This window comes from Monodon monoceros, unplaced genomic scaffold, assembly GCF_005190385.1.
Source record: "Monodon monoceros isolate NGI ecotype Baffin Bay Population unplaced genomic scaffold, NGI_Narwhal_1 Super_Scaffold_9, whole genome shotgun sequence".
Taxonomy (NCBI): Eukaryota; Metazoa; Chordata; class Mammalia; order Artiodactyla; family Monodontidae; genus Monodon; species Monodon monoceros.
Genome location: NW_021703786.1, coordinates 15,290,669 through 15,432,084, shown reverse-complemented (window position 1 = coordinate 15,432,084; position 141,416 = coordinate 15,290,669). Strand labels below are relative to the sequence as shown.

Sequence of the window (141,416 nt, the reverse complement as noted above, 5' to 3'; positions counted from 1 at the left end):
TGTGTGTGTGTGTGTGTGTGTGTGTGTGTGTGTGTGTGTGTGTGTGTGTGTGTATCAAACCCATGTCCCCTGCAGTGGAAGCATGGAGTCTTAACCAGTGGATCGCCAGGGAAGTCCCTGTAGCACATCTTTATTTGTTTGTCTGTTGTTGGGCACTTGGGCTGCTTCCGTGTCTTGGCTGTTGTAAATAGTGCTACTGTGAACATTGGGGTGCATGTATCTTTTTGAATGAGTGTTATTGTTTTTTCTGTATTCATACCCAGGAGTGGAATTGCTGGATCATATGGTAGTTCCATTTTTAGTTTTTTGAGGAACCTCCGTACTGTTCCCCATAGTGGCTGCACCAATTTACATTCCCACCAGCAGTGTACAAGAGCTCCCTTTTCTCCACATCCTTGCCAACATATATTATTTGTAGACCTTTTGGTGATAGCCATTCTGACATAGGTGTGAGGTGATAATCTCATTGTTGTTTTGATTTGCATTTCTCTAATAATTAGTGGTGTTGAGCATCTTTTCATGTGCTTAAGACATATTTAGAAAGGCTTTTGCCAGCCAGAGATTATTTTTTTAAATCACTATTTTAGTAGTTCCTGTTATTTAAATCTTTGTTCCATCTGGAATTTTCCTAATAGGTATAAGGTATGAATACAACTTAGATTTTTGCTTCAACACCATTTATGGAATAATCCATCTTTTTCCCCACATCCAGTTGCCACCTTTATCATATACTAAATTATATATGTATTTGATTCTTCTTCTTACTCTTTGAATATGCTCTGTATTCGTGTTTAGTTCCATACTTATTATAGTTACTGTAACTTTGTAATATGTTCTGATGTCTGGTAGAGCAAGCCCTCTCGTTACACTTTATTTTTCTGAATTCATTTAGTTCCTCTTATTTATTTTTGCATATGGACATTGGAGTCAGATTGCATAATTATAAAATGAAAAAAATCCTGTTGGTATTTTTATTGGGATCATATGATATGTAACTTAAGAGAATTAACAATATTTAAGATATATCCCCAACTAAGAATATTATTTACCTTTGCATTGTTTGTCTTCTGTGTCTTTAAGTAGTGTTAAAATTTTCTTCGTAAAGATTTTACATATTTCTTATTAAATATATTCCTAGGTGTTTTATACTTTTTGTTGCTATTATGAATGGGGTCTTATCTTCCATTATATCTCCTAGTTATGAGATATACGAGGTTCTTGATCCCTCTATATTAATTTTGTATCATGCTACCTTACTAAATTTTCTTTTTATTTCTAATAGTTTCTCAGTTGACTCTTTTAGATTTTCCTGACATATAGTCTTATCACTTGCAAGCATTGAACTTTTATCTATACCAATTTTATTAAGAGTTTCTATCAAGAGTGGCTACTGAACTTTTATTCTGTTTTCAGCATCTATGGAGTAAATTATATTCCTCTTTTAAATCTGTTTTACTGAATTGGTTTAGTTGTGTTTAAAACACTATAAGAAATGTTTTGGCGTTAAGGTAGATGGTATCCATCTGTTTTTAGTATGACCCCCCTCCTTAAAAATTATAAACTTTTTATTGTGAAAATTATCATTACCTCAGAAAAATGCATGTAACAATTTTACAGCTTAGTACTATAACCCTAAGAACCTCTCACATGCCCCCTTCTTTTTTTTTTTTTTTTTTTTTTTTTTTTTTTTGCGGTACGCGGGCCTCCCTCCGCCGTGGCCTCTCCCGCTGCGGAGCACAGGCTCCGGACGCGCAGGCTCCGCGGCCATGGCTCATGGGCCCAGCCGCTCCGCGGCACGCGGGATCCTCCTGGACCGGGGCACGAACCCGTGTCCCCTGCATCGGCAGGCGGACTCTCAACCACTGCGCCACCAGGGAAGCCCTCATATGCCCCCTTCTGATCACATCCTCTCCTTCCCCAAAGAGACTACCTTACTTTGACTTTTGAGGTAGGAATTTTCTTTTTTCTTTTTAAAAATATTTATTTATTTATTTGGTTGTTCCAGGTCTTACTTGCAGCACGTGGGCCCCTTAGTTGCGGCAGGGGGCTCCTTAGTTGTGGCACAGGGCTCCTTAGTTGTGGCATGCGAACTCTTAGTTGCGGCATGCATGTGGGATCTAGTTCCCTGACCAGGGATCAAACCTGCGCCCCCTGCATTGGGAGTGCAGAGTCTTATCTGCTGCGCCACCAGGGAAGTCCTCAGTAATTTTCTTAATTTGCTTTATAGTGTGACGATGTAAGTGTGCATCCCTGAGCAATATAACTTAATTTACCCTTTTTTTTTTGTATTTTATATAAATGGAATCACAGTAAATACTGTGTGGTTGCTTTCACTCAGTATTAAGTTTTAAAGATTTATCCATGTCATTTTGTGTAGCTGCAGTGCCCTGTATTCCATTATAGGAATATACTGAATGTATTTATCCATTCTCCCACTGGTGGACATTGATGAACATCTGGATTGTTTCAGTTTGGGACTACTGTGCACAGTGCTGCTATGTACTTAATGTTCAGGCTGGTGCACATAAGCACACTTTTCCATAAAATATATGCCTAGGAGTGGTCTTGCTAGGTTATAGGGTATACATATCTTTAGGTTATAGCAGTTACATTACTTCCAGGAGTGGATACCATCTTTTCTTGTCCTCATTAACACTTGATATTTTCAGACTTCTTGCTGTTAGCTAACTTGGTGGGTATCTGATGGAGGTTTTAATTTTTATTTCCTGATTTTAATGAGGTTGGTTACCTTTTATATGTATATTGGACATATTTATTTCCTCTATTGTGATGTATCTGTTAAAAGTTTTTTGTCCATTTTTCTACTGGGTTCTGTGTCTTTTTCTTAGAATTTAAAGGCATTCTTTTTATGTTCTGGATATAAGTTCTCTGCCCCTTGTGTGTTACAAATATCTTCTGCATCTTCACTTTCTTAACGGTGCCTCTTTTGTTTTTTTTACAAGTTGCCTTGTTTTTGTTTTTATTTATTTTTGGCTGTGTTGGGTCTTCGTTGCTACACTCGGGCTTTCTCTAGTTGCGTCGAGTAGGGGCTACACTTCGTTCCGGTGTGTGGGCTTCTCATTGTGGTAGCTTCTCTTGTTGCAGAGCACGGGCTCTAGGTGCGCGGGCAGCACGTGGGCTCTAGAGCACAGGCTCAGTAGTTGTGGCACACAGGCTTAGTTGCTCCGTGGCATTTGGGATCTTACCAGACCAGGGCTCGAACCCGTGTCCCCTGCATTGGCAGGCAGATTCTTAACCACTGCACCACCAGGGAAGTCCCTGACCTAGATTTTTTTTAATAAGGAGAGCAGGAGTTACCTCATAATTACTCATTGTGTTATTCATTGATAACACAAATTGGCTTTAAGGGCAACAGTAGGTTCCCTTATAGCGGTGTAGGTGTTTACTAAATAAAAGGCATTGTATCCCTCTTGAGGCCTATTATGGCAGAAGAGAGAACGAGAATTAACATATTAAGTGACAAAGTGGGAAAGGCCAGCTGAGAGGGGGGAAATTACAATGAAGTAAAGCAGATTCACAAAGGGGCCTGAGGATCCTGGTATTCTTTGTGGAAGTAAGCAGGGTAATTTAAAGGAAAGGTATTGGACCAGATAGGATACCTGCACAAATATTGAACAAACTCTTTGTTCTAGAAGAACTCACGTGAGAGAGGTTCTCAAATTTTGTCAGAGACTAAGTGGTACAGTGATTAAGAGTGTCTGCCTTCTTTTGGTTATAGTTAGAGAGTTTTGCACTGGCTGATTGTACAAAGAAGATGAGCCACTTCACTTTTGTGTTTTCTAAAGATGAGTATGGTTTTTGAATTATGGTTGGCCAAAGTCCTAAAGACCTAGGCAAGAGTGCCTCCTTGTCAATAAGCCACACTTGGAAAACCCAGAATGAGAACACATATTCATTAGATTTTTTTGATAAATGGGCTCCCTATAAAAATTTGACCAGGATCGCAAAAGGAATATCTTTAAAAAGATTTTTTTAAACAATTAAAATTTTTTTCATAGTTAATATGTACACATGATGCCAAGTTCAAAAGATATGTAGTACTAAGTAAGCCTGCTAAGTAAGGCCTCTCCAGCCTTCCAGCTCTCCTGCGTGGAGACAAAGTTGTCAGGTTTGTATGTATCCTTCCTCAGATTGTTCTATGCATTTACAGACATATATGTGTATATACATTCATGTGTGTGTGTCTGTATATCTACGGATATCTATAGATATATGGATGTGTGTGTGTCTATATTTCTATATATACATATGTAATGTGTGTGTGCTCATAAATGATAGCATACTGTGTTCTGAAATTTTTTTTACTTAAGTCAAAATTATATCCTAATTGGTTTTTAAAAAGTGACATTTAAAATCCAATTTATAGGTCTATCTTGTTATGAACTTTGTAGGTATATATTGTCATGAGTAAACTTTTATAGTCAAAGTGAATATTGTTAGTAGTTTTGAGTATAAGATTTTTCTTGTTACAGTTTTATACATGCTATGGTTATATTCAAATTTTGCTTCTGTTTATTTGATTACTAAAATACATACTTAACACATGCATGCTTATTCCCAAGTAGGTATGTTTATATCCATAGATTTGAAAATGCCAATTACATTTAATTTTTTTGTGAAATGTAGCACTCCATGATAAGTAATTTGTCATAACCAGACACTATGCTAAGCACTTTGCATAGAGTATATTATATAATCTTCAAATAACTAAGGAGTAGGTAATGATTTTAATTTTACAAGTATGACAATGAAGGCTCAGAGAGTTGAATAACCATATATGCCTGATTATAAGATTCCTACTCTCCCATTTAAAATATTTTTTAAAAAGCTTTTTAATCAAGGTTAAGTTTGGTTAAGTTTAATTTTATTGTTTATACATGATGTAGGAAAGTGTCTACTTATAATGCTCAGTTTACATGTATACATTTTAAATTATAAATATGTTAATATAAACTGTTATTGATACATTAGTATTAAATTAATATGAACATTAATTTAGAAATATTACCTTTTCTTCTCTACTTCAATGAAGTATATTTATTCAGACTTTTCATATGTATTTTAGTATTAATGGCTTTCCACACTTTGAACAATCTAATTGTTCCAGAGCAAATATTATCTTCTAAGGTATTTGAGATAGATCCCTTTTTGAATCACTGTATTATGTTTTAATTGGAAAATTTCTCTCTAGCTATAAATCCCCATTCATATAACATTAGTAAAGGTTTTTTTTTTTAATATTTATTTATTTATTTGGTTGCACTGGCTCTTAGTTGTGGCAGGCAGGCTCCTTACTAGTGGCATGCATGTTGGGATCTAGTTCCCTGACCAGGGATCAAACCCAGGCCCCCAGCATTGGGAGCGTGGAGTCTTATCCACCTGCGCCAACTTATTCCCTGCACCACCAGGGAAGTCCCAGGGTTTTTTTATTAATGTATTTTGTGTGGATGGTATTGATGATCTCTATGATATAATCACTTAGTCTGTTGCTTTTTAAAGTGATCTATTTGTGCTGCTAATATTTACTAAACCTACTATGTTCCAGAAACCATTCTAGCATTGGAGGTAGAATTGTGGACAAAACCAAGAATCAACATTCCAGATACATATATTCAATCTGGAAAGAAAGACAGTAACAAATATGTGGTGTAAAGTAGTGATAAGTACTCAGAAATCACATAAGAGGATATAGAGTGAAGATTGTTGTTTAAGATGATAGAACAGATTTCTAAAGAAGTGATTTGAGCAGAGACCTGAATGACATAAAATGTGTAGGTAACTGGATAAAGAATTTTCCATGAAGTTGCAGAAACTCTGAGGTTGGAGAATGCTTACAGTCTTTGAGGAACAACAGTGAGGCACCAGCAGCAAAATATGAGTTCTAGTCATTGCTCCGTATCTTCAATGACATTTTGTTATGTTTCATGTGTACAACATTATATTTCTACTTCTGTATACCATACAGTGTGCTCACCACCAAAAATTTCATTTCTGTTCATCACTATACAGTTGATCTCCTTTACCCATTTTGCCCTCTCCTGGGCACCCTCCACCCCCAGTAACCACTACTGTGTTCTCTGTATCTGCATGTTTGTTTTTGTTTGATTTAGTTTGTTCATTTATTTTGCTTTTTTAAAATTAGTTTTGTTTTATATTCCACATATCAGTAATATCATATGGTATTTGTCTTTCTCTATCTGACTTATTTTACTTAGCATGATAACCTCAAGGTTCATCCGTGTTGTGGCAGATGGCAAGATTTCATCTTTTTATGGCTGAGTAATATTCCATTGTGTATATATCCCACATCTTTATCCATTTATCTGTTGATGGGTGCTTAGGTTGTTTCCATATCTTGGCTATTGTAAATGAGGTTGTGATGAACATAGGGGTGCATATATCTTTTGAATTAGTGTTTTCTTATTCTTTGGATAAATACCCAGAAGTGGGATAGCTGGATCATATGGTAATTCTATCCATTCATTCATTCATTCTTTCATTCATTCATTTATGGCTGTGTTGGGTCTTCATTGCTGCACACGGGCTTTCTCTAGTTGTGGTGAGCGGGGGCTACTCTGTGTTGTGGTGCGTGGGCTTCTCATTGCAGTGGCTTCTCTTGTTGCAGAGCTCTGTAGTTGTGGCACTCGGGCTCAGTAGTTGTGGCACACAGGCTCAGTTGCTCTGCGGCATGTGAGATCTTCCCAGACCAGGGCTCAAACCCGTGTCCCCTGCATTGGCAGACGGATTCTTAAACCACTGCGCCACCAGGGAAGTCCCGGTAATTGTATTCTTAAATTTTTGAGGAATCTCCATACTGTCTTCCATAGTGGTGGCTACACCAGTTTACGTTCCCACCAACAGTTTATGAGAGTTCCCTTTTCCCCAGATCCTTGCCAACACTTGTTATTTCTTGTCTTTTTGATAATAGCCAGTCTTAACAGGCATGAGGGGATATCTCATTGTGGTTTTGATTTGCATTTCCCTAAAAATTAGTGATGTTGAACATCTTTTCATGTGCCTGTTGGCCATTTATATGTCTTCTTTGGAAAAAATGTCTATTTAGCTCCTCTGTCCATTTTAAAATCAGGATTTTTTTTGTTGGTGGTTGTATGTGTTGTTTATATATTTTGGAGATTAACCCCTTTTCAAATACATCATTTGCAAATATCTTCTCCCATTTGGTAGGTTGTCTTTTTGTTTTATTGATGGTTTCCTTTGCTGTGCAGAAGCCTTTTAGTTTGATGTAATCCCATTTGTTTATTTTTGCTTTTGTTTCCCTTGCCAGAGGAAGCATATCTAGAAAGACATTGTATTGGTAAGACCAATGTCAAAGATTCTGCCCGTGTTTGGCCTCTCCCGTTGCGGAGCACAGGCTCCAGACGTGCAGGCTCAAAGGCCATGGCTCATGGGCCCAGCCGCTCCGCGGCATGTGGGATCTTCCCGGACCGGGGCACGAACCCGTGTCCCCTGCATCGGCAGGCGGACTCTCAACCACTGCGCCACCAGGGAAGCCCTGGGGTTGTCTGTCTTTATATTGAGTTGTAGAAGTTTTTATGTGTATTCTGGATACAAGTGTTTTGTCATATATACAAAGTAAAATATTTTCTCCTGGTCTGTGGTTTGCCTGTGCATTTTCTTAATAGTGTCTTTTGATAATTACAAGTTAAAAAATTTTTTTTACATATATATGTTCTTTTCCATTATGGTTTATCACAGGATATTGAATATAGTTCCCTGTGCCGTACAGTATGATATTAACGAAATTTGATCTATCAGTTTTTTTATTTTATGGTGAGTGCTTTTTTTGGTCCTCTCCAAGAAATAATTGCCCATCTTAAGCAGACTTAGCTTTTCATTCTGAATATTTGGGACTCTGTTAGAGGCTTAGATCTCACTGATTACTCTAGCTGCTGTGTGAAGACAAGATTATAAGGCAGCAAAAGTGGAAACAGACCAGTTAACAGTTTATTGACCGGGGACATATTAATACGTCTTTTGTTAGCCGATACAATTAACATCACCGTGAGACATTGTTAGAGCTTAAAATTGATCAAGGGTTCATTATACAACTTATGATTGTCGTTATCATTCACAGTTTGCTCCATTAGGTTTTTGTTCCACCTTGTGTATATTATAAACGCAAGTTTATTACTGTAAAATTTTCAAAAATGATGCATTGTGAAATTTTGAGTGAAGAATATTTCAGTGAATTTTATCCAGATACTTTCACTGTTTGTCTGAGCGACGTATATACTAGTGTTTCAGAAGATGATAGTTCTTCAGAACATAGTTCTGATTCAGACGAATGTGAATATTAGACCAACAAAAAGACAAAACACCTTAGTGATTGATTCTGATATGGAAAGTGAAAATGAAACCCATGGTGCTGGAGAATGATCCTTTTCTTCGGCAGAAGAGTGGGTTGAAGACAACATTTCACAAAAATTAGAAGACTTTACAGGTGTGTCAGGTGTAACTTTTTTTTTAAATAAATACATTTACTTATTTATATTTTGGGCTGCGTTGGGTCTTTGTTGCTGTGTGCGGGCTTTCTCTGGTTGCAGCGAGCGGGGGCTACTGTTCGTTGCTGTGTGCGGGCTTCTCACTGCAGTGGCTTCTCTTGTTGCGGAGCATGGGCTATAGGCGTGCAGGCTTCAGTAGTTGTGGCATGTGGGCTCAGTAGTTACACGAGCTCTAGAGCGCAGGCTCAGTAGTTTTGGCACACGGGCTTAGTTGCTCTGCGGCATGTGGGACCTTCCCGGGCCAGGGCTCGAACTCGTGTCCCCTGCATTGGCAGACGGATTCTTAACCACTGCGCCACCGGGAAAGCCCAGGTTTAACTATTGAATGTAATAACCCGCAAAATGTTAGTGAAATAGCAATTTTTGGTAACGACTTTTTTGAGTTGGTCACGTCTCAAACAAACTTGTATCATCAGCAGAATGAAAAATCATATAAAAAGTATGATGAGGGTTTAAAATGTTCTGATGTAACCAATAGTGACATGAAGAAGTTTCTTGGATTAATAACTTTGATGGGACAAATAAGAAAGTCACACTGGAAAGAACATTGGTCGACTGATACCTTACTTGAAACACCTATCTTTCCAAAGATTATGACGAGAAGAAGGTTCCAACAAATAATGACATTTCTTCACTTTAATGATAACTCAGGAACTCCACTTCCTACAGACAGAATTTCAAAAGTTAAACCTCTTTTGGTTTATTTTCTACCAAAAATGTTTAATAAGTTTTTAAAATATTTATTTATTTATTTATCTATCTATTTATTTATTTATCTATCTATTTATGCGGGCTGCGCCGGGTCTTAGTTGCGGCATGCAAACTCTCGGTTGCAGCATGCATGTGGGATTTAGTTCCCTGACCAGGGATCGAACCTGGGCCCCCTGGATTTGGAGCATAGAGTCTTACCCAGTGGACCACCAAGGAAGTCCCTCTACCAAAATTTCAATCAATCTATATAACCATACAAGAGCTGTCACTTGTGGAGGCAGTGATAAAGTAGAGAGGATGACTCAGATTCAAAACCTGTAACCCCAGAAAACTTACAAAATACGGAATTTTGGTCAGGATGGTTGGTGAAAGTGAAACTGGATATATATGCAACCTTGAGATTTACATGGATGAAGGAAAGAAACTATAAGAAACAATATTATCGGTCCTACTACGTTATCTTGGTTCGTGGCACCATATTTACCAAGACAGTTATTACAACAGTGTGTCCACATCTGAAATATTGTTGAAAATAAAACCAGAGTTTGTGGGACTATAAGAGAGAATCGTGATCTACCAAACCAATTAAAGGAGAAATCTAAAAATCTGCAGAGGGGAGAAATGACATTCTTACGGAAGGGAGAAGTGACTCTTCTTATATGGAAAGACAAGAGACTGGTCCACATGGTGACAACTATTCATGACGCATCCATAGCCTCTCCATAGCATGGATCCATAACATCTACAGGAAGGAAGACAGGAGGACTGGCCATCAGATAGCTAAGCCCACTTATATATTAGAGCAGCTGTCCCCAGCCTTTTTAGCACCAGGGACTGGTTTTGTGGAAGACAGTTTTTCCACGGATGGCGGGGGGATGGTTTAGGTGGTAATGTGAGCGATGGGGAGCGGCAGATGAAGCTTTGCTTGCTCTCCTGCCACTCACCTACTGCTCTGCGGCCCAGTTCCTGACAGGCCACGGACCACTACCGGTCCATTGCCTGGGGGTTGGGGACCCCTGTATTAGAGTATAATAAATATATGAAAGGAGTTGATCAGTCTGATCAATATCTGGCAAACTTCAGTATCTTCCAGAAAACTTGAAAATGGTATAAGAAAGTAAGTTTCAATTTGAGTAATTGAGGTTTATTCAGTGCATTTAAAATTTTACTGTAACCTTAATGCATAGAATAAAATGACTTACAAGCAATTTTTCTTAGCAGTAGCTGGAGAATGGGTAACTGGACATTCTGGTAAGTGTAGTGGTAGTCCCGAACCTGGTCCTTCTTGTGGCGTTTCACAAAGATCCACCTTGTCGACTCTCAGGTAAAATAAAAGAATATATGCTAGAGGAAATAATATACACAGGACTAAAAAAAAAAAATGCTGCCAGAAAGGGTAGAGTCTGCTCTTAGGGGAAAGTGTAGTGAAACACGGTATATTTGTGATAGATGTTCTGTTCCCCTGTACAGAGGTGCCTGCTGTACTGCATATCACACTCTAACAAAATATTAGAATGCTTTAGTAAGACATGTACAAAGTTTCAAATAAGTACATTACGTGCAAAAAAAGTTGTTGATATTTACTCAAACTTGGGTGTTTCAATATTCCCTTATGTAACAAATTGCCGGCCACAGTTTCTGCAAAAATCCCCTGGTCAGCAATGTTAAGAGGCTATTGTAGTGGTCGAGGAGAGAAAATAATGGTACTCTGGACTGGGCTGTAGTGGTGGAGACACTGAAAAGTCTGGGATTAACGGTGTTGAATTTGCTTGTTGGATGTATGATATAAGAGACAGACAGACATGGAGGGGAGGCAGTTAGGATCATTTCGTATTTTTGACTTGAGCCACTGGATAAATGGTGGTGCCATATGCAGAATATACAAAACTACAATTGACCGAGGTTATTTCAAACTCTAATGTACATTTGCCAAGTAGTATGTTGTCCAATATAAAGTAATTGGAAGAGTATCCCATAATACAATAGACATTTAAAGAATTCAAATATATGGCTACTCCCTTTTTACTAAGAGAATTTTGGCGGAAATTTTGCTCCTGTTCTGGTACACATGTATAGTTGATATGTACATTTGGAAGCATATTTTGTAGAATGTAACCTAACAATACAGTGCTTGATTATTTCAATTTAAAAACTGCTATTCTTTTGTTTTTCTAGCTTCATTTCTTACCATTTTGAAGCTTTTTTGTGCATCTATAAAAACAAGTTAGCTTTAGTAAACTTTTATGGAGATGGTCTTTGATCATAGTACCTCAGAGGTATCATAATGCTACTTCATATATTAGTTAGAAAGGTACATTCTTAAGCCTTGAAGTGCTTCTTAGCTTCCCTGTAGGCAAAGTAAAATTCTATTCTTGGGGATCAAGTTAGAGCAAATCTCAGATTTTTGCCAGCAAAAGTCATTGTTTCAGTAGAGATTTCATTAATATTGTATATATATATACCAAGTCTTGAGTTTTTGTTCAAATTTAGGAGCTAGCTTATGATAGCAGAAAGAATTTTGGCAACAGGAATAGGAAGGGAACTGAGTTCTAGTCCAGCTCTGTGACCTTGGGTGAATCATTAGCTTTATATGCCTCATTTTCTTCATCTGTAAAATGAGGAATAATTGATTAAAGTTCTTTTAAAAACTGAAGTTATAGTTTCTTATTGATTTTGTAAAGATTTTGGCTTTATAAAGACATGTTTGAACCATCGTATTAGAAACATTGGAGGGATTTCCCTTGTGGTCCAGTGGGTAAGACTCCATGCTCTCAGTGCAGGGGCCCCGGGTTCGATCCCTGGTCAGGGAACTAGATCCCGCATTCATGCCACAACTAAGAGTCTGCATGCTGCAACTAAAAGTTTCCATGCTGCAACTAAGAAGTCCACATGCCGCAACTAAGAATCTGCATGCCGCAGCTAAGAATTCTGTACGCGGCAACTAAGATCCCGCACGCCTTAACTAAAAGATCCTGCATGCCGCAACTAAGACCCAGCGCAACCTAAATAAATAAATAAATATTAAAAAAAAAAAGAAACATTGGAAATTTAATCTTTGGCTGACTCATTTGAAAAAAAAAAGTGAATTGTGGGCATCTTGCCTGGTTCATAGAATGTTATTAAGTTTGAATCACTGTTACCCATATCAAACTTAAGCCTGTGACTGGTAAGCCTACCTCTCTTAATAATAGCTTATTGAGATATAATTCACACACCATACAGTTCAATTCAGTGGTTTTTAATATAGTCACAGAGTTGTGCAATCATCGTCAGAATCAATTAGAGCATTTTCTTCCCCTTTTTTTAAAAAAAATTTTATTTATTTATTTGGCTGCGTCGGGTCTTAATTGCGGCATGTGGGCTCTTCGTTGCGGCATCCGAGCTTCTCTCTAGTTGCGGCACGGGGGCTTCTCTCTAGCTGTGGTGTGCAGGCTCCAGAGTGCGTGCGCTTTGTAGTTGTGGCACGTGGGCTCTGTATTTTGCGGCATGCAGGCTCTCTAGTTGAGGTGCACTGGCTCAGTGGTTGCAGTGCACGGGCTTAGTTGCCCCGCAGCATGTGGGATCTTAGTTCCCGACCAGGGATTGAACCTGCGTCCCTGCATTGGAAGGTGGATTCTCAACCACTGGACCACCAGGGTAGTCCCTTAGAACATTTTCATCATCGCAAAAAGAAAGTACCCATGAGCAGTCACTTCCCATTTCTGCATGACCTTCCAGCCCTAGGCAATGGCTAGTCTACTCTGTCTCTATGGATTTGCCTAATCTGGACATTTCATATAAACATGTGGCCTTTTGTGTCTGGTTTCTTTCACTCAGCATAATATTTTCAAGGCATATCCATTTTGTAGCATATATCAGCGCTTTGTTTCTTTTTGTTGTAGCATAATATTCCATTGTATATCACGTTTTTTCTGTCCATCAATTGTTGGACATTTGGGTGGTTCCTACTTTTTGGCTACTAAGATCTCATTTGTGTATAAATTTTTGTATGGACATATGTATTCATTTCTCTTGGACATATACCTAAGAGTGGGATTTCTGGATTATATGGTAACTGTATTTAATCTTTTGAGGAACTGCCAGACTGTTTCCCATAGCATTTGTTTTTGTTTGTTTGTTTTTTTGGCTGCACAGGGTCTTTGTCGCTGCACGTGGGCTTTCTCTAGTTACAGCGAGTGGGGACTACTCTTCATTGCAGTGCGCGGACTTCTCCTTGCGGTGGCTTCTCTTGTTGTGGAGCACCACGGGCTCCAGGCCCGCGGGCTCCATAGTTGTGGCTCACGGGCTTAGTTGCTCCGTGGCATGTGGGATCTTCCCGGACCAGGGATCAAACCCGTGTCCCCTGCATTGACAGGTGGATTCTTAACCACTGTGCCACCAGGGAAGCCTGTCCCATAGCATTTGGAAACATTTTTACATTCCTATCAGCAATGTATGAGGGTTCCAAATTCTCTACATCCTCCCTTAAACCTTATTATTGTCTGTGTTTTTGGTTATAGTCATCCTAGTGGATGTTAAGTAGTATCTCATTGTGGGTTTTTTTTTTTTTCCATTGTGGTTTTGATTTGCGTTTCCCTGATGGTTAAAGATGTTGAACATCTTTTCAAGTGCTTATTAAGGCTGCCTCTTTGGGCAGTTTTTCTTTTGGAATGGGGATATGATGTGGTTGGGAGTTGATCTACTTAGCTCTTTTCCTAAAGTGTCAACTAAGCATTCTGAAGTATCAGTTAAATAAGCAGACTCTTCTCACTCCTGGTAGGGAATAAATCAAAGTCCAAATTTAATCCACACACCTGTTTTCACCTTCTTTATTTCTGTAAAATGTAACAAAGAATTTCACTGGAAAAATGATTTATATCTTGTTGGAATTGTTACCTATGTTTGGGTGGGGGACAGAACCTTTACTGATGTATCTTTAACACCGAAATCTTAGCAATCTGCTCAGTATTTCAAATGTTCCTGAGTAAGACTGCAACATATAAAGCAGTATCATAGTCACACAAAGATGAGAATGAAGCGTGTCTGGGAATCTGGTAGAAAACCTTTTCATATTTATAGCAGCCCTATTTCCCTTATAAAAGTTTTGTGAATTAATATAGGATGTGTAATTGTTTCTAAGGAGCATATTTAACTTAGGTTACATAGCCTAAAATACGTTACTTTGAAATGATACTCTTGTTAATAGGAACTTAATTTATTAAATTAAGAATATTTAGTTTTAGTAGAGATTTTGCTCTTGAAAATGTTAATTGCTGCCATCTGGATTTGGTCTTATCAGTCCAATCAGATTTGTGAAGTAATTTTTTTTTTCCATTCCAGAAATACATGCTACAGGATTTAACTATCAGAATGAAGATGAAAAAGTCACCTTGTCTTTTCCTAGTACTCTCCAACCAGGTAGGAGAAATGGCTTTTGTAAAATCCTGTTATGAATAGTGACATCTTCTTCCAGAAAAATTTATCATATGCCCTTTTTTTTTTTAACTCATTGTTTTAAGGAGATTAAGTATTAAGACAGAGCTTTAGACAGAGTCAGGTGCACTTCAACTTTTGGGCCACCAGAAAAAATAAAAAAACATAGAACATAATGCATTGTTTTCACCTTTTCAGTTTTTTAAAAATATATCTACCTAGCTCCATCTTCTACTAATTGAATCCAAATCTCTGAGATGAATGTCCCACAGATGATTCTGAGATACAACCAGAGATTAGGGAGCTATTATGCTAGTGAGGGCATGGATGAAAAGATTCACTGGTATGTTACTATATGTGCTATATAAAAGCACAAAGAAACTAGATGTTCTGAGCTTAATATAATGGAAGAAATCATATACAAATCAATTGGTAAAGCACTAAGACTTCGAGTAGTGAGCAAATGAAAAGCCACAGATAATTTGTATGAAAGAAAATGCAAATAAATAATAAACATGTGAAAAGATATTTGCCCTCCTGGTAATGAGAAATATTAAAACAACAGCTACTGATATATCAGTTTTTGCCTGTCATATAAGCTGAAGTAAAAAAACGATTCTCAATGATGTGACTGCCTCATATTACTGGTAAGAATGTAAATCCATGTAATTTTTTTGGAAAGCGGTCTGGCAGTATGTATTAAGAGCCTAAACATGTTCATGTCTTTGACCCAGCAATTCTGGTAATAGGAATATATCCTAAAGAAAAGTCATAAATACAGGAGACACTTTATGCCTAGAAATGTCTATTGAGATGTTACCTAAGGTAGTAAAAAATTAGAATTAATACATTTGTCCAACACTAAGGGAATAATTAAGCTAATTATGACATACATGTATGGTGGAATATATATAGCAATTAAAAGTGAGGTTTGTGAATTCTTAACACTGTAAAGTACTTATTATAATGTAAAATTGAAAAGCAGAATACAAAATTACATATACAAGGTGATGAATCAGATCTCTAAAATGGTACAAATGAAATTATATGTCTGGTTGTTGACATAATTGACGATTTTTATTCTTATTCATACCTTTCTCTGGTTTCCATAATATTGAGAATATATTCCCTTAATATAAAAGTATTTTAAGAAAAATTTTGAATTGGAGAAATTTTGTCTTTTATTTTGATACTCTTAAAGACCTTTCATTTTGTCTTTTTCTAACTAAGATTATTTTTGTGTGAAATTATTATAAAAACAAATGCTTGCCATGAACATGTATTAAAAGATACTGAAGAATATAACCTGAAAATTGAGATTCCCTCTCTCTGACCCCTTCTACTTCCATTGTCTACTAATCGTTCCAGAAATATTCTATTTCTTTCTAGAAATATTCCATAAGTGTATATGTACATTTTAACCCACAGATGGGATCACAAATGTCAGTGGCTTGCAACAAATATTTCTTGTTTGCGCACGGCCCTGAGGACTGCTGATCATCTGCAGCCGTATTGCCAACTTTACTGAGCACCACTGAGCTCACAAGTCTGCTTATTCTAGGCTCTGTAGTGAGTAGCTGCTATCTGCAGCATGCTGTTCTCTTACATGGCAGAAGGCAGAAGCTCAGAGATGGGGACAGAGCCAAACCACAAAGACACATTTAAAGCTTCTGCGTGGATGGTGATGTCCATTCACATTTCATTGGCCAAAGCAAATAGCATGGCCAAGCCCAAAGTCACAACAATTACCAGACATTTGATAAAACTTCTAATATGAAACATAAAGCAAAAAGCAAAACAATAAGTATAATAGAAATATAGGAACTTGGAAGAAACAAAGACAAACGAAAAGAAAGCCTCAAAAAACCCAAACAGATTAATATCCTTAGAAGTATTATTAATATTACATTCATTAAATAAGGACAGTATGGAATAGAGTAAGAAAACTTTTGGAAATTATAATACATTAGAAGTAAAAAACCAAAATAAGTTGTAGAAGATGAAATAGAGGCATCTTCCAATTAGGAAAATTGGAAGACCAATCTAGCAGGACTGGACATCCATCTAGTGAAAGAGAGGACAGAGAAGATGGTAAAGGGAAATGATGAAAGACACAAAACATGAACATTTCTCTGAACGGATGGGGCATGAGCCTTAGGTTTGAAAAAAATACACTACTGAGAGGGACTGACTCAAATGTAAAAAGTCTCACATCAGAGGAAATTTTAGAACTTTCAGGGGTAAAATGAGACTCTCAAAGAGTTTCTACCCGAGGTGAGGGACTTGGGAGGAAGGAAGGAAGACTGACAGATTACCTTCAAAGTTCAGGAATCAGAATAGCAGTAGATTTTACCATCAGGAACAGTGGAAACTAGACTCTAGTATGGCCGTTCCTTCAAAATTATGAGTGAATCTGATTTTCAATCTAGAATTCTGTGCTTAGCCCAACTGTGAAGTTAAAGAGAATAAAATATTTTCAGATTTGGAAGGTTACAGAAAATTTAATTCTTTGTAAAAAATGTAGGAGTGGAGAAGTAGTTTAGCTACACTTCACTTTTTACTGTTTTTTTTTAATGTATTTATTTTTATTATTTATTTTATTTTTGGCTGCGTTGGGTCTTTGTTGCTGCACGCAGGCTTTCTCTAGTTGCGGCGAGCAAGGGCTACTCTTTTTTTTTTTTTTGCGAGGACTACTCTTCGTTGCGGTGTGCGGGCTTCTCATTGCGGTGGCTTCCCTTGTTGCGGAGTATGGGCTCTAGATGTGTGGGCTTCAGTAGTTGTGGCTCGTGGGCTCTAGAGTTCAGGCTCAGTAGTTGTGGTGCACGGACTTAGTTGCTCTGCAGCATGTGGGATCCTCCCGGACCAGGGCTCGAACCCGTGTCCCTTGCATTGGCAGGCGGATTTGTAGCCACTGCGCCACCAGGGAAGCCCCGCTTCACTTTTTATAGTAAGAAGAAAAGAGTGTGTAAAATTGTAAAATGAAAAAATAGCTAAATAAGCAAGGTATTTAGAAATCACAGAGTTGCTACTGAGGCAAGTGTAGGGAGTAAGTGGCATTGGGCAGGTGCCTGCAGCTTATATATGTAAGCCTGTAGAACTATATGAGGTTTTAAACTATGAAATATTATTTTGATAGAAGTAACATGAACTTTAAAAAAAATTTAGAATCTGTATCATTACAGACTGTATTCTATGTTCACACTGTGAAAAGATAAAAAAAGTTAGTTGCAAAAGAGAAACAAAAAAATTCCTTCTTTGGAAAAATGATACCTCTGAAAATTAATGAGTCAAAGAATATTTGTTAGGGAAATTAGAAAATATTTAGAACTGAATAATGAAATTACTACTTACAAAGCATGTGGGATGCAGGTAAAACATTCTCAGAGAGTATATTTAGCTAAGAAGGAAGACTGAAAATTAATTAGCTAAGTAAGCATCAACATCAAAATTAGACAAAAAGAATAGGTAGCTTGAAGAAAGTGGAAGAGATAAAGATTTAAGAGCAGAAATTAATGAAATAAAAATGACTTACTAGCTATTGACCTTGGGCAAGTTATTTAAGTTAAATAAACTCAGGCGGAGTCTGAATTTGAACACCAGCAGTTTAACTAAAAACTTTGCACTTCTAACCACCACATTATGCTCTTTTTATTTTTTAAATTAAATATTAAAAATATAATACATGGACATGGTTTGAAATTCAAATGATATATAGTGATAATTTGTCATTCTATCCTGTCTTCCTCTCTCAGCTCCACTTCTCAGAAGTGATCAGTTTCCTATGTATCCTTTCAAAACTGTTCCATGCTTTTATAAGCATTTATGTATGTACCACTTAAGAACACAGAAGTTAGCATGTCATACATATTCTGTACCCTTCTTTTCCCCTTATATATATGAGTTCATTTATTATCAGTATATAAGAGCTGCATCATTCTTGATAAGGACTGTTTACAGTAGACATGGTAAATTAAGTCAATTCTAATAAAAGCAGGAACAAGTCAGTGAAGGTTATGACCATTAGTATACTATCATTTGACAGAGTTTTGGAGATTTTTAGCTAATATAACGATATACATAAGTAATTGATATGAATATTAGAATTAAAAAATTATTTGTAGATGTGACTATATTAAATTATTGAATATCTATAAATATCTGTTCAAAAATCACTGCCTTTCACATTTTCCCAAGATTCTCTGGGTCAAAGTTACCCAGTCATTCTTTGCTTTAAGAATAAAGTCCTTATTTTTTCAAATTTTAAGTGGTCTCTCTTCTGGTAATGGAGTAAATATTGAACATATATCAGGAGGATATTAGTAACCTTTGTGTTTAGCCTCTTCAAACTTAACAGTCATGCCGAATATTATATAGCTAAGTAAAATATCTTCTTTTCTGAAATTAGCACCATTCTAGAATAGTGGTTAACTTACCATGATCATTGTAAGGCCTAACAGCCTCAGAATCGGTGGTTAAGGATCCTGTAGAGTGACGTTCATTTGGAGAAACACTAGAAGATGTTAACATTTTGAAGAGTGGAAAACAGGATCATAAGAAGTGGTGACAGAAAGGCAGAGACCTTTATTTTCTCTTTATATAAAGTAATCTGTCTTAAATTTCATAGTGTTTGGTAGGCTTATTAAATTTTTAATAATTTAATTTTTAGTAATTTTATTACCTCAGGTTTTACAACAATTATTATACTCTCCTAAGCTTTAATAAACAAATAAGGTTTTTGGAGGAGGTCCCAATTTTTCAGTTGTTTAATTAATAAATGAGCTTATTGTATATTTTAAGAGGCTTAGTACCCCAAGCAGATAAATATTGCATACATTGGATATTCAAATAAGGTATCTAATTTGAGGAAGCAGTGTCAATTATGTGTGAAAATAGGTATAAAATCAGACTTTCTGGCAATTGGTTTGTCAATATGGTATAAATTTCATAAATGAAATTTATCGTGAAGACAGAGTAGCTTTATCAAACATGGTACGTTTGTGTTTGAATTCCCAATAATTTATATTTTGTTTAGTATGCCACTTTTTGGAAGTGGTCACTGTCAGTATCTTGCTATATAGTATGATGACCTTGGAGATTTAAAACCAATTAAAAGTGTAAGCAGCCTTTCTTATTTAGTTTTGAGTTTTAAATCCACTTTTATTCCAAATAAGAAAAGTCAGAAGTAGATTTACTGTGGAATATGAGTTATATAAAAGACGTCTTAACAGCTGACTTAGGGAAAACAGACTGGCCAATTCCATTTATGGAATTGTAACATAAAGTTCCATCAAATAGTTATCTTTAAAGGGGTTTTTGTAATCTATTAGATATTCCTTGTAAACTTTATTAATGTGAACACATCTGCTTTTTTAAAAAAAAAATCAGTGAGGGACTTCCCCGGTGGTCCAGTGGTAAAGAATCTGCCTTCCAATGCAGGGTTCGCAGGTTCGATCCCTGGTCAGGGAACTAAGATCCCACATGCCGTGGGGCAACTAGGCCCGCTCATCACAACTACTGAGCCCGTGCACCTCAATGAGAGAGCCCGTATGCCACAAACTACAGAGCCCACATGCTCTGGAGCCTGCGCACCACAACTAGAGAGAATCCCACATGCAGCAACTGGAGAGAAACCCGAGTGCCACAGCGAAGACCTGATGTAGCCAAAAAAATAAAGAAAATAAATAAATATTTTTTAAAAAATCAGTGAATTCCTAATGAAAATAGAGAGAAATTTTTTATTATTTATAGCTAAACTCTTCAGTATCAATCATTTAGAATTCTTTCAGATTCTTTTACTGTATTCTTATTTACTGTCCCAGTAATCTATCATTCTCTTTAAAAGTAAAAAGTATTGGGACTTCCTTGGTGGTCCAGTGGGTAAGACTCTGTGCTCCCAATGCAAGGGGTCTGGGTTTGATTCCTGGTTGGGGAACCAGATCCCACAAGCATGCCGCAACTGAGAGTTCGCATGCCGCAACTAAGACCTGGCACAGCCAAAATAAATAATAAATAAAATAAAGAAATATAAAGAAAAAAGCATTTATTGACCCTTCAGACAGAATGGTTTTAAAAAAAAACTATCACAAATGTCTATTCATTGGACCTTCAATTGAGTTGTTTTGTTTTATTTTCCCAGCACGATTAATTTAAGAATGTGGCACTTTCTTTAGTGGTGACTTTGCTGCAAAGTTCTGAAATTTTCACTTGAAATTATTTTCAGAGCCAGTTTGAGGCACATAAGAAAATCAGTTTAATTATTTCATAGACACAATTAGTGTTTTGTCTAGAAATAGATTGCAATTTGTCATTCACATATTCTGTAGACTTGAACTCTTCATGACTTGGACCTTTCCAAAAAGCAAGTTCAGTTTTGGAAGGTGAAGACATAACTTTGAGAACATCCAAAAGGATATGTCAGAGAGAGAGTCAAGAACATTTTGAACAATGTCAGTGTCATTGCTCTACAGCATTCCAAAATGACAGTTTGAAACATTAGGATATAAAAGCTTTAATATAAGTGGCTAATTACTTTATAGTCATACTGTATCTGACTTGTTAGATTCCCATGCTCTAGATTCTTTTATAAATAGGCACTTTAAAGGGATCTATTACAAAGTCAACATTTTGGGGTTTTTTTTTTTTGTGACTGAATTTGTAAAATGTAGAATGGGATTATTGTTTTGTCATGCATCTGAATTTAGTAGACGACTACTAGATAATGGTGATAATTTTTTTCTATTAGCGAAAGAGAGCATAGTTGATGCTTGAACAACACAGGTTTGAGCTGCACGGGTCCGCTTATACTCAGATATTTTTCAGTAGTAAATACTGTACCACATAGTCCAAGGATGGTTGAATTAGGAGATGTGGAGGAACTGTGGATATGGAGGGCCCTGTATAAGTTATAGGTGGATTAACCTCTGCATTATTCAAGGGTTAACTGTATATATACTCATAAAAACTCACATTTTCTTCTTTCTCTTTTTTTTTTTAAATTAATTTATTTTATTTTTGGCTGCGTTGGGTCTTCATTGCTGTGTGCGGGCTTTCTCTAGTTGTGGTGAGCGGGGGCTACTTTTCATTACGGTGCATGGGCTTCTCATTGCAGTGGCTTCTCTTGTTGCAGAGCATGGGGTCTTAGGCGCATGGGCTCAGTAGTTGTAGCTTGCAGGCTCTAGGGCGCAGGCTCAGTAGTTGTGGCGCATAGGCTTAGTTGCTCCGTGGCATGTGGGATCTTCCTGGACCAGGGCTCAAACCCGTGTCCCCTGCATTGGCAGGTGGATTCTTAACCACTGCACCAGCAGGGAAGTCCAAAACTCACATTTTATATAAAAAAAAGAACGTCTCTGTGTATAACTGAGTCACTTTGCTGTACAGCAGAGGTTGCCACAACATTGTAAATCAAATACACTTCGGTAAAAAAACAAAACAGAAACTCCCATTTTGTCTAAATTGATTTTGCTCTTATATAACAGTGGTATATGTATTCAGGTTTCATTTTTATTTGCATTTAATAATTATTGATTAAAATTTATTTCTTTAATATTATTAGATTTCAAATGACTGAGGTAACTGTAAAAGTTTGTTTTATGCCCTGTTGCTGATCAAATCATTGGTCTTCTCTATAGTTCCTTACAAATGTATGGAATCAGTGTTCCATTTGGATTGAACATCTGTGTCTTGTCTTAATAATAGAATAATTGGCATGAAGTCATCTAAAAGGACCAATTTACATGGTATAATTGGCAGAGAGCATGAACTTTGGATTAAACAGACCTAACTTTTTAATCTTATTATTGCTACTTACTAATGGTGTGACCTTGGGCAAGTTATTTAACTTTTCAGGCTCAGTTTCTTCATCTGAAAAAATGGAGACAATACCTACCCAACTAAATATTTTTAAAGCACCAATGCACAATAGCTTGTCATACATTTAATAATAAATGTTCATTTCTTTTCCTGCTTTTATCTTCATGTATTGGTAATTTGAGACTAAGTTAGTAAAATTAAAGAACTTTCTAAGCAGTCACCCTAAACATGAGATTAGTCTGCCATTTACTTTAGTAAATACTGTATTCTCTCCATTGCCAGGAGGAGTATTTGAGAAAGGAAGGAATGATTTGAACATTGTCAATAGCCAGCTGAATTAGTGCTTTAGGGACATACTTTTGATAACTTGTACTTAATATCTCCATGAAAATGTTTTCATTTATCTTCAATCACAGGTACAGGAACTTTAAAGATAGATTTTGTTGGAGAGCTGAATGATAAAATGAAAGGTTTCTATAGAAGTAAATATACTACCCCTTCTGGAGAGGTGCGCTATGCTGCTGTCACACAGTTTGAGGTATGGTATTCTTTAATATATTATGACCTTAAATTAGACATTCTGACAAAGGTCTAATTCTATTATTTGCGTGATTATTTGAGGCTTAGGTGCCTTTGGCCATAATTGTATTATTGATTTTGGAATTTTTATTTTATACTCAGCCAGTTATCTCTCTTATACAAGAGAGAGAATTAGGACTGTGGGCTGGGGAATGATTTTATTTATAACAGTACCATTATTAATTTAGTAGGAAAAGCCACAGGTACAAAAAGAGGTACAAAGTATAAAAGCAATCCAGGTATTGAAATTTTGTTACCTGTATGTCTGTATATATAGTTATATATGGATATATATAGATATAGACCTATCAATTTAAATATAATTTTGTTACCTGTATGTGTATGTGTCTGAGTGTGAGTGTGATTCCAATGCTTATCTCTAGCCCTTTTGAGCACTTCTTCATCCTGGAATGGTTGGCTGGAGTGTGTCTCCAAATGATTTTTTTTTAAGAGAGGGTATGTGGGTGGTATACTTCCTGAGTCTTTGCATATCTGAAAATCTTTCATTTGCCTTTATACATGACCAGTTTTACTGAGCATGTAAGAGATTTGTTGGGGGAGAAAAGAAAAAAAGAGCAGCCCCTGACATCCAGAAGTTGTCCTAGCACTGAAAGCTAGTCCAGGTTGTTTTCCTGTTGGACATAAACAGTATCATAGAATGCCAACCTCAGACAAGGTCACTCTGAGACCATGATAAAATGAGACAAAACAAGGGCACTTCGTAATTTCATCCAAGCATAGACAAAAACAAGTTCACTTTGTTAATCACAAAAGACAAACAACTCTCTCTCTTGGTTAAAATGAGTGACTGCTGCTTCTTTAGCATTTGCAGTTTTAGGCGTTGACAGCACCCAACTTAGAATGAATCCTTTCTTCTTAAATCCTCCTCCAAATCATTCAGCCAAATCCAAAATCACATAATTGTTTCTTTCTTAGACTCTTACTGAGATACCCCATGGTTTCTTTTGATGTGAGTTTTCCCTTGCTACAGTGAGTAATAAGCCCAACTTCTTCAGTGATAAGAGTGGTACAACTGGCTTACAATTTTTCTCTTTCAAAGGTGCATAAATATTGTGCTAAAGTCTTTCATGTCTCATTTTGTTGAGGGGGAGGAGTCAGACTAGAATGTTTCTTCTCCCTTCGAAGGGTAACACATTTTAAAATTTTGTTTTATTTTCTTCCTGATTGCTTGTTAAATTATTTCTTTGTATGTAAAAATTTCACCAGGTGTTCACTTTTCATTAACTTTTAATAATTGGTGAACCCTATTGATGTTCATATTCAGAGCTTTCTTCAGTGTAGCAGCATTTTCTTCTGTTGCGTCTTCATCATGGTTTCTATTCTGATCTCTTCTTCAGGAACATCATTTAATAATAGCTTTAGCTCTAGTGTCTATCCCCCAAATGTACCTTAGATTGCTTTTATCACTTTGTCCTTTGGATATTTTGGAAACTTAAATCTTACTATCTATGTCATTCATTTGATTTCCTCTAATATAAATACATTTATTTACTGCTGTTGCTCCTAATTTGAATTTTTCTGTGCATTTCTTTCTTTACACTCTACTTACTTTTCCAAATGTCTTATTTATTCTTTTTTTAAACATCTTTAGTCTTATTTATTCTTTAGTAGAATTCATAATTAGTTTCTTTGAGAGTGCAATCAGCCATCTAATGTTTTTCCTTGGAGAAATCCTTTTTCAGAAGTATGTGCTTCCTCTGCGTATTTTGTTACTTCTTTTTAAGATACAGAATCTTGTCAATGGTTCTATTTCTATTTTATTAAAGATTTTTTCTTTTATAACTGATATTCTACTGCACCACTAATCTTATTTTGCTTTAACAAGTTTGCTCTTTTTTATTTTTAAAGAAAGAATGAGATCTCTTTCAAAAGGTAGGTCAAATGGTGACAGTTTTATGTGTTGTATATGGAAGTGCCATTAAACAAATGACCTGTTTGGAACTGATACAGCATCTGTCTTTATTCCTGTTGCTACCATTCCAGATAAAGAACAAAGCACATCAAAAATTCTGGAGATATTTTTATTTTTATTTTGAAATCAAAGCCAGAGAGGCAACCAGTCATATTTTCCCATCGTTGAATCCTTACAGTAGTATACTGTTAACCTTCCTGGGCTCTGTTGACATTATAGATAAAGCCATTTGCCTTTAATTTGAAATAGTGAAATGTTTTAATAAAAACAAAAGTATAATTGTCAGTTATTCTAATACTATAAATTGTTAAGCTCTATAGCAGACCTAGTTCCTGGATAATTGCTGATGTGGCAATGATAGTAAACCTTGTGTTTTCTTTGTAGTCAGTGCCTAGCTTGTTGCCTGGCACTGAGTAGAAAATAAATATTTGAAAAAGTGAATGAACAAATGATAGAAAGAAAGAAATGTCTGTTATTTCATGAAATAGTCTGGTAGGTTAATTCTGTGATATTTTATATTTCATATTCTTTTCTTAAGGCTACTGATGCCCGGAGAGCTTTTCCTTGCTGGGATGAGCCTGCCATCAAAGCAACTTTTGATATCTCATTGGTTGTTCCTAAAGACAGAGTAGCTTTATCAAACATGGTACGTTTGTGTTTGTGAGTATGTTCATATTTTGAATAAGCGTTTAGCAGATTTAGTTTGCTGATTAGATGGGATAGCATGAAACCACCCAGCACAGTGCTTGACACATAATTGGAACACAAATGTTAGTTTTCTTAATTTCTGAAAAGCCTTCTTTTTCTTTATTGCCTTATTTGGGGAGTTTCCCCCCTCCTGGAAGAAATTCTTTATAAACTGTATTAACAAGATCATCTAATTCCTTCAATTTGGAAATCTAAATAAGAAATGAGTTTAATAAATATTACCTGAAAGAAAAAAAATCTGATATTCTTATTAAGTGCCAAAAGATACAGCCACATAATGAAGTGTATTTAGGTTTTTGGCTGATTGTATTCTTGGAATATGCTCCCTTCACTGATGTCGTTGATCCTCATTCATAATAGAGTAAGCATTCACTACTTGAAGTGTATTGTCTGAGACTGCCTTACTTAAGACATAGAGTAGCTTGTAGCTTATAATAGGAGTCTAGGGAACTTGGAAATGCCTGCTGCACCTGAAAATAACTGGCTTTTGCCTCCTTTATTGGTGGAGAGAATTCCATAGATTCTCTTCTCAAATATTCTCAGAGAGGAAGCTAATATATTACACTGAAATGTTCATTTACAATTTAGTATGAATGAATTTATCGGATCAATTCCTGAATAAGTCTTACTTGGAAGAAAGAATAGAGAGACCTTGAGGAAACTGAGAGCCTGAGTAGGAAAAAGAGGGAGAACACCAAAGGGAAATTAGGGGACTCCAAAGGTAAAGTGGAGATTTTGTGACTAATTTGTTTAGAGCCAGCCTTTGTACAGAGAATGCTCTAAATCTAGAAATCTGTACCCTTTGAAATGTCTGATTCCACAATTACATTTTATTTTCATTAATATTTGTTGTCTCCTATCCTTCATTCACTTGAAAAGTATTGAGGTCTTAAAACATCCCAGTATCTGGCATATTAATAGGTATTCAAGAAAAGTTGCTTCTTTTTTCTTACAAATCCTTGGAAGTTTTAACACTTTAGGCTCCAGTTTCTTAGTGTGAATGCTTTATCAGGTGACTTTCCTTCTTAATAGGAAAGATCTTGACAGCGTAATAGCACTGGATGAATTAGGATCGAGAAGTAAGCAGTGCTGGAAAGGGGGAAGAAAAGGCCCCAAAGCCTAGAGTTTTTGGCTAGTGTTTGCTCTAAGGTATTTAATGTAAATCTGTTAAATTTTCCTTTTTTTTTTTTTAAAGAATGTAATTGATCGGAAACCATATCCTGATGATGAAAATGTAGTGGAAGTGAAGTTTGCTCGCACACCTGTCATGTCTACATATCTGGTGGCATTTGTTGTGGGTGAATATGACTTTGTAGAAACAAGGTCAAAAGATGGTGTGTGTGTCCGTGTTTACACCCCTGTTGGCAAAGCAGAGCAAGGAAAATTTGCGTTAGAGGTAAATGTACTTGAAGAGGATTGTTCCAACAGTCCATAACTCCAGGTTGGGGAATTTACATTTCTGATCAATTATTAGTACAATTATTTATAATTTAATCTGAAATTTCATGTACTACTTTGGTTTTACTTTTAATAGAATCTGGGAACTAGCAACTTTGGTGTTTTATTAACATTTTACAAGATAATGATTAAGAAAATATTAGAGTAGAATTTATTTACCCAGAGAGTGGGTGGGAAAATATGTAATTATACTTTTCATTCTGAATTATAAATGGATTAAAGTTTGGCTGACATACAAAGCTTAGGGCTAAAGCACTCTTTGGAGGTGGGGCTCCCCAGGGTTGGTTTCTAGTAACTTGAGATATTTGGCTTGCAACAGGATTCCTTTGTGGATTTCTATATGAATGACAGTAAGATTTATCAGATGGTTCTTTTGTCTATACTTTTATAGGTTGCTGCTAAAACTCTGCCTTTTTATAAGGACTACTTCAATGTTCCTTATCCTCTACCTAAAATTGATCTCATTGCTATTGCAGACTTTGCAGCTGGTAAAGTAAATTTCATTTTATTGATGAATTGTAGTAACTTTTTTGAATTTTATGATTTTTCAAGAAGAAGTATATATAAATATCAATAAATGTTTATATTTGTTTTATGAAGGTGCCATGGAGAACTGGGGCCTTGTTACTTATAGGTATGTTAATGATGTATTACCCTGCCTTATCTTTTTAAATCACTGATTTCATGAGAGCTTCACTCCTAAGTACAGTTCAGTAGCTTCTGCTTTATGATCTGTCATAAATTTTCCTACCTCCCCCCACTTCCTTGAACATGTCAAGAATGCAGATGAACACCCTCTGGAGTATAAGATTTTAAAGTGAGCATCTGGCATTAGTAGCATTTGTAGATGTATTTTTGGCTGAGTTTCTCATTTCAGTGCCTTCTCTTCCTTCTAGTAGTTACATAGTTATATATCCAGCTTGAAGAACTTTCCCTGATTTAATATCTTCTGGCCAAATTTTTACATGTCTGTCACCACAATACAAACATGTAGGTTGTATAATTTTAAAAGCAGTGTCTGTAAACAAGTTTTTGTCTTCCACTTTCAGTTGCCTTCTTCAGTGAGCTAAGTTTTGGACAGCCTGCTCAGTGTTCTTTTTAGGACTGTGGAATGTATCTTCCCCCCACTTTCTGCTCCCCTTCTTTTAATGGAAGGACTGTCTTCTCTCTCTGTCTAGCACAATAATCCCTAATCCTTTAGACAAAGATTTTCTGAAATTTCAGGCAGCTGTCCTATAAACAAACTGATAATTAAACTTGTGTCACATCTTTGATCTTCTGTTATGAATTCTATTGGAGTGGTGTCTTTAATCTTCCCAGAACTTTTTCTATCCTGTGTACTCTGAGGAAATGTTTTCTTGACATCTTTAAAGCCTAACTTGACCATCTTATTTACTGTTTGAATCTCCCTCCCCCACTTCTGCATGCCTGCTTTGGTTGTAATACTTAAAAAAAAATTTTTTTTTTAAACACAGGGAGACTGCATTGCTTATTGATCCAAAAAACTCCTGTTCTTCATCACGCCAGTGGGTTGCCCTGGTTGTGGGACATGAACTCGCCCATCAATGGTTTGGAAATCTTGTTACTATGGTATTTAATATTTTTAAGTGCTCAAATATATTTATTTTTTTTCCTGCTGCACTTTTTTTTGTCTACATAGTATTTCAGGTTTGGCTGGAATGTTGTACCAAAAAAGTAGTTTTTTGATTGAAAAACTTTATTTTAAAAGATCCACTTTGAAGTGTTTATCAGAATATTCTTGTTGATCAAAAGCATGTAGATAATCTTTATTCAACAGAAAATACTTCCTAAACTGTTCTAAATACTGCCTGCAAGCGGGGGAAGTCATGATACTAATTTGGGTGAAAGGAAGAGATTCCATTTAGGTAGAGAGATTCCATGCAGTGAGATTCAGACTAATTGTAGTTTCTTGTGTCATATATATTATGTAGCCCACTAGCTGTAAAGTAACCTGATAAATGACAAACTATCCTTGATTAGGTTGAAATGTTTTTAAGGGTCATTTTCTTCATTGCCTGAAATTTTAAGTTGAAATTTGACAGAAATGAAAGCAAAGAAACAATAACTGTGAAGTATATTAAAATTTCCAACTGTCCTATTGAAGTTCTTGTTTATTATAATGTTTGCAGTGAATGATCTCTGTCCTCTAGTCTTGACCTTTCCCTCTTACTCTGAATAAGTACTATCTATAGCAGCCAACTATGTTAGAGCTTGGGAGCCCAGCGTTTAATAAGTGAACTAGAAGTGCCTCTGCAAAGAAAGAACTGGAGATTCTGGAGCCAGCCAGATTCCCTGATGGCATTTTAGGCTGCCAAAGAGCAGAGCCCAATTTGGATATTAGTTGAGTCCACATGTCACAAAAATAAGCAAGAAAGGAAAACATTTACCAACTCTTACATATTTGAAAGAGTTTGTAAAGAAAGTCAGCCCTTGAAAGTAAATCCTTTCCTTTTTGCTTTGGATGTTTAAAATTGTGCTTAGGGGTAAAAAAAATTTTTTTGAAATATAATTTTATGTGGAAGTAAGTATACTAGTACCTATATTCAATATGTCAGAAACATTCTTTTCTCCTAATGCAGCAAGTTTGTTGCTGCCAAACAATTTTTTTGCTCAGTGTTGAACAGACTTTATTTTTCATGATTTTATTTTTAAACTTCCAGTAATAAATTTTAGTAGGGGAAATGTGTGCATTCTCATTTTGCTTTTAAACAACTTTTTACTGGATTGGAGCAACTTCTAGTTATTAGATGTCACTTGTTTCATTAACCAAAATTCAAAGGCTTAGAGATAGTTGGAAAATTACTAGGTTTGTACCAGCTTATCTCACTGGAGGCTTTTAGTTAAATAAGTGCACAAAGCATATAGACAGATAGCCATTTATCAGTTGATATTGAAAATATTTGATCTTTTCAGAATTTTAAAATGCCCTTTTGTTTTTCACCATTGCATTAGTCCTTTGTCCTGAATTCATATAGTATTGCTTTCTTTTCATAAGAGATTTAATCAACTTTAATGAAAATTAGATTGAAATCTCTTTCTAAAAAGTTGATTTCTTTTTCAAAAAGTTGATTTTGTCTGTGACCCATTATATTCTTTATCCACTCCACTGTTAATTCTTATTAACAGATGAGAATTTTATATTTCATAAATGTTTAAACACCAATTCGTTACTGAACTACTTACTGCCATGACATTTCTGTTAATTTCACATAATTCTTATATAAGCAGTACTGCTTTTCTGTTTATCTAGAAAGTTTAACTTTTCAATCAACAGTGATTTTTCCCTGTCATTATGGAAATAGTTTCCAGTTTTCCTTGTTTGGTCCTGATAAGCTTTCTGTTGTTTTTAAGAGAACTGTTTATTAAACTAAATTTTATATGACAGTGTAGGCTCTTGCCTATATTTATGCGCTCTCTTCCCCTTTTCCATATTTAGGGTGTTTTTCATCCTCCTTCTTCCTCCTTTTCTACCTTCAGTACCAGAAAGTTACTTAGCAGTGGTGATAATGCTAGTGTCACCAGGTTGGCCTTTCTTGGCATTTCTTTTGTTCAGGGATGTGAGTTATTCACTAAATGTTTTGAAATGAATTTCAGTTCATTAAGAGCTTTAGAGTATAGTGGAAGGGACATATGAGTTTTTTAAATTAGTGGAGTGACAAGCATCTTGTTTTCTTAATATATTTCCATCTTCTGTTTTTAGGAATGGTGGACTCATCTTTGGTTAAATGAAGGCTTTGCATCATGGATTGAATATCTGTGTGTAGACCACTGCTTCCCAGAGTATGATATCTGGACTCAGTTTGTTTCTGCTGATTACACACGTGCCCAGGAGCTTGATGCCTTAGATAACAGCCATCCTATTGAAGTGAGACATAATTTTCAGTCATTGGCCTTTGCTCTCATTTTCAATAAAATATATGATTTGTTTATGGAGATACTTAGGACTCTGAAAAGAAAATTGCATGGGTGATGTCATTTACTTTTGTAGTTTATATTTCCATTCTTGAAATTCTAGCAATACTAAGTTCTAATTATGTTTCTTTTTAAACATCTATGATCTTTGTAGAAGCAAGTGCTCTGTACCCATAAGCATTCACTAAATAGATTTTTATTGAATAGTGTGGGGGAACCATAGCTGTTGGGTAGTATGATTCTGTTGTTTCAGAGAAAATTCTGAACATACTTTTTATTGTTGTCATTATCTGTTTTTATATAAATATTTTAATTCTTTTGACTTAGCCTGTCCTTATTTCAGCTAGTTTATCTGTATAAATTTTGCCTCTAAAGAGCTAGACTTAGAGTCTACTTGGACATATTGAACCAGGGTCCTGTGTAACTGTAAGCCATTACAATTAGTGCAAGACGTCAAATGTTTTTCATCTCTCCCTTCCTTACCCTCACTTCCCTACCCACAAAGAGATCAATAGTGACTTGCCTCCCAGCAAAGCAGTGCCAAGATTGGAACCCAGGTCCTAAGAGATGATGGGGATTGTGTTATATATTCTATTTTATTAGTATTAGTTATTAAACCCTTTTAAACAGTTACACATTATGAGTCACCTAAAGGGAAAAAGTATCTTATGATTTAGAAGGGTTTTCCTAGAAAGCTTTTTATGTAATTCAGTATTACAGGCTGTCTGCTTCCTGTCATAACCTTGAATCACACTGTCTGCTAGGTCAGTGTGGGCCATCCTTCTGAAGTTGATGAGATATTTGACGCTATATCATATAGCAAAGGTGCATCTGTCATCCGAATGCTACATGACTACATTGGGGATAAGGTAAAAAAGCAATTTAAAAAATCTTCCATTCTTTTATGGTGAAGCCATAGAGTTTTGCATGAAAAAAAAAAAAGTTTGATTTTATTTAGGTTAAGTTCCTAAGTAATTTTTCTAGAATTTATAAGGATAGTACTCTGGCTTGTCTTTATTTCTTTTTATGCTGATTATTTTGGTCTCTGAGATGAATGATGTTGCAAATATGTTTTGGGGGTTGGTGGAAGTCTGGTATAAAACTTAAAAGCAAAAGTAGAAGGCAAAGAGTATGCATTTTTAAACAGAAGGTAGTAGACATTAGGGGGATACATGTGTTTTAGTAAATCTAACAGTCAAGTAATTTGAGTAAATTAGTTTTTGAGTACTATATACTCAAAATATACTATAATTCTAAGTTCTGACTCTCCTGGATTTTAAAAATTGTGTTTTCTCAGGACTTTAAGAAAGGAATGAACATGTATTTAACCAAGTTTCAACAAAAGAATGCTGCCACAGGTAATCTTTAATAGCTTGAGATAGAAATGGAGAGAAAGTGTTGGCATACTGTCTAGAGTGTGACATTTTATTTTTTCTAAATACTTAATTTTCCATGTGCTGGATAGGAAATAGAGTCGACTTATTTGAAGATGTGTTACATCATGGATCAACAACATGAATCAGGACCTATTATCCTTTTGGTCATCCTCCAGTAGTCTGCTTTCCACAGCTCAGTGTTTTGTCACTTTAAAGAGTCTGAAAAGTTCTGTTTACTTTACCAGAGCTTGTTCTTTTTGATGATTTGTGGGTTTTGTTGCCCTCCGTTGACCATTGGCCATTAAAATAGCTGCAAATTAACCATTTGTAGGCGTGAACTTGTGGAACTACAGATTTTCAGTGAAGTAAATTCTTAAGATTTTATGATGGTCTACTAGATATTAGAGTCAAAAGGAAGAATAAAGGTGTAATAGTTGATTGACTATGAAGCTGAGTTCCTTAGTGAACAAAAATAGTTTAAAATACAAGATTTGTGTAATGTCATTAGTATAGGTCTGGGGTGGGTCCTGAGAGTCTGCATTTCTAACAGACTCCCAGGTGAAGCCAGTGCTACTAGTTCATGGACCGTACTTTAGCTTACCAAAGTGTAACTGGTACAGGGTGTACCATGTAACTTTTTTTGGTTTGTTTTTGTTACTTATGAAAGACAATTGGCAGTTCAAATACATTCCCGTTAATCATCCATGGTTTTTATCCTCTTGTAGCGGTTGTAGTGCTCTCTGTCTACTCTCTCCGCCCCGCCCTTAATTTATGCTTTCTTAATCTCTGGCCTGGAATTCACTACTAATTTACTACTTGCCTTGTCCCACTCTCTTCAGTTTCATCTCTCACTCTGAGGCTAGCTAGGGTTATCTTTCTAAAGTGAATATCTAATTACATCACCCTACTGATTAAAAACACTTGAGATGCCACATACCTTTCACGATAAAGTCTATACTTCTTTGTTAGCCATACAGTCTTGAACAGTTCAACCCCTGCCTACTTTTTTAGCCTCATGGCCTGTTGCTCCCACACATGCGCCTCTGTCTTCAGCTTATTGAACGTATTGCTGTACTGACATTTTCTGTCATTTCTTATACTTTCCTCTTTTTTTTTTTGGCCGTGCTGCACGGCTTATGGGATCTTAGTTCCCTGACCAGGGATCGAACCCGGGCCCACGGCAGTGAAAGCTCAGAGGCCTAACCACTGGACCGCCGGCGAATTCCTTTTTATTTTCCTCTTTGTACCTTTATTCTGTCTACCTGGAATGCTCTTTTTCCCACTGTCTAATGAACAACTCCTCTTCAAGCTGCAGACCAAAAGTTTACCTCTTGTGAAGCCTTTATTCTTTGGATTTTTCTTTCTCTGTTCTTGCCCCTGTTATAGTATGTACCACATTGTACTGTTGTTTTGCTTATTCTACCACCAGAGTTGTTTGACCATATGGGTCAAAAACAGCATCAGCATTGAGTATTTTTTAGCTTCTGTTAATTGAATGGGTATAATAGTTTTAAGTTTGTGAATGATTGTTTAGTAGTGACCTTGAATATGTTTCCATTTGTTTGTTTCTGTTTCTTCTTGTTTGAACTCACCTGTTTGTCTTTTGTTTATAACTTGTAATTTTTTAATAAACTGGAACAGTTAAGAACATCTTAGAATATAAGACCATAGAGTTCACTTAATGGGAAGGCAAGGGGAACGTTAATTTGGCCCACTGTTCCTGAACCTGAAAGAACCACAAAATTGGTCAGTGTTGCAGTGTCAAGAGTTATATAAAATTTCTGGTTTGTTTAGGAAAATAAAAATGGAAACATTTTAGATTTTCATTGTTTGTATATCTTCTAGAGGATCTCTGGGAAAGTTTAGAAAATGCCAGTGGTAAACCTATAGCCGCTGTGATGAATACCTGGACCAAACAAATGGGATTCCCTCTCATTTATGTGGAAGCGGAACAGGTAAACTTATAAAAAGTCCTTCAGTTTTTCTGATATTGTATTAAATGAAATTCAGTCAGTGTTATCAAATTTGCTTTTCTGTCCTTTAAGTATTCTAGGTAAGATTTAAGCCAGCCCTTATACTCTTTTCTCAATGATTTATTATGTCTATACCAAACAATTTACCCCCATGTCTTTAAAATTATACATGCTTATGGTAGAAAACAAAATATTGTCTGCCCTTACTGTCCCCAAGGAAAACACTGTAACCTTGTTGATATAGTTCTAAAATCACCAAATGAGGTTTATTCTGAGAATGCAAGGTTGGTTTAATATTAAAAAACAGTCAATGTATTGACTCATAGTCACTACATTAACAGAATCAAATTAGAAAAACCACATAATGACCTCACCTGTTGCATAAAAAGGATTTGGTAAAATTCAACACCTGTTTATAATATCATTCTTTAAAATTAGGCGTTTTTTTGTTTTGTTTTTTTTGTTTTTTGCAGTACGCGGGCCTCTCACCGCTGCAGCCTCTCCCGTTGCGGAGCACAGGCTCCGGACGCGCAGGCTCAGTGGCCATGGCTCACGGGCCCAGCCGCTCCGCGGCATGTGGGATCCTCCCGGACCGGGGCATGAACCCGCGTCCCCTGCATCGGCAGGCGGACTCCCAACCACTGCGCCACCAGGGAAGCCCTAAAATTAGTTTTTAATGTTGGATGGCATTGTGATTTTGATTAGAATTGCATTCATATTAGTTGAACTGTTATCTGAATTCAGACAGGTGTAGTTCAAAATGAGTTGTCCTCCAACAGTACTGAGAATTACACATCAACCTATAATGCATACCAGAAAGTTTGTCTTAACTTAGTTTAATTGTATGAAACTATGAAATCATTCTCTTAAATTTCTTTGCCATGGTTTTATAAGCTGCATAGGGAATTAATTCCATTCTTTTTTAGGGAGGAGGATTCATAGCTCTTTTTTAGGTATGTGTTTGTCCTTGTGGTTCTGCATTGTCCATGAAGCTAATATTTTACAAAGGCTCAATGTGGCAATAAAGTATATACATTGGAGAACCTCTCAGTTAGATTGGCTGCAAGCATTTGAAAAGGCAATTTAGAGAACACAATTAATCATATTTGGTGAGAAAGGATATCTAAAACTTTAGTGAGCTATCATTGTGACCATTCTGTTTCTTTCTAGTTTATCAGAAGAGAGGACACTAATACCCCACCTCCTCCCAATGTTACTGAGACTCAGCGAACTTTTCCATCAAGCTACTTTCAAGATCTTACTTTTTCTCTGCATTTTTTTTTTGTCTCCAAGCACAGCCAAACTAATCCTCCATTTTACATTACAATAAAAAGCCTGTCTATGGCTCAGTTCTTTTACAAATAGGAGAACTCTGCAACATTGTATCTTGATTATGATCTGTATCTCACTTTATATTCCCTAAATTGAAATACTTTTGCTTTATTTCTGAATCAATTTAAAAGTCACCTAATAACTTTTTCAAGGAAATCTATGTGATACATAATTAATCAGTGATGTAGTATCCGTATTTAAGTTCATTAGTAGTTTCTTTATGGCATCAAAGTGGCCATTGCTTCCTCACTCAAATTTTTTAGTTTTTCATTTCTGTCTCTTGCAGTTTATAGTTTATCTCTTTATAAAGGTCATTGACCCAATTTAGTGTTTGATTTAAGTGATCTTAAAATTGTTTTATCTTGCATTATTTAAAATGTCTAGGGCCTAGTAACAAATGATAACTAAATAAAAGATTGCATATTGTTGAAGTAGTTTTTTAAAAATATGTACTTGCCTTTGTTGCTTCTGGCTTTTTAGTTTTTTGCAGTACCTCTCCCCGACTTTTTTTTGTGTTTCATTGCAAAGCTCATCCTTTGAAACAAGGTGTGTGCTGCTTTCATGTTTGTCAGTTGTTCTAAAAATGACTTTGGATTCTGAATTCAGAATTTGAATTCTGAATATTGAGTCCCCATGCTAATTTAATGTTGCCACTTTTTGGAAGTAGAAAAGGCTGAAGACATAACCTTCCTCCATAAAGGTTAACTATGTATCCTTTTTGAAAACTTTAACACTTTGAAGTTCTTATCTGGATACATATCTCTTCACATGAGCAATATTTCATAGCACCTGGCCTTTAATTTTTAGAGTATTGTTATTTTGAGGCCTTAACGCGAAATAGTGACTTTTCTACCATTCTGTAGTATCATGCTCTTTATCACCATTGCATTTTGTATATTCAGGAGCCATTTGGCTATATGGTTTCACCTCTACTTTGTCACAGAGATGTCGTCCCCTCCAAAAAAAAAAGTGTTGTTGCTACTACAGCCTTTATTTTGTTTTGCTTCTTTAGATAGAAGATGACAGACTACTGAGGTTGTCCCAAAGGAAGTTCTGTGCCAGTGGACCATATGTTGGTAAGCAAATGGCTATGAGTGGGAGCTGATCAGTGAGTTTGGATACCATACCATAGTGTTCCAACTAATAAGAAATAATTATCCATTTAAAAATATTTTTAATAGAATTAAACAGAAACAAGGTAATGGTAATAGAATAAAAACGAAATCTAGGAAATCAAAACAGGAGATTCATGGGGTATTTGTAGTATTGTCATATTCTTAGATTTTTGAAAGTCCATGTTTCTGTGTGTTATTGGGGGCTGTAATGAATGAAGAAGTATAGGAACACTCAAGAAGTGATGTCTCTAACCTTAATCCCTAAAAGAAGACTTGGTATGCATTTGTGTACTAAGTCTTATGCACTCGTGTGCTAAGTACATTTGGTATATTTGTGTACCAAGTGTATACATTGTGGCTAATTTTTTTTTTTTTAATTCTTGGGCATAGTAAGTAACTAAGCAAATAAATAAAGCCCAATGATTATTTAGGTTTATTATGTACCAGTCATTGTGCTAAGCACTATAACTGACCCTTATTTTATACTCTCAGCAACCCTATTAGGTAGGTCATATTATTTCTGTTTACAAATAGGGAAGCTGAGGCATAGCTAACTAAGTTAAATTGTGCAAGATAACCTGTATAATAAGTCAAAGAGTAGGAATTCAAACAAAATAGTTGGATTATATAAGTTTATAATCCTTAAGTTTATACCCTTAACTATCATTCAGCTCTGCTTTTTCAAGTATTTCTATATGACATTAGACTTTTTTGTTGTTGTTTAATTATTTTCGGCTGTGTTGGGTCTTCGTTGCTGCACATGGGCTTTCTCTAGTTGTGGTAAGTGGGAGCTACTCTTTGTTGCGGTGCGTGGACTTCTCACTGCAGTGGCTTCTCTTGTTGCAGAGCACGGGCTCTAGGCACGTGGTCTTCAGTAGATGTGGCACTTGGGCTCAGTAGTTGTGGCTTGCAGGCTGTAGAGTGCAGGCTCAGTAGTTGTGGCGCACGGGCTTAGTTGCTCCACGGCGTGTGGGATCTTCCTGAACCAGGGCTCAAACCAGTGTCCCCTGCATTGTCAGGTGGATTCTTAACCACTGCATCACCAGGGAAGCCTGACAATAGACTCTTTTACCCAGGGAATGAAAGATGAATTGAAAAATCAAGAAGTAAACTGTTTTCCTGCACCTTTCTCACTTCCTTTAAAATAGTAGTTCCCAACAGGGGGAAGGGTGTATCAGAATCACCAATGCCTTTTCATGTTCCACCCACCAAATGATGATGCACTCTACTAGGTTTAAGAGGTACAGCCTTCAACCCTTAGTCTTAGCATTGAGAGTTACTCTTAATAAATATGTCTGACAAGTGAGGTGACATGTTTATTATCTAAATAAATAGTGTCACAGTTGCTGTTTTCTGCACATATCTGCAATCTGCACTGTAGGACTGACAGGTTTTGCAGGTCTTTCCAATACTCTGTGACCACTCTAGGCATTATTAAAACCTGAATTATCCCAGTGTCAGGAGGGAATTTTCATTTGTGGTTTAGCCTGATAGCATAAAGCTATATAATTTATTAAGCTAGTTTCATTAATGTACTGGGCAATGACTCTCTTTTGTTTGGCATCTTAATGCAAAATCTGTTTTGCTGTATAGTACCTAAGAGAGTGTATGTATTTGCCTTACAAAAGCTTTGGCTTTTAGATGTGACTCCTCAGTGTTCGAATCCAGCAGCTCCCAAGGTGTATCCTATCTGTTGCAGAAATAGAATCAGCCCTTCAGTTTCTCAGCAGTGTATATACCTGTTAAGAATTGCACCTTAGAATTTTTTGTTGTTGTTGTTGTTGTACGCAAGCCTCTCACTGCTGTGGCCTCTCCTGTTGCGGAGCACAGGCTCCGGACGCAGCTCACAGGCCCAGCCGCTCCGCAGCATGTAGGGATCTTCCCGCACCGGGGCACAAACCCGTGTCCCCTGCATCGGCAGGTGGACTCTCAACCACTGCGCCACCAGGGAAGCCCTGCACCTTAGAATTTGTTTTTAAGTGCTATGAGAGAGCTTTAACCCACTCGAAATGTCTCTTATTAGTAAAATCATTATTTCTTTTGCTCTGAAAAGGGAAAACAACAATTAAATTAAAATTGTTGTATTTGTGATTCTACAAGTAAACACAGTGTTCTCTTTTTTATAGGCTATTGTGATTTCATTAGTAAATTCTCTCTTCCTTATTATTATTCAGGTTACCTGGAAGAGTTCATGTACCATTAAAAATGAGCTATTGGCTTAACAATTGGATTCAAACCCATGCATGGGACACCACTCCTCTCTCTCTACTTTACCTTCTATTTCTCCCAGTGAGAAATTATTTTTCAAGTTTCCTCTTTGTTCTTCTCTTGCTTAAGGAGAAGACTGTCCCCAGTGGATGGTTCCTATCACAATCTCTACTAGTGAAGATTCCAGCCATGCCAAAATGAAGATTCTCATGGACAAGCCAGAGATGAATGTAGTTTTAAAAGATGTCAGACCAGACCAATGGGTGAAGGTGAGTCCAGAAATGACATGGCCATTTTTATCTTACCTAAATTGATTTATTTCTTTCATTTCCTTTATTCATTTTATGGCTGGCTCTAAATTCTACTGCTTCATTTTGGACTAGGACTTGAAAAGAAAAAAACATTTCTGAACTTTCTTGTGTGAAATTTAGGGCCAACTTTCAAATAATATTGTCTAGATATTTGCCTTTATGTCAGGTAAGGGAGTGGTCAATAAGCAGTTACAAAGGGATAGGATTAAACAGGAAAAAACTAGTAGTCTATGTATAAAGTCACATTAACCGAAACATTTGTAGTCTTGCAACTTCAAACTGCCCTGTCATTGTAATGACATGTTAACTTCAGTGATGTGTTGTCATTGTGCATGTACAACTATAATCAAGTGAGATCAGACATATAATAATCAGTTTGTGTCACTGAAATGTGAAATTACTTTTAGCTGGTGTTTTAAAGCCATTTCACAACACTAAGAGTCAGTAAATATTATTTTTCATTATTCTGTACTCTGCCTTTCATAATGAAAGTATCTGTTACAGACTTTTCTCCCAATTATAGGTTCCTAATAGGAATTATACATTGTCTCAGGCTTTTGTGCTTGCAGAACTATTTCTCCCTCTGTTTTAATTTTTTAAATATATTTTTATAATATACCCAGTGGAATACTATATTACCATTTGAAATTACATTCTGGAACATATGTAGCAATATGAAATTTTTCTTATAAGAAAAAACACTATGATTGTAATTAGGTAAATAAAGGTGTTATTCCTATAGTAAAAGATAAAGGGAATCAATAAAATAATTACTGTATTAGAAATGTGAAGTGACTTAAATATATATAAATAGTAAAATATTTATATCTTTTAAAAAAAATTAATTTATTTAATTTTGGCTGTGTTGGGTCTTCGTTGCTGTGCGTGGGCTTTCTTTAGTTTGCAGCGAGTGAGGGCTACTCTTCGTTGCAGTGTGTGGGCTTCTCATTGCGGTGGCTTCCCTTGTTGCAGAGCAGGGGCTCTAGGCACACGGGCTTTAGTAGTTGTGGCACGCGGGCTCAGTAGCTGGGGCTCACAGGCTCTAGAGCTGTGGCGCACAGGCTTAGTTGCTCTGAGGCATGTGGGATCTTCCCGGTCCAGGGCTCGAACCCGTATCCCCTGCATTGGCAGGCGGATTCTTAACCACTGCACCACCAGGGAAGCCCAAAATATTTATATCTTATACTGTCATTTTATCATTAAAATACTTTGCATATAAATATTATCAAAAATATTTTTGACTGTTGGTAAATAGCCTATAGAAAATAATGATAGTCAATGATTACCTCACTCCAAAAATCATATGAAATTGCCTTTTAACTCCATGTAATTCTTTAAAATCTAGGACCTGACAGTTGTTATTCTATTGAGGCTCTGGGCTCATTAGATCAGTATTTGTAAAGGTTTAGTCTTCCTCAGAGATTTTATTGTCCAAGTATTTTTATTTTGTAGTAAATGTTTTCTGTAAACTGAAAACCATTCACTGAAATTAGAAATAGAAACTTAGCCGCATTATATCTTCCTTTTCAGCCATGTTCTTTTCACTGTCGCTCACTTTGCCTCCCACTATGCCAAGTTTCTGTTTTCTTTTGCCTCTGTATTCATCTTTGACAACTGATTACTATCTTTATATGTTGTTTCATTTTAATACTTTGTTAGCATAAATGATCTTTGTTGTTTTTCATCCAGATATACTAAAACTAGAACTTCTTTCATACCAGAAAAAATTGATTTAAAAAATAAATGCAGCTCCTTAATAATACCTGTTGTATATCTTTTCAGTTAAACCTGGGAACAGTTGGGTTTTATCGGACCCAATACAGCTCAGCCATGCTGGAAAGTTTATTACCAGGCATTCGTGACCTTTCTCTGCCCCCTGTGGATCGACTTGGATTACAGAATGACCTCTTCTCCTTGGTGAGCCTCCAGTAGTATGATGGATTTTGTTGATTAAAGGATTTTGTTTTTCCTGGAGTGCCTGACTGAAACATAACTAGAAGAATATATTTCTTCCTGAAGGTTGAACGCCTTTAGTACCAAAGCAAATGACTAATTATTAATTAACATGACAAGATTGAACCTATATAATTTACCAGAAACAAATCTCATTTTATTACTCCTAAGCCAGCTTTTTGCAACTATACTTAAACTATCCTTTGTAAGGCAAAAATTCTTTTCAACACACATAGATATGAACCTTGAAGAAATTTCTCTACTTATGTAGAGAATTAAAAATAATTCAGAGTGATTTATATTTTTCTAAAATAGTGGTTGTACTTTGCAGGGAAAGTCTAGTAGAATTTTTTAACATTCCGTTACTATTCAAATTATAATATCCCATTAGCTTTAGAATTATATTTATATTTAGCTTTGTTCCAGAAAAAATTTTAAGGAGCAATTAGTAGTAGTATCTTTATGACCCCAAAACATAGGTTAGATAATTTCTAGATGTCTCTGTGATAAAATTGTCAGATTCCTCCTAGTGTTCCTTTAATTGGACTTGAAATTTTCATTCCCCTCTGCAGTAACTGGTTTTGGATTCCTCCTTTGTATAAACACAGATTAGCATTGATGCACAAAACCTCACATCTGCTGATTTCATTGCTGAGAGAGACCTGTCCCAGGAGAGTGGTGTGTTTGTGCAGTTGGCTGCTGTAACAGAAGTTCTTTTTCCTAACTCTGTTAGTCAGTTCTGAAAGGACTGAATTTGTAGTGCCTTCCAGTTTGCCTTCTTTTAGAAATGAGTAAAGGACAGGCTGACGTTGACATAGTTTGCAGGTCTAGTTTTGAAAGCGCCTCTGTCAAAAACCAAAGCCCCAACTGTTTTTGCAACTTTTCTGAAAGTATGAAAATTTTCAAAATAAAAAACAATGCCAAGACCCTGGAAACTGAATAGAAATAGGACGCTAACTGTTTTCTTTCTTTTTCTAAATTGGTGGAATTCCAGCAATTTTTTAAAGTGGCTCTTCTATAAATAGCAGAAAAGTAAGGAGTGGTGTCATAATACAGTTTTTATTTTATAAAATTCTGTAGTAGTCTGAGCTTATATAGTCTAGTCTCTTCCTTAAGGGATGAGTAACTAGCAGAAGATAATGCCAAAAATACATGCTTGTGTTTTTTGTTTTGCTTTTGTTTGAAGACTAGATTAATTTATGTTTTTTCCTATCCCAGGCTCGAGCTGGAATCATTAGCACTGTAGAGGTTCTAAAAGTCATGGAGGCTTTTGTGAATGAGCCCAATTATACTGTATGGAGCGACCTGAGCTGTAACCTGGGGATTCTCTCAACTCTCTTGTCCCACACAGACTTCTATGAGGAAATCCAGGAGTTTGTGAAAGATGTCTTTTCACCTATAGGGGAGAGACTGGGCTGGGACCCCAAGCCTGGAGAAGGTAATGGATGTACTGAATGGGGAAAGAATTGATCAGAAATTGGTCTTTTTCTTACTCAGCTGTGGTTAACAATAACAATAGCATCATCTTTGTGTCTGCTGGATGTTACTGTGTATTCAGCTAACTAGAAAGTAAGACTTAGGACTTTTAAGCCTCCTGGTGAAGTTATATAAAAACAGTGGTGGCTATGTGTATTTGTTGCTAAATATGATATATGCACAGAGCAAATGGTGGAAATAGAAGTCTTTCACAAAGTTCCAAAGGCCCATTTTTAGTAAAGAAAAGCTAAAGGGAATTCTGGATTATTTTATTTATTATTTTACCATAAATACCAGGCACCTTATGTACAGCTTGAAAAGGTGTTGAGAGACACAGGGGCCAGTTTTCTGAATTAAAGGAGTTATTTGCTTTCTACATGTATCCTCTCCTCTTTATTTCTGTAATCCTGTATTTACTCTTTTGCTGTCATTTAAATGTTGGGAATAGTGATTACAGGGCTTTAAATATAATTATTTTCTACCATATGCTAATAACTGAAGGTGGTATTTCCTCCTGCCCTTCTTATTCTGGCAGTCTTTTACAATAAGAACAATAGTAATAATTATCTAGAGCTCTATGTCTTACTTTTATTGATTCAACAAATATTTATGTACCCAGTAAATGCCAGGTACCATACTAGGAGCTGGTGGTATAACAGTGAACAAAAAATCACCCTGTGTGGCTTACACTCTAGTGGAAGACACAGCAAACAGTTCAACAGATAATATTTTAGGTGGCAGCAAGTATCATGAAGAAAAATAAAGTTAGGTAGGGTAGATCAGGAGTAAAAGGAGTAGTAAGCCACTATTTTATGGAGAGTGGACAGGAAAATGCAGGAAAACTAGTGAGGTGATATTTGAGCGTAAGCAGAGACCTGTAGGAGAGAACTGTGAGGATATCTAGTGGGAAAATGGTCCAAACAGGAAACAGCAAGTACAAAAGACCTGAGGCAGAGGCATGCTTACATGTTCAAGGAATAACAAGGAGGCTGGTAAAGTCAGGACAGAGAAACTGAGGGAGAGAGGAGGGTGGAAGCATATCAGCTCCTATAGAACCCGTGGGACTTTCACATTTAGTGGTATGAGCAACTCATTTGAGAGTTTAAAGCAGAGGAACATGACTTATTTACTCAGCTGTGTGAAGAACAGACTGTAGCAGGGGAGGCAAAAGAGGAAGCAGGGAGACAAGTTAGAAAGCTATTTCAGTAATCCAGTTAGGTGTTGGTTGCAGGTAGCACTTGTAGGTAGTAAATTCTGGGTATGTTTTGAAGGTAGAACTGAAAATACTTGGTGGTGGCCTGTGTGGTGGAGAGAAAGAGGGGAGTCATCAAATTTTGGCCTGAAGAACTGAAAGAGTGAAGTTACCATATACAGGGACGGGGAAGACTGCTGTAGAAGCAGATTTGGGTACAAAAGGGAATCAGCAGTTCGGTTTTGGACATCTTAAATTTGAGGTCCTTTTAGACATCCAAGTGGGGAGTCCCATGCCTAGAGGTCCAGGCTGAATAGATACATTTAACGCATAGATGGTATTTACAGCCATAAGATTGGATGAGGGCATGGTCAGTCCAAGATTTAGAGATTGGGTAGAAGAGGAGGAATCAGCAAGGGAGACTGACTGGACAATAAGGAAGGAGAGACAGGAGGGAGAGGAGTGTCCCAGAAGCCTTAAAGAAGCAGTAGAGAGGGAGAAGTGATCGTCTGTGACAAATGCTGCTCGAAGTCGGGCAGAATGGTGAAGAACTGATGATTGCGTTGGCCAAGTTCTGTGGCGTGGTGATGAACAACACCAGAAAGGGAAGAGAGGAGAAGGAGACAGCACTTTTAGACAACTTTTTAAAGGAGTTTTGCTAAAAAGAGGATCAGATAAAAGGGGATAGTCTGGAGAGAGATGTGAGGTCAAGGGGGCTTTTTTTTTTTTTTAAAGTGGGAGACTTTATGTTTTTGTGCTGATGAAAATGATGCAGTAATAGAAAAATTCATGATGTGAAAGAGAGGTAATTGCTGGAGTGATGGCTGAATAATCGAGAGGAGTCAGGATCCATTGCACAAGTGGAGGAGTTGGCTTTAGGTAGGAATACAGCAGATCCATAAGAACAAGACAGGAAGTATATGGACACAGATGCAGGTAAATTGGTGGATGTTGCACTTTTCTTTCATGATGATAATATGTGAAACTTTGGGGGCTAAAAAATACCTTTTTGAAATAGGGAGAATGTCATTAGTTTCCCAGCTTTACAGATAGAAGAATCAAACATAGCAAAATAATAAAAATATTGCCTGTATCAACACAGCAGATCAGCACCAGAATTATAAATTGGTTCTTATAAGAACCTTCACTAGCGTCGTGTTATCTATTGATTTCTTATGGTTTTCTTAAATGTATTTTTTATGGAGTTACTATTTAAATATGGCAAATTGTGCATGTTCAATTCAGTGACTTGACAAATGCATACAACATCTCCATCACCACAGGAGGTTGCCCTCAGGCCACTTCCCAGTCCCTGCTACTCTACCCACCCCACCAACCCTCACATCCCCTGCAGGCAAACACTATTCTGACTTCTTTCACCCTAGATTAATATGGTCTCTTCTAGAACTTTATATAAATGGAATCATATTATATAGTCTATTCTTTTATCTGGCTTGCCTCACTCAGTATAATGTTCTAGAGATACATCCTTTTTACCGCTGAGTGCTATTTCATTGTATGAATATACCACAATTTATTTGTCCATTGTGCTGTTGCAGTCCATCAGTTTGTATGCTAGGTTAACTATTTTTTTTTGAGGTATAATCAATATACCACAAAATGCACTCTTTTAAATATACAATTCAGTCTTTTTTCACAGTGTTGTACAACCACCAGCACTATCTAATTCCAGAACAATTTCTTTACCCTCAAAAGAAACTCCATACCCATTGGCAGTCACTCTGTATTCCCTGGCAACTCAGTCCCAGGCAGCCACTAATCTGCTGTCTCATGGATTTGTCTGTTCTGGCATTTCATATAAATGGAATCATACCCTGTGTGGCCTTTATATTTGGCTTCTTTCATTTAGTATGTTTTCAAGGTTCATCCATGTTGCAGCATGTATCAGTACTTCATTTCCTTTTATAGTCAAATAATATTCCATTGTATTATATGGATATACCACATTTTCTTTGTTCATTTATCAGTTTATGTATGTTTGGATTGTTTCTACTTTTTGACTGTTAGGAATACTGTTATGAACATATGTATACAAGTTTTTGTATAGACAAATACTTTCATTTCTCTTGGGTATATACTGAAGAGTGGAATTGCTGGGTCATACGGTAACTCTGTGTTTAACCTTTTGAGGAATTGCTGGACTGTTTTTCAAAGTGGCCACACCATTTTACATTCCTACCAGCAATGTATGAGGTTTCTAATTTCTCCCCATCCTTGCCAACACTTGTTATTGTCTCTTTTATTCTAGCCATCCTAATCAGTGTGAAGTGGTATCTTGTGGTTTTGTTTTGCATTTCCCTAATGGCCAGTGATAGCTTATTGGCCATCTGCATATCTTTGGAGTAATCTATCAGATTCTGATTTTAAAAATCTAAGATTTCAATGTACCCAGGATACTAGTTCTATATGTGACCTTTCTCTAAATCTTGGGTCAAAATTGCATGATCTAAGTCTGTTCCTTTCACACATAATTCTTATTAGTGTAATTACCTAGATGGAGTGAACATTTAGTAAATCAAGTTGGCATTGTAACTATAGACAGAGGCATCATATTTGCTTGTCCAGTGTGTTAAGTACTTCATTTCATTCTTATTTGATAAATTTAAATCAAGTGTTCTCTCGAGTACTAAGGTAATTGATCTTGTTTGTTCAAGACTGTAGACATGGTATAACACAATTATAAGATATCCAGGTGGCATATTTGTAAAAATAAGCTTTTTAAGTAGTTCTATATCTCTTTTACTTCTCAATCAGGTCATCTCGATGCACTCCTGAGGGGCTTGGTTCTGGGAAAACTAGGGAAGGCAGGACATAAGGCAACATTAGAAGAAGCCCGTCGTCGGTTTAAGGACCATGTGGAAGGGAAACAGATTCTCTCCGCTGATTTGAGGAGTCCGGTAGGTTTTCATAATAAAGTACCTTGATTTCTAGGTGACTTCATCATTCTGTGTAGTGTGGAATGTATTTAATAGTAACCAAAAATGACCTAAGTATTGACTCACAAATCATGTCTGATTCTTTTCTTTATTTTTTTCCTTTATTTATTTATTTATTTTTCTTATTTTTTTTTACTTTTTGGCTGTGTTGAGTCTTACTTGCAGCATACGGGATCTTCACTGAGGCACACAGTCTCTTCATTGCAGCACTCAGGCTTCTCTCTAGTTGTGGCATGCGGGTTTTCTCTCTCTAGTTGTGGCACGGGGGCTCCAGAACACGTGGGCTCTGTAGTTTGCAGCAGACTGGCTCCTTCGTTGACGCACGCGAGCTCAGTAGTTGTGGCACACAGGCATCTAACCTGCGTCTCCTGCATTGCAAGGCGGATTCTTTACCACTGGACCACCAGGGAAGTCCCCTGATTCTTTTATTGTTTTAAGATATTTTATTACAAATTTTTTTTTTTTTGGCTTTACATGGGCTTTCTCTAGCTGCGGCGAGCTGGGATTACTCTTTGTTATGGTGCGCAGGCTTCTCATTGTGGTGGCTTCTCTTGTTGTGGAGCATGGGCTCTGGGCGCACAGGCTTAGTAGTTGTGGTGCATGGGCTCAGTAGTTGTGACTCGTGGGCTCTAGAGCATAGGCTCAGTAGTTGTGGTGCACAGGCTTAGTTGCTCCGCGGCATGTGGGGTCTTCCCAGACCAGGGATCGAACCCGTGTCCCCTCCGTTGGCAGGCAGATTCTTAACCACTGTGACCAGGGAAGTCCCTCCTGATTCTTTCAATATACACCACTTATGAGGTCTGTAGGCAGCTTCTCATTGATGTCAAGCTTCTCAGTCTGCACTAGGGTACTGAAAGGTGATTGACTATCCGTGCACATTCTCCTGAAAGACTGGTGTGTTCTGCTGTTACTTACTACCTGCCATCTACCTTTCTGGTTGTTCATGTGGGCTCTTAGATCCTTGCCACAATTTGTATTAATATGTAATATCCACACAATTTTTTTTGACTTGCTTTCTGTCTTTTCTTAACGTTAGAATATTTGGAACAAGATACATTTAATCAGATGCCTTCTTTTCTGTTCCTGTATTCTCTTGTAGGTCTACCTGACTGTTTTGAAGCATGGTGATGGCACTACCTTAGACATTATGCTGAAGGTGAGTAAATTTAGAAAGGGCTCCCATTTTCTGCTTTTTAAGTTGAATTGACATAGAGAGTATGAGCTTGAGTGGTTAAAAAAAAGTCCTGGCAAAAGAAATACATGCTGATATGCATACTGTAGACATGCAAATATTAGGAAACTGTGGGAGAAATATATAATATCTGTTTATCTGTACTACCAATACAAGTGCCAAAAGTCATCTAATTTTTTCACTTTTTTTTTTTACTCACGAATTTATGCATCTTAAATCTTAATACCGAAATGTTAATTTTGATTAAAAAGTCAAGTTCTTAAAACTTTTCCCATCAATGCAAATTTACTTGGGGTTCTGCCCATTTTATACAAAAGGTTTGTTTCTGTGCTTAGAAAAGGGATAGATGATTAGGTGTCTCAAGGGTTTGGTCTATGCCAGTGCCTCTTATGAATGGACAGGAAATTAATTCACTTGCTTTCACAGCCTCTGTAGTTTCCCAGGGTGGTTGGCATATAATTAAACTCCAACTTAGAAAAATATAGGTAAAACTTTCCATGTCCTTATAATGGCAGTGATCTGTTTGAAAGTCCTAATGCTGTGGAACAAGTGCTATCTCCAGTCCTTGTCCATGCAGTTATTAGTCTAAGAAATAACTTGACAATCTGGTTGTATTAGAGGTGGAGAGAGCTGATTCTACTTATTACCATTAAATAAAATGTGCAAAATGTGCCTAAATACCCAAATCATCTATCAGACCCATTCATTAAATGATCTGCACTTAGGGAGACAAACAGCATAGGAATGGGATGTGCTTTAATACTTCTACCCTTAATCAGAATACTTTTCTTATCCCAAGTGGATCAGAATTGCAAATCTAATTTCTAGCATTTTAGTTTTAAACAAATCCTATTTAAATGATTAGAATGTTTTAAAATATATATATTATAAACTTTTTTAAAGAAACTACATCTCAAACTGTACTGCTTTAACTACTTATCTTGTATAAGGATTTCCTTTCTAATAACATAAAAAAAATACTTCGGGTTTACCTTTCAACTAAATGACATTAAGGTCCCTTCTCATTCTTAATATTCTGTGAACCTATGCACTATAAATCATGTATTTCTTTGCATATGAAATGAAGTACTTGGTATTTTTTGTCTATTCCATAAAGGTGTGGGAAAAATAGGGGTTCCGAAATTTTCATGAGAGGTACTGAGACATTTTCATGTCATGGCATATTTTTAAGCATTTATACTAGTATGTTTATTTAATAAATGTTTGCATCTAACACAAGGGAGCTCACAGTGATTCAGCTTTACTATGGAAAGAGCTCTAATGAAGGCAGAATCAGGGTTCTTCAAGAAACCAGTCAGGGGAGGTTGCAGAGGGATGGATTGGGAGTTTAGCAAATGCAAACTGTCATTATGTATGTATAACTGAATCACTTGCTGTACATCAGAAACTAGCACAACAGTGTAAATCAACTATACTTCAATAAAATAAATTAAAAAGAAAGAAAGAAACCAGTTGACGAGAGATGAGGAATACAGTTTTCTGTTGGTAATTTAGGAATAATGAAGCAGGATAAGTAACTTTAATTCAAAGTGTATTTGAAATGTGGTGTTATGATGCCATCTAGTGGACTCCTGTAACAGGTTCTCCAGGGGGTGGGGTGGGGAATGCTTCCTAAAAGCCAGAGTTCAGACCTTGAGTATTAGAGCTGAAAAGGACCTTAGAAATCATCTGTCCACCCCACTCATTTTACAGATGGGGAAACTGAGACCCGGAGAGGTTAAGGACTTAGTCAAGATCACACAGCTAGTTAGAGGCAAAACTGGGACTAGAACCCAGGTCTTCTGACCTCCTATCTATTTTACTACACTGCTGCTCAAAAGAGTCCAAAGGAAAGGAAGAGGAAACTGGGAGCTGTGATGGGGTCTCCAGACACTGGTCAGTGTTAAATCTTCAGAGGGGAAAAAAGGTCAAGAGAGTCTATAAATTAAGTTGTCCTAGAGAAGTATCTCATATACATTTGTAGTTCTAATTTTAAAAAATATATAATAATATTTTGTTTCTAATTATGAAAAAAGATTTTGGTATACTCACTATGGAAGATTTAGAGACTAGAAAAGTATAAAGAAGAAAACAGAACTTACCTGTAACTTTAAAAATGTCACAAATATAGCATGTATAATATGATCTTATTCCTGATTTGGTTTTTCTTTATGCTTTTCTGTTTTCTTAATATTCTTCATTCAGCATGTGCTGCTTTTGCAGTTAAAAAATATGATGATCCCACTGATCAGAGACCATTATTATTGTTAATATTTTGATGTGTTTTCAAGTGTTTTTTCCCCTTCACATTAACTTTTTAAAAATTTAGAATCATTTTGCTTTGTCTCTCTTCTTTCATTTAATATATCAAGAGCATGTTTATGTCATCAAACATTCTTAAAATATTACTTTCAATAATGCATCTTATATTTTTCACTATTGTAAATAGTGAAAAATACTATAAATTGAAGTGGTATTAGTAATTATTATTTTGCTCATCTAACATAGAACATTAGTCAGACATCAATGAGTAAAGAATTTGGTCATGACAGGTTGACCCCTTAGATCTTGATGTTGAACTGCTTAGAACTGATGACAAGCTATTCATACAGTAAGCACTTACACCTAGTGTCTTACTCTAGGGGCACACGACAAATTTAGTGCCCAAACATCTTGAAAAATACTCTTTTGTTAATTTCATATCCTGCAGTCTTAGCCAATGAGAATGTAGAGCAAAAGTTTCACCTTAATGGGGGGGAAGTTAATTATCTCTATCTGTATTTTTTCACTATAGCTTCACAAACAAGCAGATATGCAGGAAGAGAAAAACCGGATTGAAAGAGTCCTTGGGGCTACTCTTTCACCTGAATTGATTCAAAAAGTCCTCACGTTTGCACTTTCAGTAAGTTACCATGAAAACTGCTTTTAGAGGGAATTGTTACCCACTGATGTGTAGCAAGTGTCCTTGATTCAGTATTCTCTGCCTTAACCCTAGACTAAAGGCTCCCTCTCATTCTTGGAGGACTGGAATAAGCTTTTGTTACTAATCACTGTATCTCCCTCTAGTGGTGAGAATCAGAATAGTTGGGAGAGGAAATAAACTGGAAAGCTGACACATCCCTGTGCCTACTTTCTGTCTCTTCCTTTCTTTACCCTAGAGCAAGTATTTATTGAGCAGCCTGTTTTTACCCATCCCAGTGCTTCATTCTCAATTTGGCTGATCTTTAGGTTGGACATTCTCCTCTTTGTTAGAAGCTTCTGGTGCAAGTTATTCCTAAAACAATAAGTGTCTTCAGCGGGATTACTTGGGTACCTCAACAGCATTTGCCCTTTCTGGCAGCAGACGATGTTCTGGATATGGTAGACTTTTAGTTCTCTTCCTTTTTTTAGGAAGAGGTACGTCCACAGGACACTGTATCAGTAATTGGTGGAGTGGCTGGAGGCAGTAAGCATGGAAGGAAGGCTGCTTGGAAATTCATAAAAGACAACTGGGAAGAACTTTATAATCGATACCAGGGAGGATTCTTAATATCTAGACTAATAAAGGTAGGTGAAAATTTTTGAGTAGCTTGCTTATCATGGATATTATTGAGAAACATCCATGATTCACTAGACCCATAGATTATGGCCTTTGCCTTTTAAGAGTTTCCTTAAGTAGCTATTAGCTTTACTAAAGAGTTTCTCCATAACCCATCCTGTACCCTCTAGAATAAACTGAAGTTGGGAAAGAATGGAATGATTTGTTTTTATGGTAAATGGAAGTTTGTTCCTAAACTCTTAGTTGTTCTTACTATTTATAAACCATTTTTTTTTTCAGCTATCAGTTGAGGGATTTGCAGTTGATAAAATGGCTGGAGAAGTTAAGGTAAGGAAAGGACTGTTTACTTTTCACTTTTCAATCCAGTAAGTAAAAACACTAACCAAATTGTAATGATAGAGTGTTGGGGTAATGTTGTACTTTAGGGTCTCCATGTTCTTGCTTGGAGAAAGACGGGTTAGGTTGTATCTTTAATGCTTGAAGAATTTAGAGTTGGAATCATCTTTGGGGCATTGAAGTGTGGCTGAAAGAATGTGGAACTTGACGTCAGTCGACCTGGGTATAAATAATCTGTGCTCTGCCCCTTGTAAGCTGTGTAACTTCAAGCAAGTTTTTTAACCTCTATGAGCCTGGCTCCTCATCCATAAAATGAGGTGTTAAGATTGTTATTTAGATTAAGTAACATAGGGGGCCTGGAACATAGTAGGTCCTTGATATTAGTTCTTTTTCCTTTTCTAAAACCTTCATAGGTCTTTTGTAGGCACAATGAGACAAGATGACTATGTAGGGACTCTCCTCTTAGCTCTTAGAAAGACTGATAATCAGTTTAGTGGCAGAGTTCAGCGTTTGGAGGACAAATCTACACTGACTAGGAAAATCTTAACTTTAAGCCTTTCATTGCATTTAATTGCAAAGTATTTTTTAAGTGTCACTTCCACCTTCATTCTTGAAAGCAAGGGGGTTATCAGGTGTGAATTTGGAAATTCTGAGAGCTATAATGTTTGATTCACTTTATGATCCATTGTTAGAAATAAGATTCATTTAGTTTACATTGTGTATTGTATTGTGTTAATAATTACTTTATTGTAAAGGTAATAAATACTCTGAAGGAGAAATATGTATAATTAGTTTGAGGGGAGGGCACTGGTTAAGCTAAGCCTGGTAAAGTAGGTAGAGGCCAGACCGAGGAGGGCCTTGTAGGCCATATTAAAATTTTCCTAAGAATGGGAAGCCCTTGAATGGCTTACAAACCAGATCAAGTCACTCCTTTGTTTATATGATAAAAATTTCAGTCTGGCCGCAGTGTGGAGAATGCATAATTTGGAAAGGAGAAGAGAAGATGTCGGGAAGCTAACTCTCCAAGCAAAAATGATTTAGTAGCTTGGAGAAGATGGAGTAAGAAAGAAATTCAGGGGCTTGACTTTGTTAATCTTTAATTCAACCAGTATTTACTGAGTGGCTTCTCTGTGTTGTGAACGTATCTGGGGAGGAAGAAGGAAGAGTCAAGGATAATTCCCAGGTTTCTGGTATGTAAATAGTGGTGCTGCTTCTCGAAGTGAAATGAGAGGAAGTCTTGTATCTTACTCAGGCCCTAAGAACCCAACTGTGATAGGAGCCTTGGAGCAGGAGCCATTGTCATCCATGTAAATAAAGTTACTGATTTCTAAAAGGTCTAGACTTAATCTGATGAATTAGTCATTCTCTCTTATATACCTGTGATGACTAGCTCAAAGGAAAGACCCCTGTCCTTTTGCTAGTTGGGATTTTCTATGGAACCAGGTGTACTTCATTAGAAAATGGTTTATTCAGCGTTTAATCAATAAGCATTGTGATAATTACAAGAAACTGAAGTAGTTTTACTGTATGAAAAATGCGAGTCTATAAAATTTTAAATTATTAGGATATAGAAGCAATTTAAGCTTCTTAATTTTATCAACCCTTACAAATTAATCTTTATTTGAAGCAGCCAAAATATGTTGAGTCCTTAACTACTCTGTGCCAAGTATTACGCTGTTTATATGGGTTGTTGTCTCTTCAATCTTGTGGAGTAAATATTTTCTCATAGATGAGAAAACATACTTAGAGCAGTTAATGTACTCAGTCACAGGGTAGTACATGATGGAGCCTAGATCAAGTCCCAAGTCTGATTCCAAAACCTAGACTTCAAGTAGGTTTTTTAACCCCTGTGAGCCGGTTTCATCTGTAAAATGAAGTGATAAGATTGTCATTTAGACGAAGTAACTAACACAGGGGGCCTGGAACAGAGTAGGTCCTTGATATCAGTTCTTTTTTTACTTTCTTTTGCTGGTTGGACAATGAACTTAAAAGAAAGGCCGTAGGTTCTGTCTCTTTACTGTTAACTTTTGATTAGGTTGTAAGCATGTAATATATTTGGAGGAGAATTCCTGTAGGCAGGTACAAGGAGCTGCTTGTTTTCTTTTAGCCTGGAGGTGGCAGTGGTAAATTTTCATGAGTGAAGCTTATGAACCCTTTATAGACAGTGGGTATTTTTTCAGAGCCTGTGATATTAGCTTCTTACTATTGCTGGTAATGATCCTACATTCTGGGTTGTTTTATACCAGGCTTTCTTCGAGAGTCACCCAGCTCCTTCAGCTGAGCGTACCATCCAGCAGTGTTGTGAAAATATCCTGCTGAATGCTGCTTGGCTAAAGCGTGATGCTGAGAGCATCCACCAGTACCTCCTTCAGCGAAAGGCCTCACCACCCACAGCATGAACCCAGAGCATGCCGCCACTGCGGTTCTGCTGCTTCATGCAGGGATAAGGTGGAGCGACCGAACAGCTGATTCATATGCCAAGAATTTGGAGTCTTCTTTCAAGCCAGTGGGGGTTGGACATTGAATGTAGTTAACTGGTTCCTGCTCACACTCCAGAATTAAATTCTATTGAAAAAGGAAAATCAGCAATTCAGCAAAAAAAAATAAAAAATAAAAAAATGTAAATATGATAGTAATAAAATAGAGCATAACGAAACTGTGAAACTTCCTGAAGCCTTGTCAGTGGTTAAAAGTATTTAACACTCTCCTGTTAATGACAGATGTTCTGTTTTTATAACCTACCAAAAGGAAACTAGAGGCTTCTGGGTAAAGAGGATTTTTGTGAAATGGGTTCTGCAAGCAGCCTACAGACGAAGGGTAGTGCCCATTGCTGGGGATGTTAAACATGAAAGGCTGATAGCTGGTATAACATAGAGTCTGTGCATAATTTCAAGTGGGTTTTTTTTTTTTTTTTTTTTTTTGGCATGGGGACTGATCAGGAAGATATATTTTCCTGCATAACTCAATCTGAACCAAGGATTGTAGTTTTCCTCCTTGCTTTCCCTTCTGTGTGACCCCTTGGCAAAAAAAAAAAAAAAAAAAAAGTTTAAAAAAAAAACCTATCCTGGTCTGGGTTTTTTCCTCCCCTAGTTCCATCCCCAACCCACCACCCCGGTGTCCTTCTTAGAGATAAAGAAATAATAAGGAAACATCTTTTATAGCCACATTAAATAAGAGAAACTGATATACATTATTTTTTTCTTTCTTTTTTAAGATGACTTTTAAGAACCCTGAAATGCATATAGGTGAGACAATAGAAATGAAAGGTTTTCATCCAGGCCTTTCTGAAGGAGCTACTCTGCTGAAAATGGTCTTAGTTGTCTGACAGGCCAACTGTTGAATCTCTTTATGACAGTATCAACACTGGCTTCTTCTGGTTCATTTTGGGCATGTGAGAAGTCATTGGTAACTGCTGCAGGGCCTATATATTAGTGGTAACTGGTTCTAAAAACAACAAAGACTATAAGCCTGTGTGTGCCACTCTGCTTCCACAGTGTATCCTACTAACGAGCCTCACCAACCTAATCCAGTACATTTTAAGTCTAAATCTCCTTCCTTTCCTCTTTCCCTACCTTTTTTCTTTTCTTTTTCTTAAAAAAAAATATTTTTGTGTGTTATTAACAGGAATTCATATTTGGTGTGGCTTAACTGTATTTCAGAAGGTCATCAGATTGTGAGACTGCTTCCTTGAAACATTTTTGTGCTATTGTTTTAAAAAAAATAATTAAAAAACAGTTGGCGTTAATAAAAATGTCAATGTGAAATTGATGTCCTGATGTCCTTTATTCTCTCTGATAAGCAACTAAAACCTTTCCTATCATTCAGTAGGATTATAAGAAGTTTTACTACCATAGGATTTTTCTGAGTCTAAGAAAATCCAGTTGCTGAATTCCGAATGAAGAGTACCTAACCAGAAAAATCTTAAGATTCCTCCTAAATTAGTTCTGGGTTAACTCAAAAGTCTCTTAGAGTCAGCATTCAGGAGTTAACTTGAGCCTGCCAGTTCCCATTTATTGAGGCTTCCTTTTATCTAGGCATGTGCCACCGGCAAAGCAGGGGCATCAAAAAGACTGAAAGAAATTCTGCTTTAATTAAAGAACTCACAATCAAATTCTGGAAAGAAGTTATTTTAGTTTCAGCATACATGCAAGTTTTGTGTATACTGGTTTAGCAGTTTGAATTACGTTGGGGAAGAGGTTGCGCTAGGTATCTTCCGCTTCCTCTTTAGAACTGCTTTTCATCCTGCTCTGCGTCCCAGGAGGTATTGACCCCCATGGACTGCATTAACAGGCTCCTTTGCCCTCTGACTTCCGGTTGTGTTGATCCAATTAGTAACACCCTCAGAAGAGCAAAAGGCTGAGGAATGGATATTTAGAAGCTAGGGTGTTTATTCCCCTGGCTTCTAAATTGCCAGGTCACATAGGTTGTCTGAGTCCCTCTACCAAGGACTGCGACTCCTATCAGGCAGCCTCTCTAGCTTCTAGCTCCTTTGCTTTGGCCCTTCAGATCTAGGGATAGAAAGGACCACTCATTTACTAGCTCTGGATAACTCCATTATTCCTTGTTGGTTTCTTTGAACTCTGCCCATGTCTTTGTAAACAGTCCCTTTATTAAACCTTTCTCAAATTCCCCAGTTTTAGTGTATTCTGTTTTCTACTAATATCTTGATTGATCTGGGCACCACAGTCCTGATGCTTGGGGTCTCTAGAGGTCTTAGTCCGACATTTTGCATGTCAGATACTTTTGTTTTGTTTGGCCACACCACAAGGCTTGCAGGATCTTAGTTCCCCGACCAGGGATTGAACCTGCACCCTCGGCAATGAAAGCGCATTAACCACTGGACCGGTGGGGAATTCCCTGTCAGATGTTTTAATTTGTCTTCCAAATAGCTCCTTATCCTAGGTAATATACTCATCTTACAGATGAGAAAGCAGGCACCGAAAAATTAGGCAAAGTAGTTAAACAGCAAATAACTCTCAGTACTAGTGATCAACGCAAGCTTGCCAGACTGCAAAAACCTGTGTTCTCCCAGCTAACTGTTAGGTCTCCACAATTAGAAGATCATACAGTCACACTGGACCCAGGCAATAGCTTTAGAGATATTCAATCATTTTCCTTTTCCCTAATATTCTTTGGTTAAAATTTTTAGTGGAAATCAGAAGGTTGGAAAGAAAGATGAATGTGTTGTTATTTCCTTACAGAGAATGTTATTTTATATTTTATTAATGGGAAGCAGTAAAGCCTTTTGGGACAGTGGGCAGTTGTGGGTGAATTCTTATCTTGCATTTTCTAAGGATGAATTTCAGGAAGCAAGGAACCCCGTTGAAAAGAATATCTCTGTAGTGTGCAATTTGGGGGGGTAGGAGGGGTTTTATAGCTTTAAATCAAGTTTTCAACTCTATTATCCAAATGAGTCCTGGACTTGGAGCCACATTTGTAGGGTTAGTAATTTTTTTCTCAGCAAGAAAATAAAAAGCTTTGGGTAATAAATTCATAATTTTGAATCTATACTTACAGAATCTTTTTTTTATAAATTTATTTTTATTTTTGGCTGCATTGGGTCTTCATTGCTGCGCACGGGCTTTCTCTAGTTGCGGCGAGCGGGGGCTACTCTTCGTTGCGGTGCGCAGGCTTCTCATTGCGGTGGCTTCTCTTGTTGCAGAGCACGGGCTCTAGGCACACGGGCTTCAGTAGTTGTGGCTTGCGGGCTCTAGAGTGCAGGCTCAGTCATTGTGGTGCATGGGCTTAGTCGCTCCGCGGCATGTGGGATCTTCCCAGACCAGAACTCGTGTCTCCTGCATTGGCAGGCGGATTCTTAGCCACTGCGCCACCAGGAAAGCCCTACAGCATCATTTTTGACTGAATAATAAAATCAGCTGATGAGAATTTAATCTCTTCTTACTAAATACTAGTTTTAGGATCTCAGAGTTGTTGTTTTTAATAGGACTCTCTTTTGTGGTCATGGAAAATACCCACCCAAGATGGACCATGCCTTCTTGTACCAACCCGAGTGCAAGCAAAGTGGTTAAGGTGTTTGGTTTCCAATGCAAGACTGAGACAGGAGACCCTGAGGTTAATGAAACATTGGGCCAAACAACTGCTTTCCCTAGGAACCCAAATCAGGTTGCTCTAACAGTACGATTGACGGCAAACGGTGATAGATGGCAGTGTCAGGAAAGTCAATTGGGTTCTTGTGGCATTTGTAAAGAACTCTGCTCCTCTGATTTTGTTGCTGATATCTGGCAGCTGTAGCTTTCACTACTGGTCCGACGCTGGGGTGGAATGAGCAAGAGAAGGGACATAGCTTACTATCATAATCTGTGCTTTCTCAGGAAGCTGCCAGCAGCTGCCAGCAGACATGTTATACACCAATTAAAATGACAACCAAGAAAGAAAGAAAAATTAAATCTTGCCATGGTTCGGCTGATCATACCAGTATGGTCCTCTGAGACATCCGCCTCCTCTCACCCCAAAACAACCTTAACTTTTATCATAAATTTGACAAACTGTACAGGTATATTACATTACACTGCAATTTTAATCCACTCTAATTTATTAGGGGATTATCTACCTTGTATAATAGTCTTATGGATATACTCTTAATGCTTATTAGACTGACAAAGAAATTAAGAAAACAGTATACTGAATGGCTGATGGTTTAATGGGAGAAGTCTCAAGACAACATAGAATACAAGATAATGGAGGAGAGGTGAAAAGAAACAGCTTATAAGAAAAAAATACAAAACATTTAAAATATTTGAGCTGAATGAGGATGGGTGAGATGATTGTTGCTTTTCTAATAGGTCAGTTCCTTCGTCTATCAATGGAGCAGTTAAACTCAGGAGAATGTGAAGGGGTGTGGTAGGATGAAGTTAATGCTGTGGCCTTTACAAGTGTAAAGAAGTGCCTCCTCTATTCTTGTAACAATCCTAGAGTACATAGACTCTACTGGATAGACAGCGTAACAGAACATGGCTTATAGAAGATCTCTTGGCTACCAAATCTGGTCTCTCCCTGCCCCTGCTGACAATCTTATTTCCTGTAAATGGAAAGTTCTAGACCTGTGTGTCCAAATGCAGTAGCCAGTAGCCAGTAGCCATATGCACTATTTAAGTTTAAATTAAATAAAAAATAAGTTCCTAAGCTGCGCTAGCCACATTTCAAGTGCTCAGTAGCCACCCATGGCTAGTGGCTACCATATTGGGCAGCACAGATATAGGTCATATCCATCACCAAAGAAAGTTCTATTTGAACTGTTCTATATCTAGTATATGCAAGTGTATTTTTTGTGTATGGTAGAAAATAATTACAGTCTGTGGCTTTTTACCAACCTCATTGTAACAATTTGCTATTCATCTGAGAATACTGTATCCACTTAAAATTTTAATTCTGTTCACAAAATGTAATACAGATCCATTTTCCAAATTTTGAAGGGAAAAAAAAAACCCTAAAAAGTGACTATCCCTTCTTATAAACCCACCTCCCAAAGACAATCATGATTAATAGATAACTTTGGGGCATATTCTTCCAGCTATGTTTTTGTTGTTGTTGTTGTTGTTTTGCGGTGCACAGGCCTCTCACGGTCGTGGCCTCTCCCGTTGCGGAGCACAGGCTCCGGACGCGCAGGCTCAGTGGCCATGGCTCACGGGCCCAGCCGCTCGCGTCATGTGGGATCCTCCCAGACCGGGGCATGAACCCGCGTCCCCTGCATCGGCAGGCGGACTCTCAACCACTGCGCCACCAGGGAAGCCCTCTTCCAGCTATGTTTTTATACTTTATGCACTTAATTATTTTTGGTAACAAAGACAGGCTGTGCCCCTTTTGCCTATTCCCCTTTGTAACCAGTGCCACACATCTTCAGTCTTTGCCTTGTGACGCCAAGTGTGCCAGGCTCAGAACTGCGACCCCTGATGTCATGCTTTAAGTCATGGAGCTCATCACCAAAGATGACTTGAGAACAAAGTAACATATGGCAAATGCATACCTTGAGAGCATTTCTTCCTTGTTTAGATTCTTTGGTTCACGACTGTTTTCCAGCCTGACTGCCTGACACTAAGTGCCAGTTTTGTGGAGTGCACATATTTGAGGAATGTGGCTTTAAGCTCTCAGGCTCAGTTAGTTTAAGCAGTTCATGTAATGAATTCGTTCAGTGTTCTTTCCTTACTGGAGACGTGAACTGCACTATATTTGGAACTACCATTTGCAACCTTATACGCCACTGCCTGGGTATTTAGCCACAAGTTTTGATCACCGTGAACTGGACTGAGGAAGTTATATGGTGACAGATTTCATAAAGACTGTGCTGAGGAGAGATGTAGCTGGCTTGAAAACCTTCAGGGACTTCAGCTTGCTGCAGCTGTTGAAATGAGGCCATGCGTTCCTCCCACTGGACCCTGTTTACCTGCTTAATGCCTGCCTCGCCAGCTTGAGCAACTGTATTACTTCCACTCCTAGGCTTGCACCATTAATTTGGTAACTATACCTCACTGCTTCCAACAAGTGAAACAAATGTGCCATCCAACTATAAATGACCCAGGTGTGCACCAAACCAAGACCTGAGATGCGAATAGTCAGAATAGCTTTCATTTTTTATTTTTTAAAAATAATTCTTTATTAAAAATTTTTTTAAATAGATTTTATTAATTTATGGCTGCGTTAGGTCTTCGTTGCTGCACGCGGGCTTTCTCTAGTTGCGGCGAGCAGGGTCGGGGGTGGGGGGGCTACTCTTTGTTGTGGTGCGTGGGCTTCTCACTGCGGTGGCTTCTCTAGAGCCGTGCAGGCTTCAGTAGTTGTGACTCGCGGGCTCTAGAGCGCAGGCTCAGTAGCTGTGGTGCACGGGCTTAGTTGCTCTGCGGCATGTGGGATCTTCCCGGACCAGGGCTCAAACCCGTGTCCCCTGCATTGGCAGGTGGATTCTTAACCACTGCACCACCAGGGAAGCCATGAATAGCTGTTAATGTCCCTGTCATCTGTGATCCACCCTTGACTGCTCCAAAAGGATGCTGGGCAAAGGTTCTCATTGGTATGTGAGCATCACAGAAACAACAGAAGAGGTGAGAACAGCACCAGCCTTTTCTAGTCATTAATAAAGAATACAGTGTCACTGTGTTCTAACTTTACAACCTGCTATTAGATGTGGGAGGTGTGCATTTTGGTCACTCATCAAAGGATGTTGGTTATTGAAATATCAGAAGAAGCCTGTCAGAAAAGCCCCACAGCACTGGACTTGAAGGCAAGGTTTTGATGCATTAGTTCCATGGCAATGGAATCCAGATAGCAGACTCATTACAAAAGCTTTCAGAATGAAAGTATATTATACGACGCACTGAGACTACAGAACCAATTAAGGCAGATTTGGTTTCTGCCTCATGGAGCTTTCAGTTCAGCAGGAACAAGAATTATTGAATGAGTAACTTGAAGTGTGATGAGTCTTTGGAATGGGAAGTACCGGGGGGTATAAGAGGATATTACTGGGGAGTCCAACATAGCCTCAATGTTCAGGAAAGGCTCCCGTGAAGAAATGGTGTTAAACTGAGACCCAAAAGATGAGTAGTTGCTAGCCAGGCAAAGAGGACAGGGAAAAGTGTCCTATGTGGGAGAAACGGCACATGCAACACAAGGCCTATGGCTGGAGAGAACCTGACCTACTTAAGGAACTCAAAAGAAACCCAGAATAGCTGGAACAAAGAGAGGTCTTGGGAAGGTGGTGAAAGAGGGATCTGGAGAGGTAGGCAAGGCCCAGACTAGGGAGGGACTTAGGTCACGCTGAAGATTCTAAACTTTAGCTAAAGGACAATGGGAAACCATCAGTTTCCTTATCTGTAAAGTGAGAAATAATAATCTCAGAGTTACCAGGAAACAAAATGAGAAGAGTGCAAGTGAAAGGTCCTGTAAGTTATAAAGCATGATAGGAATATGACTAACATTATGATAGTAGTAGTCATAAGCAGTGCTGCTTTCTTAAGTAACAGAAGTAACAGTTCAAATCTCCTAAGTGGGAATATGAAATTTTTTTTTTTTTTCTTTCTGACCGTGCCATGCAGCTTGCAGGGTCTTAGTTCCCCGACCAGGGATCAAACCCGTGCCCCCTGCAGTGGAAGTGAGGAGTCTTAACTACTGGACCGCCAGGGAAGTCCCTGAAATAGTCTATAACATATAAAACTCTGACTGAAAGGAACTGATGGAAAGGTCAGAAGTTTATTTCAGTTGAAACTTCCAGTGTGAGGTTCACGAAGCCAGGCATGAGCTGAGCTGAGCTGTTTGGAGCAGGGTCATGCCATTTATGGCCACACGTATTTCTCAACTCCGCACTGACTCTTCAATGCCACTTCCAGGAAAGATCAGTGTTCTGCCTCCTTCTCAAACCCACCAGAGCACAATGGCTGACACATTCTTTCCCCTTCATTTCTTCCAGCCACAGCTGGGGCCCAGCATCTCCTAGGTCAGCTTTTGTAGAAGCTGTTCCCAAAACATTACACTCTTCTGAGCTCTTCACAGCAAGATAATTATCCCAGTTAGCACCTGCATTACATTTTAGGAGAAATTCAACACCTTTCCAAATCTGTGATGTTTTATTCTACAGCGGTTCTGTAAAGTAGGCACAAACGAATCTCACAGAAATGATGCGAAATTGGGGGCCCTCCTCTCCTGTCTGACCGGCAGATACGCTACCAGGAGAACTTAATGGTTCATTTTAGGCCATTTCCTCTCTGCCTGCAACACATTAAACTTTACCCAAGGACAGAAGGGCAGAGCTTGTGCAGATGCAGGCATTTGATTTAGGCCCCATTAACCTCTTCCCAGCCCTGGCCAAACAAACCAGACACAATTCTTCCCCAGAGCTCACTACCTACCATAAATGCTCCACAGTACCACACACCAGAGGTTGCAAACTTGTATTTTGTCTTTGATTTACACAATGCCTTTTAAATCTTTTTGAAAATTTAAACGCCAGCTTTAAAAAATCATGGTATTTCACACAGAAATCCAGATTTCCAGCTTTTCTTTTTTTAAAAAAAATTTTATTGGAGTATAGTTGACTTATAATGTTGTGTTAGTTTCAGGTGTATCTAGTTTTTCTTGAAAAATCGTTAAGATCTGACATCAATGTCTGGAGCTGAGTACAGACTTATGACCAGCACACTCTACCACAGTCCCCACTCTGACTAGATCCTTTATGAAGGTCCCATGACAGGCCCAGAATATCTGAGTTTGTGCACCCACCCCTGTACAGACCACGTATCATGAATACCGAATCCCTCCTTTGTGACCCTTTCATATGCACAGGGCTTACTCTGTTTGAATGCAACTTTGGGAATGCTTTGGAGACCTTTATGTAGATGAGAAAACAAGCCTTGGCCACTCCAGTCCATCTCTGGTGGATCTTAATTATTTGCAGCTATTTCCCGAGGGTAAAGGTAAAAAGCTTTATTCTACCAGACTTCTCATAGGCCACTCCTTTCTGTTGTCTCCTCTGTTCCATTCTGACCCCTTTGTTCATTCATTAAATTCAGAACTTTTTTTTTTTTTTTTAATACTTATGAAGGTGCTGGGACAGTGGCCTCAAATCATTTTTGGAATGAGATGGAGAACTTAAAAAATGCATTACTGGAATCGCACTTCCAAGTATATATCCAAAAGCACTGAAAGCAACATCTCAGAGAGATACGTGTATACCCATGCTCAGAGCAGCATTATTCGTGATAGCTAAAAGGTGGAAGCAACCTAAGTGTCCGTTGATGGAAGAACGGATCAACAAAATGTGCTACAATGTAATCCTGTTCAGCCTTAAGGGAGGAAATGTATCAACCTCGAGGACATATGCTAAGTAAAACGAGCCAATCACAAAAAGACACATACTGTGTGATTCCACTTACAGAAGGTATCTAGAGCACTCAAATTCATAGAGACAGAAAGTAGAATGGTGGTTGCCAGGGGCAGGGGTGAGGGGAAGAAAGTAGAGAGTTGTTCAATGGATATAAAGTTTCAGTTTTGCAAGATGAGTAAGTTCTAGAGATTTGTTACACAACCATGTGACTATACTTAACACTACTGAACTATACACTTAAAAATGGTTGATGGTAATTTTTTTTAACCACAGTTTTTAAAAAAGTATTTTAATACGTCACTGGGTGTCAGGAGACCTGAGTTCTGCTAGAGGCTCCAACGCTGACTTGTGCGACCTTCGGCAAGGCACTCTCTGGAACTCAGGTCGTCGTCTGCAAAATGGGACGGTAGAAGAGAGAATACTGAAAACACCAACCTCAGTATGGGGCAGACGGATGTGACAGTGTGTGTGAGCAACGGAAGGCTCTGCAAGTATTAGATGTGGTCATCAACTCAAACTGTGGTCTCTTGTGGTGACTTAAAATTAGATTAAAAAAAAAAAAATCGGAAGGTCTGTGTCAAGTGCCAGAACCTTACAGACAAGAGCCTGCCCTCAAACTGCTCATTAGTGGAAAAAAACTAGAAAAAAATGTACAATATAATGTGTCACACGTCAGCCTAACATATGCCAGATTCAAATACACAGCACTTAACTTCCCTATTTAATGGGATGAAGGCTGGGTATACACTACATGTTGTTTGGGTAAATCAAAAGTCTCAAATTAGTTAGAACACAAGTTTAAAGCTTGATAATCTTTTCAAGGTGTTTAGTCTAAAAAAGAAAAAAATGTGTGTGTGTATTGCTTAGACTCATTTTTTACTGATATTTTAATTCAACAATTTAATCTATTAATGTATTAATTTACTAATTGAATTTAATTAACTTAACTCCCATTTAAAGAAAAGAAGCCCTGGGTAGTTGGAACAAAGAGCACTCCTGCTGGCTGGAATGCAGTCTACAAAGGAAAGCCCACAAGTGCTGGGGTTGGTGGAGATCAACATCCATACTCTGTTGACACAATTACGCCTCCATAAATATTATCCACAGCCAAGCTAGTCTACTATGATTAAGCTTTGTTTCTTTCTCAGTTTTTTAAAACATTTTTTTCCTGGAGTTAATCATTAATTCAAAACAAAAAAATTTTTTTTTGGCTTAGTTTTCCATGTCCCTATAATGAATTTATTCTCCACCATCACCAGAAGTGTAAATTTTTCCTCTATTCATTCCATCTGATTTCTTGGGAGACGTCCCTTCTGTCCTCCTGCCCCAGTCCTGATTACTCTCAAAGGCCTGCAGCCAGGTTATGTCACCCTGGGATTTCCTTTCATCATCATCTTGAAGATTCTCTTCATTTCTCACCTCTGTTGAATATCCTGTTTCCAGGATCACGTCTTCCTGTTTCTTGATTTATTCTTGTTTTGGTGTACCACATCCTCCAGACGTTTCCTAAGAAAGGGTACATGGGTAGGAAGTAAAATTTTTTAAGATTTCACGCATCTGAAAATATGCTTACTTTACTGAATTCACAATTTGGCTAATTCATAAAGTTAGAGGTCATAAATAATTCGAAAGCATTCCTCCACCATTCCAGCATGGCTGATGGGAAGCATGGTACCATTCTGACGGCTGTTCCTTTGAACGTTAACTGCTTTTTCTCTCAGAATTTTTTAGTAACCTTCCTCTATTTACTCAATGACCTGAAATTTCTGATTTTTTTTCCATCTATTATGCTGGGCACTCAGTGGGCTTCTCATTCTGGAGATGTAGGCCATTTAGTTTCGACTTGATTTCTTGAATTATTCCTTCAATGCTGCTTTCCCTCCACTTTTCTCTATTTCTCTGTAACTCCTCTTAGTTGAATGTTAATCCTCCTGGGCTACTTCTAGCTTTTAAAAATCTTTTCATGCCAATTTTCCAGGTTATTTTTTGGGGGAGAGCCAGGCTGCGCAGCCTGTGGAATCTTAGTTTCCCAACCAGGGATCGAACCCAGGCCCTTGGCAGTGAAAGCGCAGTCCTAACCACTGGACCGCCAGGGAATTCCCCAGCGTTTTTTTTAAAGAAAGGATATTTTCTCAACTTTATCTTCCAACCCTTTGATTGAAGTTATTGGTTGTGTTAAGATCTGTTTTATTCTTTTAATATACATACCTTCTGTTCTTATTTCTTGGACATAACATCTCCATATCTGAGAATATTTATCATCCTTTTATAAATTTATTTTTATTTATTTACTTTGGCTGTGCTGGGTCTTTGCTGTGGCACATGGGCTTTTCATTATGGTGTGTGGGCTAAGTTGCAGTATCTGGGATCTTAGTTCCCCGACCAGGGATCGAACCCGGGCCCCCTGCATTGGGAATGTGGAGTCTTAGCCACTGGACCACCAGGGAAGTACCTTTTTTTTTTTTTAATATTTATTTTTGGCTGCACCGGGTCTTAGTTACAGCATGCAAACTCTTAGTTGTGGCATGCATGTGGGATCTAGTTCCCTGACCAGGGATTGAACCCGGGCCCCCTGCATTGGGAGCTCAGAGTCTTAGCCACTGGACCACCAGCGAAGTCCCCTAACATCTTTTTAAGTTATACTTTGTTTTGTTCTGGTCTCTGTGCTGTTTCTGTATCCTCTAAGTTCCTTTGTTCTTGTTTGTTTGTTTGGTCTTTGTCTTTCATGTTAGAGTTGGTCTTTGTCTTTCATGTTAGAGATTTTCTTCAACTATCTGGTAATCTCTGACAGTCCATTCATGTTTAAGACTGAGGCACTAAAGTTTTCTGGAAGCTCTGTGTTCTGAGACAGGGCTTTGCAGTTGGGCATTACTATAGTGAGTTGACTTTCACTTGGGACTCTCAGCTCTTAGTGGGTTGAATAGTGTCCCCTCCAAAAGATATATCCACATCCTAATCCCCATAATCCGTGAATGTGACCTTATTTGGAAAAAGGGTCTTTGCAAATGTAACTAAGTTAAGGATTTTGAGATAAGACCACCCTGGATTATCTGGGTGGGCCCCAAACCCAATAACAAGTGTCTATAAGAGATAACACAGAGGAGAGACAGAGAGAAGAGGAGAAAGTTATGTGAAGATGGAGGCAGATTGGAGTGATGCTGCTACATGCCAAGGAACACCTGGAGCCACCAGAAGCTGGAAAAGGCAAAGAAATGCTCCCTAGAGCCTCCAGAGGGGACGTGGCCCTATTGACATGTTTTCAGACTTGATTGATTTCAGACTTCTGACTTCCAGAACTGAGAGAGAATAAATTTATTTTGTTTTAAGCTACCAAGATTTTGGTAATTTGTTGTAACAGCCCTAGGAGACTAATACAGTATCTATAGGTATTTCTTCTTGAGCTGGTCAGTTTTCCCAAAGGATCCTCCAATCTACTGATTGGCCTGGCTAGGAGAATCTTAGGGCCAAGTGTGACAAGGGGGCCAGGTCGCACCATCTGTTATGTAGGCTTGTTTCAGCTATGCTTAGCATCCCAGAGTTCAGATTCTTTCTAGATTAGATTAACCTTTCTTTCTTTCTTTCTTTTTTTTTTTAAATAAATTTATTTATTTCTGGCTACACTGGGTCTTCATTTATGCACATGGGCTTTCTCTAGTTGTGGGGAGCAGGGGCTACTCTTTGTTGTGGTGCGCGGGCTTCTCATTGCAGTGGCTTCTCTTGTTGTGGAGCACCGGCTCTAGGTATGCGGGCTTCAGTAGTTGTGGCACGCGGCCTCAGTAGTTGTGGTGCATGGGCTTAATTGCTCTGCGGCATGTGGGATCTTCCTGGACCAGGGCTCGAACCTGTGTCCCCTGCACTGGTGGATTCTTAACCACTGCACCACCAGGGAAGTCCCTAGATTAACCTTTCAACAAGGTGTATTAATTGTGTTTTAAAAAATTTTCTGTATTTGACATCTTGGGGCTTTGCTAGCCCTGGACAGACTGGCCCTCCCAACACTAGCCAATTCTTAGAGATAGTAAACCATTCTCCTGCCAGTGCACCTTTTATATATAAACAACCGATCCAAAACCCTTACTCCAACCACCTACTTTATCAGGCTCTCACAATTAGTCACTATTCCTCTGCCCTCATCACCCCAGGGCCAGATACCAGACAACTAGAGATAGTCCTTATGCCCCAATGTCCACTGAAATTATTAAACTAGCCAATCCTAAGCCTGCTTACCCAGCTTCACCTGTTCCTTCCTGTGGAAGCCAAAATAAAGGCTGTGGCCAAGTTGTATATCCATACAATGGAATACAACAAAAAGGAATGAACTATTGCTATGTGCAACAATGCTGATGAATCTCAAAAAAAAAAAAAAAAACACTGAGCAAAAGAAGCTAGGCACAAAGAGTATATGCTGCATGATTTATTTACAGAATTCTTTTTTTTTTTTTTTAATTTTTTGGCCACGCCGAGCGGCATGTGGGATCTTAGTTCCCTGACCAGGGATCAAACCTGTGCCCCGTGCGTTGGAAGCACGGAGTCTTAACCACTGGACCACCAGGGAAGTCCCTAGAATCCTTTAAAAATGCAAAAGAAAGATGGCAGAAAGCAGACTGTGGTTGTAAGATTGTAAGATAGAGGGTTGACTGCAAAGGGGCATAAGCTGTGGTACTGGTAAACTTGTTCTAAAAAAAATTTTTTTTTTTTTTTTTTTTTTTGTGGTACGCGGGCCTCTCACTGTTGTGGCCTCTCCCGTTGCGGAGCACAGGCTACGGACGCGCAGGCTCAGCAGCCATGGCTCACGGGCCTAGCCACTCCGCGGCATGTGGGATCTTCCCGGACCGGGGCACGAACCCGTGTCCCCTGCATCGGCAGGCGGACTCTGAACCACTGCGCCACCAGGGAAGCCCCCATACTAATTTTTAACACAACCTGACAATGAGTTGAACCAATTTAAAATTCTTGAAAGTACATTTTTGGGGGGGGGGGTGACAAAAATGTTACATAATAATACTTCAATTTTCATTTAAAATTGAACTACGTTGAGAAGTATGCCAATATTTCAGTGGTGGATATAATTTGGGATTACAGGTGATTTCTGCTTAACTCTTCATGCTTTTCAAACTTCTCCAGTGAGAAGCATGTATTACTTTGATAATTAGAAAAAGAACAAAGGAAGAAAATAAAGGAGGACTGAATAAATGAAAGGAGAAAACGGCTGAGGGTGTTTGGTCTGTCTCCAGACTCTTTGACAAACACAGAACCGGGCTGGGGTAAGACTAGACAATCTGCTCCACTTCCTTCACATCTCTTGGAGGCCCTCCTAACTCAGGATCCAGGAAGCTTTTATCTCTATATTCTTGCCTTTTTTCTTCTTCTTCTTCCTTCTCTCTACGTCCCCAGTACTGAGTCCCTTTCTGCTTTGGGGTGGGGGGGATACAATGTTTTAAAAAACCACCTATTGGGACTTCCCTGGCAGTCCAGTGGTTAAGACTCCGCGCTTCCAATGCAGGGGGCAAGGATTCGATCCCGTGTCGGGTAACTAAGATCCCACATGCCATGCAGCATGCCCCCGGTACCCCAGCCAAAACAAAATCACCTATTTTCAGAAAATAGTTTATAGAAGCTTGGTTGTGCCAGGTGCTGCAGGGCCCTTGCCCTTGAGCTTGCAAATCATTCTCCAGACTTTCTCCCTACCCCTTTCCCTTGATTTTTAAAAACTAATTTTTTAAATATATTTTTTGATCAAAAAAGTAATACTTGTTCGCTGAAGAAAACTTGGAACACACAGAGAAGAATAAAAAATGAATACAGGGCTTCCCTGGTGGCGCAGTGGTTGGGGGTCTGCCTGCCGGTGTGGGGGGTGCGGGTTCGTGCCCCGGTCCAGGGGGATCCCACGTGCCGTGGAGCAGCTGGGCCCGTGAGCCGTGGCTGCTGGGCCTGCGCGTCCAGAGCCTGTGCTCTGCGACAGGAGGGGCCGCGGCAGTGAGAGGCCCGCGTACCGCAAAAAATAATAATAATAATAATATAAAAATCATCTGTAATCCTACCACCCAGAGACAGCCATTATTAACATTTGGTTTATACATTCCCAGTCCTTTCCCTATTCATGAATACACAGGTATAATACATGCTTCCCTTCTTTGAACCAAACAGGACATCTATGTGCAATCTGCAAAACTTTTTGAGGTATACCATACAGTCAGTGCAAAAAATGCATGACTCTTAGGTGTACCTCTTGATGAATTTTCCACATAAATACCTACAATATTTTAACTTATTTTCTGTACTTCGCAATCTACTATGAGCATCTCCCACATGATTAAATTATCTTCTACAGCATAATTTTTTTTTTTTTTGCAGTACGCGGGCCTCTCACTGCTGTGGCCTCTCCTGCTGTGGAGCACAGGCTCCGGACGTGCAGGCTCAGCGGCCATGGCTCACAGGCCCAGCCGCTCCGTGGCATGTGGGATCTTCTCAGACCCGGGCACGAACCCATGTCCCCTGCATCGGCAGGCGGACTCTCAACCAGGGAAGCCCTACTGCATAATTTTTAATGGCTAACTACAATTATAATAGTCCATCATACTAATGTATTGTAACTTATTTAACCAATCCATCACTGTTAGGTATTTGGGTTGTTTTCAGTTGTTAACCACTGCAGTAGTTTCCTATCACTACTGTAACAAATTACTACACTTAGTGCTTTGAGCAACACAAATTTATTCTCTTACAGTTCTGAAAGAAGTCTAAAATGGGTCAGCAGAACTGTGTTCCTTCTGGAAGCCCTAAGGCAGAATCTGTTCCTTGCCTCTTCCAGCTTCCAGAGGCTGCCAGCATTCCCTGGCTCATGGCTCCACATCACTCAGGCTTTTACCTCTGTCATCACATCTCCTTTTCTGACTCTTATCCTCCTGTCTCCTTCTTCTAAGGACCTTTGTGACTACACTGGGTCCACCCAGACAATCCAGGATAATCTCCCCATCGCAAAATCCTTAATTTAACCACAGCTGCAAAGTCCCTTTTGCCAGGTAAAGTAACATATTCTTGGGTTCCAGGGATTAGCACATGGACATCTTTTGGGGAACATTATTCAGACCACCATAGCTATGAACAGTCCACTCTCCCACTTCTTTTTCTACCTCTGCTCTTCCTTCTTTTCTCCCTCTCACTTTTAGTGCCTACTAGTTTGTAACCCCATTTCCAGTTCCAAAATCTTTTCCTTTTCTTTCTCTCTTTATAGAAGGTTAAGACATAATTTATCCTTGGGAGCTCAGTGACTGTTTCTGATCTATTGACTTCTAACTTCTTCTTTCCCAAGCATCAGCCTTTCTCCCAAATCCCAATCAAGAATGTACAGTTTCTGGGAATTCCCTGGTGGTCCACTGGTTAGGACCCAGAGCTTCCACTGCCGGGGTCCCGGGTTCAATCCCTGGTCAGGGAACTAAGATCCGTTAAGCTGGACGGCCCAGCCAAAAAAAAAAAAAAAAAAATGTACAGTTTCCCTTGATTGTCCCCTTATGACATGAAAGACTAAACGTTTCTAAAACTGGATACACACGACCCCTCCCCTAACCTCTACCCCACCTTCCTGCACCAACTCAGCTCCTATACATGATCTTGTTTTTAAAATGATTACTCTCAAAAATACTCAAGGCTGGGGACCTAGGACTCACCTTTCATTCTTCTCTCTCCTTTGTCTCTCATCAGCCGCTAAATCCCGTCGATTATTTTGTGACTTAGCACTCCTCTCATATTCACCTAACATCTTGGCTGTTGCCAGAGTGTGTAACCAGAGGATCTTCTCCCCATCCAAACCATACTGGTTGTATGGGGGTAGATTATCCTCTCCTCCAGGAAGCCCTCTTTGACTGCCCCTTTCTGGGATACCATCTCCCCCTTCTAGAGAAAAAAACCCATAATTAAGTGTCCACTATGTGCTCAGCTTTTCAACCATCTTAAAATTTAATCTTTAAAGTCTGGTTTTAATGTTTACAAATGAGGAAACTGAGAAGCTAAGTAACTTATGCAAAGTAACAGAGCTAGTAGATGGCAGAACTTGAACCCCAGCCTGACCAACTCCAATGCCAAGCTTTTTGCCTCTATTCCACATGGCCTCCCTGGAGTTAATGCCCATGGTTTAAAACTTGCCTGTTCATTAAAATCACCTGGCGGAGGGACTTCTCTGGCGGTCCAGTGGTTAAGACTTCACCTTCCGGTGCAGGGGGTGTGGGTTTGATCCCTGGTCGGAGAGCTAAGATCCCACGTGCCTTGTGACCAAAAAACCAAAACATAAAACAGAAGCAATATTGTAACAAATTCAATAAAGACTTTAAAAATGGTCCACATCAAAAAAAAATTCTTGCTATAAAAAAAAACTAAAAAAAACCCTTAAATAAATAAATAAATAAAATCACCTGGGGGACTGATTCTGAAGCCCCACACCAGAGCTACTAAGATTCTCTGAAGGTGGAGCCCAAAAATCTATTTTTAAAAATTTCTATACTCATCATATGACATATTTTATTATTTATTACTAATTAGTATGCTTAAAATACATGCTTTATTCCACCAACTAGGGGAGGAAGTACTGTCCTATTCATCTTTGTGACCCATCCAGTGCCTTTATAGAACAGGCACTCAAAAATATCTGCTGGTTATTTAAATGCTAAATAAACTATGAGGTATACTGTGAGCTACACTGTAGTAATTTTCAGAGGATAATAACAATAATAACAGCTAGCACTTACTGAACCCCCATCATATGCCAGGCCCTCACTGTTCTAAGAAATTTACATGTATTAACTTCTCAGGACTTTGCAATAATCCTACAAGGCAAGATCAGGACACAATTTGCAGGGCCCCTTGTTCAAAAATTATTAAGAATTTCAACATGGTGACAGCAGAGCATTAAACCAAGTGAGGGGCCAGCATTTCTAAGCACCTGTGTGACTGTATAGGTCTCACACCTATAAGCCAACCCTGGCTAAAACTATTATCTCCATTTTACAGATGAGGAAACTGAGACACAAAGATATCAAATAAGCATTCCCAGTATCACACTGTTAGTAAGTGAAGATATAAATGTGCACTACCTTAGTTGTAGAAGGCTTCATTGCAAACTCTATATTTACAAAGTTCTCCAGTCCTTCAAGGTTCAGCTGAAAGCCCCCTTGTCTACTAAGTACTCTCACAAGTCAGGAAAAAAATCTCTCCTCCTCCTCTGATATTTTAGCTCCATGACAGCATTTGGTTTGAACCTTTCTTATGGACTTTATCACATCCCCATGTTATACCTGAAATAACCTGGGAGGTGGGGGGTACATCTAATAAATTCATGTAGTTGAATGAATGAACAAAGAAACAAACTTGTCCATGACCTGAAGACTGGGAGAGATGAGGAGGGAACCTAGGCAGGGGACAGGCCTAGGATAGTGCTGAGCACTTATGCAGGATGAAATTATATGACCGGCTTGATTGGACCAATGGTACACATGGGCCCTAGTGTGGGTAACACTGGAAAAGACGGTGAAGTTAAGTTTTAAAGCGCCTTTTTCAAAGCTAGACCATCACTTCTCACGGGACATAAGGACGAGTTGCATGTACCCCTCTGAGGTCAGCCAGCTTTGCTCAGGAGGAAAAGGCATCAGGTCATAGCGTGATTGCTTCTCCCCTCGCAGCCAGTCTCCTCACACATAAGCACCATGGGTTAGTGGGGGGACTGAGCTGGAGAATGCCATCTGATCTTAACCATTCACCAATTCATTGTTTAACAGATACTGGTGAACATCTCCCGTCATAAGACACTTGCACCGAGCACTTTCCCAACTCCCATTCATGCTCAGATCACCCAATGGTATGGCAGAGATTCTCCCATTTCACAAGACTAAGACGTTAAGTAACTTGCTCAGGATCAGAGAGCAGGAAGTGGCCGAGTAAGACTGAAATCCACTTTCTCTCTTTAATTTCAGAATTTATTCATTGGACATGAATATTCCTGTTATAGAGAATAGCATATTAAAACCCATGGACTCCATGCATAGCTCAAGAAATACAACCTGAAGCCCCTGTGTACCTCTCCACATTCACTAAACCACATGGCCTCCAATTCCTCCTACTTGGGAAACACTGCAAATGGCATCACCATCCGGAAATCTAGCAGGCACCAGTGACACCTCCCTCTCCTTCCAATCAATTACCAAGTTCAATACCTATCTCTATTTCCACTATTCCTTCTACCTTTCTCCTTTCTACAAGTATCGGCTCATATCTGGATTATTGCAATGGCCTCCTAACTGGTTTCCTTGCATCTGCTCCTTTCTTTCCAGTCTTAATCTTCACATTGCAACCAAAGACCTTTTTAAAACCTTTGAGTAGCTGCCCTCTGGTCTTAGGATATAGACAAAAGCATTGGCATGTGAGGCTCTCACATGGTCTTTCCCTTACTCAACACTCTAGCTTTGTCTCAATCCCTTGTTCCCTGTATTTTGGGTGTGCCGGCTTTCTTGCAGTTTCTTATAATCCCTGAGCTCCCTCCCACCACAGGGCCTTTGCACATGTTTGTTCTTCCCTTCTCCACCTGAATTAACTCTTCCTTTCTCAAGTACGCTTTCCCTGAGCCTCCTGGCTGGGTCATTCTTTGGTATCTCTCACTTTTACAACTTTACATCTGTTTGTGAGATTAATTGATTAAAGTCTTTCTTCCCTAATAGGCCAAGGGCCAAGAACCACTCGCTTCGTACAAAATACATGCTAAATAGATAATAGCCAATGTATATACAACATATACAAGATGCCAGGCAGTGTTAGCTCTTAACATGTATCAACTCACTAAGACCTCCTAAAAGTTGTGTATGAGGCAGGTACAATTATTAGCCCCACTTTACATAAAGCAAAGAAAATCACACAAGCTTAGAAGTGACAGAGTTGGGTTATGAACTCAGGCAGTCAGTTTCTGGAATCTGAGTGCTAAGCACTCACATTATCGCGCCCAGTAGCATCAGCTGAATGCATGACAGTGTTGGCTGTTTTTGATAGGGACTACAAAGCACCTATCTTAGCTCAACTAAAAAATCATTTCAGTTGGCTGTGGTAAGGACGTTATGTTTGACTGGAACTTTGCTGCAAAACATTTATCTTCCCAGCATTTTATTCCAGCTACTTTAAAAATCCATTTCCCCTCACTGGTAGTATCATGACTGATGTTGAGCAGAGGAGGTGTCTCAGCAAACTGATAAGAGGACAGGAGAAACTTGGCTTGGAGTGAAACAGAACTGCGGATCATTTGTAGTATGGGTAATACTCATAAAGACAATACAAAGATTTTGATGGACGTCATCTCAATCTTCATTGATTCCTAATAAAGTTACACACACAGGGCAGTTCTTCATCAGCTGATAGATGAAGCAAAAGGCTGAGATTAAAAGGACTGCTAAGCCACAGGAAATCAACTAGTCACGGGATGGGTAAGGAACGGTGTCCCCACACTTCCAGCTTTAGATATTTGTGGCAGAGAAAGATCTCGTCTTCCTTTAAGGAATAAAGGTAGCTGGCCAACCTTTCCTAATTCTTTTTTTGTGTGTGCGCTGCGTGGCTTGTGGGATATCAGTTCCCCAGCCAGGGGTTGAACCCAGGCCACGGCAGTGAAAGCGCGGAATCCTAACCACTAGACCACCAGGAAACTTCCTAACTCTTGGTTGGAACTTCTCAACAAGGAGTTGCTCTTAGGTTTTCCCAGTATGGCTAGAGTAGGGCAATTTTTCCACAAGCTGAAGCTATATGGCAAAGAGCTCTATAAGCTAGCTGCATCCAATTAACCCTAGATCAATATGGTGAAAATGTAACAATTCTGGAAATTCTTCACCTGGAGCCCCTGTACCAATGTAAGGGGAAGTCAAGAAACTGTACGCACATTTTCTTTACGTTCATTTTGCTAAGAAAAGCTTTCATTAGTTTCTTTGAGGGCTTACAACTAAAAAGGCTAAGAACCACGATCCTTTATGCCTGTACACACATTCTTTCTGGTTCACGGTTGTGCCTTTATAAAAGGGCCACGTTCGCAAGATGAAACATTTCTATTCTTTCAAGTACCTAATAGCTATGAATGGGAGTGTAAGAGGAATCCAACTGTCCAAACCACATAAGTTAGACCTTATAACAGCACAGGCCTCAAATTATAAATAGGTCTAAAGTAACTGTATTAGCATTCACCTTCTTGGAGGAGATGCGTGTAAGGCCAAGAGCAGTCAGGAGCGCTTGAGTCCAGTCCCAGTAAGGCCACTAACCGGCTGAGTAACCTTGGATTAAGGTGCATACCCTCTCTCGGCTTCAGTTTCCACATCTGCAAATTGGAAGTTGAACCGCATGGTCTTCAAGGTCCTTCCCAGCCGAAAGCCTGGTACCAAGTAGGCCTAGCCATTAAAGCAGCTTCCTGTGGGCGCGGGGCAGGGTTTTAACGGTCCCCCCCTCCCCCGCTCGAGCCCGCGAAACCCTCGTCAACACGCCCCTCGGAGTGACTGCGCTTTCCCAACCGCAGCCCGGACACGCCTCCGCCCCTTCCCGGGGGCGTCCCGTCGTGCACTGCGCCGGGCTTCTAAAGCGGTGGGGCACCTCCCGCCTTTCCGAGGCCCCGACCCCAAACTCCTCTCCCCAGTTTTTTAGGGTGCCCTATCCTATCAACGTCTAGTATCCCAACCAATCAAGCAGGCCCGGAGTCTTACCTTCTGTCCACCCTCCTCCCAGCGCTCCTACAGCCTCAGCTTACGGCCTTTACCAGGCCAATCCAATCAGCGGCAGACTCTGGCCGGCCTCACCCCAATCTCCCGCCCCTCGGCCAATCCGCACCCCCATCCTGCTGCCCGCCCAGCCAACCCCGGGCCTTGAAACCAGCGAGCGAATGGGCGCAGGGCGGCCCTTCAACGCTAACCGCCTGGCCAATTGGGGATTCCGCGTGGCCACAGCGGCAGCCAATCGACATGTAGCGCGGTGCCGCCGCGGAGAGGTCCGGCCCGAATATCCCTCCGCCTTCCTCCCTCCCCCTCTCTCCCTCCCTGCGAGCCGCCGTTAACTCACAGCCTCCCTTCCCTTCTTTCTCCCTCCGCCACCCGAGCACCAGCCGCGCTCTGAGCTGCCCCCGGGGTCCCTCCCCCGCCGTCAGAGGAGCAGCTGCCGCCGCCGCCAGTAGCAAATTAGGAGGGAGGAAAGACGGAAAGGAGGAAGGAAGGGGAGCTGGAGCGACTACCAAGAGGGAGCCGGTGAATGGGCTTGTGGTGACCCCCGCCCCCCACCCCACCCTCCCTACCCACCCGACCCCCAACCCCCATCCCCAGTTAGAGCCGCCGCCCGAGAGGCCGGGCCGTCGTCCTAAGAGGAGTCGCCGCCACCACCTCCGCCATGGAGCTTATCACCATCCTCGAGAAGACCGTGTCTCCCGGTAGGACGCGGGGGCCGGGGGTCGAACTGAGGTGATTGGGTGGGGGGAGGGGAAGCCCTGGTCCCTCTGACCCTGTCCCCTTTCCCACTTTCCTTCCCCCCAGATCGGCTGGAACTGGAAGCGGCGCAGAAGTTCCTGGAGCGTGCGGCCGTGGAGAACCTGGTGCGTGCCACCCCGCCGTCCGCCATCCCGCCGTCTCCCCATCCCCTGCATGCGGGCCTTCCCGCCCTCCCGGAGGCCCAGGCCTCGGGAACCCACCCCGCCCCATCCCGTCCCCTCCCCCCCCGTCCAACCTAACCCCGCCATCGGGAAGCCGGTGGGTGTGTCCCGCCCCGGGCCCGGCATCTGGCCAATGGCGCGGCGCGCCGGGGTGACTGCCACCCAATCGGCGTGCAGCCTGAGGGCGGCGGTGCAGCAGGAGGGAGAAAGAGGGAGGGAGGGGAGGTTAGGTTGCGCGGCGCTGCGTGTTCAGCAAGGGTGGGGGTGGGGGAGCCGGGCCTAGGGGCCATGTGGAAGCTACGAACCCTGCCGCCCGCCTTGTTCGTACCGGGGCCGGCTTCTCCTTCCTGTCCCGTGGCCCCTGTGATTGTCCGTCTACTTCCCAGAGCTCTACCGTTTCCAGTCTCCCTTGGTCTGTGCTCAAGGCCAGGCCTGCACCCGAATGCCTCTTAACCCATTTCCGGCAGTGTTTCTCCCTTTCTTGACTGGGTATCCCTCACCCGGGTTTTTGTATTTCCCCCCCGCGGACCCCCGGATCAGTAGAGACTAAATCTGCACCCAGATAACAGGGTGAGGCTCATCCTTGAGATCGGGCCTGTTTCCAGAGGAAAGTTCCTCGTTTTTCATATTTTCAAATTTAAAGGGTACAGAGCAAATGAATGTTAAGTCTCCTAGAGACTGGATCTCTGTATAGAATTGTGAGATGTATTGATTGAAACAATCTATGTGCCAGTAATGTTTCTCTTTGGATTCCCTCCTGTTGGGGGGGATGGGGAGCAGAGGGAAGGGTGAATGATACTAGACATCTTTTAAAGGTAATAGTTCACTGTAACCAGATGTGTTCTTTTGTGTTACTTAGGCAAAATAACGCAAGAAAAAAAAGTGACAAGGTGTATTTTTATTTTATACAAACTGCCTTTGAATGGTTTTTGGGTTTTTTGTGTTTTGTGGAGTTTCGTGTTTTTTGTGGGTTTTTTTGCCTTTCCATGTGTTAGTTTTTACTACCAATCTTTTTATCCTTAACTTTCCATAGAAAAGATTTTTATCCACTAGTATAGACTGATAATATTTGCACTTGGTATATATTCCTCTTTTCTTCTTTTGCTAAATTTGCAAGGAGCCTTTTCTCGTATTCCTAACATTTTATCTAATTCCCAACATTCCTAACATTCTTTAGTGGTATATAATTAATAAAACCCACTGTGGTTGGAGGACTTGTTAGTGGTAAAGTATCTGCTTTTAGTTTTTCCTGTTAGCTCTTCCACTGGAGAGAGCTTCTTGCAGGGAAGACTAGTGTGTGTTAAAATTTTTAAACCAAATTTTTAAACCGAATTGGGGACCTGAGCAGTACAAAAGATTGAGTATACTTTTCAAGAATCTACAGTAATGTTTAAACAACTCAAGAATAGGAACAACTCAAGGAATTGTTAATAACACACCTTTAGTGTGTTAACTCTTGCCTATTAAACATGAAGTCATTTTCCTTGACATTTTTATCTTTTCAGTTGCCCCCTATTTCTAAATATTTGTTATCACTTTTTCCTTATAAATCTTTTTTCACTGTTATCATTTTGCTGAAACACTGTAAACTAGAGAACACTAGCCTCCCAAGTCTATGTTTTACATTTAGAAGTACTTCCCTCTCTTATAACCTGCTTCCATGAGATCAAAAGCCACCCTGGGTGTCATTCTTTTTGGACCAAGATTTTTTTTAATCTAAATTTTAAAAGTAACAATTTTATTTTCTACCCTGTCATAACATATTCATTTAACAAATACAACTTACTGAGTACCGGGTTTTGTTCTAGGTATGAAGAAGAATCCTCTACCAGATTGTCAAGCTTACTTTAATTCTGGGGGATCTGATGTGAAGATTTGGGCACTCTTAGTTGATGTTGATAGGAAAACCTGTAACTCCTTGTTAAATGCTGAGTCTGTGTGAGAAGATGGATGACTTCCTCATGTACCAAATAACATTTTTATAGGAATCTTGAAGTAGATATTTTGGCATTTTCCGAAATATTATATGTCCTAAAAATTTTAGGTTTTCCCCTGTTTTTTGGTGCTATTCTCAATTGGTAAAATTCCTAAGAGGTATTATTCATTCACATCTCAACAGCCCACTTTCCTTGTGGAACTGTCCAGAGTGCTGGCAAATCCAGGAAACAGTCAGGTTGCCAGAGTTGCAGCTGGTCTACAAATCAAGAATTCTTTGACATCTAAAGATCCAGATATCAAGACACAGTACCAGCAGAGGTGGCTTGCTATTGATGCTAATGCTCGACGGGAAGTCAAAAATTATGTAAGTAGCTTTCATCTCCTTTTGGTCACACTAGCCTGGGGAATGTCAGTTCTTTGGTCATCTACATGGGAAGGAGCTGACAGTGCAATAGATGTCTGGGATCTAAACTTAACTTGAAGGTAAAAAATGTATTTGATACAAGTCTTCTTTCTCAAACTGCCTTTATCCAAGTGATTTAGAGCTTAGTTAACTAACACTTAGCTCTTGCTGAACTTCTCCTGTAGATAGTTCTCATTGTTTGGTGATTTAGGCATGGCACTGTGGAGTCAGAAGGGGAATTAAATGATCTCCTGGGCTTTCAAGCCCAAAGAGTTTGTGAAATAAGATTATGACATTAATCACGTTTTTATCTACTTAGCAAATAATGAGAAACTTCTAGAGACATCTGGCTTTTTGTCAAGGTGTTTAAAAAGTGAGCTGATGGATTTTTAGTTTTTATTTATTTATTTTTTTGAGGAAAATTGAATGTCACTTGTTGCGTTGTATTATGGAGTTCTTGTGATTTGCTTGGTGAATTAGAAATCCATAATTCTTGCTGCAGCAAAGAACTTCAGAATATATGGACGTATATGCTTTTTTTTTTTTTTTTTTTTTAATTGGGTTCTTTAGTGGCCTGTGTTACATGGATAAGGCACAGAGAGTAGTAAGTCAAACATCTGTGCAGTCATCAGTTGGTCCTTGGTATTTGAGGAGAAATCAGTGGGGGGATTTCTGCGTCTGTACTTGTGCTAGTCGTGGTTCTGCACATCAATCTTCTGTTTCCTGGTTCTGGGTGTCAGCATTAGGTAAATTAGTGCTCTTTACGGCAGTAACTTCTCTTTCTAATTATGTACCTCCTTCCCTCTTCACTCTTGCATGGAGGAACTCATGACGGGAAACTAGGTTACAAAAGCCAACTTATTTTGAATCTTCTTTGGAATATGTAGAGCTATTTCTGTCCACATTGGGTTTCCTTATATAATAACATTTTAATTCTCCTCTCAGTAATTTGATATAAATGAAGTTTATTCCATTAATCACTGGAAATCTTTTGTTGTTGTTTGTTTGTTTTTGTATTTTTGCCTCGCTGTGTGGCATGTGGCATCTTAGTTCCCCACCCAGGGATTGAACCCATGCCCCTGCAGTGGAAGGGTGGAGTCTTAACCACTGGACCACCAGGGAAGTCCCATAATCACTGGAAATCTTGGTACTTAACTGTATTCATTCAATTTCTCGTTTTCCTCAAATTACACAATAGTAAATGAGAGAAGACATGATTGGAACTGTAGTTGACTTTGGAGGGGGGCACATCAATCCTAACACCAAATTTAAAATTTTTGAGTAAGAATTTGTATAGACATTATTGAGCTTTCATGCATGAAAAAAATAGTTATCTTGGGCTTTTTTCCCTTTCATAGCACATCTGGTAATACTTTTTCAGTGCTGGTGGTTATTTTTTAAAATGTGGGTCTGGACACAGTTGAGAGCTAATTTCTTACTCCTCTTATTTCTGATAATTGACTATTATCATTAGGGTCACCCCTAGTTTTAAAAAAATAACTTTCAGTACTCAGGATTTAGACATTTGTAGTCTCTAAATCACCTCAAGTAATATTAATTAATGGTCTTCTAGAAGCAATTTAAAAGAGAAAAGCTAAAGATAGAATGGGATTCATGTATGTACTAGGAGATGGTGCAATACAGTATAAAGGCACCCTGGATTTCTTAGTCAGACTTGGATTAATACCTGTTCAACCCCTGCCCTTTTGGACAATTCATCTCATCCCTGCTCCCTGCCCCCTTCCCCGTAACAGTCTTTCTTAAAGTCCAGTCTAGCTCTGGTAGCCCTAGGGAGCAAAACCTTCATTTAGAATCAATCAGAACTGTTATTGGGTAGAGCTGTTGGGAGTGGGCAGGGCTGATGATATACCGTATAAGGGGGAAGGATGGGGATTTCATTATTATTAGCTACAAAGCAGGATACTAAGTGACCTGACCTAGTCAGCAGAGCTGGCCTGAATATCTGGCAGCTACTCTTTGTCCTGCGTTCATGCCAGGAACAGTTAACTGTTTGCCTTTTGAGTGGACTGGTGATTCTTAGTGAGTTCATTGACAGAATTAGCTGATCATGGTAATGATTAACCCAGGGTCAGTTGTGGCTTCATTCTTTATCTGTACCTATGCCTTTGCTACTTTCTCACCTTGTGTTGAACACTGAGGTGAGGTATCTGGCTTTGGAGATTCCATTTGGAAGTAGGAGATAATTGGTTTCATTTCTAGCCTCTGGGGCAGTGTTGATTGTGCTGCTGTTGGTATTGAGGCTGGCTGTTTTCCCAACAGGTGGCCTATACTGTATATGCCTTTTCCTACTTTTCTGTATTATAGAAAATTCAGAGACTGATGTAAGAGGTATGCTGGTAGGCAAAATATATTCAAGTAGTATTAAAATTGATATCTTTTGTCTTTTTGCGTGTGTACCTGTGTACAGGTTTTGCAGACTTTGGGCACAGAAACTTACCGGCCTAGTTCTGCCTCGCAGTGTGTGGCTGGTATTGCTTGTGCAGAGATCCCAGTGAACCAATGGCCAGAACTCATTCCTCAGCTGGTGGCCAATGTCACAAACCCCAACAGCACAGAGCACATGAAAGAGTCGACATTGGAAGCTATTGGTTACATTTGCCAAGATATAGTAAGTGCTGTATCTAACTTATATACCTCTGATTCCCTCTAGTTGTAACATGCATGGTATTAGAATTATTCTTTATCATCATGAAGAAAACCAAGCTATTGCAGAGTGTTTTGAAAGTAGGGCTGCTTTATTTGTTATTTTAGACTTCTGTATTTAGATAGTTAATTTATCCTCATATTGCTAAGCATGCCCTAAAGGAAAGAGACTTAAGGTTTACAAACTCAAGATGGAAATCCCTGTATGGAGGGGCATAGATATTCTCTCCTCTCCTTGATCTGATCGCTTTCTGAAGATCCTCAATGTACCAAGGGTGCTGTGTTACTTTTTCAGTTACTATTTTACAGAAACAGTTTGCCAGCTTTTGCTGTAGTGGTTTAACCACTGGAGCCACAACACAGTATGTTAAATGCAGCCCTCCTAGGACTGTTGTTGCTGCTGAGGTTACTACTCTTGGTGTCTGTTTTGATATACAGATTTGATGAAGCAAAGAAGTCCACAGCACTTGACCTGGACTTAGACTCCATAGATGTGCCCAGGTGTTGATCCTTGGTCCTCAGATGTTCTGAAGCTTTACTTCAGTTGGTACAGATGGCCTGGAAAAAAACACCAGACTGCCATCTCCATTTGCACAGAAGGGGAAAAAAAAAGCCAGCATTACTTCATGCCCAGAGTCATTATGCTAAGAAGCAGAGATGAAGTTGATGAGTTTAACTTGTTTCAGTTCAATTTTGGACTACCAGACCCTGGGATATTTTGCAGGTGGTTTGTCCCTAAATGGAAATGTGTGGGAAAAGATCAGGAAAGTCTCATGCTACTCTCTCAAACGGCTTTTACAGTTGAAAGGACTGCTGATTAGTCATGAGCTCAGTTATTATATTCACTGCACTTCTCTGCTGTTTCAGGACCCAGAGCAGCTACAGGATAAATCCAATGAGATTCTGACTGCCATAATCCAGGGGATGAGGAAAGAAGAGCCTAGTAATAATGTGAAGCTAGCGGCTACTAATGCACTCCTGAACTCACTGGAGTTCACCAAAGCAAACTTTGACAAAGAGGTAAGTGTCTCTTGATTAAAAGGTGTAGGTTCAGAGGGTGAGGCGTGAGAGTTAAATGAAAGTTTTGTTTTGTTTTGTTTTAAGTTTATGACTTAGAAGGTACCATCTTGTTTAGAAGCATTTATTTCCCATCTAGTTAAGATTTGTGTTGTGTGAAACGGCCATGGAGTAGGTGTTTGCCATTTCTCATCAGGCTTTTGGGAATAATGTGATCTAAAATGTTTCTAGGTTTAGGTTTTCCCTTTTGCAGTCCAAAGTGTGAGTATGCTTTGGGATTTTTTTAAAAAATATTATGCAAATTGGGCTGTTTCATACTTCCTTAGGAAAGTGCTTTTGAAAATTAATAAAGTTTATTTTGCCTGAAAGTATTTCCCCCTATTATTTATTTTTAGTTGTGTTAAAATGTACAATAAAATGAAGTTTGCCATCTTAACCATTTTTAAGTGTAAAGCTCAGTAGTGTTAAGTATATGCACATTGTTTTGCAACCAATCTCCAGAACTTTTTCATCTTGCAAAACTGAAATTATATTAACTCCCCATTTTCCCCTTTACAATCCCTGGCAATCACCTTTATACTTTCTGATTCTATGAGTTTGTTTACCCTAGACAGTTTATGTTAGTAGAATCATACAGTATTTGAATTGTCTTTTTGTGACTGGCTTATTTCACTTAGCATAATGTCTTGGGTTCATGCATGTTATAGCATGTGTCAGAATTCTCTTTTTAAGGCTGAATAATAATTCCATTATATTCGTTTGTTGATGGGCATTTGTTTTGCTTCCTTCCACCTTGTGACTGTTGTTAATAGTGTTGCTGTGTACATGGGTGTACAAATATATCTTTGAGAAGTGGTTTTCAGTTCTTTTGGATATATACCCAGAAGTCGATTGCTGGGTGATAGAGCCTGAAAGCATTTTTGCACGTTTGTTGACGCTTTAGTTGGGCTTTTTGCCTTTTCTTGGCCTTAGAGTGGACAAAGTAGGGAGGTCTAAGAAACGAAAGCAAACTGCAATTCTAATTGCTTGGAAAATGTAGTTCATTAGTCTTCTCCTGTATCTTACCACATTTGATCTGTTTGTTTGAATTCCCTTAAATTTTATTTTTTTTTATTTTTAATTTTTAAAAAATATTTATTTATTTATTTGGTTGCATCGGGTCTTAGTTGCGGCATGTGGGATATTACTTGCGGCATGCGTGATCTAGTTCCCTGACCAGGGATTGAAGCCGGGCCCCCTGCATTGGGAGTGCAGAGTCTTAGCCACTGGACCACCAGGGAAGTCCCTCTCTTAAATCTTAAATACAAGGAAGGGGGTTTTCCTAATTGTAGGGGGGTTTTTTGTTTTGTTTTAGCCATCTTTATTTCAATCCTGTGACCTACATTTTCCTGTATGCTTCCTTCCTCAAGTCTTGTTAGTGAAGGTCATTTGGGAGGTTAAAAGATTCAGGACCTCCTTAGAGGGCAGGTCATATAGTAGACACTGGGGGCAAACTCTGTAGAGCCTTCATAGTCCCATTACTGTGTCGGGAAAACCTGCTTGATTGGTCCAGGGTTGTGTGGGTCCCTGAGGGAGTGGGAGTTTTCTTTGAAGGGATAGTCTAGTAATCTTCATATATGTGGTTTATACTCTTCTCATTTTCTTTATTTTTATTCTTTTGCAGTCCGAAAGGCACTTTATTATGCAGGTGGTCTGTGAAGCCACACAGTGTCCAGATACAAGGGTAAGTGAGAGGTCGTGTGAAAAATTTGTCTTCTGTCTTTCCTAGGAAATGCTAACTCTAGCATAGTAGTTTGAAATGTTGGAATCTGGTGACTTCAAAAATAGGTTTGACTAATACTGTTATTAAATAAGAATTTTTCTTCACTGAATTGGAGAAGAGGGAAGAATAGTCCTTGGAAAGCTAACATGATGGAAGTTGTCACCTTCTTAAAAAAGATTTAAGGGAGAAATGGTTTTTGATCAGCCTTGCTATTTTTTTTTTTTTTTTTTTTTCGCTACGCGGGCCTCTTACTGTTGCGGCCTCTCCCGCTGCGGAGCACAGGCTCCAGACGTGCAGGCTCAGCAGCCATGGCTCACGGGCCCAGCCGCTCCGCGGCATGTGGGATCTTCCCAGACTGGGGCACGAACCCACGTCCCCTGCATCGGCAGGCGGACTCTCAACCACTGCGCCACCAGGGAAGCCCAGCCTTGCTATTTAATTGCTGTAGGTTGTTCAAGTGACTGTTTTCCATTGTAGCCATTGAAACAGCTTTCCTATTGCAGTAACCTAAACCTTGACCCTTGAAGCCGGTGGAAGTAACATCCAGTCTGAGGGCGTTAGTGAGTTTAGTCCTGCCAGGGGTTCCACAGATACTTTTAAAGTAAAAAAGAAGGAAAGGAAATACACTTCAATTGACCCTATAGATTATTAACCCATTTGAGTGAAGTGGTTATTTCCCTTTGTCAGATTGCATTGTTATTAAACTAAATAGTAAACTGTTTAATCTGATGTTTGCAAAAGGTACGAGTGGCTGCCTTACAGAATCTGGTGAAGATAATGTCCTTATATTATCAGTACATGGAGACATATATGGGTCCTGCTCTTTTTGCAGTAAGTATTTTTATTTTATGTAGTTGAGCATAGAGCTGATTGCAAAAGTCCATTATTCTTAGTTGATGTTTCGTCAGTTCTGTAATTATTTAATGTTGTGAAATCAAGGAAATTCCCTGAGTCTGTGTATTAGATTTAAGTTCATCAGCAGTGTGCCAAGAAAACTTGTGCTACCTTTGTACTAATAAGAAGAGTATATTTTAAAAATCTCTTTCTTTTTCCTACCTTTCATTTCAGACCTAGCTTTCATAAATCTACATTTTTGAAACTTGAGTATCTGTGGTTATAGGAGGGGTCGAACTTGAACCAGCACTTATTTGGGGCCTGGGGTGTTGTGTTTTCTCTCTTAAGATCACAATTGAAGCAATGAAAAGTGACATTGATGAGGTGGCCCTACAAGGGATAGAATTCTGGTCCAATGTCTGTGATGAGGAAATGGACTTGGCCATTGAAGCTTCAGAGGTGAGCCTGGGAGAGTCCACGTGGTGGGAGAGCTGTCATTCTGACTGGGCTTTGGGACTTACCTCTTTTGTGGATATTATTTTTCCTCTGGGAGAGCTTTATTATGACCGGGCTTAGAGGGTATCTCCATTTGTAGAGATTTGGGGTTTTCTGCTAGCCAAAGGCCTTCATGAGGGAGACAGATCAGGAATGAAGCATCTCCTGTTTTTACCAGTCAGGATTTGTTGAAAATACTAGTACTGTGAACACAAGGGGGCAGCAGGAATTCACATTTTAACCAGGTGACATCTGATGCTGAATTATTTTCTTTTGGAAGGCCTAATGCAAGCATGGGATGTATAATTGATAGCTTACTAACTCTGGTGAAGGAATTAAATACGGAGAAAGGGGTTAATTCTGCACTCACAAATTCAAATTCAAGCTTTGTTTCCAACCTTGATTGTCTTTATGTCCTACAAAAAGCACAATCTTTGGCATCTTTATGTAAGCTTCATACATCTCTTCATCCAGAGGTCACTTAGTGAAAAAAGAATATAATTCTTAAGGTTGCCTTGGTCCTTTAAGGTAGATTATATGTATGGCCTAAAAGAATCTCATTGAAGTAGCCCAAAAATGAGCGCCTCCAAAGACCACACACACTGCCTGTTACCATGTGCTCCATGTATTTCTGTACAGACCTGTGGGCAGCTCTCACTGTATGCCTTTAGTATCATAGCTTGTTTGCTGCTGTCCAGAATTTGCTTTATGTTTCTCCTCAGGCAGCAGAACAAGGACGGCCCCCTGAGCACACCAGCAAGTTTTATGCCAAGGGAGCACTACAGTACCTGGTTCCAATCCTCACACAGACACTAACTAAACAGGTGAGTTACCTTCCAAACCTAGCCAGGTGACCTGTGAAGCCTTGTTAACGGTTGGTTTGCTGTGGAACAGTTGCCACGAAGGAACTCAGCAACTCTTGAACTAGTTGATGTTCTGTTATAGATGCCTCGGGAAGAGCTGAGCTGGATCTGTAAGATCCTCTAGGCTCTGAATAGTTTTTGATCAGCCTGACAAAATAACTGTAGCAAGACTTCATGAGGGATGTGGGTTTAATGAGTAAGTAGAGAAATTATCTTACAAGAAGTGTATCTTGGTTGCCATTGTTCCCTTTTGGCTTCATGCATCACAGTTTTTCTTGGTATGGTGTTTGGAAAGATTCTTTCTGTCACCTCATCTCCCCTGGTGCATGTGAAATATTATCAAAGAGCTGGCAGCGCTTTGAAGAAACAACGCTGTAACTTTGAGCACTGCAAAATTTCTTCGTACACAGGAATGTAATTTGTTTTTAGGGAAGTACATGCCTCTTAATAGAGCGATCTTGAAAGATAAATAGAGATACACTTAGTTTGAAATGGACTGGGTGTTCCCTTAAATTTTCATCTCATCTTTTAGTTTTACAGCTGTTGTTTTTCTATCTTTGACCTTAGTATTTTCACTTTTGTATATTTTTGTTGTGCTTTTCTCATTTTGGGAACAAATCATTCTTTAGGTATATAATTTTCTGAAGTTGCATAAGCAGCCTGCCTTAAATTACTCTGGTGTGAACGGCCACAATAAGAAGGATATACCTTGAATTCTAGTTTCAAGGGAGATCTGAATGGAATCTTTTTTAACTTTTTATTGAAATAATAATTACTAGCACACCAGAACCACACTCCCCACCCCCATCCCCCCAGTGTCTTCTTCCTGGTCATTAACTCCTCCCTCACTTTTAACTGCATAGATTTTGAACTTTATATAACTAGAATCAAGTAGCATATATTCTTTTGTCCTGCTTTTTACTTTATGTGTTCAAGATTCATCCTTATTGCATGTAGTTGGAGTTTGTTCATCTCATTGTATAGTTCTAAGAAGTATCTTCCCTCTATCTACATCTTGTTTAACAAAGGCTGTGCTGTGATGAATCTTTGTGGAAGGGATAAAGATATGAAGGTTTTATATTTTATTTACTTCCCCAAAGCTTAAGTTGTAATGATATTTGAGAGTAGTCAGAGGACCTTTTGAGTTAAAGTGATTCTTTGAACAAAAACTTAATTAGTGCCACATTCTTTCACTAGGATGAAAATGATGATGACGACGACTGGAACCCCTGCAAAGCAGCTGGGGTGTGCCTCATGCTCCTGGCCACCTGCTGTGAAGATGACATTGTCCCGCACGTCCTCCCCTTCATCAAGGAACACATCAAGAACCCTGATTGGCGGTACCGGGATGCAGCAGTGATGGCTTTCGGCTGTATCTTGGAAGGACCAGAGCCCAATCAGCTCAAACCACTAGTTATACAGGTGAAGCTGAGGGAGTTTGTGAGTGGAAAGTGGGATATTTATTGTTTATTTAAACTTTTTGCTTGAAGATTTGCCTTTATTTTTTTTTATTTTTTTGCGGTACGCCGGCCTCTCACTGTTGTGGCCTCTCCCGTTGCGGAGCACAGGCTCCGGACACGCAGGCTCAGCGGCCATGGCTCACGGGCCCAGCTGCTCCGCGGCACGTGGGATCTTCTCGGACCGGGGCATGAACCCATGTCCCCTGCATCGGCAGGCGGACTCCCAACCGCTGCGCCACCAGGGAAGCCCTTGCCTTTATTTTAAAAACAAAGCTGTAAATAGTTATCCACAAAGATTACTTGTGGATAGCTATTTGCTGTCAGTGAGGCATAAAATATATTTCTTTTTTTATTACAAAAATCATATGACTTGAAAAATGCAGAAAAGGCCAAAAAGAAAAAGCTACCTTTAATCCCATTGCCCAGTGATAACAGTGTGCATGTATGTGCAACAGGATGGAGATCTTACTGTACAAATAGTTTTAAAATGTGTTTTTTCACTAAATGCTATATCATAAACAATTCTCCATATATTTTTTTAATAAATTTATTTTTGGCTGCATTGGGTCTTAGTTGCTACGCGTGGGCTTTCTCTAGTTGTGGTGAGCAGGGGCTGCTCTTCGTTGTGGTGCGCGGGCTTCTCATTGCTGTGGCTTCTCCTGTTGTGGTGCATGGGATCTAGGCACGCAGGCTTCAGTAGTTGTGGCGCACGGGCTTAGTTGCTCCGCGACATGTGGGATCTTCCCAGACCAGGGATCGAACCCGTGTCCCCTACATTGGAAGGCGGATTCTCAACCACTGCACCACCAGGGAAGCCCAAGAGTACATTTTAATTGAGCTTAGTGTATATAGACCTCAACCGTTCAGGAATAGCTAAATACCATCACAGCTGCATCCTGGGATCTCTGCCTGAGTAATTCAGTAAAGATTGCTGAAAGTATTCATACCAAACTCTTAATAAAACTGTGTATTGGGATTTGGTGAAGAGAGGAGGAGTTTTTCACTTTTCCAGTTACTTTTATTATATTGTTGGATATTTGATAAGCATGTCTTATAAAATGACAAAACCATCTTGATACTTTGAGTTAAATTCCAGACATCAGTATTTCCTCTTCTGAGGTATCAGTCAGCATGAACTTTAATCTTTGTTTTGCTTTGCCAATAACTGTTGTATTTTCAGGCTATGCCCACCTTAATAGAATTAATGAAAGACCCCAGTGTAGTTGTTCGAGACACAACCGCATGGACTGTGGGCAGAATCTGTGAACTGCTTCCCGAAGCTGCCATCAATGATGTCTACTTGACTCCCCTGCTGCAGTGTCTGATTGAGGGCCTCAGTGCTGAACCCAGAGTGGCTTCAAATGTGTGCTGGGTGAGGGATTTTCTTCCTGGTGAGATAAGGAGGTTGGCCAAGCTATTGGCAAGGAAGTAGGAGGTGTGGGAGAGAAATGGGTCTACCTCACTAGAAGGCTTTTTCTGAATAGCATCTCCTTTCTAATTTCTTCAATTAAAATGTGGGGGAGATGTGAGCTGCATGACCCAGTGGGAGCTGTTGTCTCATGGTGACTGGTTCCCGAGCCATTTAGAAGAGTCATGTTAAGCCAGCGGGAAAACTATCTGGACTTGGTTTTTTTTCTTCAGTTGCTTGGGGACAAGAAATTTTGATTAAGGTAGAGAGTTGCTGGCCATGAAAAGTAACCATTGCTGAGAAGGGGGTATGAGGGAAGGAAGGTAGGCAGCTCAGTGTTGAGTCAGTATAGGCTGAATGTAGTTTGTTAGGGACCTTTGGGGTTTGGGGGAGGAAGGTAAAATGAGGAAGGAGTGGGATAAAGAGGCTTTCTGTGGATGGAAAGAGAAGAAATGAAGTGGCAGGCATTCGTGGTAGGTGAAGATACTCTGCTGCTTAGAGAGTTGTGTGTAGATTATTAGGCAGCAGAAACAAAATATAAAGAAACATACGTACATACATACATTTATTTAATTTTAAGGGTAGCTGTACATATTAAGTTGTCTTGAGATGACCTGGATAGGAAGAATTGAGGATTCACTGCCATTGGTTTATTCTTAGATCAGTTGGAAAGGAACTCTGCCCAAGGTGTCTTAAGGGAAAATGAGGTAATCCTGGAGTGGGATTCTTTTGAAGTTTAATTAATGTTCACTCTGTCTGGGTTTAAGGCTTTCTCCAGTCTGGCTGAAGCTGCTTATGAAGCTGCAGATGTAGCTGATGATCAGGAAGAACCAGCTACCTATTGCTTATCTTCTTCTTTTGAACTCATAGTTCAGAAGCTCTTGGAGACCACAGACAGGTAACTGATACTACACAGAAATGAGTGAAATGAGTGGTGTCTTTGCATCCAACTCCTTTTGCCTCTTGTGTAGGGACTGTTTAACCTAATCATAGAAACATTGCAATAGGAGAAATTAAAAGAATCCTGTTCTAGATTGTTTAAATAAGAGTGAGGAAAGAAATGTAGACTTTCGACTACCTTAGAATTGTACAGTTTATAACTAAGGTCAGAAAATAGTCTCATTTCTCTACAGGTAGAGAGTAATTGACCTAGAGAGGTGCCTTCGCAGTGTCTACAGTTAATAGGAGTATTTGATTATGGTATAAGAGAAATAGTAGCTCTCATTATGAATTTAGTTGCCATACCAGATTACTAAACACAATTTATGATATTGGGTGAGGAACTTGGCATTAAATACAGTTGTTTTATAAATGAAATGTAGTTTTGGAAATGTAGTTTGAAGGGGTTATAAGTTGGGGACAGCCTTTAATTATTGTGATTTTGTGTAAGCTATACCTAAAGCCATGCTCGAAAGAAACCATTAGGAAGAGGGCTGTATATCAATTCTTCATGCTTAACTAGTTCATTTCTTCATCTCGCAGATGAATGAAGACAATTGATATATCCTTTTTTTTTTTTTTTTTTTTTTTTCTGACCGCACCGCGTGGCTTGTGGGATCTTAGTTCCCCGACCAGGGGTTGAACCCCAGGTCCTTGGCAGTAAGAGTGCGGAGTCCTAACCGCTGGACTGCCAGGGAATTCCCAAGTTGTCTTTTTCATAGCTACTTGTGCAACCTCTTCAATTATCCACATGGGTTCTTCAGCATTTTTAACTATTTTTCCTACAATTTTAGCCCATTTCCAAAAGGGCCATTCTAAAGTTTAAACAGGTCTGGAAACCATATTGAACGTAGTCATTGGCTCAGAGATTGAAAATTTGGTTCCAGGCTGTATTGTGTTTGCCAAACTCAGATCAAGTCTGCAACCATATCGGTTTCTGGGTTATTTTCAGTGAGAGAGTTTCTATATTACAATGACTTCTCTGTCCTTTCTCCGTTAAGGCTTTACGATTTTTGCTGTCTGTTCCTTACAGACCTGATGGACACCAGAACAACCTGAGGAGTTCTGCGTATGAATCTCTAATGGAAATTGTGAAAAACAGTGCCAAGGATTGTTACCCTGCAGTTCAGAAAACGACTCTAGTCATCATGGAACGACTACAGCAGGTGCTCCAGATGGAGGTGAGACTGAGGGCGTTTCTGGTTCCTGGTGGGAAGGGTGTGGTACTTAACACAGAGCTCTAGTTTCAAGACTGTTCTCTTTTTTTTCAGTGCTTAAGCATATATGTTTTCAGAAAGATATAAGGCTTATACAAAAATTGTTGCAACTTAAAATTGTATTGCTTGCTACAGTTTATTCATACATGTGTAACACCATGTACGTATATAAGCTTATTTATTTTCCTGCATTAGCACCAGTAAAGATTATTTAGTGGTCCTGGCAAACCCAGCAAAAATGGAAGCATTGAGGGAGTTTAAAGCCCTTTCAGAAGGTGTTTATTCAGAACGTGATCTTCTTTTTCTTGTAGTCGCATATCCAGAGCACATCGGATAGGATCCAGTTCAATGACCTTCAGTCTTTACTCTGCGCAACTCTTCAGGTATGATGGTGCCTTATCACTTAATAGCTCCAGGGAAGAGAATCATATCTCAGGATGACAAGTTCATGTACACACAGAACTCTGAAGATGATGTTATAGATGATGGTGGTCAGAAGCTCTTCTCAAAAGGCCTTAGTCTGATTGATTAGGAGAGTAATTTCCCATTTTCCCTTCTTGTCTGTCCATAAAAATGCGGTTTGTCTTTTGTACAGTGTAGGGAAGGAAACTACTCCATTTGTGATGGTCCTCCCAGCTGTGCAGCTATTTTGTATTAGCAACTTTTAGTCTGGTTTTCATTGGGTTGTCCAAGTGTAGCCCAGTCAGATTTGGTTCCCAGCTGTGGTTCACTGAGCTAAAAATACAGCCTTGTGTTTTTACCATCATCTTTTGAAACAATTGCTCTTGGAAACTTTATTATAATTTATAGTATTTGGTGTTCACAGTAGACTTTTTCTGAGGAGAGACTGGGAAAATTAAACTGTTAACTCCTTGCTCGTGACTGGAGTCATGGCGTGGCTGAGGAGCTATTCCCTTTTTTATCCAAGAACAGGAAAACCTTGGAACTTGTCTAGTGCTTAGGTGGGTACTAGGTTTTAGAATTGAGTGATGCTGACTAGGTCATCTTACCTATGACTCCGTTCTCGTTTTTACTCCAAACTTAATTTTTTAAAACATGACTGTTAAGAGGTCTTTCCTGATCCAGTAACATTAGTTGAAACAAATTAAAGGGTAGGGAGGGAGGTTTGGGGAATATTGAATTGGGAAAAGTCAGATGGGTTTCAGTTTATCAAGACAGTTTCTTGACCATCATCTGTAAATGGGTTAGGCTATAGAAAGGGTTGCTCTTTTGTTTTATGAGTAAGAACTCTAATATGACATGTCCTTATTCAAAGCTGAAATAATTTAACTGCCATTCCAGTACAACTAGATTATGGAGGCTGCTGACAAGGATTTGTCAGACTTAAATAAAACACAGAAGAGATGACTTTTTGCACTATGGAAGATCACCTTGTATTCTGAATTGGGAAATAGATGAGATATTTAAATGTATGTTTCATTGTAGATGATTTGCACTGTCAAAACTTCTGAGCATAAAAAGCCTCCCCCCCCCCCAAAAAAAAGAATCCTAGGGACTTCATTGATTTAAAAAAAAAAAAAAGTATGGTGTTCTGATTGAAGGGTTTGGAATCAACAGATTCTGAACTCTTATTCATTTCACAGAATGTTCTCCGGAAAGTGCAACATCAAGATGCTTTGCAGATCTCTGATGTGGTCATGGCTTCCCTGTTAAGGATGTTCCAAAGCACAGCTGGGTCTGGGGGAGTGCAAGAGGATGCCCTAATGGCAGTTAGCACACTGGTGGAAGGTCAGTGAGCCAAAATTGGGCAGGGAATGTCTTTAGAATGCAAGAGTATCAATGGCCATGAAGAATTTTTGACTGCAAAAAAGCATAGTCCCGTCTTCTCACTTATTGGGGTATTGAGTCAGTTCAGAGCTGGATTGAACATAAGTGTAAATTTGTGTATAACTGCCTTGCTACTCTCCTTGAAGTGAATGGGGAGCCAATTTGCAACTCAGATTGGCAACCTTTCTGGGGGTGGAGGGAACTGTTACCTACCTCAAATTCATCAGGTTCTTCTTTCCCCTAAAGTCTACTTGCTTTATTGAGGTTTGGCTCCTGTAAAGCATGGAGGAAGTAAAGGTTTCTATTTTCTTTCCTGGCACTTGGTGCCTTCTGGTTTGGGTTGTAATGCTTTGGATTCAGGTTGACGCAATATGGTGCCTGGTATGGAATGGAATGAAACATCGAGTTCTAGGAATTAATTGATTTTCTGGGTGTTACATGTCTAACTATGCAGAATTGCTTTGGGGAAGCCATATCTGACTTAAGGCTCCTTGAAAGGCCATTAAAAGCACATTAAAGAGCACTTCAGAAAACTGGAATGCTTCTTCAGTGGTGGTCTGTAAGGTGTATTTTTTTTTTTTTTAAGAATTATTTATTTATTTATTTATTTTATTGGCTGCGTTGGGTCTTCATTGATGCACGTGGGCCCCTCCCCAGCTGCGGCAAGCAGGGGCCAGTCCTCGCTGCGGCGTGGGCTTCCCACTACAATGGCCTCTCCTGCTGCAGAGCACGGGCTCTGCAGTGAGGCGCGTAGGCCCAGCAGCTGTGGCTCCCGGGCCCAGCCACTCCACGGCATGCGGGATCCTCCCGGACCAGGGCCCAAACCCATGTCCCCCGCACTGGCAGGCAGATTCCCAACCACTGCGCCACCAAGGAAGCCCTGTAAGGTGTATTATTAAGGCAGACCCATTTCTAGCATAAGGAGCCTATGTGCAACTGGTCTGGCAACATGTGATTACCCTGGCAGGGCACAGAAGTTGATTTTGGTTCCTGGAGTGGCTGATTTGGATATGAAACCCAGACAGCTTTTCTTGACTGGCTTATTAAGTAAGTCCTTGATGGAATTGGCTAGAGACCAAGCTGGCTTCCAGGAGTTCCCTGGTGGTCTCAGGTTCAATCCCTGGTTGGAACTGAGATCCCACAAGCTGCCCGGCGAGGCCAAAAAAATAGCTGGCTTCCAAAGAGGACATGTTATAATCAATGAAGAGGTGGACAAGAGGCAATATCACTAGCTCAGGCAATTCATAATTAACCTTGGCATTCCTTGAGGGCCATACCACTTGGTAGTTTCAGCCAGAGTGAAATCCCACTCTGTGGAGATTTGGCATTATCTCCAGGGTATAAGAGTTAGGCCCTTTTAGCAGTTATGAATTTGGCTTGTCCAAGGCAGCCCTAAGTCTTTGTGATAGAATCTGTAATTAACTCACATTCTACCTAACTTTTGACTGGAGTGCATACATTTTGGGAGAGCTAGGATGGTTATTTTTGTTCACTTCTGTGATATCCTGTGGTGCTAATAGTTTGTTTCTTTACAGTGTTGGGTGGTGAATTCTTAAAGTACATGGAGGCCTTTAAACCCTTCCTGGGCATTGGATTGAAAAATTATGCTGAGTACCAGGTAAGCTGTGCTTTTCACAATAATACATTTATATTCTCATTTATACTTGGTAGTCATTGTAGTACAAAAGTCTGGATCCTGTAGCCCAGGTAGTATTTCCCTGTGTATCACCCCAAGGGTTGAGCTACTTTGTTGCCCTGAGTGTCTGAACTAGAAATAGTCAGTGAAGGACAGGATATTAGACACATCAGAGTAGCACCCTAAGAAGGGGTTTTGTTTTGTTTTGTTTTGTTTTCAGTAAACCATCTGCCTCTGCCACCACCATCCCTGGTGAATATTGTCTTTTCTGTCCTTTCTTAATGATAGATTAGATAATCCTAGTTCTCTTCCTGCCATATTGGTTGTTTAAAAATGAACTAATCTGAGAGAGGAAGGGTCTTTTCTTCTTTGACTCTAGGTTCAAGTGATAAAGGACCAGTAGCTAGGTAAAAAATCATGCCTTACCCCTGCAGGCAGCCTTTTCTGTTCTAGAGGTCATTTTCTTGATTCTTGGCAGGTTTGTTTGGCGGCTGTGGGCTTAGTGGGAGACTTATGCCGTGCCCTGCAATCCAACATCTTACCTTTCTGTGATGAGGTGATGCAGCTCTTACTGGAGAACTTGGGGGTGAGTGTCTATACACACAATCTAATTTACCATTGGTTAGAAAGATGGTTAAACATCAAGATCCGTGACAGGGAATGTATATGTCCCAGAATGTTGGCTGTGGGCTTATGAAGGGAATTGTTCATTTTCACAAGATGATTCTAACCTAAGGATGTGAAGTTAATTAAAGGAACACATGGTCATTGCATGGAACTTGAGTGGGGCAGGTGGGGACCAGTAAAGTACAAAGGAAAAGTAAATATATAATCTCTCTATCTAGAGGTAAGCATTGCTAATTTTTGTGTATGTCCCTTAAGGTCTATACCAAACATATCAGTAGTTGGTTATTTTAAAAAGCTTTTTGAATCTTTGGACAGAACTAATTTTTTTTTTTTCTCCTTGTCAGAATGAAAATGTCCACAGGTCTGTGAAGCCACAGATTCTGTCAGTGTTTGGTGATATTGCCCTTGCTATTGGTGGAGAGTTTAAAAAATATCTAGAGGTTGTATTGAATACTCTTCAGCAGGCCTCCCAAGCCCAGGTGGACAAGGTAAGTTTAAAGCTATCTTTAAGTCCAGCCCTGACTGGAGGAGCAGGACTTTTGACAAATATACAACTAAAGGCCATCGATATGATGGAGATTCTGTTCTTTTTCTCTTACAGTCAGACTATGACATGGTGGATTATCTGAATGAGCTAAGGGAAGGCTGCTTGGAAGCCTATACTGGAATTGTCCAGGGATTGAAGGGAGACCAGGAGAACGTACACCGTTGAGTATACAACCCAGTTGACTTAGTCCAGTGTGCACTTAGCCAAATGGGCTGTGTGTTCATTGTGTAGTTTACTTGTAAACTAACACCTATTGCTTAAAAGAAGAGGAGAAGGAGGAACAGTGCTCTAATGAAGGGAGTAGCTTTGAGGGAAGATATACACTATTATTTCTGATCCCTGCTTCTTCAGCTACCTTGCTTCACATTTCTTGAGCATTGCAAGGGATGGGATCCAGCAGGGCTGTTGCTGCTGGTTGCATATGTACCAACACTGAGTGGGAGTTCCCTAACCCCCACCATGCATCTGAATTGAAGGATTGGGGGGATTAGATTTCCTCTATCAACTGATGTTTTTGTTATTGATTGGGGAAATATTTGTACTTCACTCCTTTGATATTACAGGCTTAGAGGAAAGGTTCCATTTGTGCTTCTACAGATATATATATCTGCTTATAAGAATAGGAGTATCTGCCTCTTCTGTTGACTTGAAGAATGACATCTTAATCTGAGGAAGAACAATTTGGTATAACTGTATGCAACTAGTTCTCCAGCCCAAAACCTGCCTGATGGGAGTAGAGTATTTGGGAATTTTGAAACAGGGTATAGTCCTGCCAAATGTGGGACAACCTCATCAGACCTCTTTCTTTTATAGCGGATGTGATGCTGGTACAACCCAGAGTAGAATTTATTCTGTCTTTCATTGACCACATTGCTGGAGATGAGGATCATACAGACGGAGTAGTAGCTTGTGCTGCTGGACTGATCGGGTAGGTTATACCCTGCTTCTGATAGCTGAATAGAATGTGTCACGGAAAATGAGAAGACGTGTAGTAAAGAATATTGAGAGTAGCCTGGATGGCAATTACCCACCTTTTTGGTACAGAGGGGATGTCTTTCTTTAATAGAACCCATCATGTCCTGTTTTGAGTTCTCAGATAATAATTCATTCCAGAATTTAGCTCTAATCTCATTTCAGACCCTCCAGATTTCTAATTTCTCCCCACCAAAGTCTTATGAAGTGAGCTCTCAGAGGTATAGAAGCAGCATCAGATCTATGTCCATCCCATATTCTGATGTTGGTCAACAAATTGCCTCTGTTTAGCCTCCTCTACTGAGGGTTTCTGAGGTATCATTAGAAGAAAGAACATTGGTTTTGAGCAGCTCAAAGACCTGGAGTCTAGTTCTCATTTTACCATGAATTAGCTGTGGAACCTTGGGTAAGTTATTCTACTTTTTTAGACCTCATTTTTTTAATCTGTTGAGGGCAGGTGTTCGACTTACTTATCTTTAAAATTTCTTCCAGCTTTAAAAAGTAGGTAAATACCAAGAAACCTATAGCTAGCTTAGCACTGGTTCAGAAGGTTCTAAACATGATCTTGTTGTAGGGCCAGGAGCCCATTTTCAGGTGTGTTTACTTTGCACAGGGACTTGTGTACAGCATTTGGGAAGGATGTACTGAAATTAGTAGAAGCTAGGCCAATGATCCATGAACTGTTAACTGAAGGACGGAGATCGAAGACTAACAAAGCAAAAACCCTTGCTACATGGGCAACAAAAGAACTGAGGAAACTGAAGAACCAAGCTTGGTAAGAGCTTGTCTCCACTGCCCTCTTTCTTCTTCTTTCTTGGGGAGGAGGTACATTTTCTTTAGACTGTTCTGACAAGGGCTTTCTTTAGGTGTTTTGTTTTGTACTCTTTCCCATATAGTGCTTCTGAGCCAGGCCTTTGTTCCTCAGCCTTGTACTAGTGGAAGGGTCAGGCAGCCAATCTTTCCTTGAGCCACATTTTTGGTTCCTCATGGTGATAAAGAACAGAAATTACATAACTAGAATTAACTGAAGTCCCCAAATCATTTTGGACCTTAATAAAGTCATCGATAATGGCATTTTCCCAAAATTCTCTTTCTACTCTTTATTTCTTTCCTCATGTTCTTTTATTTCTTTACTGCAGTGCTTTGAGACATTGCTTTCTTTTACAGAAGATATCCAAAGTCGGAGTTGTCTGACCTCTGCTTTGAAATGTAGTTTTAATTTATTTTCCTCTCACTTAGTGAGTTATCTTACACCACAGATCTCAGTAAAATTGGCTATTTTGAGTTTTATCTTTTCAGTTTCCTACCCTTCGTAAGTGCTAATGAGAGCAGGTAGATGGCACATAGGAAAATAATAAAAATAATCAGTCCTTGAGAAGTTGACAAATTCCATTCAGGTCTATAAGCACTTAATTGTAGGAATCAGAGAGGTGTTTGGCTCTACTGGCTATATGGGATTTCAAAAATTGACCTTTTTTCCAATCTGTTTTTAGATCTGTTACCATTGGGATGATAACCTGAGACCCCCACTGGAAATCTCCAATCTTTTGAAAAACCCGGAAGTGAGGAGTGTGCACGGATGCTGAATGTTTGGGAATGAGAGGATGAGTGAGTGAGGCTTGAAAACACACCACATTGAAAATCCTGCCACAGCAGCAGCTGCAGCCATCAACAGCAGCGCTGTTAGTGAGCTAAGTAATCACTGACTTCGTAGAAAACCATAATGTCGGCCATCTTGGAAAAGAGAAAAATGGTGGATTTACTTAAAAAAAAAAAGGAAGCTCTCTCTTCCCAGGAGAGGCTAGAACTAGCTTTTCTGTCTTTTGGCCGGTGCCGAGTGGAATGACTAGTTTGGGGGAGAGGAGGAGGGACTGAGTTCAGCTGTGGTGCTTTGTTGTAAAAGGCATCCTGGCCTTTGCTACTGATGAGAAAGATGGAGCCTGGGTCTCAAGCCCACCTTTGGTGTACCTTTGCCACGTGGTACTGGTACTGTATGCGTGCTGGCTGAAAGGAGAGTGAGGGATTCTTTACAGTCTGAGAATGAGTGTGTGTGAGTGAGGCGGTATCCACATTCTCAACTTCAAGTCATTGCAGTTTCTTTTTCCCAGAAAAAAAGAGGTTAGGATGTTGCATTTCATGAAACTAACTGAAGTTCTGTCTACTGATGCAGCACAAGAGATATAAGACGAAAAAAAAGGAAAGACGCTCTTAGGTTTTGTTTTTTGGGTTTTTTCTTTTCTTTTTTTTTTTTTTTTTTTTTTTTTAATTCTAGGGAAAACACTGACGAATGGTCAGAGCTCCCACCCTGATCTTTTCATCAAGGCGCCTTTCCTAATAATATGGTTCAACTGTGAATGTAGAAGTGGGGTGGGGGGGAACTCTGGAGTTAGAGGATATAGAAAAAATAAAAATACAGTTGTTACAAATAAAGAATGCAGACTTCGAAAACAAAAGAAAGCCACAACCCAACAAACCAAAATTTAAATGCTCATAATTGGCAGCACAAAAGAAAAGTTCTCTCCTGACATGTATCTTGGCAGTCTGAACGCCCCCAGAAAATTGTGCCAAAGAGTTTAGAAAACAAACATACCATAAAAGTAAACACAAACAGCAAATTTCAGGTAACTATTTTGGATTGCAAACAAGGATAAATTTAATGTTTAAACAATCTGATAAAATAACCATTTGGAAACTGCTTGGCCTTCTGTTCTCTTTTATTTGATTGATTATAATGCGGTATTGGTCTCTTGCTGCACTTCAAAACCAAGTAATCAAAACAAAGGAATATATATGTGTGTATATATATATACACATATATATATATGCTAGAACTCTTGTGATGAAAATGGCACTTGAAAAAGGTTATATTTTTCCACTGAAGTTGAAGATTAATAAAATGGTGTCAAAACATTCCCCTGGTCACACGCTGTAATATTTTTTTTAAAGTGTGATGTGCTATGATGATAAATCAGACTTAATTATTTTCCCTTTTACAAGGAAACAGGGCACCCTGAATTTTGGTTTTAGACTTTTTCAGCAATAAGGAGGGATGTTGGTAAGCTTTGATCCCCTTTTGGTTCTGCAGTTATTAGTTTTTGCTGGCATTTTGAATATGCTGCTTTCAAAAGCACCAAGAAAGATTTTTAAATTGCTTCCAGGTATTTGGAGGATTAAAAAGACCTTAATTTCCCACTTTCATTTCCACTCTAGCAAAAAATATGGGCTTACATGTTTCTCTTTGCCAACTCCCTGTTCAAGCCTTCCATTCATAAGCGGGATTGGCTCAGTTTTGCCCATCCATACGGCAGCATCTCTAATAGCTCTTGTACAGGGTATCAGATATTGTGCCTTTTGGTGCCAGGTTCAAAGTCAAGTGCCGATCTATGAACCAGTGTACAAAAAAAAAATCCAGGTGTTTGAAGGAAAGACACTCCATTGTGAATAAAGAGCTCACACCAGCTCCTGAGCCCTCTGAAGAGACCTGGCCCTATAATGCCTTGTTTAAATTTTAGTTGTTCTTGAGGGAAAGGGTGATATACTAACCATTCCTGATAAGGGTTGGTCAGGGCTTAGGGAGGGGGCAGGAATATTGGGGAGAAAAAAAAATCTGATCATTCCTCAGTGCTACCCATTTCTGTCCTGTGTGGGCTGCTTAGCTAGACAGCAGGAGAATAAAGTACACCGAGAACCATAATGAAAACAAAACCCGTGTGTTTTGTCATGTTTTGTTCCAGGGAAGCAGTTGACAAGTGCTGTTATTAATGCTTTCTCCCAGATCCACTCAGTGATGGAGAGGAGGAAAATGGGCTGGTTGGACTGTGGTCTTGGTGCCTCGCAGTTACTCTGCACTGGTTATGCATTTATTACCCTCTTTTCTAGTTACCTTTGGCTAGTGGGTCTTCCCACTAGGTATTTGTCCTTAATTGTACCACCTAAGGCAAATGGATGCAAAATGCATTCTGCCCACTCACTGTCTGGGCCTTCCCCACTCTAGTCTTGGCACATTCCTTCAAGAATGTAGTTACCGTCTGGTAAGATGTCAGTGCAAATGTGAAGAAAATAGGCATCGGACTAGGCTTTGGTTTGCCACAAGTGGCAGCTGCCTATATCAATTACAATTACATTTATTAATTTTGCTTTTCATTTTCCCAGTTCCTCTTAGCTCCCCTGTTGAAATGTTGAGATTTTGGCTGTCAGAGGCAACTGCAACATTGCCTTACGGACTTGTGGAGGAGGGGAACTGCTCAGCGTAGTGTTTTCATTTTCAGAACCAAGTAATCTAGTCACTCATATATAAGAAATGTGTCAGTCCAACTTTAAGAAAAAAATCCAAATCCAAGCTCCATCATCAGATTTTGACAGCATCTTGGATTTTGAAACAACTTCAGTCTGTAATTGGCATTCAGAATGCCCTTGGCATGCCAGTCTGTGATGGCAGTAAAGACCTGTTAAAACACTTGAGCCCAACTTTATTAACCAAAACTGATACCACCACCTTTATCTTCTAAATAAAGTCCACTTTATTTTTATTTTCAACATTTTGCCGCTTCATTTTTGGTTCCAGACGGTGTCACCTCCTTGGAGGTGAAATGAGTTGTTTGAAAGAAGCTGGTGCGTGTGGTGATAGATGTGTGAGTTGGGGAGAGGAAGGACACATCTGTCTTAAAAATTAGCTCTACGTAGTACAATGGGAAATGAATGAAAGTTTTCTACAAATGAGGTAGTGAAAAATGACTACGTGGAGGTTTCCTGTCCAGAGAGATCTGAAGCTGCTGGAGATTGTCCTCTGTCTTGTGCATATTTTGCAGCCTAATGATCTCGTCTATTTAATGGCTTATCCAAAGGTTGGATTTTTACTTAGTTTGCAGCGTGTATTTAATTTCTGCTTCCACTTTTCCCCCCCTAGAGACTTGTAGAGGATAGAACACTGACTTGAGATTAAGAAACTGGGTCCTTCCCTTCACCCTGCTGTTTATTAGTGCAGCGAGATGCCTGCAGGCTACTTTATGAAAAAATGCACTTTCTTAGTTTATGTTGGGCAAGTAAAATGAGGGCAGACCTTCATTTTCCTACCTTAGCCTCCATGTGGCCTTTCACCATTTCTAATTGCACACCCCTGCAGTAAGGAATTTTTGATCATGCGTACCCCCATGTGTTGATAAATTATATACCTGTACTACTGTACCCATATATTGTGTAACAAGACACAAAAATAGATAATTAAAAAGCAATTATATGAAAAATAAATATAAATAGGAGTTCTAATATTTTCTTACTGTACCCAAATTTGGAGGTTACTGGGTTATAGAGGGTAACTTGTAATTCTTGACTAGACTGCGTTAAATATTTCTCCATTGAAGGTATACTTAGAGGAAAGAATGGTATCGGTTCATTATCAAATGGTAAGGAAGAACTGCTTCTCCTAAGAATTTTTTTTCCAGCAGCCCTCCAGGTAATTCCCCGTTCCCATATACCCACCTCCTCAACAAACACTGAAAAAGTACATACAGTACAAGGCTACAGTTCCACCTGGCCTCATCAAGGATTCCAGCTTGACCTGTCTGATGTGAAAAAACAGTAAACACTGAGAAGATTTTATGTGTATTATATCTTAATTCCCACAGCAACCTTAACAGAGTTCCGTATAGGGGAATATATAGGAATGAGGAGCAGAAAGATTAATTTATCAGACCAAGGTCACATGGAGCTCGAATTCAAACCCAGTTCTGTCATACCAAAACCCAAGCTTTCCTCACATTTGTCCTAGACAGATGCTGTCAGTATCTTAGTAATATAAAACAAGGATCCATGCTGTACATATTTGTGCTGTGCCATGCATTTCCTTCACAACACTGTCTAAAGGTATATTTGTTGCTTATTTATTGCCAGTTTTCCCAACTATAATGAAAGCTCCCAAATTTGGTGACCTTGACTGTCTTTCCCCAGCTTAGAGCAGTGCCTGACATACAGTAGACCCTCAGTAAGTATTTGTTGAACTAATGACGTGTCAGTACAGTTCAGGGAGTTTCTGAAATGGCATCACTTAGCCTTTGAGGGGCAGAACATCCAGAAACCTGGGAATGGCAGAGCCTCAAGACACTTGGGCACCTAACTCTTACCCTCCTCGTTTGCTGGATGACTTCAGGCTAGCCTCTTAACCTTGGGTTAACTGGAGGAATGGGAACAGGATTAATCAATAATTAGACATACAGTGTTGATTTTATGTATTACCAGATGCCAGGCTTGTAATAAGCGTCTTATATAGAATAATGAAAGTAACCCTCATCAACCCTTTAACAAAAGCACCATTTTAGTCCCAGTTGACAGATGAGAGAGGAGAAGCACAGAAGGGGCAAGAATCTTGCCAAAATCACGTGGGCTAGCCAAGCAGTCCCGACTCCATAGGCTGTGCTTGTCCTGCTGGGCTGTTGCAGACTGTGTGCTATGCAGGGTTAGAGGATGAGCAGATGAGCCTCTGCTCCCAGCAAGCTTCCAGGTAACAAGCAGGGAGAGCCCTGGATGAAGGGGCTTTGGAATTAAATGGCAAAGTCATTTTGCGGTAATTCTATAGTGACATCCATTGTTAACCTTTGTCAACCATCAGACTCAATTTAAGGATTGCTGGGAGGTGGCATACTTCCCTAAAGCCAACTCTCCTCCCAACTGGGATTCGAATCGTCTCCCTGCATTTCTGCTTCATCTTCCCTCTAAGCCAGAAACTTTTGGGAACCAGGCTGGGGGGCAGGGTGGATGCTGGTGCCTAGTGGCCCAAAAGGCCACAGGCTGCTGAGTAAGCTTGTCTGAATTACCCCTGCGCTGTCAGCCGACCCTGGGCAGTGCAGTGCGGGTAGGAGGCCTGAACTGTTTCCTCTCACAGGTACTCCTAAGCCATAAGTTCCTGAGCTTAGCTGTGTGTGTGAAACATACCTTCTTGTTTGAAAGCAAAGTACGTCTCGGCTTTGGTGCCCAGCCTGAGCTCTGGATGCAGAGAGGCAGCCTATCACCATCCTGACGAAGAGAATTAAGACATGGCTTTGGGGCTTCCCTGGTGGCGCAGTGGTTAAGAATCCACCTGCCAATGCAGGGGACAGTGGTTCAAGCCCTGACCCGGGAAGATCCCACATGCCTCGAAGCAACTAAGCCCATGCGCCCCAACTACTGATCCTGCGCTCTAGAATCTATGTGCCACAACTAGTGAGCCCGCGAGCCACAACTACTGAAGCCCACACGACTAGAGCCGGTGCTCCACAGCAAGAGAAGCCACTGCAATAAGAAGCCCGCGCACTGCAACAAAGAGTAGGCCCCTGCTCACGTAACTAGAGAAAGCCCGCACACAGCAATGAATGAAGACCCAACGAAGCCAAAAATAAATTTATTAAAAAAATAATTGAATACAGGCATACCTACCTCAGAGATACTGCAGGTTCCATTGCAGACCACCACAATAAAGTGAATATCTCGATAAAGTGAGTCATGCCAATATTTTGGTTTCCCCTGTGCATAGAAAAAGTTATATTTAGGGACTTCCTGGCAGTCCAGTGGTTAAGACTCCGCGCTTCCAACGCAGGGGCCGCAAGTTCAATCCCTGGTCAGGAAACTAAGATCCTACATGCCTTGTGGCGTGGCCAAATTAAAAAAAAAAAAAAAAAAAAGATATTTACTATAGTCTATTAAGTGTGCAAAAGCAGTATGTGTAAAAAAACAATGTACATACCTTAATTTAAAAATAATGCTGTTGGGGGACTTCCCTCGTGGTCCAGTGGCTAAGACTCTGCACTCCCAATGCAGGGGGCCCAGATTCGATCCCTGGTCAGGGAACTAGATCCCACATGCTGCAACTAAGAGTTTGCATGCCACAACTAAAGATTCCGTGTGCCACAACTAAGACCCGGAGCAACCAAATAAATATTAAAAAAAATAATAATAATGCTGTTGGAAAAATGGTCCCAATAGACTTGCACAATGTAGGGTCGCCACAAAATTGCCATTTGTAAAAAACCTAGGGGTGAGACAGGAATAAAGACACAGACCTACTAGAGCATAGACTTGAGGATATGGGGAGGGGGAGGGGTAAGCTGTGACAAAGTGAGAGAGTGGCATGGACATATATACACTACTAAACGTAAAATAGATAGCTAGTGGGAAGCAGCCGCATAGCACAGGGAGATCAGCTCGGTGGTTTGTGACCACCTAGAGGGGTGGGATAGGGAGGGTGGGAGGGAGGGAGACGCAAGAGGGAAGAGATGGGAACATATGTATATGTATAACTGATTCACTTTGTTATACAGCAGAAACTAACACACCATTGTAAAGCAATTATACTCCAATAAAGATGTTAAAAAACAAAACAAAACCCATGCAGTATCTGAGAAGTGCAATAAAGCGAAGCACAATAAAACAAGGTATGCCTGTAGACTAATTTTTAGTTGTTTGGGAGAGAGCAGAAATGAACACAGTCGTGGAGAATATGAAGCAGAAATAGTTATAAACTTTCCACCCAAACCTTGCAAATTTGATTGGAGGATGTGCATTACCTCCACAGAAATTGGAGGATCTGCGGGAAGGAATGAGACTTTCCACCACTGCCCAAACCTCTGATTTGATGGAAGACTAGCAGCTACAGTTGGAATCCCAGGATGGTTCCGCAGCAAACCCTAATTTTCTAGGATCTAGAACTGAAGGGCTAAGGTGGCAACCGGATCCTGCATTGTCACATGCGTCTAATCAATTTTTCTGCCAGCCTGATTCTATCTGAGTCATCTGCGTTTTATTTTGATTCAATTTTTTGCCAGCTGCTAACGCCACCTCCTCCTACTCTTTTCAGGCAAGAATGGGACAGGAAGGTTAAAGTGTTTTTCCAAAGCAAGGGTCCTGGGAGTGGGAAACAGTCTCCCCCTGATGGTTTCCAAGGAGGAAACATGCAGGGGTGACTTGGCTCCTGCTTCTGCACTGTCTCTCCTACCAGTAACTACTGGAGAAAGGTCCTCTCACAGCACCTGTGAATGCCATTTACAAATGTCGCACAACTCGAGCCTGACCAGTTGTCCACCACATTCCCTCTTCTCCTCTCACTTCCCTCTACCACCCTTCCCCTTTCACCAGGACCCTGGGTTTTACCTTTTTCTGTCTCTATCATGATGAGCCCTGATAATATCATGGGTTCTTAGAAGGAATTCAGACCAATCTCCAGTTTTCTCAGATGAAGAAACAGGCCTACAGAGGTGAGAGTAACTCATCCAAAGTTACACAACTTCACTCACTTATTCATTCAACCAGGAACACTCCTTCCTACCCCTTAAGATTTAGCTTAAACATTATCTCATTAGGGAGAACTTCTCTACTTTATCTAAAGCAGATACCCCCCTCCAATTCTTCCCTATTGTTGCACCTTGTGTCTTTTTACTTTTTATCACAATTTATAATTGTTTCATTTATTAATCTTTCTTTTTTTGTCTGACTCCTCTACTAGAACATAAGCTCCAAGAGAGCAGGAGATACATGTTTGTCCTTCAGAGACATGCTCATCACTGTATTCTCAGCATCCAGCACATAATAGGTGTTCAAGAAATCTTTGTTGAATAAGTAAGTGTATAGTGAGCAGATACTATCTGGGCACGTAGGGCTATGAAGACAGATGGGATACAGTTTCTGTTCTCAGAACTGTCTGTCCAATATGAGCAACAGAACCAGAAAACAGGGAGAATGCAATGAGATCAGGTCTAGATTCCAGGGAGGTATTTTGGGGGCACCTGAACCAGGCATAATCTCTGTTGGGCTTTTGCTACCAACTGCTTAGAATCCCAGATAAACCACTGGGCTGTGCCCGGCTGGGTGACTCAGGCCTGTACCCTGAGCAGCCCAGCAGCATCAGGACCTGACAACTCATCCTGTAGAGTGTGTGCTTAGATGGTACCTGGACCCATTACCCTTTTCAGTGAGGGAAGGCTTGCCAGTCAGTTTCAGGCCAGTGGATGGCCAAATCCACACTCATTGAGGCCTCAGAGACAGCCCCACTACCTTTAAGCCCAGCCTCCAATCTTTTGCCTGGTCTTCTAAGTTTTAGAAGAGAACCTGTGCAGCCTTAAGGGAGATGACACCTGTGGGTAGCCTTTATATCTAAAGGGCAGGTAGGTTGTCCCACATGGCTCAGAGAAAGCTAGTGTTCTGGACCGTAAAAGGCTAGCAGGAGCAACTGGAAGGGAACCCAGCAGGAGGAGGAGGAGGAAGGGAGCCAGTGAGAATCCCTTTCTTTGAAAATAAAGAGTACACAGCCCCTGCTGGCTCTCCTAGGAGGAGGAGCTCACCCTCCAGCCCAATCTTCTCCCTACAGTGGGACAAAATGGTCACTGCTGCTGCTGCTTCTCAAAGCTCACAGCAAGCAAGAAACCTTTTCTCCTGCCCCTTCCAGATTCACCACCCACCTCCTCCAGGAGCCAAAAAGATAGGCTCAGGTTCAGCAGCCTGAACCCTCTCTCCAGATGGGAGGCTTCAAGCTAAATTCTGAGCCTACCAAAAGCCCCCTCCTTAGCCTATACTCTCTTTCCAGGGTTGGCTTGTTAGGGGTTAGCCAGAGTCCTCCAGAGTTTCCCTTGATCATTCCCTACCTGCATCAAGGTTGACCATGCCTCTGCCCATGGTTTTTTAATCCATCAGGGAATAACCAAAATGACTTATTAACACCCCCCTGAGGATTCACAGAGCACCTTTAGTTCTGGTCCCCATTCCTCTCCTACAGTTGCCCAGGTCAGGAATTAACTCCAATTTAATTCAGAGAGGTTAAGTAACTTGCCCAAGGTCACACAGTGGGAAAGTGGCAAAAACTTGTGACTCCTGCCCAGCAGTTTGGCCGGTGCTCAAATAATCTTTGTGGAAGGGTGAAATCTGTTGTTTGTTCATTTCGCTGGCCTGTGGGTGCGTCTGTGTGTTGGGGGGAGGGGACTGTGTGTGGGAGAGGAAAGCTGTCCCCCTTCCTAATGAACTTTGATCTTCTTAGCTCACTCTCACTTCCAAAGAAGTTACTGATTTAACTCTAATCTCTCAGACTGGACCTAAGGTCATTGTATTCATTATCATTGCAATGCCCCCTCTCCCAAGAGCTATGAAGAGTAGGTCTAATATTTTCCTTCTCAAAAGATCAAAGACCAAAACAATCCAAATAAAGAACCTCACTTTCCCCAAAACATACAGCCCCAAAGCAAATTCCAAAGCACCTCCTGAGCCCCGGCGCCGTCCGCAAACTCCCCCACACACGCCGCCAAGCCACACTGCGATGGGAGGCGTCTGGGAGGGGGCGCGGAACATGGGCCGCGCAGCAGGGAGCTGGTGGGCGCCGGGCGCGCTGCCAGGCGGGGCCGCACGCCGGGGGCCGGCCGCCCCTTGCCACGTGGTGGTGGCCGCGGCGGGGTCCGGGGCGCCTTCCCAGCCGGAGAAACCCGGAGCAGCCGGGGGGAGGAGGAGGAGGAAGAGGAGGAGGCGGCGGCGGCGGCAGCGGCGGCGGCGGAGGAGGAGGAGCGGGGCGGGAGCGAGGGAGGGGGTTGGGGGGAGGGGGTGGGGGGTGGGGAGAGACCCGGCGGCGACAGGGCGAGAGCAGAGCGCGGTGCCAGGGGGGTGGGGGCACCGGTCTGGGGAGGGAGCAGGCGGAGGGGGTAAGCTGCGATTACCAGCAGGAACCGGCGGCAGCTGTGAGTCCCGGCTGGGCTGGGCGGGGGGAGGGGAACGGCGTCCAGGGCCGGCCCCTGTGGGTCGCGGGGTGGACCGGAGGAGGGGGCGGGAGGTTGGCCCGCAGCTGGCCCAGGGTGGCGGGGAGGAAGGGTCCGGCGTCGGCAGTCCGCATTCCCCCTTTCCCCCTCCTCCACCGCTCCTCAGGCCGCACCGCAACCGGAGCCCCTTCCCCGGCCCGGCGACGGCGGACTGGGGCCCCGGGGCTCGGCCGGCTGTGGGGGAGGGGGCTGCCTGGTCTCGGCCCCTGAGAGGGGAGGGGCGACAGTTTCTGTCCGCCGAGCTAAAGGGGTTTAAAGGGCGGCTCTTAAAGGGACCGCAGAAGGGGCCCGGGGCCGAGGAGGCACCCCCTCCCCATCCGCCTGCTGTCGCTCTCGCGCGGGGTCGCTGGGCCGAGGGGGGGGGGATGCAGAGGAAGCAAACACTGGTCGCGGCCGCTAAGGGGCCAGAGCCCTGGCTAGTGGGGTTGGGCCCGAGGTGGCCGGCCAGCCGGGGGTCTGGGCGAGTGTGGTGAGCGCGGACAGCGGAGTTTGGGGAGAGGGGATGGGCCTGGGGAGGAGAGGGTTAAAGGTGGGGCCAGCCGTACAAATACGCGCGCACACACTCCTTACTCAGACCCGGTCACACGCGTTTCCCTGGCACTTAAGGCGGGGCAGTGTTGGGGCCTGGGCCTGGGCCCTCTTCACCCCAGGCTCCTGCTGCCCGATTTTGGGATGTCGCGGACCCCACTGCCTCAACTCACACCTCGGGAGCCCCCTCTCCTACGCGCACACACGCTCTGGCGCGCGCGCACACGCCTCGGACATTCCCATAGTGCCTCACGTGACACACGGCCCCGAACGTGCCCACCCTTCACACACGCTCACGCACGCGTGCACACACAAACACACACGGCCTCCTGGCCACTTCCCCACCCCCCCCGCCCCCCCCCCCGCCCGCCCGCAGCCCCGCTAAGGCACTCATTGACTGTGACACACCTACACTCATTCACAGACACACACATTCCCCCCACACATGCCAACCACAGACACACATTCATAAACAGGGCCAGGAAAAGTACACACGCACCCCCTCGCCTACTCTTTCGGGAGCCCTGAGTCATTCCTGCCCCTTCTCAGGGCTCCCCATTTCCCTCTGTGCAGGCACACAGGCCAGGCTTCAGAATTCTCTGTCAGCCCTCTCCACCTGTGCCGGGCCCTCTCCCAGAGCCCCCTTCCCCACTGTGTACCCTCAGACACTCAGCCGATGACCTCCTGTGGGTCCCAGGTCAGGGGTGTGGAGGGCCTGGAGGGTTGCCACAGCCGCCCGGCCTGGTGTGAGTGGGGGAAGCACTTCCTTTTCCTGAACTCTGGGATCCTAGAGGAGGAAGCCGGGGAGTTGGGCGGGGGCCCAGCAGAGGATGTTCTGACAGTGGTGGGACTGACCCTCCCAGAAGCACTGGGCCTTCCTTAGGGAGGAGCCAGGGGTGCCAGAGGCCTGGCATGAGGAGCTTGGAAGAGAGGTATTTGGGGAAGTGAAGCCTGGGGTGGAGAAGGGGCTGAGGAGTGAGTCAAGGCAGTCCCCATCTGGGCCCTGTGTGCTGGGAAGGCAGCCCTCTCCTGTCCACAGTTCTCCCTGGGTTCCGGAAGGAGCCCTTCCCTGCTGCTGGCCTCGCTTACTTGTCCCTATTTGTCACTGCTCCACCCCACCCCCCACCCCGCCACCTCCGTCTGGTCCTAGCTCCTTCCCCCAAAGGCAGCAGAGAAGAGAAGATGGGTCTGGGAGGGGGCTGTGAGACACGGGGGCAGGACCAGGCTGCATCTCAGCTGGCCGCAGGGCTCCTCAGGCCAGGACAAGGGGTATTAGGGACAAGCTCTGGGCCACCCTCTCCACCGTTGCTCGTTGCTCCTGCTCTCCCAGGAGGCCCAGGGCGGGCTGTGGCCCAGGCCCTTGCCATGGAGTCCATGTTTGAGGATGACATCAGCATCCTGACCCAGGAGGCCCTGGGGCCCAGTGAGGTGTGGCTGGATGCCCCTGGAGACCCCTCGCTGGGGGGGGACATGTGCTCCGCCTCCCACTTTGCCCTGATCACGGCCTACGGAGACATCAAAGAGCGGCTGGGGGGCCTGGAGAGGGAGAATGCCACCCTCCGCCGCCGCCTCAAAGTCTACGAGATTAAGGTCAGAACCTGGAGATGACGGGGGTCTGGCTGTGTGTGTGACAGGGGAGGGGGCTGCTGGGTGGCAGGAACTGGGGATCCGGCAGAGATTCCAGGGATCCAAAAGAGGGGTCAGGGTACAGACTCTTGGGAACTTGAGGATCCCTCACGAGGGATGTGGCTGCTCTGGACGGATGGGAACTCTGGAGACCCCAGCACCAATCAGGAAAGGATCAGGAGGGATCTGCTTTGGAATGCTGGACCTTGGATCTAAAAAAGATCTGGTTGGTGCGAGACGCCTACAGGGCCATGGGAATCAGGATGTACAGATCCCACTGGAGTAGGGAGGGAGAGGTGAGGATTCTGACGCAGGTTGTGGGATGGGGACACAGCAAGGCTGAAGCTCTTCTGAGGGCCTGCCCCACCCGCAGTACCCACTGATCAATGACTTTGGAGAGGAGCACGGCTTCTCTTTGTATGAAATCAAGGATGGCTCCCTGCTGGAGGTGGAGAAAGTCAGCCTGCAGCAACGGCTCAACCAGTTCCAGCACGAGGTGAGCCCTCCCTGAGCTCTTTGCTCCAGTCCATTTCTGATAACCTCCCAAGCTTCTGACCTTCCATCTCCTTGATCAGAGATGGCCATGGTCCTCCCTAGAACCAGCTGCAGCTCCTCCTACCCCTCCACTGGGTGCTGGGAGTGGGGGTGGGAGGCACAGGGTGCTGCTCTGCCCCCAAGTCAAGATGGGCCTGACTCTGGCTGCACTCCACCCCCTCCGGGCCCCGTCCAGTTGCAGAAGAATAAGGAGCAGGAAGAACAGCTCGGGGAGATGATCCAGGCTTACGAGAAGCTGTGCGTGGAGAAGAGTGACCTGGAGACGGAGCTGGGGGAGATGGTGAGGTTCAGGGAGCCCGGGTGCTTGAGGGTGTGACCTTGGCTGTGTGCTTGTGGAATGCACCCCACCGTGTTCGTGTCTGTCCGTGAGTGAGTGCCCGTTTGGCCTGGTGAGTGGGGTTGTGTGTATCATACAGGTTGCGAGTGACTCTGTGTACATCCTGGCCATGCAGTGACAGGAGGTGACTGTGAGTAGCCCTGTAGAACACTGTGAATCTGTGTGTATGTTTGGTGCTCACGCTGCGTTGACCCTGCACCTATAGCACTGAGCTGGAAGGCTGTGTGGGTGAGGGCAGAGGTGACTGAAAGTGTTCGTGGCTGCTGGGATGGGCCTTGGCCTGTGTGTGATTCTGAGTCAGGGTATAGCCATGCGTGTGAGCAGGTGGGCAGGTGTTGGAATCAGGAGGCATGGTCTCTTGCTGACTCCTAGCTGTGAGCTGGGTCAAGTCACTTAGCCTCTGTCCTGCCTGTGAGAAGTGGGGCAAATAATAACAACGTTGCTGAGCTGTTGGGCATTTGTGTAAAAAATGCTTTGACTTAACAATCACAAACACTTAATGGCACTTAACTGTGCCAGGCATCATTCTTATCTCTTTAGATATATTTACTCATTCTAATCCTCGTAACAAACTTACTTAAGAGGTAGGTGTGGTTAGCTCCATGTTATAGGTGAGGTAGGTGAAGCCCAGAGTGGTTAAGTGACATATGAAAATGGAAATTATTATGCTCCTGAGGGTGTGGTGGTGTCTGGACAGGGGGCTGAGTGTTCTTATAAGTGTGTCTGCGTGGTAGTGACAAGGAAGAGGCATTAACTCTGACCTTGCAAGGGGCAGTAGCCAGAAACATCTGCATTGCAGTTGCTGGGAGAGGAGACTCATGGCCACTTGGAGAGTGGAGTTGGGATATGTGACCTGGGGTCTCTGCTCAGTTTAGGGGGGTGATGGATACCCAGACATGGAGAAGTTCTGGGTTTGGGCAGCCCACAGGTGTGCCCTGACCTGATGCAGATCCTCACCCCTTTGTCTCCCCCCCATAGCGGGCCCTGGTGGAGACCCACCTGCGGCAGATCTGTGGTTTGGAGCAGCAGCTGCGGCAGCAACAAGGCCTCCGGGATGCAGCCTTCCCCAGCCTGAGCCCCCCACCTGCCCCTGCCCCGCCCTGTGCTGATCTGGACCTGCACTACTTGGCACTAAGAGGCGGATCTGGCTTGAGTCACGGTGAGATCTCAGCCACCCCTGATTTCCATACTCTGAAGTTCCCAAGCCAGCCCCCCATTTCAACACTATTGGACACCTCCAGTGTTTCAGACTGATAGTCAGCACCCCGTTACAATGTCTTAAACTTCTCCCATAATCACCTCATCCCTCCTTACCAACTGTCCCCTCACCTCATCAACTATTACCCCAGTTTCTCCCACTGGCATCCCCCCCACCTTAACTCCTTCATTCCCAGGCTCTCCCATGCAATTCCTGTATGTGCCAGCAGAGGGCGGCCCCACCCAGAGTCCCCTCTGCCTGTCTTCCGTTGTGATTAGGAGAGGCCCCTGAGGATGCTTTCAGACTTGAGTCTGGCCGGGGAAACCGTTCCAGAGCCCGTCTTATTTCTCCCCTGGCCACCAGAAAGATTAGAAAAAGCAGCTCAGCCCACTGTTCCTCTCTGCCCTCAGTAGAGGTCTCTCTCATCCTGGGATATCTACCCCCTGGATGTCTCTCTTGGATCCTTCACGCTGCAGTTCTCACCTGTTTCACTTTGTATTGATCTGGGAGTGGGTGGAGGGTGTCCAGCAGCTGGTTCCAGCCTGACATTGTCCTTTCCTCTACCGGCAGGCTGGCCAGGGCCCACGCCGAGTATGAGTGAGCTGGAGCGGCGGCAGCTAGAAGAGGCTCTGGAGGCTGCCCAGGGAGAGGCCCGGGGGGCTCAGCTTCGGGAGGAGCAGCTCCAGGCTGAGTGTGAGCGGCTGCAGGGGGAGCTGAAGCAGCTGCAGGAGACCCGGGCCCAGGTAAAAAGGGTGGGGGCGCTGACCTGGGGTCCCTGCTCTGGCACCTGCAGAGCTCCTTGAAGGTCTGGGGGCTGCTGGAAACGACTTTAGAGATCTGGGACTTCCTCACTGAGTACAGACCAGCCCTGGGAATGGTAAAGAAGGGAAGTTCAGGCAAGGTGAGGTTGGGGTCTGACTGCTCGATCTTTCCCTTAGGATCTGGCCTCCAACCAGTCAGAGCGCGACATGGCGTGGGTGAAAAGAGTTGGGGATGATCAGTAAGTCACTCTGTAATCCTCCTCCTCTTAACCTCTGCACCCCCGGGGATGGCATTTTCCAGGTTCCCCCTTTGATTCTCTCCTCCCCCTGCACATTGTTTGGGGGACCTCTCTTCCACGCTGTCGGGTTGCTTGTGTGGCTCTGCGCCCTTCACAGGAAGAAGGCGAGCTTCTGGAGGTGCTCAGGTTCTGGGAGGTTCCCTTTGCTTTCCTCTGGCACCCAGGCCTGTGTCTTCTTGAGGTGTCAGGTGTTGAGAGAGACTTTCTCAGAAGCTTTGCTGCTATGTTCAGTGTCCCCTGGTGAGTTTGGGGGCCTCTCTGGAGCCCATTTTCTATCCCAGTAACAAGGCCCAGCCGCTTGGGTTAACCCTCTCCTCCCTGACAAGGAGGAAGGAGATGGTCTCTTTTAGGATTTGTGATGCCTTGTCTCCTATCTCAGGAGAGAGAAAGCTGAGGCTTAGGAGAGGATGGACTTCCTTGAGTTCATACAGCAGCATGCAGGGAATTAGAACGTATTATGCTGGGGTGTCCCTTGGGGATCCTGCCATTAAAGAGAGGCAGCAGTAGGTGGGGAGGGAGCTATGTCAGGGTGAAGCCTAGTAGCGGGGCCTCCGGGGCAGGATTGGGCAGCCAGGGAGAGGGTGAGCGCAGCCTGGCAGCAGTGAGCCTGGTGCCTTTCACATCCGCACCTGAACTTGTCCTCTCCCACTTTCTGAGAAATAGAGCACAAACCTCCTTCCGCCTAAGCCTTCTCCCCTAAGATGAGACGTGTGGCACAGACTCCCTACTTTCATCAGAGGGGAAGACTGAGGCCCAGCAAGGGCAGGAGCTAACCCTCCACCACACCACACACCCAGCCCCAGGACCCCCGGTCCTCCTCCCAGCAGGCTCCCTCCTTCCTCCTGGCTTCTGGCCGGTTGGGGGTACCTCTCACCTCCCTCTGCACCCTGGGGTGAGGGCCTGGGTGGGGCTGTGATAGCTGGGGAGTGAGAACCCAGTGTGTGGGACTGATGGGCGGGACCCCTCAGCTGTTAGGGGCCTCTGCAGAGAGGGTCCACCCTAGCTTGTGGCTGGGGCTCAGGGTCCATCCTAGCCTGTGTACCCAGACCCGGAAAGCGTGCACGCACACACACACACACACACACACACACACACACACACATTCTAGAATCATAGCTTGCCCCTAAAGTCACACCGTGGGGCCCTTTATGGCTCACTGAATCCAACTCCCTCTTAGAAGACCAGCAGTGAAGCCTCCCTCAATTGGTTGAACCCAGAGAGAGGATTTTTTTTGGCTGGAGTCCGAACAGCCAGGTTTCGAATCTCAGGGACCCCTCTTGGGATGCCGAGTGGCTTAGCTTTGCCCACTTCACCTATCTGGCCCCAGGTTTCCCTCATGGCCTCAGAGGTCCGTCGTTGCTGGGAGAAGTGGCAGAAGGTGATGTGGGGGAGGCAGAGAAGGGGGGGTAGGTCCCAAGGGGCCACGTGAGCGAGTGAGTAGAAGAGAACCCCTCCCGCAGATGCTTTTGGAGGTCATATTGTCTATGCCACTAATTCTGGCCCAGACAGCCGCTTTTCCTTCGCACCCCAAGGCACCCCCACCCGCCCCGACCCTGTTCCTTTGGCCAGAGGGAGCTGGGCTCTGCTCCGGGGCTGCTCCTACCTGAGGTGACCTCCAGCTCCTCCCCTCGGTCTCCACGGCTTGGGCTCTGCATCAGGGCCTCCTGGACGTCTACCCCTAGAGCCGGCTGGGCCCTGCCTGCCCAGCTTCACACTTCCTTTCAGGCCAAGCATCTCTGGATAGCCTCAGCTTGGCAAGAGTTAATTCTCAGAGGAAGTCCTCACTCCCCCGGTAGTTTTATTTTCTTATAAACTCAGCTTCTTTTGGTAATAAGCTGCTTCCCGAGTGCTCCCTCCCCGTCCTCCCACCTGAGGAGGCCTCAGTCATCTACTCCAGCTCCTTTCCCCCCACCAGCCCCTCCTTTTCTTTCTACTTCTGCCTAAGCCTCCAGGCTAGTGGGAATTTTACATGTGGACCTTCCTAGGAGAGGATTGCAGGGGTGGGTTATCCAGATGGAGGTGTGAAGGCTAAAGAGGGAGCCACAGAGCTTCCTGAGTCCAGCCGAATCCTCTGTGGGGACCCTGTGTACCCCCGAGAGGTGCTCCCCCGTCTCCGTGTGGATGCCTCCAGGTGGCCAGTTTCACCGTGGGAGTCCTGGCTATTCACACGCCCTCGCTTGTACTGCCACCGCCTCTATTAATTCCCCTCAGTGAGTCCCCCAGGTGCTGAGGGGGCAGTCCTGGGACGCAGCCCCAGCCCCAAGGCTTCCAGTCCCTCCCATCCCAGCCCCTGGCTCACAGGTCCAGGTCATCAATGTTCCTCTGAAAATGGGCACCCAGACCAGACTGCCACCCTCCAGGTCTGACCTCCGGTTAAGATTTCCCTGCTGTTCGGTCAGCCCAGCATCTGGTGGTCGGTGCCCAGGGGGACAAATTGCCCCAGAGGAAGAGCCGCTGAGGGTGACTCGCGGGCCAAAGGCAATAATGAAGGAGGAGGTAGGAGTGGAGACCACCTGCTCCTGAGGATGTGCAGGGAGCTGAGGACCCCAGGAGGGTCCCAGCCAAGTGAGAGGTGCAGAACCCATGGCCTCCTTCCCTCTGGGCCCCACTCGGGGTCACAGGTCCTGAGTGCGGCCTTCCTGAGGGTGTGGCCAGCGCTGAGGGTGGAAGGGAGATTGTGGAGAGGGGGCTCCTTGAGGGGGCTCCGTCAGGGGAATGAGGGCCAGTGAGTGAGGGGGTTCATCCATGAGGGGAGCACCCTGTGGGAAGATGGGGATTCAGTATGAGTGATGGGGGGGGACTAGAGGCCTTTCTCCCCAACGTGGGGGGCTCAGTGTTGCAGCCTGGGCGCTTTTCCGCCCACCCCCCACCCCTCTCTCCACCCACAAGCCTCTGCGTGGGCTGCGGTTAGTGGTGGGGGAGAAGTGTGAACTCGGAGAGAGAGGATGGAAACTCTGCACGGAGGTCAAGGGCAGAGTTGGGGGGGGAGTCAGGACGGAAGTCGGAGACCCCCGTGTACCCTGAGCTTAGTCTCATGCCCCAGAACCAGCGGGCCCAGGGCCTCCCCCTTCACGCTTCTCACCCTCCCTACTTCCTTTCTTTCAAATTTCCTTCAGCCTGGGTACCCGGCCCACAGGAATTAAGCCCTGAGCACTTGCAGCCTCGGGGCTCCCCAAGGGTGGGGAGGGGTTCTGAAGTTGGGGCCCACCACGCCCACCTAATTGTGGTCTGAGGGGTTGGTGGGCTTTGAACTGTCTCTGACCCTTTCCCTGCCAGGGAGGCAGAGAGCAGCTCTTACCCACACTCTCTCCCTCGATGGGGAACTCCACGTCCTCCCCTCATTCAAACCAAACTCACTGAGCTGGTATCTCTAGAAAAGGATCAAAACTGGTTTCCCCCTTTCTCCACCCGTCTCCTAGGCGCTTCCCTGAGTCTTCATCCACAGAAGACACTCTGCGAGGCAGTTTACCTACAAAATCTCATTTGTTTCTCACCAAAATGTGACAGTATTGTCCCCTTTTACAGCTGAGCAAACCAAGGTTACAAAGAAGTAATCAGAGAAGTTAAGTGCAAATTCCAAACAGGTCCTGAGCAGATGGGGTGACGGTACCTTGTGGTGTTTTTCTGGTTCACATTCTTATCCAAGTAGGAGGCCCTTATATGAGGGGCAGCCAGATGATTTGTTGACTAAACCTGATCATTTTTAAAAGTGAAAGGGGGCCCTGTTAATAATTATGCCAGGTGACTCCTGTGAACCAGGACAGCCCTGGGCAAATTGGGATGTGTGGGCCCCCCCCAACCGAAATGGGGACTCTGGTTCCTAGCCCTGCTGTGAGCCTCTTGGTTTGGTTGTATCTGGGGAGGCTTTCTAGACACAGAGAACATCTGGCTGAGCTGGAAGCATGGCAGGGGCTGCCATGAAGAGCTGGGCTCTGTGGACCGCAAGTCATAGCTGGCCGAGGAGAGTGAAGGGGCTCAAGGCGCCTGAAAGGAAGTGGTGGAGCACTGGGTTGTTGCATGCGACTTCCTCCTCCCCCGGCCCGCAACCTCAAGTCCCTCCACGGCCCGGTGCCTGTGGTCCCCTCCCTGAGGGTCGGGCCGGGTGGGAAGACTAATGCTGGGTGTGCCTGTGGGTGGTGGAAAGTTGGGTCCCTCAATTCCCCCGCGGGGGTGAGGTGGCTGGGGGCAGCAGGGGGCAGCTATGGGCAAGGATGGAGGGGGTGGGGATGCTGGATTTCTGTTTTCCTGCTGATTCTGTCAGCCAGGGATTCTGACCACATGACCAGCTCTGATCCTTACCCCAGTCGTATCCCTAATACTGATCCCATCCCTCCCTGTAACCCTATCCCTCATCCTGCCCCCAGCTCCATCTACAATCCTGACTGAAAATGAACTAATCTGACCCCGACCCCAGCCTTAATCCTGACCTTGAGCCCATCCATCCCTAGTTCTAATCCCGTGACCCAGGGCTGGTCTGAACTTCGACCCTGCCGCATCTGTGTCTGCGTCCAAATCCGCGTCCTCACAGAGGCTGCAGCGCAGCACAAGGCGCCCAAGTAAACGTCCCTGGGGAAGACACTGCACTCGGACGTGTCTCCCAGCTGGTTTGGGGCAGAAAGAGGCCTTTTACAGAGGCAGACGCTTAGGTCTCTAACCTTTCTCATCTCAGTTGCTTTGTCAATAACAGTGAAGATGATTGTTTCCAGATGAATTTTTGAGCTCCCTCAATTATTCGTGGAAAGAATGAATGAAAGGATAAGTCAACAAAGGGTGGAAAGGTTTGCAGTGGTGGGAGCCCTCTTTCCTGCCAATGCTGCCACTTGCACTGTGGCTCTTCCGAAGGTGCCAGCGCAGCAGGCTGAGGTGCCAAGAGCCTGTTTGCATCCCTGCTCTGTGCCACCACTGCTCTGTGACCCTGACCCGGCCTCTTGATATAAACTCTGTCCTTCCACTTCCACACGTGTCTAGCGCCTTCCTCTCCCCTCCCAGGGCAGGGCTGGTGATGCTCAGGGCTCCCAGGCCACTTTGCAGGTCCCCAGCCTCTTCCTCCTCCTCCTCATCTTTCCCTCTGCTGCCTTCCCACCTCTCCTTTACCCCGTTCCCTGATCCTTTTGGAAGGCAGTAGATAGCTTAGTGGTCAGTAGCCTCGACTTTGGAGTCCAGGAGACGGGAGCTCCCATTCCAGCAACTCCACTATTACTGGGCTTTATGGCTTTGGTCAAGTGACTTAACCTCTGTAAGCTTCAGTTTTCTCATCTGTTCAGATGGAGATAATAAGAGTGGTAACACTGTAGGGTTGTTGTGAAGATTAAATTCTTAGCACAATGCCTGGCCCATAAGGGCTCATACAGATTATTTATGATTCTTTTCTCCCTGAGTCCTTCCCAAGTTCTGAGAGACTCAGACAGGATTTTCCCCCATAATTTAAGCAATGAAGAAGCACCCAAATGCAGCCGTCTGCTGCCGTTCACCTGACCCATCCTTCCCAAACAGCTGTGATGGTGGAAAATAGCACTCAGGTGTGGGCCAGGAAGCCAGGAAGTGGAATGTGTATTCAGGTGCACGTGTGCGACTCTTGGTTGTGTTGTGAAGTTGAGATTTTTTTCCACTGAATTGGCAGTGTTTTCTAATGTGAGTCATTCAGGTTGTTAGAGCATTTAGCAGCCTGGGCCTGAGCATCTTGAGGTGGGAAGAGACAAAGAGACGCCCGATGAAGGGGGAGGTCCCACAGGGCCATGGGGCATCAGGAGGTCAGGTCCCCCCACCTTGCCCGGGGTCTCAGAGGTCGTTGCAAGGGCTGCCTGGAGCTCCAGGAGGACACAGGGTCAGAGCTGGAAGAGGGGCTGGGCATTTTGGGCTAGGGCCTTCTCCATTCCATTTCCTCTTGCCCTGTTTTGCTGCGAGGAGGGTGCCAGGAGCTGGGCGGTGGAAACTGGGGTAGCTCCTGACATGGGGAAGAAGGCAAGCGGGGAGAGATGGGGCTTGGCAACTGAGTGTGGCAGGTGAGATCTCTAAGGCAGGGAGTGAAGGCAATAACCTGCATCTGTCACCTGAGATACAGCAGTGAAGGCGGACAGGGAGAGAAACTGTGGTTGCTCGGTCAGAGGGGATGTTCCATCAGTGCTCTGCCCAGGGCTCCCTCCTGCCCCCACCACTGAGGGGCTAGCACGATCCTCCAAAAGCCCCCAGTCTGAGCGGGGGAGACGCAGCTCCTGCCCTCAGATTCCCTCGGTTTGAAGAGGGGAGCCTCCTGCTGGGAAGTCCCCAATTTAATGTGGGACACAGACTGGCCTCCCAGTCTGATGAGGGCAATGCCATTTCTCCCCACAGACCCACGCTGAAGAAGAGGGTGGGGGAACATAGGACACACGACGGCTGAGATGTGGTGGGATAGAGGCTGCAGCACCTTGGCCAGGGCTCCCAAAAGGACTCCCTCCTCTCTGCTCCTGTCCATCCCTGTCCACCATCAGACTGGTAGAGGGCACTCTCCCGCCTTTAGAAGTGGGCTTGTCCCCCAGAATCCCAGCCTGTTTGCAAGAATTTGGCTTTGGTCCAAATGGGTTAAAAATAGCTTTGTTGTGGGAGGGGCTCCCCCTTCCACCCAGCTCTGCCCCAGGATTGGCGCGAGAGAGCCCGCCAGTGAGTAGAGAGCGAGGGAGTTCAGTCATCATCCACCCTCTGCACCTCGGCTTTTCCTGCCCTCTGAAGCCCTAACCTCATGACTTCCCCTCCTTTTCTCCGGGGTCACACACACACACACTCACACTCTCACACTGTTCCTCACACCCATCACAGTGGTCTCACACCTCCCTTCATTCCCTCCCATTCACATACATCCTCTCTCACATGTCCATTACCATGGGATGAGGACAGGGCCCTCAGGGTCTGGAGAACTCCCTCCACCCTCCTCTCCTTGCTGCCCAGGGCCCTTCAGCTACTGGGGCAATAGGGCCTCCCCTGTGAGGAAATCCCTCTGGACTGGCCAAGCCTCTGCCTGCCACTTCCCTCCAGCTCCAACTTCCACAAAGTTCCAGAGTCCCTTCTGGATTGAGGAGGCAAGATCTGAGGAAACAAAATCCCCTGCTTCCCAGGATTGGTCCAACCCCAGATCAGAGATGAAAGCAGTGACCCAAGGCCATTGCAGAGCCTCATGTGACATCAAGACAGGCTCCCTGGAGGTGTGCAGGCTGGGGTGGGAGACAGGGGAGGGGCAGTGTTGAGAATGATAACCTTCAGTGATTCTGGGTCACAGGGACCCAAAGAGAAAGGAAGAGAAAAGGAAGTGGTTGAAGTCTTTGCTAAGTCTGTTCCAGCTCCATGAGGGTGGATGCCCAGGAGGCCTAAGCATGAAGTGCGAGGAAAAAAAGGGAAGAGAGAAAAATGGATAGAGAGGCTCAATTCAATATTCACTTACTGAACAGCTCCTGGGTACCAGACCCTGGACAAGATGCTGGGAATACGAATACAGTGATATAGACCCCAACTTTGAGGAACTCCCAGTGAAGTTCCAGAACAAGGCAACTTTTGTTAGGTGCTTAATGTGAGTGGCGCCCCCTGGAGCTGTTCAGTGCACAACAGCTCCATGTAAAGGGTTCCCTGATGATCCTGGGAGTTGCAAGGCTGAATCGAGCTCAGAGGCAGCTTTGAGGTGGAAGCAAGAGCAGTGGACCTGGAAATAGGCAGACTTGGGTTCAAGTTTATCAATTGGCACCTCTGCCGAGCTAGAAGGCCATGTCTTCACTTATGGAATGGGGCTCTTCATAGGCTGTGCAGTAGTCCCCTGCCCCCAATACACAGATTGCACTTAAGCTATTACCATGAGCTCTTTGAGAAAATTCACAGGGACAAAACCTACTATAAATTCAGTGCAGCTTTTTGATGAATCTGTGTTTTATTTGTCACCACAGCTTCTGCACAGATTAGAAAAACATTCACACATACCTGTATGAGATGTGTTCAGGCCACAGACAATGCTCAGTGAATACACAATTTCAGGGATCCCTTGAAATCACTGAGCTCTCTATCCCCAGCCCATAGTCTGGGAACCACTGCCCTAGCCCAAGGTAAGGTTCAGGGTCGGGGGAGGGCTCCCTGGAAGAAGTTCCGTTTGAGGTGGCCCTTAAAGCCCAAGAGAATTTCTGCAGCGGGGCTAGGAGGGCCTGGGGGGGGGGGGGAGGGCCAGATGTTGGGGCAGAGGCAGTTCTCCACAGCTATGGCAGTAAACCCATTTCCCTTCTCCTCTCCCCCACTCCCTGCCCTCTGACCTCAGGATCAGGGCAGGCTGGGGTCAAGCCTTGACCTGGGTGACTGGGTGTCCTTCAGGGTGAATTTGGCGCTGGCTTACACGGAGCTGACAGAGGAGCTGGGCCGGCTTCGGGAGTTGAGTTCCCTGCAGGGGAGGATCTTGAGGACTCTGCTGCAGGAGCAGGCTCGGAGTGGCGGTGAGATGGGGCAGGGGAGGCCTGGAACTGGACCCGGCAGGAGGGGATAGCTATGGCCACCGTCCTGCGTCCGGGGACCACCCTTCACTTCCTTCCCCCGTGCCCAGGCCTTTTCCACTCCCGTTCGGAGAGTGGGTGGGCACTGGTCGCCGGCAAGGCCCTGTTTCCCCAGTTCTGACGTCTTCTCTCCCCACCACTGTCCCCCTTCTCTTCTAGGCCAGAGGCACTCGCCGCTGTCGCAGCGCCACTCCCCGGCCCCCCAGTGTCCCTCGCACTCCCCGCCGGCCCGAGCGGCGCCCCCTTGCCCCCCGTGCCAGTCCCCCGTCCCCCAGCGCCGCTCTCCCGGGCCCCCCTGCCCTTCGCCCCAGCAGCGCCGCTCGCCGGCCTCGCCCTCCTGCCCGTCGCCCGTCCCGCAGCGCCGCTCGCCGGTGCCGCCGCCATGCCAGTCCCCCAGCCCGCAGTGCCGCTCCCCAGGGCCTCCCGCCTGCCCGGCCCCGCAGCCCCGGCCCCCACCACCCCCGCCGCCCGGGGAGAGGACACTGGCCGAGCGAGCCTACGCCAAGCCGCCCAGCCACCACGTGAAGGCCGGCTTCCAGGGCCGGCGCAGCTACTCGGAGATGGCGGAGGGCGCGGGCTACGCGGGCGCCTCCCCGCCCTGGCTGCAGGCCGAGGCGGCCACGCTGCCCAAGCCGCGGGCCTACGGCAGCGAGCTCTACGGCCCCGGCCGGCCCCTCAGCCCACGGCGCGCCTTCGAGGGCATCCGCCTGCGCTTCGAGAAGCAGCCGTCGGAGGAGGAGGAGTGGGCCGTGCCCGCCAGCCCGCCCAGCCCGGAGGCTGGCGCCATCCGCTGCGCCTCGTTCTGCGCTGGTTTCCCCATCCCGGAGTCGCCCGCCGCCACCGCCTACACCCACGCCGAGCACGCGCAGTCCTGGCCGTCCATCAACGTGAGTGGGCACGTGCGCGGGCACGTAAGCACGTGCCTCAGACCCGGCGGGGGGTGGGGGGCCGCGGGGTGGGGGCCCGCCGCCCTCTTCACGCCTGATTGATGGGCGGGGCTCCCTTCCTTTGTTACCGCCCCCTTCCCAGGGTGCAGCAACCCCTCTCTCTCCAGTGGCCTTTTGTTGGCATGAATTGGGGCCCACACCATTAAAACTTGTTCAGTTTCACGGTTAAAGGCCCGGGTCTTTAGAGTGACAGTCCTGGCTTTGATTCTGGATTCCACCACTTAGTAGCCTTGGGACCTCCGGCAAGTTACTTATCTTCTTGGCCTTCGGTTTTCTCATCTGCAAAAATGAGGTCAATGATTTATTATCTAATTCCATTAGAGAGTTCTTAAGAGGGAGGCGGTGAGCCCAAAGCACTCCTGCACAGTGCCTGGCTCAGTAGTGGACATCTGTTACCCGGTGATGGAGGCTATGCTGATGCCATGGGTCTTGGTTCCGGACAGGGACAGGCCTGCTCATCCAGTTCTGTCCATCAGGCCTCAGAGCCCCTGCCCCTTTCTGTCTGTCCTAGAAGAAAGCCCTGTCTCACGGCTGTATCATTTCACTGAAATAATGAGTTTCCTGGATGTCAGAGCCAACTCTTGCCACCTGAAAGGACCAAAATATATTCCAAAGCCAGACAGAAAATTATTTTTGGGTTGTACATTGTTTAGGATTATCCATTGCTTTGAGTTATCTGAGAGCTGTGTCTTAGTCAGTCTGAGGGCATATCTGGGTCTTGGCTTCCCTCATTACCGCAGATGCCTTGGGAGGCTGAGCATACCCACCTCCCCATTCACACCTCCTGGGGACACTATGCCCGGGGTCGGGGCAGTGGATGCTGAACTGGTAGAAGGTGGTCAGGGAGGGGGAGGAAGGGGGTGGTACAGGAGAAGGGGTGCCCAGATGCCTTCTGCATGCTGCAGCCATCCCGGCCTCAGGTCCCAGGGAAGGGCAGGTTGGGATGTGGGGGCCATGAGGGAGGATTGTGGACCATAAATGACTCCCTTCTCTCCCCACAGCTGCTGATGGAGACAGCGGGCTCTGATATCCGCAGCTGCCCCCTCTGCCAACTGGGTTTCCCTGTCGGGTACCCCGATGATGCCCTCATCAAACACATTGACTCTCACCTGGAGAACAGCAAGATCTAGGGTGCCTCCCCCACCCACTGGCTGTTTCTTCACCTTCTCCTATCACCCCCAAACTCTCACTCACTTTGAATGCTGCATGAATCTCGTAGGGGGCCCCTGCCCCTTGCGACCCCCAGATACCTCCACTAGCTATCGAGTCAACGTGTGTGCCATCTTCCCTGGTCCAGGCACCACTCAGCCCTGGCTTTTCCCAGGAGGTCAGCTGAGGCTCTCCCCAGCTCCCTGGCTTCTGCTGGGGAGGTGGGGATCAGGGCTGGGGTGGGAAGGGGCATATCCCACCCAGCCTCTCCCTCTGCCTTTCTGTTTTCAAACGGTTGGATCCAAGAAGGTGTCTAGTGCTTGGGCCTGGGGGAGGGGAGGGTATCAGAAGACTCCAGGAGCTCCCCTAGCACCTCCCCAGATGTCCGTCTTTCTCAGGCTGTGCTCTGTCCAGGGAATGCCTCCCTGTGGGGTCTCAGAGCCTTCCCTGCACACTGACGCCAGTTCCTCCATCCCATGGCCAGGTCGGGACTCGCCATTCCCTGCAGGCCAACCCTGTTCTCCCCCTCTGCCCACCCTGGAGAGGAGAGGGAGGACCCTGGAGGACTGGGAGCATCCAGCCTAAAGAGGCTGCCCTGAGGCGCCATGACCGTCAGGCTAGGGAACTATCTGTGCCAGCCTCCCAGGCCTATGCCCTCCTCCTGGAGCCCCCAGCACCAAGGCACAGATTGTTAAGGCAGATGCTTCCCTCCGCCCTGACCCCACTCAAGCCCCGACACCACAGGTGCCCTGGAGCCCGGGTGTGACTCAGCCTCTGTTAGCTGGGTGGGTGACATCAGCCCCACCTCCCAATCCAGAACCTGAGGATGGGCCCGGGGTGCTGTGGAGATCAACTTCAAAAGAGCTAACCCCCTTCCCACACCCCAGAGCCCCACATTCCCTCTGTGAAATCTACCTCAGAGTCAAACCCTCAGAAGGACGGGTAAGCAGGAGGCCAGAGGGTCCCCAGGGCTGAGGTGTGGAGCTTGCTATGGCAAGAGCCTGCCGCCCCACGATGAGTCCGCCCCCCCTCCACTGCAAGCTCCTCCCGGGTCCCAGCCCGGTGTGGGCAGTGGACGCCACTGTCAGTGCATGTACCTTTCTGATCCAACTCTTCCAGGTCCCCCACCTCCTCACACCCCTCCCCCCCTCCTCAGTGCACGGGAGTGAGGGGGTGTGTGGGGCAGGGAAGGGGCTGAGGACTCCAGAGACACATGGCCTTGTACCTTGAGTGTCCCCCTAGGGAGGGGGAATGGGGAAGGGGGACTGGAGAGGGGAGTGGGGCCCCTGAGTTCTCTGAACAAGTTGAAAGTCCAAATAAAACTTACCTGTTCCATCTGCGCTTGGTCTATGCCCTCTGTGGCTGTGGTGGGGAGGAAACCCTTGTAGCGGAAGGTCTTGGAAACTGTCTCAGGTAACCACAACCATGGGAGGGTGGGCATTGGGCAAGTAGGGGATGCACGGGGCACCCATGTTCCAAGGTGATTCTGGAGATGCAGGCATGTGAGTGGCTACAGGTGACCTGTGACGTGGACTTTATTTGGAACAGGTAGGGAGCAGCAGAGGGTGTCTTTGTGACCAGCCCTGAGCAGATGTCAGGGACTCATGAATTTTCCCTCCCAGCAGGTCTGGCAGGTAGAGGTTCTGTAGCCTGGGGATTCATTTATCAGTAGCACGATTTTTTCATCAAATGATTTCTTGTGCCGTGAACCAGACTGGGGCCTCAAAGAGGAGGGAACATTTGGATCTATGTCCTTATGGGTCAGAGAGCAGGGAGGGGCTGGGCTCCAGGCTCGGCAGCTGCCTTGAAAAGTCCCATAGCCTGGGAGGTCAGAGCCAGGTCGTGAACCCATGACTTCTGCCTCAGCTGCGGCTGTGCCCTCTTGCCTGCATAAAGGTCCTGAGTTACTTATTCATCAACACTGGTTGCCTTTCATTTCCACGTGACCCTTTTGGCCAAGGATTCACTTAAAAACAAAAGGCAGGGGCAGTTGCTCATTGAAGGCCCAAGGTTCAGCTCCAGACCCATGGCTAACATCCCTTTCCATTCAGTGCCAAGGTGCAGACGCCCATGGGGAGATGTCCCAGTCTCCCCTGCTCTTCTGTTGCAGTTGGCAGCTATAGCTGGCCTCTAAAAGTTTATCCAACCTGGATTCCATCTGCAGCTGAGTCCTGAGTGCCAGGGAAGGTGAGAACAGACATCCCTATGGGACATGGTTTCTCACAAGCTCTGGGAAAGAAGCTTCTGGGACCTCTGGCACATGGGTTCCCCTGGTTTTTTCCCACCTCAGTGAATTCCCATGGAGGAAGGTAGCACCCAGGTTTCTGGGTCTGGGTTTGTTTGGCTCTCTGGAAGCATTTGCTAGAAGGGCATTAGTAAATTAGGGATGGTAAAGAGACACAAAGCCAAGAGAAATCCTAGCCATAGATAAAAAGTGCAAAGGATGACCTGGGAGTGAGCTACAGGAGGGGGCGTGACCTGAGTAACCACATCTGGTCCTTGAGCGTGTTTGAGGGGGGAGGGCACCCAGGTATCCTGCAACCTGGACATTTCCCCTGTCACCAGGGTGAGGGGAGCATGCCAACATAGGGTGCAGATTCTGGCAGCTTGTCTCCTTGATTCCTGGGGACCTGGGAAAGGGCTCAGGTGTAAGGTGGGAAGCTGGGTGGAGCTGGGAGGGTAGGGGAGGAAGGGAGAAAAAGCTAGTGTTTCCTCAGCCCAGGTCCTCCAGAACCACAGCCTTTAACTTAATGCCTGCCCAGAAGAGAAGACATCAGGGGTGGGGGGCTGGAGGAGGGGCTGGGGAGCCCAGCCAACACTCATCCTCCTCTTCCCAACCAGGGCTGTGATCAGATGGAAGGACTCTGTGGGAGTGATTCAGGAACACCAGGGCCTGAGGGAGCGTGGGGCAGAGGGGTCTGGATCTCTAAGCTCCTGGAAGGGTGAGGAGGGCGGGAGAGCTTGCGCAGGAGCAAAGTGGAGGGAAGATCCTGCTAAGGCTGGAGGAGACACCCAAGAACCCATTCACTGTCAGCAGCACAGACCCAGAGCTGGACGGCTGGCAGTTGGGGGGATTCACAGCCACCAAGCTGTCCATGAGCTCATCCCCGAGTGCCCGGTGAAAGGCCAACACCCAACATCCCAGCTCCGGCCCCACTGCCCTCTGTCTCTCCTTCAACCACCAGCTGCCCCTCAGGCCTCCCTGCCTCATCTCTGATTTCACAGCCAGAGCTACCAGGCCGTGGCGACCCCTGCCCCTCTCCTGGGTCCCCGTAGAGGCTGTGCCAGGCGATCAACTGAGGAGAGCAAGAGCTCCTTTCAGAAACTGTAGTGGTGATGGTGGTGGTGGTGTGTGTGTGTGTGTGCGTGCGTGCGCGCACGCGCTGGGTGGGAGTGGAGGGGTGGGAAGCTGACAGCTAGCAAACGGCAGGGTGTGTGGGTGAGTCAGCCGTGTTAATGAGAAACACCACACCCCGCTGATTAGGACTAATGAAGAAGATCAGGGAGGATGGGGTTTCAGTCGGTGATATCTTTATAGGGCCGGGGGAGCAGGACTGCGCCCCCAGTCACATTTCTTCCTTAGCAAGGGCACGAACAGAGCCACTTTGGCTACTGCAGGAAGAATGGAGGTTAGACACGAGGATGAACCGTCCAGGTCAAGGGAGTCCTACCCGGGAAGGGGTGGAACCAGGAGTCTGGGCAGAGATCACACATGGGGGGAAGTTGTGTGAGATCCTGCGGCACCTGCTCCCATTCCTGCCCTTCCTCTGATTTCTCTATGTTGACTCACTCCAGAGACATTCCTGCCACTCGGAGCTGTACCCCGCAGTGGCCTAAGTGCCTTTTGAAATCTAACTGACATCTGAAGAGGACCTGATGGAGGGGGTGCTGTGGAGAAGGCTCTAGGCTGTGTCCCTCCCATCGGCAGCCTGGAGGGGAGGCTCTGGTTTGAGGTCTTGACGGTCTATGCAGATGTTCACGACCCAGGGGGGCCTGGCAGGGCTGAGGGCAGAAGGGAGATGGGGTGGGGGAAGGCCTGGGCATCGCCGAAGGCCCTCTTTGTGGCTGCCCTGTCCTCGTGGCAGAGACAGAGACCCCCCGAGAACCCGCAGTGTCACCCACCCTCCATGCCAACTCAGCCAAGGGCAAAGGCACCAGGCGCGCCTCGCAGATGTTCCAGTCTGCTGTGTGTGTGCGGGCCTGCAGGGAGGGAGGGCAGAGGCTGGGAGGGGGGACAGGATGGGTGTAGGCAGCACCTCCAACACCTCCTAATTTGCATTACCGCTGACACCCTTCTGGACCAAGAAAATGGAGCCCGAAATAACAAAGGGGGAGGTGATTCCCTGAGGGGGCCTTTGAGGTTCTCTTTCCTTGCCTCCAAGCTCCCAGTGCTGAGGGCAAGAGGGCAGCCCCACAGCCGGCCCCTGGTTAGGGAAATGCACCTACTGCTGCTCCAGACACCCCATCCCGGCCTCCCACTTCCCTTGGCCCCAGACCCCCCAGCCCTGCCCCTTTCCTTCCTGGGAGCCTATTCCACCCACCCTTCCTTCCTCTGGGAACCCTCTCCTTGGAGCCCCCCTCACACCTTTGCTGACCCCAGCTCTGCCCAGCTGGGAAGTTGTTCTCTCCAGACCCTCCTGCCTCCCCCTTCAGACTAGGCATTTCCCAGGGCAGGGCCCAAACAGCCCCTGCCAACCTGGGAGCTGCTCAAGAGAACATTCTGCATGAGAAATAATCCAAACAATAGCAGGGGAACTTGTGAGTAGATTCTAGAAATGGTGTGAGGTGGGCCAGGGTCCAGTGTGAGACCCCGGCCCTAGGGCTACGGGGTGGGAGGGAGAGGGGACTCCCAGCTCCACTGGAAGAGGACTCTGTCCATCGGAGGTATTGCTAGATGTCAGGTCTCTGCCCTGTAAGATCCTTGGAGAAAAGGACCAGGACTGTTCCATTCTGATGTATGTTTCCTCTGCCCCAGGGACTACGGCACCGACCCCCACCAACACACTTGGTGCTCGATTTATAAGCACTGAATTTACTTCTGTCCCAAAGAGGGCAGGGAATGATGTGGCAGCCAAGGCTTGGAGGCGGGAGGTGGCGAGTGTGATGGGCTGAGGAGAGGGAGATGGGACCCTCTGCCAGAGGGTCCTGGGACCCGGACGAGCCAACGGTGAGGGTGGAGGCAGAGCAGAAGGACCTGGCAGGGAAACCAGGTCGCGAGAGACAGCCGAGAGAGCTGTGAACACGCTGTGGGGAGGAGCGAAGGATGAGCTGAGAACTTCCCCGACTCCCCTCCAGAAATGCTATTTTGGAGGGAGAGAATATATGCAGTGCAGGGGGCAGGGTGGGGGGAGTATGGCAGCTTCCACAGGGTCAGCGGGACCCCCCCCTCTGCCTCCACTCTCCCCGGTCAGCCATCTTCACTGGCCCTGAGACCTTCCCACCCACCCACCCCCGCCCAGCACTTCCCTCCTCATTGGGAAAATCTTGCTCTCTTGAGCGCAGGAGGAGAAAGAGCTTGGAGATTTGCAACTGGCTTCTTGGCACCCGCCTGAGGGTCCCCTGGGTCCTCAGACCTAGGGAGAAGCTTCTATTTCCATGACTGCCTTGGAGTGAAAATGTGGAGGGTACCATGGGGCACAGGGTGAGACAGGCACCGAGTACGGCTCGGGGGGCCTGAGCACTTCTTGTCCCCAGCTCCATACTTAGGCACTCAGCATGGATCCCCCTCTGGCATCAAACAGGGAGGGAATTTGGTGTTAAAAGAGACCAGGGCAGAGGCTGCTTCCAGGGCCAGCTGGGTTCACCCACAGGAGGTCCAGCCCCTCCGGGTGGAAGCCCATCTTGCCCCTTTGGGCCAAGGAGGCTGGACAGAGGTCAGTGTGAAGTAGAGCCTTGCTTGGCATGAAGGGAAATTCCTGTGCCCCAGCTCAACCCTTCTGAGGGGCCCTGACTCATTTTGGGACGAAGGCTCCAATGCCCTGCGGGTTTCTGTGGTAGCTGGGGCAGGGGGCGGGCAGAGTGTGTAGAGAGCACTGGGGACGAGGGGAGACTTTTGTTTTCGTTTTTGGAGCTTGGCTGTTTACTGCCTGAGAGCTCAGCTTCATCTGAAGGAGCAAAGATTGGATGAGATGGGAAGAAGGTGCTGGGCACGGCTGCAGTAGAAGGAATGTTAGGTTAGACTTTAGGCAGAACTTCCTGTGAAGACGCTGGGACACATTTCCCAGATGAACCGAGGGATCTGGTTCCCTGCATATTTTCCACAGTGAATCCCTCCCTCTCTCTAAGGCTGGGCATTTGGGCTGCCATTGAGGCAGTGCAGGCCAGAGGCAGACAGATGAGCAGAATGACCCAGTGCAGGCAGCGGGGCTCGGAAGGGTCCAGAGAGGAAGATTGAGAGTGGGTGCCGGTGTCAGAAGACATATGTCCCCACCCCAGACATGGGTGAGGGATCTGAGTTAGAAGACCACAGGTGAGAAAGCCTGTCCCATCTCATTCCCTCTCCCACTGTCCTAGCATCATACTTTTCTTCTTCTGGCCCTTATAGACCAGGGAGGGAAGGAGAGGAGGGGAAAGCAGCCACAGTGAATGGGCTCCTTCTCCTGTGCCTGGAGCAAGAGGCCTGCAGGACTTCTTGGCGGGGGGAAATGGGGGTGCTGGAGCCAAATTCCCTGTGGTAGAGAAGCTGGGGGGGTGATCAGCAGAGGGGCAGGGGGAATGCAGGAGCCCGTGTTATTCCATCCAGGGCCCCCTGCTCCAGAGGGATGCCCAGTCCAGCCTTTCAGCCCACGGTGAGTAAGGGGATGGGGCCAACTGAATGATGATCACATCCCTCCTCCTTCCTGGGGCCCGTGGCCTTGTGGGTGTTGCAGGAGCTGAACTCTCCCATTCCCCAGCCCCCAACAGCAAAAGCAATCTATGGATGGGAGGTGGGGGAGGATCAGGGGATGGTGAAGGAGATAGGTCACCCAGAGAGGCATGGGTGAGGGGCAGGGAAGAGGACAGTGCCCCCTGGTGCTGGCCTTTATGGTGGGCCCAGCACACACAGGAACTTACCTGGGGGATCAGAGGGCCCCTTGCCTGCTCTGGCATCCCACTCCCTCCTGGACTGACAGGTGGTTAAGCCTGAGGACAGAGGAGGGACTGAACAGGACTTGGCACGGGGGTCTCCGAGCTCAGGGATTTGTGTGTCTCGGGTCTCAGGCGTGGCCCTAGTCCCCCACAGTGAGCACATGTGGGTCTTTTCCCCACGGTGGTCCTCCAGACTCATCCTGTCACACATAGCCCCAGATGCACAAAGCACACACACATCCTTCCAAAGTCCTGGTTGTGTGTATACACACACACACACCCTTCCTCGCTTACCAGGCTCCCAGTGACACCCACCTGCAGAGACACACTCCTCCCAACACGCATGGCCCACACGCACAGTCTCAAACAACCAGGAACAGAGTGCCACACAGCATGTCCCAGGTGCCACAGGGACATGGGCACGCATTGCCATTCATTCGCACATGACCCCACGTAGACCCCAGGAACAGTGCACACCAACACATGCGTGAAGTCCCACGTGCATATGCTCCTGGCTTTGAAGTTGACCCCGTTATCCAGTGGTGTGCTGGTAAATGTTCAACAACGGGCTCTCCAATTTGAGCTGCCACTAGGATAGCACTGAGCATTGGGAAGAGACACACATAATCGGCTCTTGCGAGCTGGTGTAAGCCAGCTCTAGCCCACCACTCCACTATCCTTTGTAGAAATCACAAGATAAACCTTAACCGCAGATGGGCAGCCCCCAGGAGGGCTGCCCCTGGGCAGCAGTGACTCATTAAGGCAGCTTTTTCCCCATGGGGGTGCCTCCCCTTCCCTAGCTTCTCCACCCCACACACCCCGCTCCTGTCCAGACCCCACTTCCTGTCCCAGGTATGGAGGGTGACAGACCCGAAGCTACTTCAGGCAGGCTTCCAGGAGGAAGAGGACAAGGAGATGCCGCATGTTCTCAGAAAAATGCAAAACCTCTCTGTGCCCAGCTGCTGATGCTCTGTATCTGCCCCCTTGTGCCTGGCCCACCCCTCGTTTCCTGATTCTTCTCCCTGGTCATTAGGACCAGAAGTCTGGTCAACATTAAAAGCTGAGAAGGGGGGAAATTTGCACCTTGTAGGGCAGTGACGGGAGGAGCTCAGAGCCTGTTCTGAGAGTGAGGACCTCTCGTCCCACCCAAGCTCTGAGAACGTTGCATCACTTCTCAGAGATTCTGCTCCTCAATTAGAAAAAAAAGGGAAGGGACTGGACTGGGTTGTTTTAATTTCCCTCTCGGCGCTGACCTTTTGGCATTCTATATTTCTGAGATTCTTCTAAAATCTACTCCCTTATTGCTAATCCGGATCCCTTCTCAGCTCATGAGGGAAGTGAACAGATGTGGTTTGGGGACTGGGGGCAGTGAGTGCCATAGCCAAAGGAGCTGGAGGCTAGGCCTGGGCATCTGGATCTGGGGCCTGACAGCCCGTTTTCATTTGGAGGATCTTCCAGCAGCCTCTGTTCTCTTCGCTGTGGCTCCTGAATTATTCCTGCCACACGCACATATTAGAGGAAAAGGGGAGGGGAGGGAGAGAGAGGAGAGAGGGAGGGAAGAAGGAAGAGAAAAAGGAAGGAAGGGAGGAAAAAAGAAAGAAAGAAAGAAAAAGAAAGGAGAGAGAACGAAAGGAAGGAAAAGGAAAGGGAATGAAAGAAAGGAAAGAAAAAATGAAACAAAAAGGGAGGAAAAGAAAAGTGTTCACCCTGGATCCAGGAAGCAGCCAACCTAACCAGTCAAGTTGCTGGGGGGACATGGAGAGGATGGGGGAGAGCGGTGTTCCTGGTTGTTACAAACTCTTCCCTGTGAATCTGTGAGGTGGGGGCAGTTCCGGGCCTTCCTGAGCTTGGGCTGAGTCGTGCCAGGGCAGAGCTGAGTGCCCTCACTCTGCCCCATCAGTGCCCCGGGCAGGGGCTGGGGTCCAGGAGGCAGCCCACTCCTCTGCCCACAGCCTCCTGCTGCTGCATTGCTGCTCCTTCTGAAAACAACTGAAACCACAAAATTGGCTTGTGGTTGGGTGAATATCAGTCACTGCTATTCAGCTTGGCTTCCTCGGATGACTAAGGGGGTTGGAAGCCCCTCCTATTAGCCCCCCAAATTTTCAGAGGAATCAGAGGCAGACATGGAAAAGTGGTTTCTTTTGGAGGCTTTTGCTGGAATCTGAGCTCCCAGATGGCAAGGCTGCAGGCACTGTATTGCAGCATGTCTGTGGGCCCAAGGGTTTGGGAGGTCACCAAGGTGGAGGGTAACATTATTCCTGGGCTACCTCACCCAACAGCTTGGAGAGGGAGGGGGAAAGGATGAGGACACTTAGGTCTCCAACGAGTCTCCTTTCAATCTGCCTCTTCCAATTCCAGTCCTCACAGGAGCCAGGAGCCGAGCTGCTGCTGAGGGCGTGACTGGGCATGGTGGGTCCCACGGGCAGGGCCTGGGGATCAGCTTGGCAGCCCAGCTGGTGCCTGGGCCTGGGGTCAGTGTCCTCAGCTGGCACCTCCCTCCCAGATGGCTGCGTGACCTGGAGACAGTCCCCTCCCCTCTCGGGGCCAAATTGTGCTGGTGGTCTTTCAGGCAGGGTGCTGCAAATGGGAGAAGCCAGGCTGCACTGTGAACGCCCAGCCCCCGGTCAGTGTCACCTAGAGTTTGATAGTCTGGGGTTTGACAGGGCCTAACTCTCCATCCTTCCCAGAGTCAGGAAGAGACAATCCAGGTGATCCTGAGTTTGGGATGGAGGTGGCGTGGGTGAAAGAGACACTTGCTTTCTTTCTCCTGGATATTGAAACACACTTGGCCCCTTTTCCTATCTCCTCCTTCCTGTGCACCAGTGGTAGCCGGCGCCCAGGGAGAAGACTGCACCCTCCTCTCAGTGTTGTGTTATGTAAAGCGGAGTAAAAGCATCCTTTAGAAAGTTTTGCTATTTTTATTGATCTGTAACATCTCAAAGGAAGAAGTGCGCTTGCCATACAAATACACGTCAAGACCAATCCCCTTCCCCCTTGCCACCCCCAAGCCCCACCACAGAAAATGTGGGAAGTACCAGCTGAGCCTGATCCACCGGAGCCGTCTGGGCTTTGAAAACGAGCTCGGTCTGGGAGGCAGGAGGGTGGGGTCTCCCCGGCTCGGTTTTCCCTTTTAAGTGACTCTATCACTAAGCCTCGATTTCCCCTTCTTGACCTGAAAGACTTGCATTCTCTCAGCGCTGACCGCTTGTGCATCTGTGACGCTGGTGAAGAAAGGGGAAAGGCAACCCTTCCCTTGACCCCTGCTGCCCGCCCCCCCCCGCCCCCCCACCCTCGCCGCCCGCCGCAGTTCTGCTCCCAGTGGCCCCCTCCCTACCCAGTTCTGCCCTTCGATCTCTTTCTGACTCTGATCTCTTTCTGTCCATCGTCTCAGTTTCTCTCTCCAGCTTTCGTTCTCTGTCTCTCCATCTCTCTTCCTGTTTCACTCCCTCGTTCTCCCCGCCCCGGCCCCAGGCTGCGGGTGGGCGCACGTGAGTTCTAGATTGCCGACTCAGGCTTTTCTAACTGCCCCCTCCCCGGGATTCAATTTCGCCTGCTCTCATCCAGGGTCCGGGAGTGGGGTTCATGGGGTTCACATCTCTTTGAGCCTTTGACCAGGTGGGAAGGTTGAGGGTCTACCTGGCCTATCTGTGACCTGCCCCGACCAGCTGAGGGTTGGGAGTCCCCTGGTTGGAGGAAGAAGGGTCATTTTTCTGTGAAGGGATGGGCCTACCTCCTCACTGATCCCTGAATTCCCCAAACTTTGGGGAGGCCCAAGGTGGGGCTTCTCACTTAAGGAGAGGGAGGGACTCTGTTTAATACCGCAGGCTGCAAGCAGTAGGGCACACACGGAGCATTCCAGGAGGGATGGAGAGTACATGTGCACAAGGAACATATGAATAACATATGTGGGGAGAAAACCTGTGACACTCATAGACACACCAAAGGCATGACATCTCCCCTCCTCCACCCCACTTTCACCTTTGGGGGTTTGGGGGCTCACCCCTAATACCAACCGTACGTGTGTGTTAAGCACACACACACACACACACACACACACACACACACACACACTACGCTCCTGCACTCGCGCACACATGAGCTAGAAGAGCAGGACTGGGGAGCTGGGCTGAATGAGGGGAGGGGAGGGGCAGGAAGGCAGGGTAGCCCCACCCCCATCCCCTGCCCCATGCCCACTATCCACCTCCTGGTAATTGGCCGGGTCTCTGCCCCCTTGACTTTTCCCAGCTTCGAGGAAATACCTCCCTTTAGGGGAAAGCGAGATCGTGAGGGGAAGCAGGGGAAGCACTGACTCGGGCAGAGGCATGAGCCTGATTTTCCAGTCTGAGGTGGGGCGGAGCAAGGTGGCACTGGGGACGCCCGGGCGATGGGGCCTGACTCAGAGCCAGAACCACAGAGCTCGTCTGCTGTATTGTCATCGGGGAACAAGAAGCCACCAGGTTTATAAGAAACTGCGATTCATCTCTGCCCCCTTCCACCCCTCTGCAGGGGATCACAGTTAGGCTCGAGGAAGAACTTACAGTCCAGGCAAGGAAAGGACTGTGTCTCAGATGATCTTTTTGGAAGTCTTCCCTGGGTTTGTTAAGGAAGGATGGTATGTTTCAGGGAGTTTAAGTCTTGAGAAGAGTCTCGGGCCAGAGGATGGGGCCCTTGATTTCCCCACATGAGCTGTCAGAGAAAGCCCCTTCCTACCCCGCAGACGAGAACAGGAGCTCTTAAGCCCCACTTGCTGTCCCAGAGCTACTGAGGGTGCAGCAGGGGCATACAGGGGTCCCCAGAATCACAGGCAGCTGGGTTGGCATGGAGAGGGGCGGGGCAGCTGGCCCCGGCTCTGCTGGTCCCCTCTTGGCCACTGGCTCACAGGTCCCAAGGTGAGAAGCAAGATGGGGAGCGAGTGCAGGTTCTGTTAGCAGAAGGGCAGAGCTGAAGGTGTGCTGAACCTCGGAGTGCGCAGAGAGAGGGAGGCAACACTGCCTGGCAGGGAGCATGCCCAGTGGCGTCCTCCTCCTATTTCTAAGAGCTGCCGAGGCCCCCTCCCCACTCACACAGAAACACCAAACCGCTTGGATGTGTGGCAGTGGGCCCAGTTTTCAGGGGTGGGGAGTTCAAAAAAGGGAGGAATGCCTCTGCCCCCACCCCTACACCTGGAAACAGGACTCCTGCACTCCTGGGTTCTTCTGTCTGGACCTGTTTTCCTCCACTGCCGCCATGCCCAGTGCAGCCTGGGCTGTGCGTCTGAGCCAGTCCCTGCTCCTTTTAGTTCCTCAGTCCTGCTCCCCCCCCCACGCCGCTCCACCCCCCCACCCCAGCGTTTTGCCCCGTAAGTGGGATGGGTTTTGCTGAGTAATGGAGCTCAATTCTGCAGGGTCATCAGACAGAAAAGAACACTAGGAATGACTTCTCAAAGTACAGGGGACACACACCAGGGGTGACCTGGGGAGGCCTTAAGGTCTTGCCTTTCTCCAGAGGGAGGGGAAGGGCTCTGAGCCGGAACTGGGGTGGGTAGGATACTTAGTGAGCAGACAGGGATAGGGGATAAAAATAACTGAGAGCCTGGGGAAATAAAGCCACCCTCTGAGCTTTATTTATTCAGTTTCCTCATCTGTAAATGAAGAACGGATAGTATCCTCTTTACAGGTAGGGTCATGGGGAGGGCACAGTGCAAGCATAAGGGTTCAGTACAGGGTCACCAGCTTGACGAGGTACTTAACTTCTCTATGCCTCAGTTTCCTTCTCTGCAAAATGGGTACAGTGGTCCCCCCCCCAATGACCTGCGGCCTTGTGGAGCCTAATGAAATCAAGGGTATGAATTGCCTGGGTGTGTTCTCTTTTCTCATCCTCTGTGCCCTTAAGCAGCAGTAGGATCACCAGGAAGAACTCAGGTTTTTCCCATTTCCAAACTCACTGGGAGTCAAGGGATGAGACAAAGTACAAACTGGATCAGCAATACATCCAGGGTAGTGGGAGCCTGAGAACCCTGATACACAGCCCACTCCTGGGGCCCTGAGCCTTGGGTGGTGATTCCAGGTCAGTGTGCCTGTGTGTGTATCTGTGAAATACGAAGACCCTGGGCCCAGTATCTCAATCCCCAGCCACTGGTCCAGTTGCTAAGAACTTGCCTAATCATAGCCATCCCTCCCCAACCCACAGAACATGTCAGGTTCTGATGCCAGCGATTGGAAAGAAACGGAGGCAGGCATGAGGTGGGGAGGCTATGGGCAGCCACACCAGCTTCACGACCCCTGTGGCTGGAGATGAGGGTCCAGGGGCTGCCAGCTGCCCGTGGCTCTGGTGGAAAGAGGTTGGCAGGTTGCCTTGTGACACTTCCTGGGTAACTGAGGGGGGTGGGCAGCAGACAACAGGCTCCCAGGGAAATCTCAGACTTGTGTGTCAGAGCGGATCTGTGTCTGGTATGGTAAGTGGGGTTAAACTCAAGGTCAGACCGAACCAATCTATTTCCATGTCTACCTGGCCTTGGGTGCCCTCCGTTGCAGTGGCTGGGACCCAGGTGTCCACTCAGCTGGAGATGGCACTGCTAATGCCTGCTCTGTCCCTCTGCCCAGACGCTGGTTGTCTGCCTGATTTCTGCCTGTGCCTGGGATTTATGAGGAATGGAGCACAGCATATAGGGCCTAGGCCTCCATTCCACTCCCAAGTTGGGGGTGTTAATCTCTCCATAGGTTTGGGGGATCTCAGAAAAGGAAATGAGATTGAGCTGTAGTATGAAGGGCTGAGGGAAGACAACTTCTTAGCCTTAAGTGGATGAGGTGGGAGGTGGCTCTAAACTGCTTAAACGGAGGGAACGCTACCAGGTGTCTCAGAGTTCTGTACAATCCAGACACGATCACTTAGCCTCCACCTATGAAGTGCCAGGAGATGAACCTGCCCCAGGCTCCTGGGTCTCCTACATCACTCAGCCTTGCTCTCTGCCTTATGCCATTCCCAGGCCACTGTCACATTTCATGGAGTTGAGAGGGAGGAAAAGGAGGGAAAGAGGGAAAAGGAAGCCCTGAGTACAATCTGGAGGGCCACAGTGGATCCCAAGCAGGATGCAGAGCTGGCAAGATGACAAAGAGGATACAGTGGTGGGTGAATTTGTTCAGACGGGCAAGAAATGTAGGATAAGTTGGCAAGCTGCCTTTGCAGCAGGGGGACCTGAGGTAGAAGGTAAGAAGGGTTTCCAAAGTGGGCAGTAGTCTTGGTGTTTCTGGAACAGGATTTGTATGTATATTGTGGGTGGGGTAGGGCTGGACAGAGGAAGAGCTGCATCTTCCTGCCCTTGAGGAGGAGATGGCACAACAGGAAGGCCAGAAGGGGGAGTGCAGGTAGAATTCCAAAGTGCCCCATGAGATAGGGATGAGGGAGACAGAGGGCCAGCTTCTGGGCCTGCAGCCTCGCTGCCCCCGCTCCTAGCACAGCTCCCCCACCCCATCTTGGCCCACAGCCCTGGGGAAGCTACATGGCATTCTCACCACGGACCCCATGCCGGCTGCGGCTTCTTCCCTCTGACCTACTTTTTAATCAACTGATGGGATCCCCACCCCCCCACCAAACCTAAGCCCTGGCCCCCTGGGCCCGTCAGCTTCACCGCGTGTCAAAACTGCCCCTGTCACTTTGCGTTGGTTTCTCAGCCCAGCCGGCGCCTCCCCCAGGGCCTGAGAGCGATGGCTAATTCCCCAGCCCCAATGGAGGTGCCCCAGGACCGCTGGGAGGAGAATCTGGGGCCTCCTCACCCTCCTGCTGTGTGGCAGGAAGTCCCTCCTGCTATCTAACCCCCATTCTTCCCTCTAAGCCGGCTGGGAGCTGAATCACAGACACAGAGGATGTTGGTACTGGAAGGGACCTTGGGATACCTCTCAAGGGACAGAAAAGGGCAACCAGCCTGCTGCCCTGGGTTTAGGGAAGTCTGCTGCCCCCTTGGCTCTCTCACAGGATTCAAGAGGATGGTCTCTACTGACTGTTTCATTTTACAGAGCGGAAAACTGAGGCACAGTGAGGGAAAGCACCTAGCCCAAGGTCATGGGGGGCTAGTGGTGGAGCCAGGGTCAGAACCCAGAGCTCCCCTTCTGTATTTCCATTTGCTTCTGGGTCCTCCCCATTTGATGTCTGTTTCAGTTTCTGTGCAACTCTACCCTTGACCCTGACCAGAAGTGTTCCCTGCCATGTCCCTCTCTCCCTTGCCCACTGGCCTGGAAGAGCTTCATCCTGGTTTTCTGGGGCTATCCAGCTTGCTTCAGGCAACGTTTAGGAATGGGATTTGTCCCTTCATCTCCTCCCCCCCACTACCGCCTGTGTCCCCTTTGTCCCTTCCTCTTTGGTCCATCCCTGGTCCACTCCATAAGTTTGCCCCATCTAGTCCCCACCCCACAGTGTTAACCAGATGCACAAGCCAAAGGGCCTTAGGCCAGAGACAGGCCCAGAGCAGACTCACAGATGGGGGCCCAGTCCCAGACAGACAGGCAGACAGACAGACATGCAGCAGGCACACTGAGACCTAGAGAGAGCTCAAGGCACCGACAGAGACATGGAGACGTTTGCAGACTCAGCCCCAGAGAAAAGCAGATGGACAGACACAGAGAGGTTGACACG

At 43.7% G+C, this 141,416-nt stretch overlaps 3 protein-coding genes and 1 long non-coding RNA gene across 8 annotated transcripts in view; 3 read left to right on the top strand and 1 right to left on the bottom strand.

The window, feature by feature from the left end:
• NPEPPS (aminopeptidase puromycin sensitive) overlaps nt 1–55,813 on the top strand; it is a 97,250-nt gene extending 41,437 nt beyond the window's left edge. Inside the window, exons 1-22 of one of the 3 annotated variants that reach the window (XM_029211839.1) lie at nt 1,813–1,948; nt 14,574–14,651; nt 22,892–23,013; nt 25,526–25,633; nt 26,891–27,091; nt 27,545–27,641; nt 27,754–27,787; nt 28,629–28,743; nt 30,875–31,039; nt 31,851–31,955; nt 32,384–32,444; nt 34,308–34,417; nt 36,780–36,843; nt 39,220–39,359; nt 41,184–41,318; nt 42,573–42,792; nt 46,798–46,940; nt 48,079–48,135; nt 50,966–51,073; nt 51,562–51,717; nt 51,989–52,036; nt 54,292–54,616. In XM_029211839.1, coding sequence (XP_029067672.1) covers nt 22,939–23,013; nt 25,526–25,633; nt 26,891–27,091; nt 27,545–27,641; nt 27,754–27,787; nt 28,629–28,743; nt 30,875–31,039; nt 31,851–31,955; nt 32,384–32,444; nt 34,308–34,417; nt 36,780–36,843; nt 39,220–39,359; nt 41,184–41,318; nt 42,573–42,792; nt 46,798–46,940; nt 48,079–48,135; nt 50,966–51,073; nt 51,562–51,717; nt 51,989–52,036; nt 54,292–54,444 — 2,295 coding nt within the window. In that variant the 5' untranslated portion in view covers nt 1,813–1,948; nt 14,574–14,651; nt 22,892–22,938 and the 3' untranslated portion in view covers nt 54,445–54,616. Of the gene's footprint in view, nt 1–1,812; nt 1,949–14,573; nt 14,652–22,891; nt 23,014–25,525; nt 25,634–26,890; nt 27,092–27,544; nt 27,642–27,753; nt 27,788–28,628; nt 28,744–30,874; nt 31,040–31,850; nt 31,956–32,383; nt 32,445–34,307; nt 34,418–36,779; nt 36,844–39,219; nt 39,360–41,183; nt 41,319–42,572; nt 42,793–46,797; nt 46,941–48,078; nt 48,136–50,965; nt 51,074–51,561; nt 51,718–51,988; nt 52,037–54,291 lie in introns of those variants that run through there. The other 2 variants (XM_029211838.1, XM_029211837.1) reach the window with 2 other exon arrangements.
• Nucleotides 55,814–76,918: 21,105 nt separating this feature from the next.
• KPNB1 (karyopherin subunit beta 1) lies at nt 76,919–99,850 on the top strand. The gene is made up of 22 exons (XM_029211803.1): nt 76,919–77,295; nt 77,399–77,457; nt 79,634–79,816; nt 82,284–82,484; nt 83,387–83,539; nt 85,200–85,259; nt 86,040–86,129; nt 86,481–86,591; nt 87,350–87,451; nt 88,688–88,912; nt 90,131–90,322; nt 91,126–91,256; nt 92,331–92,478; nt 92,826–92,897; nt 94,119–94,263; nt 95,838–95,920; nt 96,417–96,524; nt 96,910–97,053; nt 97,167–97,272; nt 97,926–98,040; nt 98,698–98,859; nt 99,578–99,850. Coding segments are annotated over exons 1-22 (2,631 nt in total). The 5' UTR covers nt 76,919–77,255; the 3' UTR covers nt 99,579–99,850.
• Nucleotides 99,851–103,657: 3,807 nt separating this feature from the next.
• On the bottom strand, nt 103,658–105,703 carry LOC114889036. The gene is made up of 3 exons (XR_003791947.1): nt 105,492–105,703; nt 105,012–105,092; nt 103,658–104,612 (listed from the first exon to the last, which is right to left on the bottom strand). It is a non-coding gene; the product is annotated as an uncharacterized LOC114889036 (long non-coding RNA).
• Nucleotides 105,704–109,727: 4,024 nt separating this feature from the next.
• TBKBP1 (TBK1 binding protein 1) lies at nt 109,728–127,075 on the top strand. 3 transcript variants are annotated; one of them, XM_029212478.1, is made up of 10 exons: nt 109,728–109,765; nt 111,702–111,961; nt 112,371–112,493; nt 112,728–112,832; nt 113,868–114,048; nt 114,658–114,830; nt 115,026–115,087; nt 123,470–123,588; nt 123,805–124,532; nt 125,594–127,075. In XM_029212478.1, the coding sequence occupies exons 2-10, from the start codon at nt 111,737–111,739 to the stop codon at nt 125,720–125,722; spliced, it is 1,845 nt and encodes a 614-aa protein (XP_029068311.1). In that variant the 5' UTR covers nt 109,728–109,765; nt 111,702–111,736; the 3' UTR covers nt 125,723–127,075. The 3 variants fall into 3 exon arrangements, with proteins under 3 accessions (XP_029068311.1, XP_029068312.1, XP_029068310.1); XM_029212479.1 differs by lacking the exon at nt 109,728–109,765 and adding an exon at nt 110,746–111,303; XM_029212477.1 differs by lacking the exon at nt 109,728–109,765 and having other exon boundaries at nt 110,746–111,961.
• The last annotated feature ends 14,341 nt before the right edge of the window (nt 127,076–141,416 follow it).

Bases quoted from the DNA above. Each gene is read 5' to 3' on its own strand.
- KPNB1 (XM_029211803.1), top strand. From the start codon at position 77,256: ATGGAGCTTATCACCATCCTCGAGAAGACCGTGTCTCCCG. The intron at 90,323-91,125 runs GTGAGGGATTTT...TCTGGGTTTAAG, and splicing joins TGGCTTCAAATGTGTGCTGG to GCTTTCTCCAGTCTGGCTGA. The intron at 94,264-95,837 runs GTCAGTGAGCCA...GTTTCTTTACAG, and splicing joins AGTTAGCACACTGGTGGAAG to TGTTGGGTGGTGAATTCTTA.
- TBKBP1 (XM_029212477.1), top strand. From the start codon at position 111,554: ATGGGTCTGGGAGGGGGCTGTGAGACACGGGGGCAGGACCAGGCTGCA. The intron at 114,049-114,657 runs GTGAGATCTCAG...CTCTACCGGCAG, and splicing joins CGGATCTGGCTTGAGTCACG to GCTGGCCAGGGCCCACGCCG. The intron at 115,088-123,469 runs GTAAGTCACTCT...GGTGTCCTTCAG, and splicing joins AAAAGAGTTGGGGATGATCA to GGTGAATTTGGCGCTGGCTT.